This window comes from Oreochromis niloticus, linkage group LG10 (assembly GCF_001858045.2).
Source record: "Oreochromis niloticus isolate F11D_XX linkage group LG10, O_niloticus_UMD_NMBU, whole genome shotgun sequence".
In the NCBI taxonomy this organism is placed as follows: Eukaryota; Metazoa; Chordata; class Actinopteri; order Cichliformes; family Cichlidae; genus Oreochromis; species Oreochromis niloticus.
This window is the reverse complement of record NC_031975.2, coordinates 20,164,096-20,295,502: the sequence shown is the minus strand read 5'-3', so window position 1 is coordinate 20,295,502 and position 131,407 is coordinate 20,164,096. Positions and strand designations below refer to the sequence as shown.

General features: G+C 39.2%; 2 protein-coding genes across 9 annotated transcripts; one reads left to right on the top strand and one right to left on the bottom strand.

Moving 5' to 3' along the window:
* Window positions 1-29,587: 29,587 nt before the first annotated feature.
* Window positions 29,588-34,120, bottom strand: LOC100705330 (putative fibroblast growth factor 1). Of its 4 annotated transcripts, none has more exons than XM_003446994.5 (4): window positions 33,937-34,120; window positions 31,983-32,199; window positions 31,449-31,552; window positions 29,588-30,940 (listed from the first exon to the last, which is right to left on the bottom strand). In XM_003446994.5, exons 1-4 carry the CDS (start codon window positions 33,976-33,978, stop codon window positions 30,755-30,757), a joined length of 549 nt encoding a protein of 182 aa, XP_003447042.2. In that variant the 5' UTR covers window positions 33,979-34,120; the 3' UTR covers window positions 29,588-30,754. The 4 variants fall into 4 exon arrangements, with proteins under 4 accessions (XP_003447042.2, XP_019219021.1, XP_005452635.1 ...); XM_019363476.2 differs by lacking the exon at window positions 33,937-34,120 and adding an exon at window positions 33,178-33,329; XM_005452578.4 differs by lacking the exon at window positions 33,937-34,120 and adding an exon at window positions 33,174-33,326.
* A 4,610-nt stretch (window positions 34,121-38,730) lies between these two features.
* On the top strand, window positions 38,731-123,921 carry LOC100690922 (rho GTPase-activating protein 26). 5 transcript variants are annotated; one of them, XM_005452582.4, is made up of 25 exons: window positions 38,731-38,917; window positions 39,160-39,432; window positions 81,031-81,126; window positions 84,018-84,079; window positions 84,303-84,374; window positions 88,351-88,452; window positions 88,566-88,676; window positions 88,999-89,103; window positions 89,743-89,872; window positions 90,306-90,406; window positions 92,322-92,416; window positions 94,142-94,220; window positions 95,028-95,064; window positions 95,282-95,347; window positions 96,499-96,573; window positions 96,701-96,785; window positions 97,986-98,044; window positions 103,416-103,521; window positions 105,104-105,263; window positions 106,683-106,821; window positions 107,507-107,690; window positions 116,421-116,456; window positions 116,613-116,723; window positions 119,060-119,151; window positions 121,842-121,930. In XM_005452582.4, exons 2-25 carry the CDS (start codon window positions 39,279-39,281, stop codon window positions 121,928-121,930), a joined length of 2,346 nt encoding a protein of 781 aa, XP_005452639.1. In that variant the 5' UTR covers window positions 38,731-38,917; window positions 39,160-39,278. The 5 variants fall into 5 exon arrangements, with proteins under 5 accessions (XP_005452639.1, XP_005452638.1, XP_005452637.1 ...); XM_005452581.4 differs by having other exon boundaries at window positions 38,731-39,080; XM_005452580.4 differs by having other exon boundaries at window positions 38,731-39,084.
* The last annotated feature ends 7,486 nt before the right edge of the window (window positions 123,922-131,407 follow it).

The following is a 131,407-nucleotide window of genomic DNA, read 5'->3' as shown; positions in this document are numbered from 1 at the left end:
GAGAGGACACATGCAAACATCCATGTGAATGTCTATCTTTTGTGACTACGTGTACTCTGCAGAGAATTTTCATGACAGCGCACCAAGAGTGCATGCACCCCAGGAGCGGACATCAAAGAAGTATAACAGGAACGGCAGAATCTGGTTCGCAACTGTCTGTTTCCAAGTCCGCAACGGAATATAATCAAGGCATTAGTTAGCTCATCGCTATGGATTATGGGACGTCAGATACCCCTCATGGAGTGCTTCAGAAAACCAACAGCTAATTGCTTGTTCACAGTATGCTGTATGTATTACTGTTGGGCAGATGGGCGATAATGTCGGGGATCAACGATGGTCGAAGTGATGAGAGCTCATCGAGGGGATTTTTAGTAAATTGATTAGGATCATCAAAAGAGAAAAAAAGAGGAAAAAAATCCTGACTATTGAACCGATTTTTACATAAGAGCTTATGGAGCTATACATTTGCAGAGACATTTGTTCATATTGTCACCTTAACTTTACATCAGGAAATTTTTGTCAGTGAGAAGGAACCAGAGAATAGGGCTGGAGATACAGGTGAGATATTTTACGCAGAAAAAACTAATTGGGCCATATATTAGAACTATAGGTGGAAGGTATTTAAGTAAAGAACTTTCAGATGTTATGACTTAATAATATAATATTAATAATTATTAATAAAATTACAATTGTTCCTGAACAGAAGAATTAGCTTTAGTCATTGTATGTTATGCTTGATTAATTTCTGACTTTTCAAAGAAGTCAATATGAGAACATGTACTCTTGTGCTGTATGTTTGAATCCAGATTGTTGCAAAGCTAAACATGGAAGGGGGCAAATATTTTTTATGGCACTGTATATCTGTTTTCTCTTCAGCACATTTTGAGCACTTTTTAGGACATGTCATATCACTGCTATGCAGATGACATTCAGCGGTATATGGCTGACAATTACCTCTGAAAAAAGGGAAGGGAAAACAAAACTCCTTGTTTGTTCTCTTGCCATATTGATGAATTCTTCTCTCATAAACCTTAGGGTAGGTTTTGACTCTGCTTTCACTCTGGATACTCATGTTAAGTCTCTTGGTTTTATCACTTAGGAAATATTTCCAAGTTGTGTTCCGTTGTGTCACACTCTGTTTTGGAAACTGTTATGCATGCATTTATTTCAACACCTCTGAATTCACTATTCACTCGTCTCACAGTTTCCTTGGAACACTTGCATAACTCTGTCAGACTTTGTACCTGTACAATGTTTCCCACCGTCACACTGTTGCTAATTCAGTTGCACTGGCCTCTAATTAACTTTAGAGTCCTATTTAAGATTCTGATAATGACTTTTAGAGCCCTGCATAGACAAACACCAGTGTACATCAGCAAACCTTTACATCCATACATCCCCAGCAGGTCAGGGGCTGCTGACTGTGCATCATACAAGCCTGAAAACTAAAGAAAACAGAGCTCGTGTAACATTGTGCCCCAGACTCTGGAAATCTCTCCCACTGAGACTGAGAACTCTGGACTGTGCTTAAAAAGCAGCTAAAACTATTTATTTTTATGTTTTAGGATTTTTGTTGTGCATCGCTTTTTGATATTTACCTTGAAAGGCGCAAAAAACGTAATTACTTAAGTATTGTAGGAAGAAGATTTGGAATCTTTCTTGATTAATAATCTTACAACAAGTTCAGGTGTAACCCCGTGTCTGCATGCATGTGTCTATTCACACTGCTCTCAAACAGCTTCCTCTCTGTGTTACCCCTTTCCCCCCCGTTGTTCTTCTTCTCAGGTGAAAGGGATCCTGGGAACAGCCAGGTTCCAGCTTCCCAAAAGCCTCTCAGTGCTCAGATTTTACAATGGAACAAAGATTGTCTCAGTGTTGTAATGCTTCTGGGAAACCAAACCCAAGCTATAATGGGCACAGTTTGACAACTGGGAACTAAGAAGAGACTGAATGGAAGCCTGGACCTACTGTATAAGCCTGGGAAATTAAATTTTTACACTTTAATAGTGTTTTAATATCACACATAAATAGTGTGATAGCCAATATCAAAATTACAATTTAATACATTTTGCAGTGCTGTTAGTCTTATTATTCTTAATATTATTAGTGCTGTGATGTCTGTCTGCATTATGGTTATTCCCAGAAGATGTGGAAGTGCTCCGAGCAAGTTCATATTATGCTTTTGTTCAGTAAAATACTTAACATGATCAGATAAAATGTTTTAGCAATTTAGTCCAGAGATTAGTCTATGGTTTGCCCAAACTAATTTGCAAGATTTACTGCCAGCCATGTTACAAACATTGTCGTATGGGAACGAGAGAGCTTCAGTTGCTTCAGGGACTACAACCACAGTAAGAAACAAATGTTGCTGAGGAGAAGAAGCCTCCACTCTTCTCTCACCTTCCAACTAAAGCCTAATCATGATGAGAAGGGATTATAGGCACAGGCTCAGCGTGAGTCCAAAAGAGGGCATGAGGTGGGGGAGTGGCGGCCCGGGCTGTATGACAGGTAGTTAGGAAGAACATATAATGCCACCATACCTCCCACCATTTATCAAGATAAATAACTTTTGTAACATACCAGCACTGCTATAATGGATATAGTGGCAAACAGCTCGATTCAGCATGAATGTGCATGAATCCCATCCTGTGCTACCATACCAGAGAATGAAATGAAATCTGAGAAAGAACAAGAAGGAGCTTTCTATCTTGGACTAGTTTTGGAAACTCCAACACCTCTGACTGTGCACTCAATTTTGTTAAATGATAGCTGGTTAAATCCAAGACAGAACATGATTTTGGGAGATATTTGTACGATTTACTAGATGTAATAGAGAATGACATGAAGTAAAGGTCTATGCATCCAGAAATCAAACACTGTGTCTCGTTATCTTGTGATTCGTGTCCCAATCATTGCATCCTGAGCTGGTCAGACTTGCCATGGCAGCAAACTATCATTTTCTTTGAACAGAAACCCTACAATATTGAAGATCACGCGAAGAGAAAACAGATGGGAAAAGCAAACAGGAGACATGCGTGAACCCCCCCTCAAGAAAAATAGGTGATGAATGATTGAAAGTGCATTATTCATCGGGTGTGACACCACAACAGAGAGTCCAATGGTAAACATGTGTGGTGGTTTGGGATCTAGTGACTGCCTCAACTCCGAAACAGACTGTCTACTTTGGGTTAGAAACTGTAGGCTTGGCCTGTCTCTCAGTACTCTGTCAGTGGTATGCTCAGGGATTTGAATGTTTTAGTCAATTACCTACTAATCATAAGTTTGGGTATGTAAAATATTTGCCTGTACATATCTGTGTAGATAGGAAAACCTTTTCACTTTTTTCAGTCGATCTACCATAACTGAAAATTCTTTGCACATGGTGCCGTGTTACCTCACAACACGAAACTTGAGATTGAACCTCCTGGTTGGTTGAGGCCTGTCTGTGTTTCTATGTTTTCCCTGTGCTCCTGTCCAAAATACATGTAAGTGAATTTAAATTGGTCATAGGTGTTAATGTGAACAATTGTCTGTGACATACTGACCAGTGTGCACCCCAACATCTTGTCTTATAAGGGATAGGGCCCATCCCCTCTGCAACACTGAGCTGGATAAGCGGTTAAGAAAATGGATGGATGGCAAGGGCAATCAGTTAAGTGATACAAGATAAACGTTAGCTGCACTTAACAGCAAAGAGTCATGCCTTAAAAATTAGCCTTTACCCTGGCACGCTGGACTTACTGTATTCTGAGAGATGCATTGTTCCTGTTCCAAATTATTTATATTGGTTAAAAAAACAAACAACTGGATTTCCCCAATCTTCCCACTGTCCATTTACAAATGAGTGAAGTATTGGCAGCTTTAGCAAGCTACAATCTAAATCTGCAGGCTTCAATCTTAGGAACTACAGAGAGAAAAAAAACTAAACTATGCAAAGGCCCTAATCTGACAGTTTTCCAGTCATTCATGGGGTCTACCTGCAATGTGTCTGTCCGTCTGTGTGGGTGTGGTCATGCCTGTCTGAAGTTTCTGAAGTTCAGAGCAGAGCATTGTACAAAGTGACAACCCCATCAAAGAGACTGGGCCTGCATAAAAGGACATTTTATGACTCTGCCCTTCAAAAGAACAGTTTGAAGAGTTCAAAGCACACACACAGGCTGTGGAAAGTTCAGCGCAAAACCAACAGTGAGACAGTGAGACGGTGGAAGAGAGAGCGAGGGGGGGAAGAAAAGTGAGAACGAAACATAAAAGGGAAAGAGAGGAAAACCCTCAAAAGCTATTTGATATCTTTCATCAAAGAGCGATACTAACCTGCCTCACTTTGCATTTCCAGCTCGATGCTAAATCTCCAACATGAGGTTGTCATTCTCCGCGCACCCGATGCACATCAATCCCAGCCGTGGTGTTTGATCAACCTCACCACTTTGCACGTGCGTTTTTAGGGCACACACCTTCCAGCCATATGCCAGGGATTTCTTCTGAAGACAGGAAATGTCATTTTGTGATTTACAGTGAGGTATTGATGTTTGGTTAAAGCAGAAACAATGGCCAGTGCTGATGGTTCGCCCTTTTGTACACCTTTCCAGTACAGTGCAAAGAGTTAAAGCCTCAGCTGAATCATCTGGCACAAAGGCAGACACAGGCAGACACCCACTGTGTTTTTAATTAATGGCTGCAAATCAAAGGTGGCGAGCTACATTTTCTTTCCAAAATGTTGTAAAGCCATAGAGTAATACATAACAAGCCAAGCTTGGATATTAAAAAATAAAAGGTTAAAAAAAGAAATCCAGTAAAATATCTCCATTTGGTTTATATCATTTGTTTCGTTTCAAACCAGTTAGAGAAATATGTTTATTCAGATAACTTTGGGCCCTTTAGAACCAACTAATGCTTATTGACCACAGTGTACCCATCTAGTGGCTGCTTGCATGTTGCAAAACTTCAGTAGTCTCAAACTGGTTTCTTGAGCATGAAAATGGCCTTTCTGGATTTAAAAGTCCTCTGCAATCACCAGATCTCAGTCCAGTAGACCAGCAGTTCCCAACCTTTTTTTGCGCCATGGACTACTTTAATGTCAGACAATATTTTCACGGACCAGCCTCTAAGGTGTCACGGATAAATACAACAAAATAAAATGATACAACCAAGACAAAAACTGTGAATATTTTGTAAATAGAATAATAAAAGCGAATTCACTGTGTAATTGTGTAACTTTATTAGGAGCGTCCTCCTGAATCGCACCACAACACTGAGATTAACGTCCTCCTCTCTGCCCCTTAATGCTCTCTGGTTGCTATGGTAACGTGTAATTATTTCTTTCAAAATGAGACCCACAACTACAGCATGGGAAAAGACCCAGGGAAACCGAGTTAACGATAAAAAACACTGAAAACCATAAATTTCACACCTGAGCCTCAACTCTCGCGGCCCGGCACCAAACGACTGACAGACCGGTACCGGTCCGTGGCCCAGGGGTTGGGGACTCCTGCAGTAGACCACCTTAGGAATGTGGTGGAATAGGAGATTCACAAATATGAATGTGGAATGTGACTGGAATGTCTGAGCAATGAGTCCAGCACCTTGTTGGATCTTTGCCATGAAGGCTTAAGGTAGTTTTGGAGACAAAAGGGGGTCCAACCTGCTACTAGCAAGGTGTACCTAATAAAGTGACCACTGAGTGTAGTATATGCAATTACAAAGGTGAACACTTATGTTATATACATGTAAAGAATATAGGATCCGCAGTGGCCACAGTACTTCACCTTCATTCTGGTGTTGTTTTTCCACAGCTCAGTTGAGTTACTGAAGTTTACCAGGAAGCTGCTAGCCTTGTAGTGCAAAGCACTCCAACATCCACTGAGTCATAGTCTTTCTTGTAGTCAGTCCAGGCAATGATCGGGTTGCCTTCCAAAGGTTAAACACAAATCTTTCTCAGATAACTTTAACAATAACAGTGTTCAGAGAGCCACAATGAGCAAGTAATCCAACAAATCAAACCAAGTAAACATTAGTGGGTATAACATGAAAGTGCTGTTTTCAAGCACTAGAATGCATCCTAAACTTCAAAATAAAACCCTGTTCACATCTGTGCACACATGGCATTTTGTTTTTGTCATTCCATGCAAGTGCGGAGTTAAGTGTGCTATTCTGGTGCTGGTGATAATTGTGGAAGTGTGAGAAGTATGGTATTGGAGGTGGCAACCCTACCCTCACCACCTTAACTAATCCCCCAGTAACAAAAGCCTGCTTCTCTGCTCCGTTTGACACTGAACCCTGCTGGACTCTGCCTCGGCCTCCAGGCCTAAAACCCTGCTGTTTACAGTTTCCCTGCTCCTGCTTAAATGTGGCTTTACCTCCCAAAAAAAGGGTGTGGTTGTGCTAGAGAGATGGTTAGCGAGGCAGAGGAGGACAAATAGGTGTTTTTTTTCAAGCAGAAATAAGGGAGCTATTACATGGAAGATGCAGAAAGGAAGGGAGAATCATTGAGGGGGTGGTGAGTAGAAGAGGAGGAGGAGAAGGCGGGAGAAGACTCCGCCAGGGATTAACCAGCCAGCTGCTCCCTCAGGGACCAGACATGAGCGACACTTTTATTCTGACAGGAAGAGCAGCTTGAGAGAGCGGCGAAGAAGAAACAGAAAGAATAACCGAAAGAAGTTGAGGGATAATAGAAGGACAACTGGGATGGGATAAAATTTAATATAAGGTGTTCATTTTGCTAACAGGCATGGCCGGAGGCCAACCAGTGTCAGGGCCAGGAGTTTCAGATTCAAGACAGCACACTTTGAATGTAACTGAGAAAATTAGCTAAATAAAGCAACAATTCAAGTCTTACTGACCCTGTAGTTTCCTTTTTCTTTTTGGCATGCTTATTATCACTCACTTTAGGACAACAAACTACCTGTCTATGGCCAAGAACCTTCACCTGGGCACTTGTTGTCTCATTGGTCACCATCTTTGTCCCTTTGCATTAGTCTTCTCTCAGAATCACAGGCATTCTAATTTAGTGAAAACACACAGAGCACCTACTAATAAAGAACTTTAACCTGTTATTGATCTAATATTTCAATATTTTCTGTCCCCTAAAGCAGTAAGCCTCCTTTTTTGGTAACTTTTACAGAAACGAGAGGAGAAATGATCGATCTAAGCATTTGATTAGACACAGATTTTTATGCCGGATGCCCTTATTGATGTAATGCTGCTTGGGCTCAACAGTAGGGGTACACAAGCTAGAAAAGTAGCAATAAAACACTATGAAAATGTCTCAATATGCACACAAAACTATGGAATCTATCTTTTACCATGGATAACTGTTTTGCTTTGTTTGTTTTTGCCATACATCAGTATGAAATGTGCTATTATCTCAAAATGTATTTTAATGTCAACCTTCTACAGAAGCCCTTCTGACAGGCTGAATGACAGTTTGGTATGGGAGTTGCTCTTCCAACAGCCGGAAATCACTACAGATTGTGGTAGAGGTGGCAGAGGACATATTTTTAAGAGCCTTCCTGCCATTAAGATCCTCTACCTCCAACGGTGCTTACGTAAGACCTGCAGTATTATTGGGTATCATAGCCATCCAGTACACCAGCTATTCTCCTGGTTACCGTCAGGTAGACAATACAGGAGTGTGGCTGCAGGGATTACCAGATTAAAGAGCGACTTTTATTGTCAAGCCATCAGACTCCTCAACTGCAACACCTGACACCTGACTGCTGCTTACAACTGTCAGATCTCTCATGTGCAACATGCTGCTTAGCACTGACCTCCCACCTTATCTACATGCGAATATTCAACAACGTTTATTCATTTCATAGTTTTTAAAAAAAGCCTTACTTATTACTTCTTTTATCTTCTTTATCATATTTTTCGCTACTTTTTTCATCTTAGTTTTTTAAAACTTGCGTTGCTTTCCTTTTTATCTTGTGAAATTTTCAGATGTCGAGTGTTTTGTTTTGTCTTTCATCTCACCAAGCACGTTTCGTTGTAATGTTGACCCTGTGTGAACTTACATACTCAAACAGGAATAAAGTTTCAGGTTAGATATCTCTAAATTTTGTATTACATATCTGAAAATTTCTACTTACCCAGAAGTTTGAGCCAGTCGGATGAAATTTTTGAGATGTGTTACTTGGAGTTTTGAGATAATGACGTGGCTCTTCCTGATGTTCTTTTTTCAGTGGTGGATACAAACCTTTATACAAAACTGTGCTACTATATGCAAATTGTTTCATTTTTTCTTTTTGGAAATCTCCTAGAATTGAAGTTTGATTAAAACCTTGCTCTGCACACCACTATGATTGTGTACAAGGGAAAACCCTCTGCCTAAATAATGCCATTTTCTTTGTGCCACCATTATTGTGAAATAGTAAAAAATAACAAATGCACACTCCCCTTATATATGAGTGCATTTATTTGCATTTATTCACAAGTTATTAAATGCACCACGTTTAGTTTTACTGAATGTTTCATGTGTGGCAAAGAAATGTGTCCCTATAGACTGCAGAGACAGAATGAATGTGGTCATGGTTTACAGCCCACAGAAGCTGTACATCTCTTTACAATGAGCCACTAGTACTGATATCTCCATCAGCTCGATGAGACAGCAGGCAGCTCAGTTGCATCCCTCACGTTCATGTGGCACGAGACCTGAACCCGTGCAACAGGAAATATTAATATTAACATGCTAACGTAGCATCATCCAAAAAAAAAGAAGATAGAAATTTAAAAACCCTTGAAAAAAAACCTCCTACAAGACCATAAAGTATGAAGATGCAGCAGAGAGTTTTTCTTCCCTTCCTTCTTCTCTGCCTTTCTGTCTTTCTTTCTCCATATGGCAGCCATTTGTCTGGAGGAGGTCTGTCAGACATAAATAATAGGTTATGAAAAAACAGACGGAGGGAGGGGGGGGGGACGCTTGCTTTCTTCCTGAGGGACGGGATCTCTAGAGGGCCGGTGTCCTTCATGGCAAAACAAGGAAAAAGTGAGACAGAGGGAGCGAGAGAGAGTGAGAATGAGGGGGACTGAAGGAGAAACTGAAAGAGAGGGAGAAAAAGCAAACTTAGAGCAAGGAAAGTTGACCGGCAGAGCCTCGCATATTTGAGCTATGAGTTTCCGCACTAAAACATGATGAAGTTTGATTAATTGACCAATCAGTGCAGCAGGAAGGAAGACGAAGAGCCAGGAAGAAAGAGAACGTGAGGGAAAGACGGAGAAGAGGAGGGCGAAAGGGAGATGAAGTGCAAGGCAAAGAACATTAAGGCCTTCTCAAGTTTGTGTGCGTTGATTTTCATCTGAAACCAATTAGTTCCAAACCACGAAGACAACACCAAGCCTAGTTTTTAAAAACATCCTCTTTCTTTCCCCTCATCTTTCCCCCTCCTGTCCATTCATGTGTCAGGCTCTGCAGCACTCTGCTGGGTCTAGACTCCTTTGTGTGTATGCATGCAAGCATATGAGTCCGTGTGCATGTGTGTGCGTGTGTGTGCACTTAAAGGCATTGTGATTAACATTCGCCCCAATTCGCTGAGGGACACGCATTCTAAGCCCTTCCTTCCTGCTCCGAGTGGAATTCTCATTAGCTGATAACTACTTTTCAAGAGACTGCTGCATTCCTCTGCTCGATACCAGAGGCCTTATACACACACACATGCATGCACGCACACACTCGTGCATGTACACAGACAAACGCAGACATGAATGCACAGGCAAAATCATAGATACAAACAAGCATTCTCAGTGACAGGCAAAACCACAAATGGATACACTCTGATTTTGGACTTTTTCCCCCGTTTTCATTTTGAAAAGTTTCATGGCTGAAACAACTCTCATACCTTTGCTTTGCACCACCAAAAGTTTCCACAACCACAGACAGGTAGACAGGCAATAAAAATTTCTGATACCTTCCTTCCTGCATTATTCTGTCTTCCTGAGACTGAGGACCAGAACACTTTCCTTATTAGATTCAAGCCAGAAGTTTATGGTATCTGTTACCAAATGCTCTCCAGCATCTTTCGCTCACTTCCCAGGACAATGACGCTGCCAAACAGTGAAATATATAAAGAGAGGTGAAAGTGTCTGTTTTTAAGTGGGAGCAGACAGAGGGGTGGGGTGGGGGGTTGGGGGGTAGACGGCGACACCTGGTGCTCCGTTTTCTCATCATCATCACACCTCACTTGGATTCATCCTATTGTGAACTTTTGGCAGAGTTGTAGATATTGACTACAGCCAGAGGAATCTGACATTTATAGTTCCTTTGGGGGCATGAAACCTGTTAATGGGGAAAAGAAATATTGTTATATGTCATAAGGATTTTAAAAATAAACATATTAGAAAGGATGTGGGACGACATCCATGAAAAAAGAGCAAAAAAGAAAGTTCTCTAATCAGCCAAGTCTGGCAACACTGTTACAGTGCAAAAGGTAGCCTGTGAGCGATTAGTCAACAAATGACCAGCTGTCTCATATTTTTCTATATGTAAACTCACCTCCTTTGCCTCTCCATCTGCCTCTCTGCTTACAATAACAATGGCGTGGACTGTTTTGCTTTGCGGCATTCAGCTCTAAAGAAACCTCGCAATTTCTCTGGTGCTCAAAGTACGCCGCACGCTCGATTTTTCATGTCAACAAATGGGGCTATTAATTTATAATGTGTAATGCAGAGTGGCCTGGTTGTTGCAGACTTGCGTATCAGAAGTAATGGAGAAAGTAGGACCGAAGGGAAGCAAGAAGACAGACAAGTCACCTTTAAATCCTAAATTCTAAAAAGATTTTTGTGCAGGATCACTGGGGCAAGACACATAAGGCAAGTAAACACTATTTAAACATGATGCAAACACAGCAGGGCGTAAGGGCACAGCAGAAACAAGACACAAGTCATGAATCGAAGCATGTTTGTACTGCCCAGTTCCATAAAGGTTTAGAAATCCTGTTAGTTGACAACAGTAAAAAGATGGCCACAATGTTGCCTTGTGTGTGCCTGTAACTCCTCTTTTCCGCTTGACAGCTAGAGGAAATCTAAAGTTGTTGCTTTTTTCCTGTTAGTATTTCATCGCTCACAAGTCGCAATTTGTCTCTGTGCTTCCTCTTGTCTACCTGTTGGACCATGCTCTGTTATAGGCCAGTATTGCCACCTACTTTGCTCTCACTCAGCCATTTGTCTGGCTCCTTCCCCTCCCCAGGAACACTTCCCCTTAGCCTGTAAAATGATCACCGGATGGCTACTTGATTTGCCTCTCTTTCTCTCTGTCTGCTCTCCTTTCTCCCCCTTCCTCTCATCTCCTCTTATTTTCACTCTCTCTACTGGCCTCCCGCTCGCCCACCCCTTTATAACCTTAAGTCTCGTGGTCCTTCCTTTCATTTCTCTTCCTCTATCATTTTGTTCTTCTTCCGTTGCTCCTTTCCTCTCTAAAATGGATGCTGTTCCCTGGGGAGTGGTCAGCAGAGAACAGAGGAAGTAGGAGGAACTTACTGTAGAGCTAAACACTGATGCTCCTTAAATGAAGGCTGTTAATTCAAGGAGGTATTACGTGTTGGCAGTTGAGGTAGATGAGACAGGCACTCAAAAGGTCCTAAAAGGATTTCCTGTCTCTTAATTAAAACTGATTAACACGGTTTGTCATATTCAGCTTGATTACCATACTTGGAAAGCTAGGTCTCATGGTTTCTTTATGGCTCCACATTACCTGCAAACTTACTGCACAAACATTTTGGGCTATTTTCAGCTAAAATATGGAAAAGCATCTACTTGTTATACTAAAAGTTTTGGACTATATGTTGCCAGATTTTAAAGTGAGCTGAACACCAGCGCAGAAACGAGAGCAGCTTGCTTTACACAGTCAATAACCTGTAGATCAAACAATCACAACATGGTGTGTGGTTGCATTATAGTCAGGGTACAAGGAGTCCCTTTGCCACAAACTACATGCTGTTCCAGCTCTGCACCATTCCTGAGTTTGTTTCCCTGCTGTTGTTGCGTGATCAGACAGTCTCAGAGGCCCCTGGTTGCACTGGCTGACTTCACTCCTTTTCAATGGGGTCTTCCGCTGTCATAGTCACAGCCATGGCCCTGAATTCCCATTCCTGTACACACATACACGACCCCTTCCAATCCACCCATATGTGCGCACACACTCTCACAGACATCAGGGGTGGTGGTGGAGGCTGGAGCCGGAGGTGGGGAGCGCATGGGGATAGCCCCAACCGGAGGCACGCTTCTAGACTTGTGGATGAGGCAGAAAAGCCATTATGAACTGTTATGGTTGGCTGATCGCTCCCTTTCAGCTGCTGAGCTGCAAACAAAAGCGCCAGGCAGAAGCTAAAATAATGGATCTCTTTTCGGCACGCCCCCTCCGGAGCGTATCTGACTTTGTGTGATCACAGATGCATGTTGGGAGGTGGAGGGGAGTGTGCGTTTGTTTGCATTTATAAGTGCACGTTCTCGGAGAAAGCATGCGAAAGCAGAAACGTCGTTTTTAGCAACCCATTCAAAGGCCGGGGTGTTTTCTTGAATGGGTTCAAAAATAATAGACTTTCATTGACCAAAAATGTTCACGAGGAGTGATGTTCAAAAGGTATTAGTATGATCCTCAGGTGTTACCAGGGAAACAAGGCTATTTTTAGTAAAACACACACACACACACACATATTGAAACACACAAAAACATGGATGCATAAATGTGGATACAAACTCCCACACGGACATGGAAAGAGCCACATCATAGTGAGTAAGACGGTGCACAGCCCTGCTTGCTTAGGTTGCAGTTGTGATATTAAATATCATCAGCTACACAAAGAAAAAGCTCAGCAGTGATGGTTGAACTCATTGTCATGCTATTCTTTTACTACTAGGAAGAAAATGTGGGTTTGAAAATTATGCGGCTTGTCTGATTTACAGGCAGTCCTCAAAATATGTTTGCAGTTACCACTGTGTAAACAGCCTGCCTATTTTGAAAGGGTATTACTAGCACAGCACAATGGTAGTGGCACATCAGCTCCTGTTATGTCATTGCTTTCTGTGACATTGAGAGGAGTTACAGCTATCTATCCATCCACTGGTCTATAAATAGACCTGGAGCCATTTATACACCAATGCCACACTGTGATGCTTTAATGCTGCTTTTTCACAATAGGATTATGTCTCAGTGTTATTCTTTTATATTTCTTTACATTGCTGTTTTACAGAGATTTACAAGAAAAGGAAAATATGTGTTATTAGAAAACATACAAGGAGAGATAATATATTTACTTTTTAATTTTTTAACAAAAAGAAGATGACTCCAGCACTCATACAGTAGCATCTACTGACTATGAGTTTCTTCAAATAGGCACATGCTGAAACCCTCGCCCACTGTTTTCTTCTAGAACCCATCATCGTAGACGTCATCTTGCCGGTTGCATTCTGTTTCCCTGAGCGTATGCATGTCAGCTCTCTATATGGAGACCAAACTTGCCACAATTGACCTCAGACTTGATGCGTGTGAAATTCTGTGTGTTGCACAACTATTAAGCAAACATCTGCTTCCTCCGTGAGGTTTGAAACAAAACATTCAAACACTTAAAAGGGCACGCAGAGTACACTCTCCACCATAACCAGCCCATTATATTTCAGCGATTTGGAGCTGGACTAAAGTTTAGCTGGAACTTTCCTTGCCCATACTCCACCCCACCAATCACATTTCATGAAATTCGGCCTGTTGATTTTTCCATTATTTTGCTGACAGCCAAGCAGATTAGTAGAATGATTGAATATCTTATATGCTGTCTGTACAGAGTGGATTTTTTTTTATCATGGAAAAGCTAATCTACTGTATACTGAATGCACTCCCTAACAGTTGGCTACACTTTAATGTCCTGTGAAAATGATTGTTTTGGTTTAGGGCAGACACCAGACTATAACCTGTGTTATAGGTTATATCTCCACCTGGACTTTGTATTTGGGAGCTGCCAGGTTAGAGGCTGTTTAATGTCTGATCTGACTACATTAGGATTTTCTGCGTAGAAGAGTTCAGGGCTAAAGTTCAGTAGTGAAAACATGTTTTCTTTGTACACAGATGCCAATAACTTGATTGGCATTGATTCTCCGAATCAAAAAAGTGCCTGCTTTAGTTTGATTGATGTCATGTTATATGTGCAGAATTTCCTAGTATGAAGAAATGAAAAATACTGTGTGAGTATAATGAAAAACCCTTCCCCTCTATCATTCATTAGCCTAACTGCTTGTTTCATTTGTACAAGGATTCCTGTAGCAGCTCAACTTTTATCTGAATGGAAACATCAGACGTGCTGTCAGTGCTGTTTATGACGCCCATTCACACCACAGTTACAAAACTCCTGTAATCAAACTCACAAATCTGTGTGTTTTATAAAGCTACAGGGAAACTGTAACTTTCCCTCCTGCTAGATTTGCTAAACTGAATAAAAAAAGATGAGATCACAGAGATTAAGGGGTCTTTTTTTTCTCTTGTGAAAATACAGTTGAATAACATTTTCTTACAGTTAACAGGCAAATTTCAGAGTACAGTTGACAGAAGTCATTTGTTATCTGGGTTGTTTGGACTTGAGCGATATTATAACACAGACCAAGCTCTTTACACTTTTCCCACCCACCAAGAAAGCTCCACTGACTCAGTGCTCAAACTGTTTTTTCCTCTCATTGTGCCTGATTCAAACAGAGTCACAAATGCACAATTGACTGTTTCTGATGAATTTTCCAGTGATCTATTTCTGCCCAAATGACGTTAATCAAAGATATTTTTATCCCGTTAATGTCTTCCAAGGGTTAGGCATCTATATATGCAGTTATTTAATTTCATATTAATAATAACCTTTGGAAAAACTCTGCTTATCGAGTAAATAAGGTGTTTTTATACTTTACCCAGTTTGCCGCTCATAATTTTTCTTCATCTCTGTCTTAAGGCCTTTTATTTGGGCATTTATTTATTTATTTGTAACATCTACTGGAGATGTTCACAGCAGTACCAAAGTACAAAAAACTTCTTTTCAACTGAAAAAAATTCCAATTTCTAAGTTTTGAGAAAAGCATTTGACCTTCTACAAGAAATCTTTTTCGGGTTCAAGGGAAAGGGAAGTGCTAGAGATCTCTTTTTCTGAGAAATTACAACACTGACAGTGAAGGCAGCTCTTGGTGACATACAACACTGGGAAACCTGACGCAGTATATCTCAACATCAGGCAATGTAATGACATGTCATGTCGAGAATTAGACACAGCAGATTGAGCAGTTCCATGTTACTACTGTGCTCACTCTCAAAAACCTCAAAAACATTTAATCCTTTTCAGTTCAGCTGCTTATTGGATCATAACCCAATATTTGGTCATATTGGAGTGCGGTTATTTGTGATCACTGGAGTCAGAGGTGTTGCTATAGTGTCATATTTCTGTGGCATTTTGCACTATTTAGGTGGGCTATTTGGACAGGAGCCTAGTTTGAGTTTTGAAAAAGGAGGAAGGAGATGGGTGAGGGATAGGAAGAAAGAATACAATTACAGCTTCCAGTCTTAAAAGGCAGATCCGGATCCATTAGCTCACTAATCACTAAATCAATAGCCACCAAAGAAGCTGGTAGTTCACTTAACCATGTCTGAATCACATGCGGAAGTGTTGTTCCTTTGAGGAGGAGCACTGACTATCCACACCCTCATCTTTAAAATGGCCAATGGGAAAGCAATACATTTTTAATGGCAGGTGACAAAACTGCCAAATTATGAACACTGAAATAGACAAACTTTGGAGATTATTCTGTAGATGGGCTCACAAATTCTTGCTTCAGAATAAAGCATATATATTATAGGAGAAGAGAAAATTGTGCAAGATGATACCATCTATTGACCCATTGTTCAGTAGTTGCTGGTGGAGAATTTGAATCTGGAACACCTCCTCAACTTGGAATTCCAGCTCAGGAAAGTAGAAGGAATCTCAGAAACCCTGAGTTAACAATCCTAGATGGCGGCAAGGAGCGCAAACAGGATGTTAAACACTCAAACTTTTCATCTGTACTGCCACTGTTGTGTATTTTTGTCTTGCTAAAAAGACTTTATCCATGAATGTGCTGCAGCAGCATTTTTAAGCATAAAGAAAGAAAATGTATTATGCTGTACTGATAGTGATACCTGAAGGACTCTACCTTGCCAAGGACCAAAACAAAAACAAATTTGGTCTTTGATTGAAAACAGAGAACATGACATATTCTGATGGCCTGAGGTCAGAGCTAGGTTTAGGGTAAGTGTAAAGGTTGTCACCACATACGTCTTAGACCTCAGAAGGTTAAACAGAGGTCAAACATGGTTCAGCTGGCATTGAATTTGAGGAAACTAACTTACATTTTAATAAAGCATAACATGAGTAATCTCCCTTTCACCAGGTTTGTGGTGTCAAAAGTGACACACCAGAAGAAAAAAGAGTAATGGCTTCCAGGACAGACAGTTTTATATTGCAACATCCCAAAAGCGGGCCATCTATATCCTACTCAGGACAACAGCAATAGCGCTAACCTTGCTTTTTTTCCAACACATGAGGCCTGGGGTAAAAACTACTGATATAATCATGTCACCGTCACGGTCACCCTTGTAGCACAGGACATATTTTAATGCTTTGTCGATATGTTAGACAAGCAATCTCTCTGAAATTTGGTTAAAAAAATGTAATAGATGGTGGAAAAATAGCATTTTGTGCATAAATATAGTGATATTAACAATATTAATATACAACATGATCTCTCCCTATATGAGTATTTTTTTTTCTAAAAGGAAAGCACTAACTCCAAGTGTGCTGTCAGTCCTGATAATGAGTGATTCTTGGTCATGTGTGAGTAATAAAGCCCAGCACACTGTTTATTTCCTCAACTTGACCTCTTTTTAGAGCATGCATAACTAGGATTATTACACCAACTGCAGTGACTGATTTCAGTTTTAACATATTCAATTTAAGGTAAGTGCATGTGTGTGTGCTTGTCTGTGTGTGTGTGTGTGTGTGTGTGTGTGTGTGTGTGTGTGTGTGTGTGTGTGTGTGTGTGTGAGAGAGAAAGAGATTAACTGTAATGGCGGTAATTCAGAATTCATATAAGAGGAAAACAGTCCATTCATCATATTTTGCTTCACTTGACACAACAACAAACATTTCACTTCTTTTTGCTTTCTTTCACCCTATATCTCTCTTCCCTCCTCTTATCGCTTTTACTCTGCCTCCATTTGACTTTATTCTGCTCTGCATCCCCCCCACACCCCCCTCTAAGTCTCTTCCCCCTCCGGTCTTCCCATGGGCCCACAGCCCACAGGAGACAAGGTGATGTCATACCTCCGCTTCCTGGCGATGTGGGTAACTGTACACTGTGTGCCTTGGGCCATGGCAGAGTGTGTGTGCGTGTGTGTGAGTGTACGTGTGAAAATGTGTGTGAGTAGCAAGTAGGTTATCTTTTTGAATGAGAGACACAAATGGAAAGAAGAGGAGGAGAGAGACAGTAGTGGGATGATTGTGAAATTTGTTCCAATAAAGTTTAATTTGAATTTTTTGCAACATACAATATGTTCACGTAACTATGGTCCTCTTATGATCGTTTTTGTGGTTATATGCAATTTTTGGACATAAATGTTATATATCAGCAAGTCCTCCAGCTTAATCTGTGTAGTAGAAAAAGCATTTTAACAGCGCTGTGGTAGAATCAGCTATACTCCTCAGTATGGAGCCATAGGCTAGTTTTGTGCCCAGAACTTAATAAATAATCATCTCCATATATACAGTAAATACCTTAGCACTGATAAATCTAAGTATGAATTACATTTAATTTCTGCAAATAACATTAGTAAAACACAACCTTTAATTCTTGTAACATGAGCAGGAAATTGAGCATATATGTAATACATATTTTTCTCATCTGTTTCATTTGGTTTTGTATTTATGGTTAGGCTTAGGGAAAGATTTGAGATTACCTTAAAAAAAGAAATTTGTTTTCATAGTTCTCATAATAAACACAAATTTAAATAATGGGCATAATTTAAAGAAATGTTGAACCTCAGTGTGGAACGTTCCATGTCATCCCATCCATCCACCCTGACCTCCTCCCTGTATTGACTTTCCAGCTTCCAGCATCATCATTAAAATTTGCTAAGACCGCTTAGATTTGTTGGATATAAGATAAGATCAGATAGCCTTTATTAATCTCAGTTTTCTCTTACAGTAGGTGTGATATATGGTCAACAACATGAGTAGACATCAGTCTTATTTAAGTCTGAGAATGAAAACCTGTATAAGTGATATTAAAATACATGATAAGTTTGTGTCAAATGATTTAGGTACAAAACTCACATAACTGAAATTGTTAAATATCTAAGGCAGCACAGTGCAATGTTGGTTAGCACAGCACAGCAAGAAGATCCTGGGTTGAAATTCAGCATCTGGGCTTTCTGTGTGGAGTTTGCCTGTTCTCTCTGTGTGCTCTGGCTTCCTCTCACTTCCTCCCACAGTCCAAAGATGCAGTTAGTGGGGCAGAAGAAAGTGGATGGAATAGTAGCTTATATTTAAAACTTGATTTGTTTGCATGCAGTATCTGTAAATGTTGTTGAAAACCTTTCTGGTACTGAGGTATTACTAATATATTTTATAAGTATGTAACTATAACTGAAACTGTTTAATTGAATTGAATTGAATTAGTTCAATTCAAGTTGAACTAATTCAAGTTTTGAGTAACATGCAAAGGACAAAAAGTTAGCCATGTTTGCGTAGATGTTAGAGAACTGATTTTAAAAATTCCCACAGTTTTTGTAATCTGAGTATATGTGTTATTTAAAGCAAGTTCTTGGTATTCATTTTAAACAAAATTATACTTTAGAGGAGAGACTGGATCAAAGGGAATCTGACAATAACTAAACCACTGAGAAAAGAGAGATCCACCCTCCCCGCCTCCCCTCTTGTACCTGTAAGCTCTGCCTGTGCCCTAAGCCCAGGGCAATAACACTGGATAGCAGCATGAAGCTGTAAAACAATGTTGAGATTGTGCCTGAAGCAGTTCCCTTATAAATCAAACATAAAACCATGCTGGCACTGCAGTCCACCTTGGCCCGCAGCAGCACTTTGAACAGACATCACGTGGAGCTTTCACCTTAACAAGAATTGCTTGCAGCTCCAATGCACTTACAGTAAATGGATAGTACTGCATGTTTTTATTTTTTCTTAACCTTGTTACTTTATTGCTTATACCCTTACAGAGTTTTAGGTGGGATGAGAGAAACATTTGCAGCATATTTGCTGACTTGACTACAAAAAGAATAATTCTTTTAAAATAGTTGATGAAGCCTGAAAATCTAACAGTTTTAGCCACATTTAAAGGTTTTATAGTAAATAACTGTAACTTATATCATCAAGGATGTATCCAACCAGTCGCAGATTCAGCTCCAAACATACAGAGGCACTCTGTTAAATGTCCTCCATGCCAGTGTTATGTTTACTATGGGTTTGCCGAGGGTTTGCTTGGGTCAGAGTGAAATTTCATCATCTGGGTGAACATGAGGCAGACGTGTGGACATCCACATGGGTTGCAATTTTTTGTGACCCCTGGACTTTTCCATGAGACACTACACTGCAACACACTAACTCCACATGCCTCATTCATGTATCCTTCCTTTGTGAAGCACTACTAATCATTCCCCCAGGACAAAACTAGCAGTGATGCAGCAACCAGCAATGAAATGTATTCATTTGTAGGCTCTGCACTGTTTTTAGGGTGTTCCATTAGATGGTAGAACCTAGTACCAGGTAATCAAGCAGGGATCCGAGTAATCTAAGTCAGTGATGTCCAAACCCAGGCCTTGAGGGCCAGTGTCCTGCAGGTTTTAGATGTGTCCTTGATCCATCACAGCTGATTTAAATGGCTAAATGACCTCCTCAACATTTCTTGAAGTTCTCCAGAAGCCTGGTAATGAACTAATCATTTGATTCTGGTGTGTAGACCCAGGGTGAGATCTAAAACCTGCAGGACACCGGCCCTCGAGGCCTGGAGTTGGCCAAACCTGATCTAAGTAATCCAAAAATGTAACGTCAACAGACTGCAGCCTGTTGTCATCACCAATTGGCTAGTCAGTGACGTCACTCAATGAGTCAAGAGAGCAACTCCTTCCTGAAAACCAAAACCGCCATTTTTGAAACCCGACAATAAATGGTTATACAAACAACCTGGTCCTGGAGTTTGACAAAAAGCCTTAGACCGGGTAGCAGGTATACCTTTTGCCTCGACATCCTCAATTACTGACTTCACGGGACTTTCAGCCTCGTTGACTGGATGCACATAAGGTGGAATTGTAGTGGAAAATGCCATATTTTTTTGTCATACCCTTGATTTATCAATAAGACACTACTATATAATACAACAACTACACAGGTGTCCATCAGACAGACTCCTAGCAGACTGGAAAAAAGTGTACTGGCAAGAGAATCCTTGTCCATTGTGTCCACAGCTGTCAAAGAAGTGCATCTGCAAGCTAGCCTGAGTTTGCTCATATAAAATTGCTACCCAAGTTAAATGTAGGCTAATGATAACACCTTTATTAACAACATAAACTCATTGGTCACTTTGTTAGGTACACCTGTTCAGCTGCTGGTTAAAGCAGTTATCTGTTCGATCATATGGCAGCAAATTATGGACATGGTCAAGACAACCTGCTAAAGTTCAAACAGATCATCAGAACGAGGAAGAAAGTGAATTAAGGGACTCTGAACATGGTATCCGGTCTTTAAGTCTGCTGTCATTAGTTGTTTCCGGGTCCAAACTCCACTTCAGGTCCCAAAGTCAAAGAAACACTGCGGCATCACTGAGAGTTAAAAACTGTCTAAATTCTTTCGTCTTTAATAAAATGATCAGTGTGGCTGCTCTACCAGGGGAAACATTTAAGTTTAAAATCCAGGCATCCATGAAAATAGAATTTATGAAATTTAACGGAGTTAGAATTTAGCAGGGAGTTAGCTTGCTAGTTCCTATCTAAAGATGATACACCATGTTCTGACTGAGGGATTTCTGAAAAATTAAAACGTACAGATCTGCTATCACTTCCGACAAAAATGAAGACAGAAAACTAAACAGCAGTGATGTTTGTAGGGTTACTGAAGTCGGGCTAACTGGTATATAATTATGTTCTAGGTGGTTGCTAGCTATATGGTTAGCATGATATAAACACAGTGAAGCTGATGAACGCTAACCTTTTTCCACTCGATAAAAGTTAACACGAGGGTTCCTGATGGTTAGGGACAAATTTCAATTGCATGCCAGGATGCTTTAAACTGACCTAACTTCATTCAGGAGAACAATTGAGATAATCAATGCACAATATGAGGTTAGTCATTAATATACTGCTGCATGGGCTGGGCTGTAGTAAGATTGTAAGGTTTTAAAAACTGAGCTTTAAAATGAACAGTGATAATAAAAACTGAGAGAGGCCGACAGCGATCACTGACTTTTTTTAGGGGCTTATTCAGATTAAATAGAACAAGATACAAAGCATTAAAACATGTTAAAAACACAACAGCCTTAATAAACTGAGAGCGGTTGGGACCCGGGAGCACAGTTCATAGCTCATCACTTAAAGACCGGATAGTTGCTGGTGTCTGATCGGGTGGATGTGGGTGTGAGTATTTCAGAAACTGATGATCTACTGGGATTTTCCCACACAACCATCACTAGGGTTTAAAGAGAAGTAGTAGGGGGTAGTATTGCTAGTGGTGTAATGTTGTGGAGGACATTTTCTTGGCACCTTAGTACCAACTGAGCATTGTTTAAAGGCCACAGCCTCACTGAGTATTTTTGCTGACCATGGTGATCCTTTTATGACCACAGTAAACTACAGTATCTTCTGATAGCTGGATAATGAACTGTGTGGAGCAAACTAAAATAATCTCAAACTTGTTCCTTAAAAGTCACTAGATTTCAATCCAGCATTGTGGATGTGGTGCTGTCATGTCAATATGGACCAAAATGTCTGAGGAATGTTTCCAGCAACTAATTGAATCTTGAAGAATTAAACGCTAATGAAGGCAAAAGGGGGCCCAACATGGCACTAGCACGGTGTACCTAATGAAGTGTCTGGTGAGTGTATTTCATTTGCTTTCAGTTTGATGTATGAAAAAGGAGTAATATGGTCATGTGTAAATGGTCATGTTTAAGCAACTCAGAGTACTTATGGCACTGTTTTCATTTTCAATATTGAATAACATCTCCGTGATTTTGAACCAGTATAATACAATTACAATGCAGATTACTAATAATCTTTATTTTCTAACCCAGTCTCTCCTTCCTTCTCTCTTCTGTCCTATTTGTTCATTTTTCCAACACTCCCGACCTCTCCCTCGTTCCCCTCAGTGTTCACCACCTCTTCACCTACTGAAGTCGGCAAACAATGAACCACTTCAAAAGGTTGGTTTGCTTTAGACATTCCTTTTTGGAGAAGGAGAGAACAATTATAGCTACTCCTTTGGTCTGGGAACACGCAAAAAGGATGTCACCTAAAAACAGAAATGAAAGGAAGTGGCAACAGGATAAAATAGGGAGTGAGTAAGACATAAAGAAAGAGAGAGAGGAAGCCACAGTATCCTGCAATGACATGGCTGCGGCCACAGCCAAACACTCTGAGTTATCTGGGATGTGTGGTATTTAAGATATTTGCCATAAATAGGGTCCAGCTGTTTGTTCAGAACTCTATTTTTCCTTTGGTCTGACAGGTTTTTTTCCTGCTTTTTATTTTTGTGTCCTGAATGAAAGGAAAAGGAACAGGAAGAGATAAGAGGTTAAACTCGGACATTTCTTTCCCAGACAGGAGACTGGGCAGCAGCACAGAGAAGAGTGGGAGTAATGGCTTTGCTTACGCATTTAGTGCCAGAATAAGAACTATTCCATGATCACTTCCAGGGGAATGAAAAGAGGATACTGTAATGGCTTTTTCATCATGTTCCTGACATTTGTGAAGTCATGGTTTTACTTAGAGGAACAGGCTTTCTGTTCCCATTGCCACATAAAGAAACGTAATTTATTATATTATATTGTATTATATAATATTATGTGTTTAAAAAACAATTGAGTTATTAATAAAGGAATGAAAAAAGAAACTCATAGTTTCATAACTTTTTCTCAAAGTTATGAGAAAGCTGATGATTTTTTTATGGTTTAGAAGTGAATAATACTTAAACGACTGAATGGCAAGCCTTTTCCTTTGTTCTGAACGTCATCAGGAAGTCTCAAACGTCAGTCGTACTTGGAAAAATGAAGTAATAAAAGGTGTTTTTAGTGGAAGGGACCATAACTCAGTTAACTCAGTTTCCTGCATAGGATGCTGTGAGGTGCCATTTGCCCGCGTGTCCTCTAAAGATTGTAGAAATGTGTATTGTAGCTTTCATCACAGAGTCTATCTGTGAATGTTTTTTTAAATCATCTCTTGTGGCAGAGTGCAGTGTCAGTAGTGTAAAATTCCTGAGCGTTAAAAAGGATTAAAGAAAACAAAAAGCAATGTGACTTCACTGCTAATTATTCCACTCGGGATATTTTTGACCATTCGCAGGCGTCATCGCCGCAGTTGGTCTAAGTGTGAGAGAGTATTTGTGTATGTGAGACATCACAGCTGAGACGACAGGCCAGCTTCCGGTCTTGATAAAATGTGTGTGTGTGTGTGTGGGTGGGTGTGTGTGTGTTGGCTTCCCAACTAAAACAATAGATGACACTGCTCCCACATTTGTGGAAGTACAAACAGTGATTTAGAGAGTCACACTTAGCACGTGTAGGACTGTGGGTGTCTGTGTACAAGTCATACCGAGTGCAGGTATGACAGGGGAAACAATCACGCTGCTATTGTCGTCCCTCTCTTACTATTTTTAGGAAATTTGCAGGATATGAATGTTTAGAAAGTACTGCTTTGCAATATCTGGTAACTGTGGTTATGTTACACTTTTGTCTGCGCTTGATTTTGATGATATTGGTCATATGCATACTTTCGCCTCCACATCAAAACCTTTTCATAATATTTTACCAGAGGTGATCCTTTTCCCACTCATCTCATCTAAATTAGATTAGAAAGACCCAGTCACACAGTGCTTACAATATCATATAACAGGACATTTAAACAATAGCTTTGCCTTTTATTCACACTAAACTTGTTTAAAGAGGATTTAAATACCGCTGCTGCCTACTGTGGAGTTTAATTCTTTTATTTCATTGGAACCTTTTAAAAGCTTAAATCTTCTTCTTTCAGCTGGCACCTTTAGGGGTCGACACAGTGGATCAGCTGCCTCCTTAAATGGCTATATTTATATAGACCATATATAAATTAACAATCTATGAGACTACCTACATAAAAAAAGATTGAATATTAAAAATAACGCTAAAGATTATGATTATAATTAGTAGTAAGCAAGAATAGCTTGCAGGTTTGTAATGGATTCCAAACTCTTGCATGTCAGTCCGAGTATCCTAATTCAACATTGCTGTTATTAAAAGTGAATTAACAGTGAAAAATCAATTTGTTTAATAGAAACAATGTCTCATGAACACAAATAATTAAAATCATGGGTATACCCCAGCAACTTGTAATCCATCCACTCATCCATCCATCTATCCATTTTCTATCACTTATCCAGATTTGGGTTTGCAGGGGCAGCACTCTGAGCAGAGAAGCTGAGACTTCCCTCACCCTGGTCACCTCTTCTAGCTCATCCTGGGGGACACCGAGACGTTCCCAAGACAGCTGAGAAATGCAATTTCTCCATTGAGCCCTCGGTCTGCCCCGGGGCCTCCTCCAGGTAGGACATGCCCGTAATACCTCACCTAGGAGGCGGCCAGGAGGCATCATAGTCAGATCCGTGAGTCACCTCAACATGTAATTTAAATGACTTTTGTAATGAGATCATGTTTCACATGTTTCATGAAGGTCATTAAAAGGAAAAAAAGTATAATCTTGCAGCTCTGTAGCACACTTTGCACAGAGGGATCAATAGTTCTGCTTGTGATTGATCACATGACAATTTATCATATAGGAGCATAATGGATAATAAAACGTGAAGGTTCAGTTTAAATTTTGGGTGGAGAAAATGAATTGGGTCAATCTTACTTTGCAAACAAGGGTCACTCGTAGACTAAGACTTAGTATATGTGATCTTATATATTTAGTTATATCAACTAAGGTGTTATTGAAATTCCCAGGAATGAATATCTCATAACCTCTATTTATAAAACCAAGACCATTTGTATGAGGTAATACCAAAACAGGCAAGTTTTCTGAATACATTGCATTACTGTAGTTCATGCAGTTACATACAAATGTAGCAATAGCTTTGTATATTTAAAAGAAGACTGCAGAAAAACCATAATGCAGATGCCGTACTGCTCTATTGTGCTGAAGTGAGAGATGATTGTGAAAGCAAAGCTGATGATTTATTGGTTATCAATGGTCCTACCCTCGCCTGTGTCCACCAGCTGTGGGTAGTGAGTGAAAGAATTAGAACACTGAAACCAGCAGTTGAAATGAGCTGACAGCAGCCCCTACTCCTACACATTGAAGGAGCCAGTTAGGGCGGTTGGGGAATCTTAGTAATATGCCTCTTAGATGCCTTCTAGGTGAGGTGATTTGGTCCATTTCTAAATGGTAGACGACCCCGGGAATAACCAGGAAACTCTGGAAAGATTACGTCTCTTAAGGTGGCTTGAAAAGGCTTCTGTGTCCCAACAGAATAACAAAAGGAGGCAGTCCAAGTGTCTTTGCTTAGTCTGCTGCCCTGACCCCGACCCAGATAAGAATTAGAAAATGGATGGATGGGAAATGCACTAATTTGCTTTCTTGTCAAAAGTTAGATTGAAAGATTTACACTACTCTCATGTCTGTATAGCTGTTTCAACACATGAGCTTTTGACACTGGATAATGTTGGGACGATCAAAATATTACTAGTGGAAAGACTTAGTTTAGTTTAGGTCAGGGTGCTGCTAGAGGAGTGCAAGTAATAGACAGGATGCAATACCCTGACACTGGCTCAGTTGGGCTTTATAAAGACTTTGCAGTAGGGAGGTTGTTTTGTTCTGCTGGGCAATGTATAGCAAAGTTTAGGACAATATTTCATGTGTGAAAACAACTTGTTTGATCGGAAATTCAGTTTTTTGGGAGAATATCCACACATCAGCAGATGTAAAGCTCATAAAGACATTTATTATGCTTTAATTCACTATTCCTTCCCCTAAAAAGTTCAGCAACCAAAGCGTATTAGCAGTTGCGCTAGTTTATTATGTAGTGATAGTAATTATTATTAGTAGTCTTCTAATAAAACCTTTCTTTGTGTTGGTATTACAGTCATCCGCAGACGGGGTTTGCACTTAAGAAAGGTTTTGATCTTCTCGGGATTATTTCTTTCTTTCCTTTGTTTTTTTAAACAATCTAGAAAGGACTCCCTTTGCTATATAGTAGTCCAGTTTATTTGTTGAACCATACCATTTGCTTTTGCTCTGAGGAAAAGATGGATTTTTGCAGCCCAGCAGAATGTGTTTATCCAGCAGAAATTATTTATTAGGAAAACAGTTGCAATAGGGCAAACCACAAGCATCCGGACAATTCTCTGAGTTGTCAAAATGCTCCTTCTCGCTTTCTCTGTCCCCCTAGTCTGCCTTCCTCCCCCTTTGTCTCAGAGTGCAGTAGCAGATGGGGAGACAAGTGTCAGCATTTCCAGTTGGATCAGCTGACGGATATGCATCCCCTGCTTCCGTTCCTGTTGGTGTGTAAATGTTTGCTTGTGTGGAGGAGGTAGGTGACATGACAGAAAGGTAACATGTCAAACAATCCCTTTTTAATATCATGAATTATTATTTCCTTAGCCTGCTTTAAAAAGCTGTATTTGTTTCTGCCCCGTTTATAGGGCTTGATTATTAAGATTGTTGCTTAACCAAATCTGCATCTGTCTAATTAGAAAATGCAATGCAAACTTTCCAGAGGTATCCTCTCTTTACTATGCAAACTTTCTAAACTTCCCTGATAGGAGGGAGGAAGTAACAGAGAGAAAGAAAGAGAAGAGAAAAAAGAACCATAAAAACTAAAAACAGAAGATAAAACAAAAACAAAATAAGGAAGAAGAGCTGTTTGAAGAAAATTGATGCAGGAACGTAGTAGGATGGAGCGCGAGATGAAAGTAGGCTGGAAATTGAGAGAAGGGCAGGAAGGGGGAGCAAAAAAAAGACGGAATTGAGGAAAGGGAGACGAGTAACAGATGAGAGAATGTGTCCTAGTTCCAGGGTGTGTACGTGCTGATTGCTGTGTGTATGTGTGTCTGCTAGAGTGGTTTCTGTTGCAGGGATCTTGGCTGCTGTCAGGCTAGGGGACTCCCAGAGGAAGCCAGTCCTTGTTCAGTTTACAGTGAATGATTCCCTTCCTGCCCTGCACAGCCCTGCAGGCCAATGGCCAACCAGGTTTGTGTGTATATGTGTGTGTCTCTGGGTGTTTGTGTACAGAGCTGCTTCATAGGGTGGCCTGCTGGAATGAAGGAGAGACACTGTCCTGTAAATGAGAGGTCACAAGTTGTGTAATCGGCAGTGTTTGTCCACCAACAGCCATGTGTCCACTCAGAATCCTTAAGAAAGACAGGCCTACCTGTTTTTTTCTTCTTCTGCACACAAAATGTCTTCACAGCACTTTTGTGAAAGAAAACAAATTTGAAAAGTAGAAAACAAATTTTAGAAAAAGCATGTTTATATTTACTCTCTTTAAGTCAGGGGCTATACATAAGTGACTCATACAGAAAGCAAAGGCAATTGCTATGCAGAATTGCCCTTTACAGAGAGCTTCATATCTAAATTACTATTAGTTTAGTTTAGTTTAAATGTTATGATGCATTGTTTGTTCTAAACTAATTATCTATGTCCCATATAAATTTGTAGAGTTTAAATAGTTGACAATGACAAATGTTGATGCATCAATAGAGAATTTAAGATTTCCTGAAAAAAACGTATGGCGAGACGGATTACAAGTATTTTAATTTAGCTCTAATTTAACATTTGCACAAAATGATCATTTCAGTAGGAAAGGGCAGACCTATTGCTCAACTTGAAACAGTAATTTGTCACACTCATGGTGCTTGGATAAGTAATAATCCTACTGTAATGTTCCCTGCCAACTCTGTTTAAATCCCACAATAATATGGGACTTGTTGGAGACATGAATCAGGTCCAGTCCTCCCAAACATTTTAAACCACGTTTCAGTGTTTCCTCCAGGATCTTTTTCCTGGCACAGTCGACTCTAAAACAACGTTTCAGGCCATGTTCTGTTTCAGCCGTTACACATTAAGTGTGGATTAGATGAAGAATGCCACTGCTTCCAAAAATGTGGTGAAAATACTTGATCGGGGTGAATGGGGCTGGTAACATCTGTCACAGCTTTGTGGTTACAATCATTTCGACTGGAGTGGAGAAAGTCTTCACTAAAACTAGTGCATATGGGGTTTCCTTACAGTTTTCAAAAAATTAGCTGCAAGTGCTCTGTTATGCAACTACTCGGTACGCATATTGTGTCTAAGAATGAAAATCTGTCAACAGCAGGAAATTGACACTGGATGTTTGGCATCTATGGGGGAGTTCAGCTATTTCAGATATTTTGGTGGTGGAATAACATTTTAACAGCATAATATTATTTTAGGTAGAAATAAAAATACAATTCCAATCTTTCAAAATGTAATTATATTTATACAAAGAGTTACATAGTAGAATGACTCCTAGGATGGCTTTCCTTGATGATTTCCCTTCTGCTTTTTCAGATGGTTTAATTTACATCGATTTGTTGTACATACTATAAGACAGCTAATATATAAAAAAATATACTATATCAATTGTTAGCTTTGCCTGTTATATACATGAGTCGTCTTTACTTGGATTTGGACGTGTAAACCCAAGAACAATACATAGAAGTTTAGACAATGCCTCCATCTTGTGGCCAAATGTATTTTTTGTGTTTGACTCACAAAAAGAAACTTGCCTCTAGTAAATATCTTTAACAGTGTAATTTATCAATAAAACACCAGTTTTCACATTGGATTAATGCCATAGAGATTACATCAGAAACAGACTAAATACAAAACTAAAGGCACTACACGAGCGCAAACATCCACCAAGGCAGCTTGCTAGTAATATTATATTTTGTATATACTGATTTTGTTTTTTAAATGCACTTTAAGAAGTTTCTGGTGTTGTAAAAACAAGTGCAGAGTGGAGGCTTTTGGTATCTGCCATGTTGAAACATTTTATATACTTGACATCATTTTTAGTGTAATTATTTGTTGTTATTTTTTATTTGTGTAACTGTAGTACATGCTGATCAATACACACCACATTTGCAAGAATCATAGCTTCTAGGTTAAAATGCTTTTTGTCAGTTTTTGAACAATAACTTGATCATTTGAAGACCTTGAAGACCTCAGTGGATGCATGCCAGATTTTAATGGATTGTTAACACGACCCCACGCTACAACCCCACCCCTTGTGTTTACAGACAAAATGAAAGAATGACAGGCATACAACCAAACTCTCACCAATAACATATTGCTCCTTGGCAGAGGTAATAACTATCATGAAAACAGTAAATGAAAAATAGGATTTATTCATTCATGTATAATAATACAGGCTTATTCGATACATTTAAATAGAGTGAATACAATATGTATTACTTTGTGAAAAGGTGATAAAGTTACCTTTTTACTCCTTCATTGTAAGCATACATTATTTAGAAAATGTCTGTTACAATGTTGAGCAGAATTAAATGTTATTATTATAAATCTTTATAAATACATATTCATAATAATCTAGGATAATGTTACAGTAACAGGATTTTAAATCAAAATTAAAAAAAAGGGGGGGGGGGGATTTACTTGAACTGTGAAGCATTTTACAAAATAAAAGAAAACTTACGTTATATACCTGCTATACATCGTACATAAACACACTTAATAAAAGCTTCACTCATTTCTCTGACAAAGTTTTCACATCTGCTTTAAAGGTCTGTCAGCCTTCCAACAGTCACACAAATACAATATATTAATACAATAATAATTCTTAGCAACACAAATTATTTACGAGCTGCTGTTTTAAAAGCAAGAATTCTGGCTTCACAGTAACACCATATCATCTTTGCTCTCTTGACTCTCTTATTACCCTCAGCAGACATATTAATTATAAAATGAGGAATTGTTTCGGAAGACTAAATATCTATTGTTTGAAATTCAATTATCCATATAAGACATTTTTAGATTGCTACTGAAAATCTTGAATATCTTTGCTTTCTTAAATTTTGAATTCAATGCCATATTTTTGGTTTTATTCTTTAATTATATTCTTTTTTTGTGCCAGACATTAGTAATGCTAAATACATTTATGTATGTAAATTGCATATTTTTTCCTCCCTGTGGTATTTCAAATCAGGGTTTAAAATAATCACTTTATATATTTTCTATCTGCAGTGAGAGAAAGTATATATGCTATGCACTTACAAGAAAAAACTGTGCTGGATATGATCACATATCCATATATTGATCATTTATAAACTGTTCAGTCAAATGTTAAATTCCTAGTATGAAAAGAGATATTTAGCTCAGTAAGAGTTAAAAAATAACATTTGACTGTCTTTGCCTCAGCCATTACCAGAAATAACAGATTTTAAGTGACCTCATGATCGTTTGTCAAGTGTAATTTTACACTAATAATGCGCATTAAAATTTTTTAGTGAATATACAGTGCCTGCTGACATCTCTTTACACGTTGCCTGCAGGCCTTGGCAGGAAAAAAACGGCCTTCTGACCCTGGTGGGTGTCTGGTCCTGCTTTGGGCTGGCCATTCCTCTTCAAGGCGACGTACCAGTTGTACTTCTGAGAACGATACGTGTTGTGATGGTTCTCTTCGTATTTCTCCAGGAAGTAACACTCATCGTTCACAGCTTGCTGAAGCAAGAAAATGAAAGGGGGGGAGGATTGATTATATCTCTAATATACGGTTAAAGGTAATGGGGGCATTCACAAACAGTAGCTGAGCAGGATACAACGAGGAATAGTGTAACATACTGAATCACCAAAATAATAATCGACATAACAACCCTCTAAAATAAAGCTTGTCTGTTTTATTTTAGACATCCCAGGGACAAATTATTAGTCACAGCAATTTGCTAATTACACTGAAACTTTCCACTGTTTTGCAGTCTAGGTTGTTTTGCACAACCTGTTACAAAACTGTAACGATCAGCGAGTTTAAACTTACGCTGAGAAATGAATGAGCAATTGTGTGATTTAATGAAAAAAGATTTGGGTAAAAAAGGCTTTTAAAACTGTTACATAGAAAGACAAACAGGACCAGTGAACATTTGTTGCAATCTGTAAGTGTTCAGCCTTTCCATCAAAAATTAGTTTTTAAGTCAAATTGCAAAATGAAAAAAAATTAAAAAGCACAACTCACTACTCCACAGAGGCGTCCATTCCTGTTCATAGCCAGATACCTTCCTGTCGCCTCACCTTTGATGACCACCACCCCCGCACTCACAGCCTTCAGCCTCAGGATGTCTGCAACACACATTATGCAACGCAACACCACAGCGTTATTGCTTTTTTGTTTTTTCGGTTTTCTTTTCAAGGTTAAAGTGGAAGATCAAATCATGTAAAAACAATATCACTGTGATATCCCGGAATAAAAGTTTAGTAAGTATTTTTCAGGGAAACTAGGCCCTGCCGTCCAAACGTGTACACAGGTTAAGATGTTATTATTGCAAAACCAAATCACTAAGCAGCTTTACCAGCAGCCTAATTACTATTACTTTAGTGGTAACATGTCCTCTTTTCCTCATACCCTCATAGCCTTTAATCAAAACATCTTCTATTCTCTTTTGTTTAATTAAAAGCCTCCCCTTCATATCTTGCACGTACTCTCTGGCTCCTGATTTTGAAATATAGCCAGCAATCACAAATCAAACAGTTCTTTTGTGTTTTTCCTCACCATATGTGTCATTTTCTTGCCTCCCACCATTGACGGTTCCATCTGGTAAAATCCTTAGGTGATAGCCTCCATTCATACAGTAGAGCCTGGTCAGTGTCTGGGCTTCCTGCTTGGACAGGTCCAGGGACCCAGGTCCAATAGGCAGCACTGTAATGTCTCCCTCAGACATCATACAGAGAGTTTGAGGTATGGATGAAGCAGCGTGATGTCCCTGTGTCTGCAACGACAGAGAAGATCCAACGTGTTCACTGTTCACGTCACCTGGACTGCGGCTGAGACACAAGAGGAAACAGGAAGGGGAGGACAACGTCGCCTTCATAATATGATTACAGGAAATGCTCTCCTACCCTCGCCTAATCACTTTCTCCATCTGCCTAGCTCTCTGTTACTTTCTGTCAGCCTTTTAAGGAACACACTTTATTATGAAGTGATAAACCCATCCAGGGATCAGTTCTGGATGAAGGCCAGGAGGGGCAGCAACATGACCGGACTTGTTTTGGAACTGAGCATCACTTTGATTCGTTTTTGGAAAGATAATTTCCAGATGGTGGGTGATGTAATCTTACACCTGAAATCAGTGTGAGGCTAGACAACAAAATAACCAACACATGGACATAACAGCCAAGAGAGAAATTTGTGGTAATGGTTTAACTTCCTTTTAGTAAGTTTTATATTAGCCAGCATAATCTTACAAATGACGCTGAATTCTACTAGTGGGATACTGGAGACGTAACATTCTTCCCACGCTCTCTGAAGCATTAACACTAATCTATCGTTCAGCTGGATTTAACAGACATGTTAACACGTCAACAAATCAGCGACTATCAATATGAGAATTTAGAGCCCAGGCAGCCCTCTTGGTCTTACCCCTGGATTCTTCAACAGCTTTTCCAAAAAACAGTCAAGCTCATTTTAAAGCCACACTGTCAGTATAGTTTTTATTTCCTGGATGCTTGGGATCCCAGAGCAGCGGTAGCTGTGATAAAGTCAATCCAGTCCAGAAACAGCAGTGGCAGACCAAGCCGGTGGGGATACTCTAACACACACTGGTCTTTGTTATCATTTGAAACCGGAGGTATAGCTGCTGAAGAGCCAAGTTAGCCCACATCTGGAATGTCTTGGAAGAAGCAGAGAGAAGAGGGGGAAAAAGAGAGAGAGCGAGGGAAAGTGAAGGAGGAATGTAAGGCCTACCCACTGGCGGTCTGTTTTTCCTAAGAACAAGATCTGGAGGACAGGATTACTGGATATGAGAGCTTGTGCCAGACTGGCCTGGGGACCTTCGGACAGAGCAGCAAGTGGGAATGACGTCAAAAGTCCAACCAATGACCGAGTCAGAGTACAGATGTGTGGGAGGAGAGCTTGAATCTGTGTGTATTTCAGTGTTTATTTCAGTGTAAAGATGAAGAGCATGACGGTGAGCTAAAGTAAAGTTTGAAAAACAAGAGGGGGGGGGGCAATGAAAGCCAAACAAATATGAGGCTTTCTGTTGACCCTGCAAAGGTCCGAGTAAACAACCTTTAGTTTACATGCTTCTAGCACCTCTTTTACTTTGAAGCACTTTCCAATAGTTCTACATGTGCTGCACAAGAAGTTTTCTCTTATTTCATTTGAATTGGCTTCACTGTAAGTTGTTTTGGCCTTTGACTAGCAGGTTATACTGTGTGGTAAAACTAGAGCATCAGTTCCACTGTGGAATTGATGCTGACGCTGTACCACATACTGTAACCACTCATCTACCACAATATTTCATTTTTCTCAGTATCGAAAAGCGGGAGGAAAGTTATGTTACAGATATGTACACACACAGACCAGATAGTCAAAAAGAAAGCACAAAGAAAGACAAACATTAACTTCATTTTTTGTTATGAAGATCCTTATTTAACTCTGCAGCACTAATTACTAGCCAACTATATTACCACACAGACAATAAGCCATCTTAGCCTTTGTCACCTACCTGTGACAATGTCATGTGACAGTGCCCCCGTTGAGCCAGCATGTCCTCTTTTCTTGCTCTTAACTGAAGCTCGACTGAAACAAGGTTTTTGGTGCCTCTCGTGCCAAACTGTCTTCCTCCTTTCGCTGCCAGTGAAGTGTCTGGACTTTATACGGGCTTCTTAAGTATGAATTTGAACTCCATCCACTCCTCCCTCACCTCACCCCCTCTTCTAACAACGTCAGAGGACGCATTTTAACAGGCTAACGTCAGGACTAAAATTACCATCCACGACTGGAGAGGGAGAAGGAGGACAAGCCAGACCCTAGAAATGAGCAAGGCCGCCTGTCTGACTGAGCACTGATACATTCTTGTAGTGGTGTCCTCCTGGAGACACTGGTAGGCAACACAATATAAACATTTATAAAAGACACAAAGGGAATGACTTCAGCTCCCAGAATTAACATAATACCAGTGCCTTTGGATTCCATGTTCTGCTTCCCATATTACAGGAAAATAGGATTCCATAAAATTCCTGCAAAACATATAATACTCAGGTTTCAAAAATACGAGTGCATTACATGTATACAGTAAAAGTATGTGGGGTGTAAATGGAGGAATACTGTACTTAAATGAGGCATTAAGGAAAAATAAAGTTGTATTTTCAACAAAATACTCCATATCCAAAACAAAGATTCATTTTAAAACAACAGAAAGAAGGAAATGTCGAGTTTTGTGCCTCCATAATTCCGGTTCTGTAATCTTGAAAAAGAACAGAAATGCTGACACACTCTCCTAAAAGGTTAACCAAAAGATATGAGGCTGATTTTTGACTGGCAGTAACACTGAAGCAGCTCTGAGAGGAAAAAACATAAAAAAAGGAATGTAAGTCCAGAAGATAACACAGTAATGATCGACAGCCTCACATTAGCTCTTACAGAAGGTTAATGTTTGGAATTTGGGGGAGTAATAAGAATTTATGATTCAAAATGCTGCAGGACATATTAAAAGCATTTTCCAAAGCCTATAAAAATAGACATATTTGGATATGCACTGTGATGTGCTGACATTTCTAAAAATGGTGGAAATGGCTTCCAAGACATGGCAATCTCAATATCTATTTTTGCAGCCCTTCACTGTCTGTCCTGCAGCTATGTGAGAATAAACAGTGGTGGTGTGCAGGCTAGGTGATATATTCACACTGACTACTTTGTCCCTGTCTTCTTCTAATGGATTTTTCTCTCCGTAATTCATCCTCTGCAGTGCATCTAAAGGTTAAAACCATCACTTTGAAGTCAAATAATCACGAGACACAAGACCGTGTCAGGAATGTGCAGAAAAAAAAGAGTGATAACCAAAAACTGAGGAATCTGACCTACTTTTCTCTCACCTGTTCCATCAGCATTGAACTGCTTCTTTTTCATTGCTTCTATTAACCACAAGGTGGCAGAATAGGGTTAACCTTGGTGGTGCTTCAGGCTGCAAAAATCAAGTGTACTGTTCTATAATCATGTTCACAGAGCTGACACAGGCATATTTAGAGCATGCACCATTATACTGCATTCTCACTAAACCTGCATTCTCAGTTCTGTATTGGCACAGTATCAGAACAGTGAAAGTATTATCAAATGCAGATTTACACGCTACCATTTATTGGGTGTTTGTGTGTTTGAGCTGGTGAATATCAAATTCAGTATTTCCATTCCTGAAACAAATATGTGGCTAATTAGCTTCTTAGTGTTGTAGTTTGTACACCAGCCTTGCCTGCCAGTGAGATTGAGTGCAGATAGTGTTGTTTGTCAGAGCTTTGACACAAAAAATCAGTGTGAGTGAACCAAAACACTACAAGTTACAGATTAAAAAGCCAAAGTGGGTTCATCTCAGGTCATATTGCATGAATTCATTTTATGGGGTTTTTAAAGGCTAACTGACACTCTGTCATCATATGCTTTTATCTTTGACATGCTGCTGATTAAGTGCCATTAATCTACAAGTATTCTGCCAAAAATTAAATTCCCAAAAATGTGTCTGATGCTTGAGAAAGGCAGGTTTGAAATGCTCAGTGCTGTAACATGCTTTCTTTTTCTCTAGATAATTCCACCTAAATTCTTGAGTTCCTGGCAGTCTTGGGCTTGTCATTAAAAAGCATTTGTTTCAGTTGTTTTATTAAGTGCTATGTTCTCCATTTCAGATACAATTTCTTCCCCTTCAGTTTTTTCTGGTCTATTTTTTCTTGGCGTTATCAGAGAATTATTAAGACCAAATGCTGATCCTAAAGAAAAATCTGTTTCCTGCATCACCTCATTATGTGGTGGTTAATTCTGGTTCTTAAACTAGCCTCCTGGATTTTTAAAATGTATACATAAACAACAGGTGACTTCCTGCACATTGCATGTCTGTGTACACCAGGCTGTGACAGATGGGGTAATGAGCAAGCGACCAGATGCAGTGCTCTACTCTGACAGAGGAAGTGACACTTCTAAATATGAGCTGTTTTCACACAATAACCACATGCACTTAGTGTGCATGTATCAGTGACACGAAGTGAGATCTTAGGACAGGAATCAGTGGCAAAAATGCATCAGGCCTCTTCAAATAACGGTTGTATCAAGCTTTACTGGGTCTGCCAGTAGATCAGTATCAATCTGATATCAAGTAAATACAGAGCAAGTATTGCCAAAGCCAATAGCCTATGTAGGAGAAAGCAGTGAGTCATGATAAGATAAATCACTATTAATTTGCAAATTCTGAACACATTTAATGAAAGCTAAATCGCTTTAATTTTTACTTTCCACAATTATTAGCTAATGCAACAAATCACGCCTTTCCATCAAATATCGATACTATCGATCTATCAGCCCACCCATAGAGCTCACAGCTAGATCAGATCACCATATTAAGGATGTCCCCTCTTATCAAAGAGAGCCATAGAGTGTAAAAAACATATCTAAAACTACCAGTTTAAAGCCATCTGGAAACATATTTATCACAGCCTATTATATGTTTATATATTTTTGATGAAAAGGCGTATTTTTACATTATATTATAAAATAGCACAGCTATTTTAATGTGATGCAAACAACTATGGACCAGATTTACAGAAACGGCAAACTAGTGCGCTCAGGTGTGGCTGGTTTTACGCGTGGAATACAAAAGTTGCAGTCAGTTTTTCCCATTATCAAGTGCAAAAAATAAGGTATGCTCTTTTACTGCGCAATTAACAGTAAATTGGCGTGTCGCAAACGACAGTAACTCAGTTTGCATACTCCTCCCAGAAATACATATAAGACGGGGTCAGTCGTAAGGGTCTCCGAGTTCCCAGCTCTTACACTTAATGCCCTCTCTCTGTTTATGCAGCCTCTTACCAGTAGAGGGCGCCAGAGGTGATGGAGGTGGTGGAGCCTTGGTGGGTACCTCTCCTCTCTACAGAAATTCCCCGCTCTAGTTGAAATGACATCACCGTCTCCTCCCACTAACCAGACTCCGGAGCCGCTGCATGCACAGATCGTTTATTCACGAGAAGATGCTTTGACAGGTTTTGACCTGTAGCATGCTTTTAAGCCAAAACATGCTCCACTCATTGAAATAAAATGAATGAAAAATATTTCATACATGTGACCCAGTTATTAGTTTTTCATTGAAGAATGGGCCTACTTTTTGGGAAGCCCTAATTGACACTGTTTTTACCCCACAGGTTAAAGTTCACACCATTCAATGGAAACTTTGAAAATTTTGACAAATAATTTCTACTCAAAAGGTAAAGCGTTTCCTTCTTCAAATGTAAAGATATGCTTTCCATGCTTTCCAGAAATCCTTATTTTATACAATAGTAACCAAATATTTCTGGTGTTTGAGCTTTTGGACAAGCCAAGCTAATTTATATTAATAAAAAAATAATCAGCTCTTCATTTCAGTTTAAAGGTAACTGTTGTGTCCCTGATATCTCTTTACTTTCCTCCCTCCACCTGTACTGTAGTGGGACAGAAGTGCATGATATAGTATGCTGATTGATGCAGCTTGTGAAGCAGTGTGAGTGACATCATCCCCAGAAAAACAGCCTTTTAATGTGATTATTAATTAGATGACTTGCATCACCTTTTCATTAATATTATTAATCTATTGGTAATGAAACACAGTGAACATAATTGCACAGGAACAAACCAAAAACAGAAAACCACTTGGTTGCTTAATATCATACTTTAATGATATACATTATTGGCATATTATTTTACATTGCACTGATGTACCACACCTTGTAAACTAGTGCCACAGGTATGTAGGATGGCAAAGCTGGGGTAGTGGTTGGTGATGTTCAGAAGTGGTCCAGTGGACCGGGATAAAATGCAGTACATACATTTACAGGTCTTAGGAGATTAGATGTGTGTTGACTTTGGTGAGCTATTAACTTTTCTTCCAGTGATTTTCTTTCTTTGTTCTTCTGTTTAGAGTGTAATGTGCTGATATTGGTTGAAGTATCAAAGGTAGAATGTTGACTTTCTAAAATTAAGCCTACCTGCTAAGTATTAATTACTAATTAATTACTAATAAAGTAGTAATGTGCGAATATTTTCACTGTTTATATGCTGCGTGCTGCTCTTTCCATCTAATTCTGAGACTTCACTTTTCCAACGCAGTTTCAGGAAACTTGGTCAGAGTGGACCCTCCTTCTTTTATCCCACCCATCTTTGCTCTGGAGCAGCTCACCGCTCGATCCGCCCCTAAACGGTCGAAACTGCCCTCCATGTCGTGCCTTGCCATCTTATTGGTCTAGACAGACGTCAATCAGTGGATTACCCTTGTCGGGGTAGGTTGATTACGGTCTGCGGCGCTGAGCTGAGCGGTGCTGGGAGAAAACAGTGCATTTAAAACCGCCCAGGGAAGACACCGCATTTACGAGCGGAGTTTTTTTTTTTTTTTGCTGCCTCCCTCCTCATCGGCCCTGTTTCAGTCTGTCCGGTCCAGAATGAGTCGGTCGAGAGGAATGCAGCACCGGCTTACCTGAGCAAGTGGACACCTTTTCTTTGAAAGCCGTTTCCAGACACTTATTCAGCTCTGTCTTTTTCCCCCCTTTTGAAATTTAATTTTAATTGGATGTCTTGTTGGGTTACTGCTGCTGCTTGTGTGTCTGCCTGAGTGTTTTCCTTTGCAAAGAAAAACGAGGTTATGTAGGTAGGGATTTCTCTCGGATCCATCTCCGTCCTGTTGTTTTCATGTTGTAATTGGATTTTCTATCATTTACAACAGCAAAAGCAGCGCCAGAACAACAGGTTTTCTCCCTCCATCATCATCATCTCGTTCCTCTTTCCTCCTGCTGTCCCAATCGTTTATTCTTTTGCCGGGTGGTGGTGGTGGCGGTGCAGAAGATGGGATTACCTGCCCTGGAATTCAGTGACTGCTACCTGGACAGTCCACAGTTCAGGGAGAGACTCAAGTCTCACGAACTAGAGCTGGACAAAACCAACAAGTTCATCAAAGAGCTGATTAAAGACAGCAAGGCTCTGATCCAGGCTTTGAAAAGTAAGTGGAGGTTGGAAGGGGCGTGAGTGTGTGAGACTGATAAAATGTGTGTGAGGAGGTTGCAGTTGACAGTTATATGTGATGTCCCTAATTATTGAAATTAAGGGGAAAACAGTCAAATGTGGTTCATGTGGGCTTGATAGAATCACAAGGATTGAGAGGTGAGAAGCCTCCAGGTGTGAAAGTCTCAGTTTCATTGGATTCATGTGAAAGGGTTACACTCTGCTTTGTGTGTGTGTGTTTCTGATAAGGCATGCTGAGAGGCTAGGCGGGTGAATTTGACTGATCACAGTGCATAGTGTCCTCTCATGTTGTCAGCACATTTGTTCCCATTAGCGTACATTGTGAGGCGTTTAGAGTGAGAGAGGGGGTGTGCACTGTGTTTCATTCACATTGATATCTGCTGCTGTTCATCTGATGGGATTTGAGGCTGTGATATGCTAAAAACATTGTCCTTTAATCTAAAAACAAAAGCCTTTATTTTAAATTAAAATTTTTATTTTAGAGAGGCATACAAATCAGAGTGGGATTGAATGGAATATGACTTTTAGGTGTGGTGGTAAAATATTTGTGTTTCTCTAAAGGTCAAACTTGGAGTCACGATCAGCATTACAGGCCAAGTGTGTTTATGCATGCACGGAAATTGACTCAGTGGCTCTCACACATATTTACAAGAGAAATAATGAGGAAAAAGCAAACATTAATGCATGACGTGTACGACAAAGAAGGTCGGAAAATTTGTGCCAGTGTATACATTTAACGGCAAGGTTTATCTAATGTTTATTCTTCAAAAGCAAGAAGAAATGATTTGAATAACAACAAATGTCCAACATTCAAATGTTAATCTTATCAGCCTAATCAGGGCAGTTCCTATCACATAACACTGGGTGAACCATGACTGCTTAAACAAAACATTAATGTGTAACTTTTATGCGTAACTTTACTTCAGTGAACCACGGTTCAGCTAAGGATAAGCATAATCCCACCTCCCCAGAAAGACTAAACTAATAGTTTTTTCCATGCAAAAAATATGAAATCCAAGGCTTTCACTTTTGGTAGGGAGTCACGAGCACCTCAGAGGCTGTGACAGCACTTCCTGCTTCGCTAGTGTAAAGTTCATTCTTGTGCCTACACAGTTTTCATCAGCATGTGCAAAGATAAACAAGTGCCATTAAAGACTTACTGTGTCTTTAATAGTCCTGTCAGTATTCAAGTCTAACTTTTTATTGCGCCTTTTAAATCTGCATTGATGTAAAGTTCATGATGGGCAGGGCTCAAAATGACGTGCAGTAAGGAAGGAAGATTCGGTGGTCAGTATTACTGTGGTATGTTCTAGAGGCTGGTCCAAATGTCTGCTCTGACCAGCATGAAATCGTATTCTGGCATAAACTTTAACAAATGAACACATTCAGAATTTGTGATGTCATGGTTCAACTATACTAAAATTGACAGTTAGCAGCTGTTTTTAGTCTGTGTAGTTTGCTTGCATACAGTGATGTACAGTCAATGTCAGGTAAGATCAAATTTAATTCGTTAGCACAGCCTGAACTCTCTTAGGTAACATTTGTTGTAATTTCTTTCAGTCGTCTTCATGAATAGTTCTCCAAGCATCTTGAAGGAAATTCAAAGCTCATCTTTGGATGTTGGCTGAATTTTGCTCTCTTCTCTGTTGAGATGATCCCACACTGAGGTGAGGCCTCTGGGGAGGCCAATCTGTGATTGATAGGAAAAAAAAATCAAAGACCACTGGTTCGTAAGACACGATTTTCAGATGCCGCTCATCTGCTATAGATGTGTATATATTTAGACCTGCCCCTTCTTCTTTTGTCCTCCGCTTGTTTCCTCAATTCTTTTTAAGGACACATTAAACAACGTGCTGTGTTATGCCAGTTTCCCAGTAGCTCTTTGGGAATCCCCTTGTTGGTGCAAAAATACTGTTTAGTGCAGGGGTGTCGAACTCCAGGCCTCGAGGGCCGGTGTCCTGCAGGTTTTAGATATCATCCTGGGTCAACACACCTGAATCAATGATTGGTTCATTACCAGGCCTCTAGAGAACTTCAAGACATGTTGAGGAGGTCATTTATCTTTTGTCTTATTTGAGGTACCCTATTAAGTCCTGATGTACTACATAGAGCAGCGGTCCCCAACCCCCGGGCCTCAGACCGGTACCGGTCCGTGAGTCGTTTGGTACCGGGCCGCGAGAGTTGAGGCTCAGGTGTGAAATTTATGGTTTTCAGGGTTTTTATCGGTTTTCAGCGTTATTCTGTTATCGTTTTTATTGTTAACTCGGTTTTCCTGGGTCTTTTCACGTGTGTTATGAATAAATCTTTTTTTCCGTACCGGTACTAGTTTTATTTTGTTGTATTTATCCGCGACACCTTAAAGACCGGTCCGTGAAAATATTGTCGTGCATAAACCGGTCCGTGGCGCAAAAAAGGTTGGGGACCGCTGACATAGAGGACATCCTGGGCTTTCCATTGATATCTCCTGTATTTGGGTTAACTCTTTTAGCTCCAAAAAGGAAGGAAATCACAAAAAAGGTTTAATGGGAAGATTCTTTTTTCCTCGGTTCTCAGGAGGATACAGTGCTAAAATTGTTCTGTAATAATACTACTAATAATAAATTATCAACAAAATCATGTTCAAAATGCTTTGAAATAAGTCACATTGCTTTCGTGTGAAAATAGTGTCAAAGCAAAGTAAGATTAAGACCTTGAAGCATTACAGAGAAAAGCCAGTGTTCTCTGCTGCTGTTATGCATGACAACCATGTGGAGACAGCCAGGACTGTTTGAGGTGTGGGGAAAGAAAAGAAAGAAAAGTAATGAGCAACAACAAACAATAAACACAGAGTAGCTTGGTTACCTGGAGCCAGAGATCCCTGCAGATAAATAGAAGGAAAGGGACAACAGGAAGGAAAAAGTATGAACTACAAGACAGAGAAGACTCAAAAAAAACTACTTGATGGCGCGAGATGGGTGAGTTCAAAACCGTCCATTAAATTTAAAGCTTTTGGGTGGATGTTTTTGAAATTTTCATGGATATTTAGCTCCCAATCCAAGTTTACCTATCACATCTACAAATGCCAGTTAAAATGAGTTCTGTCAAATGTTTTGGTTGTCGATTAAATACAAATATATATTCTTTATTAAGTCGTTGAGCACAAGAGCAAGACATCCAGATTCAAATTTGCCAAGGTTGATGCCACTACATGTCTACTCTCCGTTTCTGTTTTGACTAATGAACTGATAAAAGTTGTAGTTTGGAGGTCAAACCTTTACCAATGTTGCTATAGCAGCGGTATAATGACAAAGATAAAGGGTAATTTCATTTGTACAGCTCAAAGAATTGTAGTTGAAAGGATCGTGTGATGGGAAATTAAACTGGCTGTTGTTGAGCATTAACAATTTTCACAATACAGGCAGTATTTGACCATGATTCTGGTTTCCAGAAATAATTAGAATGAAACTATGACTGGCACTCCAGGACTGGATAATACCAGAGAGATGAGTTAAGTACTTTTAAAGTGACTCAGAAATTTTGTTTAAGCATATGTGAAATCATCTCTTTGGCTAAAGTTTAATAGAATATTGTATTTAACAACATATTCAGTGGTGAGCTGATGCTAGGATGACCAGTAGTAATGTGTTTACCAAAATCTGTTATGATGGCACTGGAAAAAGTCTTCCAAATTCCTCTGGGGAATGAACCCTAGTTATTGAATTACCAGTTAAGAGGAACTCAGGCATGCTACGGCTGCTTTTGTGCATGACCAAATTGGAAGTTGTGTCACTTGGAGACTGAAACAGAGGTCTGTTTCCTCCTGGGAGATGTTGCTGAAGAACTGTTGATGCAGCACAAAGATGGCATGTTTGTCCAACGTGTCTTCCATGGGGAAGATTCTCATTGCTCATTAAAGAGAGGGCCAGAGTGCACAAACAGTATATCCATTGCCCGTTTGTTGGTGTGAGCCGAGTCGAACCGGTCTCTGAAGTTGGTCATTGATAAATTGTCAAAAATTCTTGGCTACAACTTAACACCACAAAAGACATCATGATGGACCTTCTTGCTCTGTTAGGTAAATTGTTTGGATTACTTGGCCTAGCTGTTGCAGCACAGAGTGATCCTTGCAGTCAGCAAGCCACAAACAGGGATGAAGCTTGGTAGTACTTCTTTGTTCAAAGTAGTTTATTATTTACACTCTTCAGATAGGACAGAACCTGCAAAGGGCCGATGTTCCACTCTGCTAAATATACCTTTTTAACAGCAAACTAGCCCAATTCTCTTTCACGACAAAGCGCTGGTCAGCTGATGTGCGGCTACGAAGACAATTCTGCTTTTGTCCTTATGTGGGATCCAGAAATCAGACGGCGTGACCTGATTCACTAAGGCCGGGATGAGAGAGGGAGATGTTGTTGCATGTTCTGTGCCATTGTAGCAGGGTGCTGGCAAATAAAGAGCAAGTCAGCAAATTTTTTGAGTTAATCTTTTTATACCTGTGCTGTGCTGCGTCATGTGCTTTTGAATCCGTTGCAACAGGTCTGTAATATCTAACAGCATGTCGGAGTCCTCTTTGCAGTTACATAAGTAACTGTCTGCGCACACACCTCCACCTCCTCTGCTTTTCTGTAAACAGTGAGGGGATGTGTGACTGTCCCGGGAAGCCCCTAAGGTTTAGCTGGTTACAGTTTGCTGCTGTCTGCCTGGGGTAGCCTGACAGCTTTCACTTGTGTTTTTATTATGACAGGTTTAACCTCGGGCTTACTGTAAAATATGCCTGTTCCTGTCACTTTTTGATTTTCAGTTGAGTAGAGGGTTCGTCATATGATGAGACCGGTGAGTTAAACATGTGGGTCAGAGGAGTTTCCTTAATGTTTTTGTCAAGGTTCTGTTTCTTTTAACTTTGACAGCAGTTACAGTGAAGCAAGACTGTTTTGCCTTCTGTATCATGAAATCACCTTTCTGCACAGTCCATTTGTATGCTACCATGCCCACGGTATCCTCCATGTCAAAGGTCAATCTGACTGGCAGGTTGTGATGCTCTGTAGAAAGGACTTTCTGACTACTTGCAAACTAAAAGTGTGCTTATGACCATATGTCACCTTTGGTGACACAATGTTGGTGATGCTAATTTTGGGTGACCAAACAGAAACTGTGGCGGTTTTATATACCTTCCTCTGCTCCAAATTTAGTGACACACTCATGTTTTAGACTTTATACCTTCTTTTGCAGCAGCATTCATATTTGAAGCCTTGTTAAGCATTTCCTGTAAGAACTGGCTTTATTCCCCCAAACATATAAACATAGTGGGGGGGATTTCACTGTATTTTCTTTTTCTTTTTTTGCCCTAGTCAATAAACTTCCACATTAATAAAGCAGAGGTAGAGCATAACAAAACAGCAAAGCTTATCACTGGACTGGAAGGACAATGTCTGAACGATCGGTCTATGCATTTTTTTTTTTTTTCTGCATTTATTTTTTATTATTCTTCCCAAATTCTTTTTACTTTTTTACAGAGTCTCCACAGTTGATATGTAATTGCTCATCACATAGTCATCATATTATTTACCAAAAAAGAATGTTGCTTGCAGAGGTGCCATCGCCACTGTTGCAAATTAACAGCAGCTCCATCCTGTTTGAGGGTAATAGACTGGCTTTTGTAGCAATTACAGATGTAGACACATTCAGACCAAAGCCATGCAAACGCACACAAACTGTGTTTTAGTATAGACTCTGACAGCCACAAACCCTCACTTGAATAAGTAGTTTTGAAGCGTGCACAAATGTGGGACGTGAGATGAACATGCGCACGAGCAGATGCCCATGTGTGCGCACACGCAGATGTTGACACGATTGCGTGTGTTAGCCAGATGTCATTTTAGGGTCGACCTAGCTTGTTATTACTGAGGCTGTAGAAATGTTTGGCTCTCTGCTCCACCTCTAACATGACACGGCTCAATCAGCCAAGCAAATCGTAATTACCAGCTAAGCGTTCACTGCAGCTCCGAAGGAAACGAGGCAGTGCGTTCAGACGCTTGCATGACAGCAACACGTGATTTTTGCCATTTTTTGAGCTAAAAGTGTGTCTCAAGGTTCAAGGTTGTGACTTCTATCATCTGTTGTGATACTTGATCATTTTTTTGTTTTACATCTTAAATGTGTAAATATAACTCAGTGATTTAGTTCTGGTATTAACACTATTGATTGAAAACATAATATGCAAGTGTTTTGATTTGTAATAGCCTTATCTTGGTTATTGTGATAAGCTAAAAGGTCTAGTTGTTTTTTGAACCTGTCCAAGACACATAATGAGAAAACTGTAATTATTGTAAACAGTTAAAGACAAAGGACCTGTATTGAACCTAACATGACCACCCCAACAATTCACCATTTTTACCCAATATTGCTTCACAGTCATAACTGCTGTTTATGTTTCAGTTATTTAAACAATGCTTCAGCCTGTAATTATATTCCAGTTTGGAGTCTCGGAGCTCAATTGTGACCAGTTTTTAAACAATTTGGCCGTAGTCTTTGTAGATTAGCCACTAATGTGTGTTTTGGTTTGATTTTTTTTTTTTTTTTGGGCCCAAGCCCCACAGGTTGTTTTTCTTGTAGGTACTATCCCAACTTTCTCTTTGTGTTAGACCTCAGTCACATAATCCTGGGGATCAGTCATCGACTCCCTGCCCACCAATGGTCACAAGTGAAATTTGTCGAGTGGGTGAGGGCTCTCGCTGGGTGAACCTGGGTGTAAATAGGGTGCTACACCAAAAACCTCCTGATGATTGATTTTGTTGGTAGCAGATTGTTTTTGTGGATGATAGAGATTCATCAGCAAACACTCTACTTGCCGAGCAGTACTGAAGCTTGGAAAAAGTGTGCTGCTAGCCAGAAATGGAGAGTGTTTGTCTTCAAAATCTAACTTGTGCCTAATTGCTGCCACTAACAGACTTGAAAAGATGAAGCTTTTACTTTGGAAAAAAATAGTCTTGGTTTCTGGTTTTCACACTTCCTGCTTCCACTCTACAAGTAGTTGGTGACTGCTTACAGATGAATTGCATGAATTTGCATTGTCCCCAATGCAAACTACAGGTGATCACGGCAGTCTGCTAGTGACATCGCCATATACCTCTTTTTGTGAACACTTTTCTCTTGGGACCAGTGATGATTGATTTTCATGTGATTTTCAATCACTGAGTAACTGAAAATTCTTAAATTTTGTTGGAGTGTAAGGAAAGTTCGGGCATCTGCATAAGTTGGTGTAGCTATGGCTTTACAAGGACCCCTGTCTCTGTTGTAGTTTGGACAGAAATGGCTGAATAGTAAAATTTTTGATGGCCACCGTATTTTAACTGTGATTGTTATGATGTGTAGACCAGCTTTAGCCAGTAAAACAATGCCAGAGCTGGGTCTGTAGAAGAAATAGTTGATGCCTAAACTTTATTAAAGTAAATTTACTCCCTAAGAATTACAGCTACACGAACATGTTGTAGTAAACCTGTAATGCTTCCTGGCTGCAAAAATATAGTGTGTGCATATATTAAAGGCTAACTAAAAGCACAAGCATATTGTTCAGGCATGTGTGCTTAGCTGCATGCTGTCTGTTACTGGTTAAAAACAGGCCTTCCACCCATTAGGGCCATCTTGATAATGGCTTTCTTTTCAAGCATTTACTCTGACTTCAAATTGACCTTTAACTGTCGTTGGCAACCTCACAAATAGGCTGCTGGCTAAGTGAGTGTGTAAATGTCCCACAGAAGAAGAAGAAGAAGAAGAAGAAGCAGGAGTTCCCTGGAGCTCTGAGACCGTCTGTTAATGGCGGGAATATTATGCTTCTACTCCATGTTGCTGTTCTGTATAAAAAGCCTTTTAGCCAGCAGTCCATGTAGTGACAGAGCCAATTCAGCTCCCACCGTGATGCTGTTGCATTTGCTGCCACACCCCTCTGGTTCTTTAACACCGGCACACTATGTAAAATCACACACTTTGGCGCCATTGCGCTGACTTGGTGTGTTTAAGTGTAAACACGCAGTTGCGCTGTAAAGAGAGGTGTTCTTAAAGGCAAAATCTGTGAGTGAAAAAAGGCTTCATTCTTCTTCTCACGTTACCTTCTGTCTTTCTTTTTTCCGTAGCCACCCACTGTGTTTTTGGTTAGTAACAACAGGGGTAATGGCGGTTATTCAGTAGTTCAGCTGTCAACTATTCTGATGGATGAGGGTTATACGCACACACAAGTGCACACCACACCATAACTAATTCTCAATTATGGCACGACTGAACCTTTCTTTCTTTCTTCTTCTTTTTAACATCCAGAGCAAAAGAAGAGTTTGTGCTGGGAGGCAAATGAAAGAACCAGTACGTAAGGAGGAAAGGAGGTGGGGGGTGCGGTTGTGTTTCACACTGTTTAAAAGCTAACATGACCTTATTTTTTTTTTTTGAAAAAGTGTCTATAGAGGAGCCTCTGGCTTGGTGAAACAGAGTAGAAAAAGAATTGTGTGGAAAAGTGTAAGTAAAACATGGGGACAGAAAAGAGAGGCGTTTCACTCTTTCCTCTGCATATGTCGCATAAGAACAAAGATGATATGGTTACGTGTGCATGCGTGCAGTTATATTCTAACTGTGCATGCTGTACATCGTGTGTGTTTCCTATTAGAGGCACATTTCTGCTTGCAGAAGATTTGTATGCATACAGTAAATGGGTGTGTGCGTGTTTCTACTGCAGCACAGCACAGCACAGTGGGGGCTGGGGGTCTTCCTCTAGCTGTGACGTAGCATGGATGAAAAGGAAATTAGGGCACGACACAGCCCTGCTATTTTGCTATTGTTGTCTTGCATTGACACTGGAGACAGTCTGAGACACACACACACACACACACACACACGCATACACATTTGTACACACAAGAAGAAATGTAAAGGTTGTGTAAATTTAAAAAAAAAAAAGTCTAGTGGGTATGATGTAAGGCAAAATGGATTTCATAATCTCTATCTTTTGTCAGACCAGCAGTCATCGCTTCATCATTGTGCAAATCTGCAAGTTTGCCTACTTCATTGCTACTATTCCATGTGTGCCCTCATGCGATCAATAGTGGGGGGGGGGGGGTTCTGGTCATTTGAAGATTGGTCAGTAATTTGTGATGGATATCTTTTAATGCACATTAAAAGATATCCATCTCACATGCATTAGCATTAGCACGGAACTCTAGAGTTTGCTCAAAGTAAGGCCATCAGTAGACTCTGTGTGTGTCATAAACATTCATGTTTAAAACGGCTTGATGCATTCTCAATCATCCAGGTAAGTAAATCTCCAAAGGTTGATTCTGTTCATCTGGACGTAGCCCACTGAAGGAATTGATCAGTGGTCTTTGATCAATGGTCATGAGAATTTGCATAATCATGATGAAGGAACTGACCTCCCAGTCCATTTTTCCTTCAGTAGGCTGGTTTCAGTCATTATGCAAATGTACTGTTGATAAGATTGGGGAAACCTGCAGTCAGCTGAGACTGAAGAAGTCACTTGAATGAGTGACGAAACGTTTCTCCCACTGAAAACGCTACGTCCAGATGAACAGAATCAACTTTTGGAGAAACATTCATGTTGCAGTGTAATAAATATCCTCATTAAAAATCTAGTAGGGTCCTATCAGGTCATTTAAATGTGACAAAGAAAAGCGATTTGAAGCAGAAAAGGCTTGTTTATCTATATCAGTTTAAAATTGGCGTTACTACTGCTGCCCTGTCATCTGATTAATTGAAACTTTGACGTGGAGTATTGGATTCAGAATCAATCAGAATCCGAATACTTGTCCAGTATTCAACCTGGACGAAGGCTTGTAAATATTTTAGCTTATGGTTATTCAGTTACATTGCTTGGCAGCAATACAGTAACTCAACCCCTCGATGTAGTGAGTACTTGTGTGTTGTGATAATTAGGACTTTTTGTTTTTGGTTCACCTTCCACATCCAGTACAGGCCCAATAGATGCATACAGACCAGGATGACATATTTCCTTTTTTGTCTGTGGTTGCGCCTATTCGCAAATTCACACATATGACTATATATCAATGTAGAGGCAATCTTCACGAGGTGTGAAGCATGCATAAAAATAAAAATGCCCTGTTTCTCTTTTTCTTTATCTGGTCCTTGCCCTGTTAAACCTAAAATGAGTCACAATTTAGAGATGTAAAGAGAAGTCACTCAAGGAACTGAAAAAGGAACTGCAAAGCAACAAGTTGGTCTGTTGCTCTCATGCCATGGTTAGAAATGCACAAAACCCATCATAATTTAATTATAGTTGATCGTTCATGAAACTGTAAAGAGGAAGTGGGATTTGCACATAAATGTTAGCTTTTTTTAATTTACAACTCTTGCACTCCTCACAACCCATACATCATTCTCTGACACGTACAGTGAGTTAATTGCAGAACTGGTGCGTGTGGTGAGCCTTTGCATATGCATGAAGTCATGTGTGTCAATGATAGAGGCTCCCTATCTGCTTAGCCACAAAGTTGCTGTTTCGTTTACAGGAACTACTGAGATAGTTTAAAGGCATCTTGCACTACTCTTACCTAAATTATTGCATTGCAGAGAAATACTGTGTAAGTTCTTTTTTTTTTTTTCTCCCTTTTTGCAACATACTTTGACTGAAATACACTTAAAACCAAGTTGTACAACCTATTGTTACTCTGCTAAATGAGTTGGTTACACTGTTTGTATTTCCCCTAAAGCTCATCTTCTCTTCTTTCCAAAACCTTTTGAATTGTGTCTCTTGCACAAACAGTAAAGGTGTTCTGGTCATTTAAAAAGGGCTTGTATGAGGGGTTTTAATCACGGTGGTGGGACGGTGATGATTTAGGCTTGTTTTACAGCCACAGGACCTGGACCCTGACAATGAGTCAACCGTGAACTCCTGTATATAAGACTGTCAGATAGCTAAAACTTTGCCAAAACTGGACAATGATCCCAACAAAACAGTTCACAAAGAAAGAATCAAGGTGATACGTTGTCCCAAAGTCCAAATCTCAACCAGATTGAGAATATTTATTTATGCATTTCAAACTTTAAGTGTTGTTTTAAAAAAAGAGTGAGACCTAACCTTTTGAGAGACTTGTGAAAGTCATAAACAGTAGCTGCTACTGGTGGTTTATAAGCTGCTGAATCATGTGGTGTACTTTCATGGTGTACACAAAAGTACATGGTGGGTTACTGTCATGTTTTTTTTTTTTTTTTTTTTACATGACAGTATGTTGTCATTATGTATGTAGTATTCAGTAATTCCTGCTTTCATAAACAAAATACTTACTTGGGAAAGCAAAACTGATATTTTTTCTTTGCCATTTAAGTTTTAATATTAAAGCGCAGGAAAATATGGGGGAATAAAATGTGTAGAGCACTTACAACTTTTTGCTGACTCCTGACTATACTTTGGATCTTTACAGCTGCATGGAGGAAATGCCATTTTAACAAGTGAAAGCGATATGTTCATTAACCTTAGGACTCGTTTCTCTGCGTAAAGCAAATGAATCCAGCTGCCATTAGTGGAAAACTGTCACTTGCAATCCAATAAAAACCAACTTGATTAAAGAACGTTCTTGAATTTGGCTTCAGTTTCTTCATGCTTCTGCAGGTGTAGTAGCAGTCTGCCTTTTTCTCCCTTAAAGGCAGTAAGGGTTCTGTCAACTTTAAGAAAAATGCTGCTTAAAGGGTAAACGTGGTGTGTGACGAGTACATTTAACCAGCTCTACATTCATGTTATTACATTGGTGTACTCTAAAGATCATAAAACACCCGGAATTGAGCAGGAAGTGAGAAGGGAAGCTGAACTCTCAGGAATGCTCTTTTACTTTCTGTACTCGGATAACTGATTGCTGCTGTTCGGTCATAAAAGAGACAGCTGCAGTTTTCACAGCTGTTTAAAAATGTACTTTTACTGCAAGAGGTTACGGGAGCAAATTGTTTAATTGCAACTGTCGAAGGTGATGTTGGTGAATGGCTGTCCCTGAATCCTTCTGAGTGATGTTGCACATTTAGCGAAAGGATTCATGTTTAATGTTGGGTTTGTTTTGGAAAACGGAGACAAGAGAGAACCAGGATTTTTATAGTCGATTTGCACCCTGCGAAAATGTTAACATACCACTGGCTACAAGTCTGAACTCTTTACTGAGAATTTTAATAACGAAACACCTTAGAAATGTCATCCGTGTGAGTGTGCTGGGTCTGGCTCTCTATAAAGTGTCACGTGTGAAGGTTGGAAAATGTGCTTCAGTGCAGTAATTCCCAGATACTTAAGTTGTGGAGTAATAGTAATGGGTGTCTGCGACCCTAAAGGAATATATTGGTGGAATTTAGTGAGATTTATTTACCCCCAGCAAACCTCTTTAAAGTCAATTTGCAGTTTAAGGTTTTTATTTCTTAGCCTGGAGCGCTGAACCATCATATCCAAATTCACCCTGTCTGTGAGAATGTCCTGGAAACTCAGCCTGCGGTGGAGAAAAGGTGTTGCTCACAGTTGATACACCTTTCAATGAGGAACCTCAGGCCTCTGTAGCCGATGCCCAGACTTGCATATTCAGCAGGATAGGTTTTGGTTTTTTTTGTTGTTGTTTTTTTTTTTCACCCTCTGACATATTAAGATCTGTCTGGGAACACTTGCAGAAGCAAGAAGACAGATGTGGCTTAAATGAGATAAATGCACAAATGCATCAACACACACGCCTTCTCTTGCTGACACATGTTGTTAATAAAACCATCTATTTTGCCTTCACATCAAAGCCCTTGAAATGAGTCAGAACAAAAGGAGAGAGGAGCCTTTGTTGCATGTCTCAGCTGGAGTGTGGTTGGAGTCTGTCCACTTTCCAGGGAACTGTGAGTCCGGAGGTTGTGAGGTTAAAGCAGGTGGTTGCTGTGTCCAGAAGTGCAGATGCTGCCTTTCATACAGGAGAGAACTCTTCCTCTTTCTCGTGTGTAATGCGGAGTCTTTTTCAGGTTAATCGAGTTTCGGTTGAAAGCCTCTTTGCAGGCAGTTTGGTATCCAGCTGCCGCCGTAATTTGAGATCAGTGGTTGCATTTTAATAGTTGCTAAAGTATTTTACTGAACAAGGTGTAAATCCGACTGACTTTTTCATTTCGTGGCCACATTATTTTTCCATCTTACTAAAACTGAGAAGTGAACCTTTTCCACAAAAATGGTTTTAATATACCACAATGCAACACAGCCTCAGAAAGTAATGGTGAAATTGTGTCTCCTCCTCTGTTATTCCTGTCATTCCTGTATGAATGTGGCAAGCTGGGGCATGTGTCTGAAGCTGTAAAAAGACCTCTCTACTGTAGATAATCTAAGTGATCTAGAAGATGACAGAAAGCCTTGAGGGGCATGCCAAGATAAGATAACTGTTGAATTAGTGAAGATTGTCTTTCCCAAACTCTTTGAGGGGAGACCCTAAAACGCTTACTTGTGGGATTTCTCCTCCTGAGCTCTTAGGTTAAAACAATAACTTCTGTCTGCTTCACATTTCACTGGGCTTTATGTTTATGGTGTATGACTGTGCTTCTCCGAAAGGCTGACATTTAATTTTGGCCTATTTTTATGGAATGATGAATTCAGAATTCAAACTCTTCAACTTTGTATCCTCAGTGGCTTCCTTACTAGCGCTGAAATCACGCCCTTCCTTCCCCTTGTGGCGTCTTTTACCAGAGTGAGATTTATCAGCTCTCTCTTGTCACACATTTTTGGTTTCGATAAAGAATTTAAATGTAGTGTTAAAACAGGCCGCGAGTAACTTGTGTCATGTCAACATTCAGCTCGCAACCTTTAAAAATGCTCTTTATTTCAGCTTAATCTGCTAAGAGAAGAAATGATTAATGAAAAATGAATCTAACGTTTAAGGAAGACCTTCCAAAACAATGATTTTTCTTTCTGCTTTCCACTCTTCTTTCTCCCCCTCCTGCGTTAAGTGAAAGTTTTTGATCATTGTATTCTAAATATATTAATCCCATCCTTCATCATCCTCTTCTTTTTCTCATCCTCATGTCCTTCCTCATTTCCTTTCATCAGCCTGACATGGAAATGCCTATTAGCCTTCTTCCTTCCTCCATCGTCTCTTACTCTGTTTCCCTCTGTGTAGTTACCCTGTTTTGTGTTGAGACATTGTCAGTTGGACATTATTAAAAATGGCGTGGCGGATGAGTGAAGGAGTGCGTTTTAAATGAGGTGCAGGAGCCTTTAAGTGTCTCCATCACTCCTATTGTTTCATTTTGTACCACAACAGCAATGTCTGCTTTCTTGGCCAGGCTTTATGGTGCCATTTTTGCCAGAACTTGTGATATTTTTATAAAAACTAGACATGAGCAAACCCCCACTGTGCTGAAGTAATCACACTGGGCTTCAGTCCGATGCAAACACGGGAGTACTGGCAGTCTTAAAAAACACATACTGGAATCTATAGTAGTAAAAATACAGGAAAATACAGTATATAAGACAAAAACAGAGTTTGTATAATTCTAACCTGTCTGAAAGTCAATATTTGATATGACTGCCTTTATTCTTAAACACAGCCCGACTCTCTTAGATAAGCTTTGTTGTAACTTCTTTAAGCAGCTTTCAGGAATAGTTCTCCAGGCTGCTTGAAAGACATTTAAAGCTCTTCTCTGGATATTGGCTGCCATTTTTTTTTCTGTTATTTGTCAAGATGATCCCACACTGCTTTAATACTGTTGATGTGCAAGTTTTCAGCGAATAGCCCTTTGGGGATCGCCTCACTGGTGCATATGTCGGTGTTCTGGTTCTCAGTCATCCAAGTCATGATATTAGTCAAAAGAGCTTGGTGCAAAAATCCTATTTTTATGCTTGTCAAACTACGTTTTCTTTGAGATTTTTCATTGATACAGCTAAAGAAATGGAAACAAATGATGTGTTTTTATTTTTTATTTTTTTTATTTTTTTAAGGAGAGACTGCTTTTAAGAAAGTGCAGCTCATACCTTGAGTTAGGTGCTTTTTTTGATGCTTGAATAGGTCAGTGTTAAGTGGCTTAAACTTACAAAACATGATCTAAAAATAGGACTAAACAGAAAATCAGTCAAAAAAAAAACTTTAAAAGATCTCCAGAAAGCCAGAAGAACTATTGCTTAAGAATACTTAAAAAATCACAAGCCAGTCTGGCTCATTGGAAGAAAAAGTGAAGAATACTGGGTTGGCTCAAGAATTTTGCACGTTACTGTATGTATGAAACTGTGACTGGAACATGAAATGTCTAATCACACGTATCCAGACATTTGCTTTTACAGTAATGCTCACAGATACAGGCCACATGTGTGAGTGAGCCAACCGATTAGGTTGGACTTTTGGGTTAGCGTCTTTGCCAGTGTTGCACTTAGTAGGTGGGAATTGAACCAGCAACCCTGCGATTAGTGGACTGTACTTTTTGGTTTTCCAACCCACCAGATTTAGCTTGAGATGAATGCAAAACAGTCCTAAAAAGGAACAGATGCACTGAATTATTGAACACAATGCAGTGACCCGAGCTGAGGTGTGGCCTTTGTGTAACTATTGCTGTGCTGTCTTGTGAGAGTCAGCAGGCGCAGATATGAAAGCAGAAGAAAAGGGGAGATAATTAAATAAAGATTTATAGAAGTTTTGCTATATTTTATTTATGGTGAAAGAGATGGTTTGCATGCTTGGAGTCAGCATAGTTGTCCCACTGTATGATCAGAAGGAATCAGGAGAACAGCCAGAGTTGATGCAAGCGTATGCAAAGTCAGTGGAAGAAGCCAAAGTTTCAGGTTTCAAGGCTGTCAGATAGACCCATCGTAGTGCAAACCAAGATACAGATGTGTTGTGTTTTTAAAAAGCCTTTGTGTACCACATCCTTGCACTGTTAAGTCTAATGTTTAGTGAAACAAAAGAGTGTTTGTTTTGCATTGAAAGATGTTTTTATGACTCAGAAGGGGCCACCTGTAGTGATGAGCTGTTTTGTTTTTTTTTTGTTTTTTTTTTTTTAAATGTCATTTTTTTTTTGTATTATTGTCTTGTTCCTTTGTATGTTAATCACATTAGTCTCACCCAGCCTTGTAGGTTTTTCCAGTAAATCTGATACATGGTGTCTTCCTAGCACATGACACCAGCTGACATGCTGTGTGACGGGTGATAATTAACCAAATAATAGGAAAGGATAGTGGGTTAGGCTGATGTAAAAGAAGAAGAAAAAGAATTCCTTTTGTGTCTTTGTGTGGTTGTTATTAATTAAGATGAAATGATGAAATACAGGTCAACAGAATATACTCCAAGACATGCATAGACACTCCAAGACACTTTTTAGAGCGTCGTTTGTGGGTGGAAGGAAGTGTGCTACGCCTCAACCTACAGCGCCTTTTTTCCCCCACCCAGTTAAGGCACTTTATGCATGTAATGCAACAAACCTAATATATTATCTCACTCACCCACTTTACCTCTTAATGGTGTTTAGTATGCTTTCCCTAGAAGACCGAAGGCACACATTTTAATTTCACTTGACTGTGTGTGTATGAGTCTACGAGACAGGAGCGCGTGCAGGGGTGGGCTGAGACTACCCAGAGCCAACCCAAGCAAACCACAGTCCCCTGGCATGGTGAGCGAGGGTGTGCGTGTGTGCGTGCATGCGTGTCTGCATTCAGCTCTGGTCTGTTTTGTCCTCCAGAAATAACCTCCCGCTAAGAATATTTAATCCCCAGGTTACCGCTCTTCTCCATCTTGCTCTTTATCTCACCCTCACACATTTGATATACATATTTTACACACTCATACACACACGTGCAGGGCTAAGTGGGCTGGGGGTCTCCTGGTGTACAGCCAGCCAAAACTCTTTGGCTTAGTGGGGGTAATCTGGTTGGTGAGTGTTGCTTTACTCTGTCTGGGTGTAAAGTGGTATTGGCTTGATTTAATGTCTGGCTCTCGCTCTAGAGGAGAGTGAGATTACACTGTTTGATATTTAAATATTTTATAATATATTTATTTAAATCTTTTTTAAGGATTTTTTTTTTAGAGCACTTTTGGTCTTTAACAGATTTTGTGGGGCTGATGGGACTCAGGGTCAGGATGTCAAGATTAATGCTCAAAAACTGAAGGGTTAGGGTGATGCAGGTGGAAGAGGATTGAGTATGGCAGGCTGGGATTAATGTCCAACTCAGCAGGAAATTGTAGCAAACACAGCTTTTTGGGTAGTTTGGTGGATGATGATGGCAGAAGGGTTGGGGGAAGGGGGTGTCTAAGCTGGTGGACCAACTGTATTTTTCAGTACGGGGGAAAAAAACAAACATGTGTTTTTATATTATTATTTTTATTTATGTATTTGATGGTTGACTCATCAATTTTGACTTAATGCAAAGCAACATCCATTCAAGGCCACACTTCAGGCGAATGAGTCATTGGGGTTCAAGATGATCTTTGCACTATTAGCTCTACTTAACCTGAAATGGGAATAAATAAATAAATAAATAAATAAATATATATATATATCTATCCATCCCATTTAAGTGTACCATATTTAATGTGCTTGTGTGTATTTTTTTTAACCGCTACATCAACTGATTATTGCAATACCAAAGAATACCAATTCTATTTAATTCAGGTTTATTTATATAGTGCCATATATAATCATTTATATCTTTAATTATGGCTGTGTGAGTGCCATGTAAAGCTCAACTTGAAAGTCAAAAAGACTTACGGTATTTCTTACTCTTATTAGGTGATATGCATCCAGCAAATGGGACAGAAATTGTGCTTTTTTTTTTTGTAAATAATAGACTTAGACTTAAATTGTGAGTTTCGTTGATTCCCATTGTCTAGATATGTTAAATACCTCTGAGCATTTAGAAAACTATTCTAGGAAGCAGTACATAAGCATGGGTCTTCAGCACTGTACCAACACTTATGAGCTCTGAAAACATCTGCATCTTATTCCATTGGTCAAAAATTAGTGCATAACGAAAAGGTTGACTTTTTTGACATTATTATTATTATTGTTCTCCTTAGTATATGACTTGCACGATCTCAGAGAATATGTCAGTGTTACAGAATTTTACTGGTCTCAGAGGAAAAGTTAATATTTACCCTTACACAGATGTGGTGACTTGCAGCTGTACTTACGTATTTATTGCAGCTTCACCCCTCCAAAATATTATAATGTTACAGAATTAAAATATTTTGGAGCACAAATTTAATTGCGATAGAGATATTATCACGTCACTGTCTGTGTTGACACAAAAAGCCATATGGGCTTGCCTGTCTTTCATTGTTGTGACAGAGGAGTTGCCTAATCCAATTAGACATTTATTTTGGAAGTTTGCACTGGCAAAATTCTTCTCTCTTCTAAATTTAGACCCTTGTATAACGAGACACAGTCTTTCCAAATGCGATTTGTTCTGTTGTGGCTTTATTTGAAGAGGAAAATGAGGGCAAATGCCAACTAATCTCTGACCAAAACTAAACAAATGGAATCGGGGGGGGGGATACATTCTTGTAACTATAAAACAGTAAAAGGAAAAACCTTTTAAATGATACAGCAGTTTAATATTTTTGCTTTGCTTCATGCATCTGGCAATAAATTAATCAATAAATGAATAAATCAAGATTCAAAGCGAAGCTCTAACATTGAGAGGCATTCTGTGAAAATCAAACGCTGACCACAGGAATGCTGTGGAGGATCATATGGTGATAAAAGCAAATTTTCTGGCCCAGAACTGAAACACAAAAACCACAATAATGTAAGGCTCATTTGTCTCTCTGTGTGCTGTTGGTTACACTGAGTCAGTTTCCCATCTACTGTCAACAGACCATCACATGTAGAATTCTTTGTGTGATCAGCTAATCGGAGGTTTTCCAGTTTCTTTCAGTGGCCATTGATCAGACTGTTAACCCTAAACTAAGCGAACAACGTGTTAAGATGCTAAATTAAGTGGAAATCCCCTTTCGGTTTGTCTGTAAACCATTCCCCCATCTTATTTGTTCCTTGTTCACTATCATTTTCCACACTGACGCTGAAGTCTTAAACTGGGATGTTGGCCTCCATTTAAAAATACTCTAAATTCCGTCTCTCCTCAATTAGTTTTGGTCCATTCGTTGTGGTTTCATTAAAATGCGCTTTCACCACTGCATGCACCATTTTTACACAGTTTAGTGAATTTTGTGTCCGTATTTAATGTTGTGGGTAGGACTAAGGCAATCTCTATCTCTCATATTTATTGAGGTTTTGCAGACTTGTGATTGCTAACGTGATGTTAACTTCTTGGCCATTTTGGGCAGGTGGCAATATAGGATCAAGTGAAAAAGCCAACCACGCAGGCTTGGAGACCGGTCTGCGACTATCTGACAACCATCAGTTGTGAGGGGAAAAATGAGTATTCCCCAGCTGGCGGCAAGTGGTTGCTGGAGGTTGATAGCAGAAAATGATAACTAAACCCCCCCAGTCACACAGGCCTAGAGACTGACCAGTGAGCCCCTGGCAACCACCTGTTGCTAGGGAAAAGTATGTGTTCCCCAAGCAGTTGGCAAAAAAACCTCCAAGTTTCAGTTTCATGGGAAATAACCAATAACCTGACAGTTTGTTATGTCTCCCCCCCATGCTTTACATGTGTCAGTTTTAATCTGTCATCTTATAAAGATGAAGCGGACATTTGCGGGCCATGAACCTGCCACAGTGGCCTAAGAGGAAGAGCTTAAGCAGACAAGCCACTCAGCTGCACATCCCCCAGGCTGCTGTGATCCATTCTGACAGAGACAAAGCGAGAGAACCAGGGTGAAGAGGGCGAGAGAGAGGCAGTGATGGCTATGCTAACAAAAGAGTTGGAGGGCACAACATGTACTCCGCATTTATTTCTGGTATTTGTGTAATAGGCGCTGAAGAGAAAAGCAGGCTATGCCTGTGCGTGCAGTTGGTAATAAAGAATATGAGGATGCCTTCGGGGCTGCTTTTAGTCTTCTACTGAAAGAGCGATTTTTGAGGAAGGAAGTTGAGCTTGCATGTTTTCTGAAATATGTCAGATGTACTGTTTAACTATAGCTCATCGGCAGTGTTTCCATTTCTGTATTTCTGTGTGACTTGTTTACTTTTGCAGTTTTTCCAGTTATTTCTTCCATTATTTTTATATTTTAAAGTTTGCGCACTTTTGCTTGATGACAGCTTAGGCGGATGGATGGATGGAGTGATCAACGAAGGGTCTAAAGTTAGCTGATTTGAGATGGCTGTTGGACGTACTGTTGAGGGATTGTTTTTCCTCAGACCAAACATGGTGGATGAAACAATTTTTGAAAGCTGCAACAATTTTTTTTTTTTTTTTTTTTTTTTTTTTTTTTTTGAACATGAGAACTGCATGCGAGCATATTGGGTTACCAGCATTTTCTGTGTTAAGTGTTATTTTTTTGTTATTGTGAAGGGATCCTATTCATTGACATACCGAGTGACCTTTTTTTTTTTTTTTTTTTTTTTTTTTTTTTTTTTGTGCTGTTACATAAACACTCCAATTGTTGTCCTTTTCCGACCCTTAACCTATTTAATATCAATCATCATATGGATGGATTTGCTCTGTGCCTTTCTTAACCTCACAGCTTTCTGCCCAGGGATGCAGCAGGTGTCAGGGACAGCTTGTCCACACATGCCTGGATACACACAGCAGCATATACTCATACACACTGAGACACGCACCTCATTAACTGTCATCGCCTTGTAGCATTGGTGATACAATATTCAGAACATTTACAAATTTGCAAGTGACTCTCTGAAATTGCTCTTCATGGTGCCGCATGCTACGCTGTAAGAAATGAGAGCTTAAGGGGTTGAATATAACACTAAAATCTTGGTGATTTAATAGGATTGGCCTGATGACCTAGTAAGATCTTGACAGGAACGGACCGAATGGGAGAGCGACAGATTAATGAGAAAAGCAGAGAGGAGAGGGAAGGGAGATTACAACTTCGAGGTGCTTTGTGCGCGTGGGGTTTGGCTTACTATAGGTCGAGGTTTTATTGCTGGAGATGGTGGGGGTTGGTTGGGGGGTTGGGTATTGATGGGACAGACATTGAGACCCATTCATAGAGCCAAAAGAATATTAATTTAAATGCATATTTCTCTGACTCTAGGGAGAGAGAGAAAGAGGGAATACAGATAACCGAGAGATAGAGAGGTTTATAAAAATGTCGCTCATATTTAAAGGTTGTGGGAAAGATCAAGGTGCAATTTCTTTTTTTATTACTGTTTGCAGATTCTTTTTGAAGCTAGATTTCTCTGACTATCCTCTGATCCCTTGAAATTTTTCTGCTGCAAAATTTCTGCTGTCATAACACATAAAAGGCATTGAGGTATTGAAGAGGGGTGAATGTCAGATGGCATTGGATACAGCATCTTGGTGTATTCACTGCCATCCAATGAGATGAGTTTTGTGCTCAGAGGATAACTGGTCTTAGGCCAAGTTAAAGGTTGCCCTGTGTGGCAGCCTTTCAATCAGTGTGAATGTGTTTAGTGCGTCATAAAAATAAGATGACTTCTTGCTGTGGGTGTTCAATTTTGGCATAATCAGTTGTTTTTGGCGAATACGAGATCATTTTTATTTATTAACTTTACGAACGTCAGAATTAAGTGAAATTTTTGGTTTCCTTGGACTTTAAAAATGTTTAAAGTGATAAATTAATGAAAGCATAGTTGGTTAAGTATGCAAGGTTATCCGGTCATACTTCTTGCTTAGAATTATAGTTTGTCACGCATAACATTAAAGTCAGGAGCATGATATTGTGTTGGTCCTCGCATCCAAAAGAGCTGTTGCATGCAGGGCTGTAGCGAATACTGAGTTCTGATGATGACTTGTGGAGCCAGCATCAGTATCTCGGGCTCATTATCACATTGCTTGTGCAGGATCTGAGCGCTTTAAGGAATGATGGGAAACATTTTCTTCTTGGGGATGTTTTTGCCATTGAATAATGTTGCCATGGGGGCATGTGACCATGTTTAGATGGGTGATACATTTAAAAATAACATTCACATAAATGCCAGGATGAACTTTTCCAACAAAACTTTGCAGTTTAAGAACACTGCTTCAGTTTTCCTGGCTGGAAAACTGTCTGGATCGAGAACCTACTTCCTCTTCCTGTTCCTGTGTGGCCTTTCTTGTTCCTGACTTCCCAGAGCTATGACAAAGAAAGTAGGCAAAGTGCGGGTTGAAATCTCAAAGCCTGGAAAATCATTTTTTTTAAACACAGACAAAATATTTGGTGCTATATTTAGGTTTATTTTACTTATTAGGTAGTGTTGTGTGGAACAGGACTAAATCATGAATCATAATAATTTTCTAGAACCTAAGCTTCAGATATCATTTTTTTCTGGCCAGTCACATATGGCCAAGAAGCGGTTTATTTATAGGCTCAAGTACTTAAAAAAACAGTGAGAGGCAATAAGTTTATGAAAAATGACTGTTTATCTCAGTTGACCTTACCTACTAATTGTATTTCTAGCTTTTTCCTGCATCCTGTTTACATCGTCATCCTCTCTGTGGTCAAATGCTCAGTCAAGTAACCCTAGTTTAGATCAGTCAATGCTCTGGCAACTAATGAAGTAATAATCAAAAATCTAATAAATGCATAAAAAGACAAAGAAACTTGACTTCCAATTGTTATTGTAAGCAATAAAGATTCTCTTGATCGAGTAGTTGGCTATTTAAATTATTATATTTTAGATGTCACAGGTCCGTAGCATTGTGGTTAAAACATTTGGCTTGTACCTCAAAGGAGGAACGACCTCTTCAGGGGGTTGTAAGCTAGTGTACTAGTGCTGGTTCCAGCCTTGGGTAAATGGGGCTGTGGTGTTAGGAAGGGCATCCATGCCAGATCAAATATGCAGTCCATCTGTTTTGGCAACCCTTTAGAGGAAAAAAAAGGAACAGATAAAAGGATCTTTCTAAGTCTATTTTCCACAGCTTTGTGGGGTCTTATGATCTTTCTTACTAAGTAGTACTTATTCAAAGATGCAAACTTACATTTTCATGACTGCCAGCCATCCAGCCAGCCATTCATCCATTTAACTGCTTATCCAATTTAGTGTCTGGACTGTAACCTATCCCAAGTTTGATAGGGCGAGAGACCACAGTCAGGTCACCAGTGTATCACAGGGCACAGAGAAGCAGACGACGCATGCTTGCATTCACACTTGCAGTCAATTTGGAATCAGCAGTTAACCTAACATGCAGATCTTTGGACTGTGATAGGAACTGGATTCAAACCCAGGACCTTCAGTGAGGCGACAATGCTACCCACTGCACTATTGTGCTGCTGACCACATTTCGCATTCCACATTCTTAGTTCACTGCCAGTTTTCACTGCATTACGGGGTATATATATTGGAGTTAATAAAAAATAGGGCAGGGCATGTCATTGTTTTATGCACTACTCGGTCAAACAGAGCTTTCTTTTTTTGTTGTTTTCCTTTGATTTCACTTCATTTGTGAGTTTCATGCTTTTCTGTTTTTTTTTATTCCTCTCTTTATTCTTTCCTTCATCTGTCTCATAAGAGTTGATGGAATGAGGTCAGAGGATTTCACCCAGGCCAATTGGAGACGGCTGATTTATTTCCTGGTTGATGTCACACAGAGTCTTTGCTTAGAGCTGCTGTCCAGTGTTGTCCTCTGTTGTCTTGGACAGAAAACACTGGCAGCTTTACGAACACCTCCAATCCAGTCAGCACTGGCACTCTTGCTCTATATTGGCAGCCAATTCAAAGACAAGTATTTAGCTGTTAGTGAGTTTGGCTTCCCTTCCATACAAGGCAAGCTGCCATGCTGTATGGCATGTAAAGGAGAACTATTTAATGTGTTTAAAACTGGTATGGCAGATGTACTAGTTATAATAGCCTACATTCTGCTCATCTAAACTTTGTTAAAACTCTATTACACTGTATGGCAGTAATGTCCTCTGACTAGATCCTCCTTTTTAAGCATGTTTGAGACTATTAAAGTCCAAGTGTAGTTTTTGGTCTATCTAATACTGGCATAAACTGAAAGTTCAGGTCTTGTGTTAGTTAGTGTAGATGAACACTGAACATCCTATGATACTTAATACATTTTGGTAAATAATTAGTAAGTGCTGGAAGGAAGTATGTAGATTGTGTGAAGATAATTGGTATCTTTACACAATTGGTTATATGCAGACATTAAAATATATGCCGTAGAAAACCAGTGATTTTTTTTTTTTCTGGCTTTCAGATGCAGATGGTACTAAAAAACCTTTCCATTTATGTTTGCATGAAATCATAAAATACACAGTGGTTTAGATTGTCTTAGATCCAAGCTAGATAAGGTTTACATTAAGCAGTACTGCATGAGTAGGACTTGCATAACCAGTCAAACATTAGACAATTAATATACCTCTCAGTGCTAATAAGTGAAAAAAGCAGCAGTAAACATTAATAACTTCAGTATAACTCTATTAACAAGGTGACAGTTCAGCTCTCAGGGAGAGTTGTAGGCATTGTTTTGCAGCATGTTTGTGTTTCTGTCTGGAACAGAGGTCAAGTTTGTGTCGGGCGTAGTGGAGGAAGTGGACGAAGGCTATTTGGAGACTGGCACTAATCTGGTTAGTGTGGTTTCCACCCTCTCTTCTCTTTTGTATCACCGCTGCTGCCTTACTGGTCTGATCTGTAATGCGTCCAACAGGCATTCAAACTGTAGACTGCCGCTTGGATGTTGTTTAACTCAAGGGAAAAGTACTTTCAAGATGTGTTTCCTATTGTTTTGTAGTAACTGGTTGTTTTGTAGCCACAAGTTGGGACCCAGGGCAGTTGAATTGTCTTGCTTCATCACTGAGAACACTACCTTGTGAAACTGGACGTTTTTTGAGAGAAACTTGTGTAAAAAAAAAAAAGAAAAAAAAAAAGTGTGAAAGATGTCCTCACCATTGTTGCATAATGTGATTTATTCACAAATTCTTCAAATACTAATGAAGTGTAATTATTCTTTTCCCACTGTTTGTGTTGGAACAGTATTTAGTGTGTTTTTTACCAGCAATGACCTCTAATGGGTCAAGTCTCTCAGGCAGCTCAGCAAAACTGTACACAACAGAAGGAAAACTACTCCATCATCCTTGTTTTCTTCTGTTTCTTACCTTCTGTACGATGGGCTGCTTTCCTCTGCTCTGTCACTCTCTGTCTGTATCTATCATCGCCTGCGCTCCCTGTGAGCTCTGTGCAAAGGGAAAGTCATATATTCTCCTACGTTTCCTGTTATGAAGAGGGCGCTTGGGCTCCAAGTAAGTCATGGTTGTCATATGAAGCGCTGCCGTTAGTGGAGATGTCTTCAGTTTGCAACTGAGCCAAAGTCCAGAACCCTAGTGACCTGAAATAAATATTATTTTGTCCCTTTTTTTAAAATTAATGTTATAAAATTGTTGTATTGTTATACAAAATGTCTAAATATTCTGTTTAAAGTCATAAAATCTCTAAAACGGTGCATCTGAAAATTTTGAAAGACCAAAATTTGAGCACAAGTGCAAAATTATGATGAGTACTCAATTATTTATCACAGGAAACAAGTGACCTAAGGCTGTCTTCAGACTAAAACCACTTTTTTTAATGCATGTTGCAGATGGTCTCAACATTGTGAACAGGGCTCCAGGGCAAATGATCCTGGGGACACTTGGATACTTGTGGTGTCTGTGTTCTCCCCATTTCACAAGAATGTTATAAAACTGGCTGAAATCTTGGTGTTTTCCTTTAAATTACGAGGTAAGTTTTAGCCAGAGCAGGGCATTTCTGGCCCCGAGTCCTCCGCTCGGATTCCAGCTTAGATTGTCCCACATTCCTGCTGCGGATTTTTCCAGCGGCAGTCGGCGGTCTGCAGGATGATTTCACCCCGCAGATGCTCTTTTTAAAAAAGGAGAGAGGAAAACCTCCCCGGTTGTCTCTGTTCGCTGTGTCAGCAGCAGGCGTGGCAGTGCCAAAATGAGAGTGGGAGAGTTTGAAAGGGAACTACAGACAGTGTGTGAGGCAGGAAGGGGACAGAGTGGGATTGAGTGTAAAACTAAGAGAAGCCGATGGGGACTCAAAACAACAAAACGGTGACATGTAAAAGCTAACGATGGAAAGGGATAGAGAAAAAAGTGTCAAAGAGAAAGCTGTACTGTAAGGGAGACACAAATGATGACACAGAAACTAAACTTTTCTGCTTGTCGTCGTGGTCTGGCTTCTTTGTGCCAGTTGCTAGGATACGATAGCTATGTGGCCTGGGACAAGAGGAGGGAGAGTGTGAAAGCCTCGGTGATGTACAGTGTTTCTCTCTTGTCCAAAGCTGCGCAGATAATTTATGACCGTTTGATTTACTCAGAAAATAGAAAGTGGTCAGACTGAGAAATTACTAATTCATGTCTCACGGGTCTCATTTTTGAGGCAGTACTGATGGCAGTATTTGAGGGTGTCTGATTTAAATGCCACTTGATCCAGTTTTTATATTTACATTAGAAGTAATTCAGTTTTTTTTTTTCTGTCTTTATATTTTCATTTATATATGTGATCGGAGAAAATTTAATATCTTAGCCTTAATACCAAACAGTAGTTAGAAGCTGCCAGCTGTGGGAACTTAATCTGGTGTTTCTCCCTGTCTGTCTGTTTGTTAGCAAGACTATGGACTGACTATGGCCCAGCTGACCCAGTCTCTCACACACATGCATACGATGTTGTATTCTAAAGAGTCATTTGTGGCAGATTTGCCCGTTTGCGAACCCAGTCTGTTTTGACACTAAATAGAAAAAGGTTCCCACCCACTGCAAAAGTGCTCGACGTGCATGACATATCCATCGCTCGAATCCTGATTGGCTGACGAGCAGGTTGGAATAGGGAAGAGAGCAACAGTTCATGGGAGAATTTCACAAAAATTTGGTGGACAGATGGAGCACGACTATTGAAATCTGGTGTGGGTCTTGACTGGATTACTTTCTTTAAATTTAAGAAATGTGAAATTAAGTTTGGTGGCAGATTTGTACTAAAAAAAAAACTTAAAGAAGTCTATTCACTTTTCTTTTCAAGCTCCTTAGATGACCATGACCTGGATGACTGAGAACCTACACAGACACTTTTAAATGTTGTTATTTAATTATGAAATTAAATCCCACTTAATTCTACTTTGATACTAGATCCCTAGTATCTAGAATTTAGGGATCTAGGTACTTTGATATACCCAGATCCCTAAATTCAGTTTATTCCACTTCCTCCCTGAGTCCTTAAACTGGCAAGAAATAGTTCACATTTCCTTCTCTTACAGCTGTTTCTCAGCTTAGTTCCCTCCTTCGTTCACTAAACCTTTGACTTTCTTCCTCTTGTGCCTATGTGTTTCCCCTGAACCTTCCTGCCCCCACTCCAACATACAACTCTCAGTTCATTCTGGTTGGGACTTTGTCATTGTTGGGGTCTTTTTTTGTTCCCAGGCTTTATTTAGCCATTGTTCATCACTTTGTTGGGCTCTGACCACCATTGAGACAGTTTCTGATGAGCAAAGTACTATTGCAGTGTAACTAAAGGCCACCATAAACTAGTGTAGACTTTATAATCTCTGTAAGATTCAGAGGATTTTTAAAAAAGTGCTTTTTTTTCCTGTTTTTCTTTCTTTCTCTTGTTCCATCTTTAAATACTTTCCATGAGATTCTTCTTTGGGATGGGCAGTTTGACGCTCATTAAACAGGAATGAAGATGTTGTTGGGTGTGTACTGTGTGTGTGTGTGTGTGTGTGTGTGTCTACTGTGTGTGTGTGTACTGTGTGTGTGTATGTGTGTGTGTGTGTGTGTGTGTGTGTGTGTTTTCAATTAGAAATATGGGGAAAAATAAAAGCTAATTACAATGAACTCCTACAGTGCACACATGACACGTGTACCCTCAGTCACTGCACTGACACATTCAGATGTGATGAAAGCCATCTGCTGAGACAGACAAAGTGAGTGTTTCCAGTGTGTGTGTGTGTGTGTGTGCGCGTGTGTGTGTAACAATGATGGGTCTGCTTTGTTAACCCCAGTGCTGTGTCATGTGTTGGCCTGTCTTTGCTTTTATAAATGCTTCCAAATGCGGGCCAATGACAGCTCATGTAGTTAGTGCATGTTTGTGTGTATGTCTCTGTGTGCACTGTCAACTCTCACATTCAAGGGGCCTGAAGGGTGTTTATGTATCATGGATTTGCTGTTGGCACATGCAAAGTTTTCACAACATTATTGTAATAACTACAAAAAACCCCCCAAACAAACAAAAAATTAGCCTGATCTGCTCATGTAAACAAAATGCATTTGTCACCAAAACTATAACCATGCTAGATTTTTACAATTTATGATTTTGGAGGTTTTAATAATTAAAGTTGATGAAAAATATAAATCATACCTTTTGAATAGTCTGAAAGACAAATGTTTTTAGAGCAAATTTAATTCATTGTTATTAAATGCAGAAAAATATTCTAGCCAGTGTTCATTTTTAGTGATGTAGCTTTGAAATGACCTTTCCCGTCTTCATTGCTCTCTTTGGTTAAACACGTGTTTAAAATAAAATTGACAGTGAATCGCTGCTGTTGGTGGCATTTGGAGGGGGTGTGTGTGACTGACGCATTGGACCTCATGCCTGTGTGTCAGCCTGTAGTTAAACCACCAGCAGGAATATTTATACAAGTGGCAGCAATTAGTGTATGATTGAGAGGTATGCAGAAACTGTATGTGTGTGTGTGAGTGAGTGAACGTGCACCTGTGGGCGTCTGTATTTGGTAGCTGATTTGCTATAAGAGGTTTTGATTTGCACTGGAGCTCACATCTGTAGTCCCCATGCTATAGAAGGTGAAGCAATGGGGCCAGTACATTACTGTGCCGTGTCTGAAGCCGCATTCTTCCTCTGACAGATCCCAATACAGTGCAAAGAATGATTCTATCTAATTTTAAAAGTTATAAGAAATATTTAAAGGTCAATAGATGTTTAAAAAATAAGCAGTCATGTGAAAAAGAAAGCTTTGATAGGTCTCCATGGAGTCCTGTGATTAAAGTAAGTACATCCTATGATTCAGTAGTTTGCTGAACCACCTTTAGCAGCAATAACTTGAAGCAATAGTCTCTGTTTGACTTTATCAATCTCTCACGTTATTGTGGAAGAATTTTGGCCCACTCTTCTTTACAATGGTGCTTTAGTTCATTGAGGTTTGGGGGTATTTGTTTAGGCGCAACCCTCTTAAGGTTGACCACAGCATTTAAATTACTTGAGGTCTGGACTTTGACTGGCCCATTGCAGCAATTTGATTCTTTTCTTTATCAGCCTGTTGTAAGCTGATAAAGTTTGTATTGTTCTCCTGTTGTGTGACACATTTTTGGGCCGAGCTTTAGCTGTTGGACAGATGGCCTTATATTTAACTCTGGAATATTTTGGTATACAGATGAGTTCATGGTGGACTCAATGACTTCAAGATGCCCGGGTCAGTTTCAGTCTGATTCAAGTGATTACCAACCAGAGGACTTGAAGTTTTACAACAACAGGATAAAGGTGGTTAAGGGGTGCATGAAAGTTGGTATGAGGTGTTTGTGCTGATGTGGTGTGTTTGATTTGAACTAAACTGTGTATTATGGCCAAACATCTCCTCTTTGGTCTTGGTCTGTCTTCCATAAGTCTTGCTGTTTGTCTGTCATTAACTTTAACATGCTACATGCTAACTGAGGCCTCTAGAGTCTGAGATGCAATCTCTTTTTTGTAAACTCTTTGAGCATTGCATGGTCTTACCTTGGAGCGAATTAGCCAGCATGTCCAGTCTTGGGAAGACTGTGGTATTGTTTTAACACGCAACTGATCCCCAGTGGAAGCAGCAAGAGTGTACTTAGGTTTTTGCATGTACGGAGTCCTGTAAAAATGGTTTTCACAGGAATCCCTACAGTATAATGTTTGTAAAATATTGATAGATGTTCTTTCATTTTAAACATGGTGTCTATGAATACATTTGTATAATTTGCATATTAGTACAAAATTAGGTTCTACTATAATAAAAAGAGACCTATCCCAAAATCTGTGCTGAAAGTTTGCAGCCAGTTTCTCATCTAAATTGAATAATTCTTGATTGAATTAACTAGTTCAGCTTTACTTTCTGTATTTTTATGGCATTTTTCTTTATTTTATCAGTGATTGCCATTTAATGCTTTCTTATTGAATGGTATCAGGCATTTCAGTCAACCATTCTGGCGCTACATTAGAATATCTCAAAAACTGATCCATGAAATTTTGTACAGATGTTCAGATATTCCCCCTTCAGTTATTGGCAGCTATTGGACGGATACTAGCAATACAGCTTTTTCACGGCAGATACCGTTACAAATTATAAGAGGGGCAAATGTGTCTCTTAGAGCAGATTGTTAGACTGCTTTTGACTGTAAGCATCTTAGTCATAACCTTAGCTCAGCCATTATATGGCATTTTTCAGCCATTTTAGTGTTAATAAGAAGCCATAGATTCGTATTACCAATAAACTGGCACACAGTCCATGTTACACAACTTCAGGAGAAAGAATATCAACCAGACCAAGAACTGGGTGACCCCTAACAAATATTGTAAAGGTTGGTAAGGTAACTCAGTCTTAGTCTGATGAGGTGTAATAAAGTTCTTGATCTCCTGAACCATCATCAGTTTTAAAATGTACTTTTAATCATTTTTGTTTATGACAGCTAATCCACTAACCTTAGCTGTACTTTGTATTTACTGACATTTTGCATGCTGGCATTAACATTTACCTGAAGGATGACATCAAGGACCACCAGCCTGGCTCTAGACTTTTAGTTGTATTGCTGTATACAACATTCTAATAAAGGAAATGTAACCTCTATGTCCATGTAGACTGCATAAGTAGGCTATGCATGTGTCTCCTGCATCTGTGAGGATGTTAGCATAAAAAGTCCAAGCTACAGCCTGGGGGCTGTTTCATGCATCTTGGCAGCAGCTTGTCGTGATGACATACTTGCTGTAAAGACAGCCAGGCTGGACTTTGGAAGGGAATGATATAAAATATAAGCTGTTTTTCTCTCTTTCTCCTCATTTCTCTGCCAATCTCTGACTCTTTCTTTCGATTTCTAAGGTGACGTTATTGTCGTTGCATCCATCTCAAACTTTCTCCTGTGCCATAACAAAGCTCTAAACTCTACATGTTTTGTTCTTACACTCACATAGTGGTTTTTCACGCACTCATGGTGCAATATTTTAATCACTGAAGAGGCTGAATTTGATTCCACCTTAATGTAACCTCTAAACATCAACCCATTCCGCACAGTCCTCAGGGAAAGCATGGCAAGGTATTACATGGTATGGACTTCATATTAGCAGACAGCAGTGAGCTTTTTTTTTTCTGTTGTCGCCCAGCTGTGATGGTGGGTTGTATTACAAGCAGATGACGGATATGAAATGTGGATGCGTAACAGGATCTACACTCATGGCCAGATTTGACCTTAATCACCCATATATGCTTCAAAATGATAGTGATGAGCTGTGTTGTGTGACAATGAACACCCTACCCAGTTAGCTTCCAATAAAGCTGGCTGAGCTGAGTGAACAGACACAACGTGACCTATGAACCTTGCTTCCCCCCCCAACCTGCACTCACCATGGTAACGCCTGAAAAAAGCCACCTCCACTTCCTTACCTTTTTATGCTCTCACACTTTCCCTGCTTCTGTGGCCTGTTGTTGCTGTGAAAGTAGTGCTTCCTCTCCACTATACATCAGTTTGACCTTGTGTGCCGCGTCCAACAGGAAAGCCTGCCCATATACAGATGTTCCTGCTCAGCTTGATGATGTTTACTCATTGCAGGCGTCTTTTCCTTTTCATTTTTGGTTGTTGTGACATGTCTGCTTTACCAATGAGGTATAAGGCACTGATAATGCATTTATTGCTTTAGATCTGATTAAAGTGACACTCAACGTGACTATCACTAATAAAAGAACAAAGGCAAATTAGGAAAAATAGAGTCCCTAATACAATAGTATGCATCCTTCAGTACATGCAGTAAGACATGGCAGTATAGAGGTCTAATAATTATAAGATTAATACAGTTTTGTTTTGACTGTTGGCATAGTTTTGTTTCAAATTGATAGATGTATTTTTAAGCTCAATAAGGAGTCAATGGGTAACAATTATATTAACTTACAAGCTAAGCAACACTGGAGAGGGCTTTACATTGACTTCTATTCATTTCCTAGATGTACTTTAGCACTAACCCTAATGACTACTTCCCAAATGACAACTGACCTAAACGTAGCCAAAACCCAATGTTAAATCTTGTCTTCAGTATAATGATTTATGTATGAGAAACTCTCTATTTGTTCACTAAAGGGGAAGCAAGGCCCAAGAGTGTGCCTTTTTATACACATTTTTGTTTTTTTTAATCTTTAAGGGAGATTTAGCTAAAAAAATATGCACTTATATGTATTTGAAAGCAGTTTTGGCATTTAATAGTAGCCAGCTTAGCTTATTCTCTGGATGTGAAAATGGAAGGGCACAAGTGTATGATAATGTTGGTTTGTACTGCCATTTTAATGGTATTCCCCTACAGAAGCTCAGAGATATACAGATATGCAGAGGAAGATTCAAATGTCTGAAAACTTGAGACTTTGCCGAGTGTTTTTTTCCAAGTTTTTATCACTAAGTCTTTGCTTCCAGTTTTGATGACTTCTCTTCCTATATCAGATAGGATGTGAGGGTATTGTCTCAGTGGCGACACCTGTCTTTCAGGGGAATACTGCAACTGGTTCCTGCAGTTTAATGGTGAGCAATACAAATATAAGTGACTGAATCATGATGTTGTGGCTGTGCGCAAAGCGACTAATGAGGAGGGTGCCCTGGTGCCCTAACTATAAGGGAAAAATTAGTATTTCCTGACTGGTTGTGATGGTTTCTTGAGGTTACTGGTACTCAATGTGAAATAAATTGCCAAAGACCCATTGATGCAAGTCTAAAGACTGGTTAGTGGTCAGAAACAAACATTCTCCATTTATGGTTTGCAGTTTTTCCCGGTTTCACTAATGCACAGTGGTTAGTTAGTGAATGTTTGTAGACAAATTGGGATCTTCCAAAATTGAAAACTAAAGGTGACTGCAGAAAACTGCTAGTGACCAAAGCAATCACAAGGAGGTTTTTGGTGCAGAACCTTCTTTGCGACCAATTACGTGTGGTGACATTCAGCACCCTCCAACAACCACTAGCCAACTAGTTGAGGCATGGACACTTTTCACCTAGTGAGAGGGGGAAAAGCAGGGCGTTGCTAACTAGTCCCTAAGCCTGTGTTACTAGGGCCTTTACTGGATCAGTGTTTAAACAGAGAAAATTTGCATTAAATGGTTAGAGAATTTAATTTGACCTCTGTATCAGACTCCGTATTTGTCAAGTTCCTGACAAATTCCCGTCAAACAGAGTTGGCAGTCGGCCATTATAAAAAATGCTTTATTCAAATGGACTTTTTAAAAATAGGGTTTTGGAGTTACATGTATAAATAAATTAACATAAAAAATGATGGTTCTTATTTGGTACAATATTAACCTTGAAGCAACATATACACTGCCAGTAATATCATAAAAATATGTGTCCTAAAGTAAACTCCCATACAGTGCCTCGTACACTACGTGGTGATTTTTACATTCCTTCCACTATAATTGAGTCCATCAGTTCCTCTCCTTGCTTGGCTGCTGGGTCATGTAAAGAATTAGATGAGGAGACTGAAATCTGTCTTTGTCTCCCAGATGAATAGTGTGTGTCTGTGTGTGTGCGTGCACTTGTCCTACTTGATGAATAAAGTTTCTATTCACATGCTCGTGGAACAAAGCTTCTGTAGAGTTCAAGCTACTGTTGGATATCCTGTTGATATCACACAGGCCCATTCTTTTGACCGTGTATGTGTGTGTTTGTGACACACATAGCGGCCGTTGTAGAGCTGCTGCATGGTTGTGGTTAATTACAGATTCCTTTTGTGTAGCTTACAGTGCTCTGTGTGTGTTTCTGTGTTTTTTGAGTAAGATGCAACATTTCAGCAGTATCCAAGTCACTGTCATACAAATACCATTGTTAAAATGCAGCACTGAGAGGATTCTTCCACTTTTGCAGTGAGATTTTCCACTGTGACTCAGAGTACTGTCTTTAAAAGTGATTTTATCCAATTTTGACAAAATATTTATCAAAATATTATATATTTGAAAATTTGCGATAACAATATAACTGATGATATAATTGACGCGAGACAAAATACTTTACAACTCCACAACTTTATTAGTGCAAAAAAAAAACCCCATCAATGTATTTTCACTTAAACAAGCAGCTGTTTCTTATGTGCATTTAACCTATATAAAAATTTAACAGTGCAAATGCAAATTCCTTGCTGACAGTTTAACCAAAAGGCATTTCCAGTGGAAATTGGCTGACATATCCTCAGCATAACCATGTATAATATCCACAAAACTTAAAAAGAGGTTATACACACACAATACGGTAATATGTTGAAGGACAGTACGTATTACTCCGCGAGGCTCCTGACTACGGTAGACGTAATGCTCCAACAATCCATCAAGCGGTGCGGGTTCGTAGCTTAGCAAAGTCGTACTAAAACATTTTTTGACAGATTTTTGAGTGCCGTGTACCACATAAGATCAGTTCGGTAATAACGGTAATAACGACGGCCCGCTTACATGCTCTACCAAAAAAATGTGCTTTGGTGTGTATCTGACAGACGAAAGCTAAACCAGTTCCACATCACTGAAGTTGCACCATTTTTACAAACCAATTCTGGTTCATCTGTTTCATTCAACGATCCGCTTTCGCCCTTCTCATTCTCCGTCGCCGCCATGATTTTTCTGCCATGTGTTTATGAAAACAAAGGCTCTGCGCATGCGTGTTTTACCCATATTCTATCGCGATATTTCATTTTCTTATCTTTTTTGTTTTACTGCAGATGCTGAAAAAATACTCACATTGTACTGTATTCTTGGGTGGGTAAACTCACAATACTTCATCAAATCAAAGTTTAAACTTTTTTTTATTACCAAGCTATTCCATAAATAAAATAAATAAATAAAATGGTCGAAGAATCACTAAGAGAATTTTCTAAATTGGAAATAAAATCCTAAATACTGTAAAAATTCCCTAATGAAGAACAAAATGTGGACATAAATGCTGCTGCTGGGTTGAAGTTGAACCAGCCAAAACTAATGAGTAGGTGTGTGCTAATATATTGGACCCAACATCGCTATTTGCTGGAATCAGCCTTGTTGATTGCAGTCAGCCTGCTAGCAAATAAGATGACATTTTTCAGTGGCAGTGGTTGATGCTTTGTGTGTCACGTCAGCTCTCACGTCACTATAAATTAGAACCTTCAAGTTCAAGGCCATGGACTTCAGATGAAAAGAGTTTAATGTTGGGGATAGGTTACTGCTTCAGAAAAGGAGGTTAAAAAAAAGTGGAAATTGAGCTGGGAGTGTTTACATTTATATGGCCGCCTTCCCACATTTTCTTTTTACATTTGTTCACGAGTGCTCTGATTAGTGCCTGAAAGAAAAAGCTAAGTGTGTCTTAGCTTACCCCTAATTATAGAGTGACAGTCATTCAGGAGGGGTTCAGAGTACTCGTCCAAACAGAAAGTTAGTTGAAGTGCTTCTGATGAGATTGCGTCTTAGGTGAGGAAGTTCAGGGATGTCCCAGCTGAGAGGAGCCCTTGGGCTACTAAATATCTGGGTTGCTTTGGCAGCACCATAATATTCCTGCAGAAGAGCTCGATTGATGGGTGGATGGGTGGAGTTTGGAGGCCATGTCTTCATCATCATGTTCATCAAACTGTTCTTGTGGAGTTCTCTTGCAGCAGGGCGTTTGTCCTATCGGTGCATGTTTGCGTGTTTCCGTTTGTGTGTCTCTTTTTCGTTGGTGTCTTGAGCTTAGAATTAAAAGAGCAAAGCATGGCAGGAATTTTGTCCTGTGAGTGTGAGAGAAAAGACGGAGAGGACAGAGAGGCAAGTGTCAACAGGGTCATCTATTTTTAGTTGTCCTTGTCCTTTGCTGTCCTTCCTGCCTGGGCACAGACATACAGGCGCGCACATACAAATACACACATACTGACGGCAGGGCATCATCAACACATCCAACTGTGTGTTTTTATTTTAGCTTCTAATCTGACTCAGCATATTTAAAATGGTTTACATATTTTCTCGTAGAATTTTAAGATTTTTATCACATTGACAGCTGACCTATGCGCCAATAACGATAATGGGACAGTGCTGTAGTGGCAAACATGCAGTTCAGTTCTGTTTGGTGGTTAAAAGTAGCTACAAGTAGCCAAAAAAATTTGAAGCACACAGTCTGCTATCGTGTTAATGGTTTACTTTACTAAAGTTATACAAAACTACAGTGGCTTGCAAAAGTATTCGGCCCCCTTGAACTTTTCCACATTTTGTCACATTACAGCCACAAACATGAATCAATTTTATTGGAATTCCACGTGAAAGACCAACACAAAGTGGTGTACACGTGAGAAGTGGAACGAAAATCATACATGATTCCAAACATTTTTTACAAATAAATAACTGAAAAGTGGGGTGTGCATAATTATTCAGCCCCCTGAGTCAATACTTTGTAGAACCACCTTTTGCTGCAGTTACAGCTACCAGTCTTTTAAGGTATGTCTCTACCAGCTTTGCACATCTAGAGACTGAAATTCTTGCCCATTCTTCTTTGCAAAACAGCTCCAGCTCAGTCAGATTAGATGGACAGCGTTTGTGAACAGCAGTTTTCAGATCTTGCCACAGATTCTCGATTGGATTTAGATCTGGACTGTGACTGGGCCATTCTAACACATGGATATGTTTTGTTTTAAACCATTCCATTGTTGCCCTGGCTTTAAGTTTAGGGTCGCTGTCCTGCTGGAAGGTGAACCTCCGCCCCAGTCTCAAGTCTTTTGCAGACTCCAAGAGGTTTTCTTCCAAGGTTGCCCTGTATTTGGCTCCATCCATCTTCCCATCAATTCTGACCAGCTTCCCTGTCCCTGCTGAAGAGAAGCACCCCCAGAGCATGATGCTGCCACCACCATATTTGACAGTGGGGATGGTGTGTTCAGAGTGATGTGCAGTGTTAGTTTTCCGCCACACATAGGGTTTTGCATTTTGGCCAGAAAGTTCCATTTTGGTCTCATCTGACCAGAGCACCTTCTTCCACATGTTTGCTGTGTCCCCCACATGGCTTGTGGTAAACTGCAAACGGGACTTCTTATGGTTTTCTGTTAACAATGGCTTTCTTCTTGCCACTCTTCCATAAAGGCCAACTTTGTGGAGTGCACGACTAATAGTTGTCCTATGGACAGATTCCCCCACCTGAGCTGTAGATCTCTGCAGCTCGTCCAGAGTCACCATGGGCCTCTTGGCTGCATTTCTGATCAGCGCTCTCCTTGTTCAGCCTGTAAGTTTAGGTGGACGGCCTTGTCTTGGTAGGTTTACAGTTGTGCCATACTCCTTCCATTTCTGAATGATGGCTTGAACAGTGCTCCGTGGGATGTCCAAGGCTTGGGAAATCTTTTTGTAGCCTAAGCCTGCTTTAAATTTCTCAATAACTTTATCCCTGACCTGTCTGGTGTGTTCTTTGGATTTCATGGTGTTGTTGCTCCCAACATTCTCTTAGACAACCTCTGAGGCCGTCACAGGGCAGTTGTGGAGCTGTTTTGCAAAGAAAAATGGGCAAGAATTTCAGTCTCTAGATGTGCAAAGTTGGTAGAGACATACCCTAAAAGACTGGCAGCTGTAATTGCAGCAAAAGGTGGTTCTACAAAGTATTGACTCAGGGGGCTGAATAATTATGCACACCCCACTTTTCAGTTATTTATTTGTAAAAAATGTTTGGAATCATGTATGATTTTCGTTCCACTTCTCACGTGTACACCACTTTGTATTGGTCTTTCACGTGGAATTCCAATGAAATTGATTCATGTTTGTGGCTGTAATGTGACAAAATGTGGAAAAGTTCAAGGGGGCCGAATACTTTTGCAAGCCACTGTATCTGCTTTCCCCTTTCCTTTTTAGTACCTACCCAGAAATTGGACTCTTTAGTAATGCGTACAAATGACTGACCAGTGTTATAGCTCAGCCTGTCAGCCAGTTACAACCTTTCTTTTAACGTGGGGCTTGAACATGTGTCTTACCGCATTAAATTGGATGCCATGAATGGCAAGCATCACTTCTTGCTACATCTGTAAGTAGACTTTCGCTTTTCCTAAAGATTTCTGGACAATGTACTTGTTGTGGTGTGTGTGATTCATTTTTTTTGTTTTATAGTAATTCCTTTGTGTTGGCAGGATTTTACACAATCTCATCAGCCAACAATGTGGTTTTGATTTGAAAACATGGTTCATATAAGCCGAGAGACCTGCATGGGGCTGACACGTGTATGTGCGCGTGCATAAATGTGTGAATATATCTGTGGATTTATGTGTGTCCTGTTGTGTCATTGCTGCCAAAAATGCTGACTATAGGGAGCGCTGGTCCACTCCTGATGCGTATCTGTATTTATGAGCCAGAGTAAAAAGTTACCTTATCACGCTGTTTGCCAAAATGTAGAGTGAGACACTCTCCAAGGGAAAGTAAGTTAAACAGAATTTCGCACTTTGATTTTTATTTTTCCGTCATATTTTTAAGTGATTCAAGGGGGAAACAAACCTTAAACTTTCATGCAAAAGTGCTACGATGGTGTCTGAAAAATAATGCAATTATATCAAATTATTTTAGTCCTGTCTTAATGATGATACTTTGCTACAAATAACAAACACAGTGTCCATTTCAATTTTCTCTTAGAAAACCTGAAAGATCTTATCTAGGAGATAAGATTTCTCAAAGGAATTCTTCTTAAGGCTAGTAATATTACTTTTTTTATTTCAATAGCACAATAGAGAAACAGCTGGGAGAAAGACCAGGGAAGACAGTGAATGGCCTTGGGGGCAGATTTGAACTCAGGCCTCTGCAATAGCCTTGCAGCATATGAGTTGTCTACTTTATCTAGTGTGCTACACACTGGTGTTTATAATGACTAATATTTAAATGTATTTGTAGACGTGCTTGGGGTTTTCATGAGATGAAATGAGTTTTCTAGAAGGAATAAAACTTCATGTTTTGTTCAAACCTTTAGTTTTTTTTATGTTCTGATTATGGGCTTCCAGTTCTTCCCTGGATGGAAACTGCTGAATTTTCTGTTGGCTTTAAATCTCTCAGTAGCTAAAGAATTGCTCCAGTGACATACTTTTTTCATGGGGTCAGGAAGGTTTGGATAGCTTTTTTTCCCTTTAAAAAAAAAAATCAAAATCACTATTTAAGAAGTGCATTTTGTATTTATTCAGGTTATCTTGCTCCAGGTTGTCTAATGTTAGAATCTGTTTAATGCTCTGAAATATGTAAGTGTTTAAATATGCAAAATCAGAAAGGGGCACTGAGTGTGTGTTTAGTTTGTGGTTAGTTATGATTTGTGTGCAGGAGAGCGCACAGAGTGTGGCTGAAGCTGGAGTGGAGAAATCAACGATGGGCACGTTTCACTCACGGGGTGCTGAGAAGAACTGTCAGTGGGAATAAAGGAGGGGAAAAAAGGAAGCGGTCAAAAAGGAGACCTAAGGGAGGTGGAGGCCAAAAATAAGAGAGCGGAGACGTAAGAATGAGAGTGTAGAGAGAGATATGGTTTTATACAGCTCAGTGGATGTGATATCACTGTTGCCAGGGCTGGATGTGATTCCCGCTGAGGCCACCCGTGCTGAAAATAAATCACCCATGCTACTACACAAAACAAATAAGAAGCTATAGAAACTAAAGTTTACTGAAATGTGTGATAGAAAGCAGGCGCCTCGGTTACCTAAGATCTGGCTCATAGATACCTGAGATCACTCAGTGCAGCCTCATTTGCCAATATGTAATGGCAGTGATTATAAAGCCTGAAAACAGCATGTTTAATCATTTAAACCTAAAAACACCCTGAAACGTTTAAGAGCTGAGACCTGCTGGCTTTCAAAGCGACTGAAAAAAAGGTTATATTACTTTATGCATGCTACTTATATTAGTTAGTTATTTATGCTGTAATTTCATTAACCGTATGACATTATAGACAACATTTGGTTTTCATTGGAAAAACATATTTGCTTCACTATATAAATGTTTACCTTTAAACATTGTTATATATTGAATTTCATTAAAATATGTTACATGATTTCTGTTATGTAATTACAGCAAAATATGGGGAATTGGGGAAATACTGTGAAAGTACAGTGGTTTTTTGGGGTTTTTTTTTAATACTGGACACTGACTGACACCGTAAAACCGCAGTTTATCCTTCAAGTTTGGAGTGTGGTCTCATTTTGGTCATACTTTAGTTATTTTGATGACACAGGGCCACTGTGACTCACTGCTCACTGACATCCTAAATGTTTTTTTGAGTCAGTCCGGAGAGAGAAAGTGGTCTGTGTGCGATTCTCTGTGCCAGCGTGCACGTTTTTCTGGCAGCACATTTAAGCGGAGCTGCTGGGCCTGCGTTTCATTTCTGTGACTGGCAAACTGCACTGATCTACACGGAGGACCAGTGGTATTTACTTGAACATGGCCAATTACTCTCTGTCTTTCTTCTGTCTGCACTTGCTGTCCTTTCCCTGACTCCAATGCGCATTTTCATGAAACTCTTGATCTCTCCTCTTGCATTTTTTTTAAATTTTCCTTCCTTGCCTGGATTTAATTATACTTTCTATCTTTATTTTACAAAATGCCACAAATACATATTTGCTTGTGTAGCTTTTGTATAAATTTTGTCCTCCTCCCTATCGACGTGGGTTTCCCTGCTGAAGCCGACCGCATCATGCATAAGTTTCTTTTCTTTTTTTGAATGTTAAAGTAAAAGAACACTTTATTCAGTATAAAATGATAATTATTTTAATCCATTCCTTCAGGGTTGGTGTCAGAATGGTGAGCAAGCGCTTGTTGCGGGGTGCTGTTCCACAGCATGCGATTTACAAGAAAGTTATGTAAAGTCTGTTTCTTTTTTGTGCGTCTTCCTCTTCATCCTTCCACTATTTCATCGTGATCCTTTGAATGTTGCTGACCTAAGCCAGTCAAGCAACAGGAAATGTTGCAGTGAAGGTGACCCTGCGTTGAGTTTAAATGCAAGGGAAGCCAAGCTCGCTGTGAGTGTCTGTCTCCTAGGAGCTCTTAGCGCCTCATGTATTATTTGAAAGGCATTCAGCTGTCTAAGGCTTTTCAGTTCCTCGCCTGGCTAATGTGACTTAAGTCGAATGGAACTTTTTTTTTTTGCACTTTTCAGCACGAACACACACAAATATATGAGCTGTCAAACCTCCATCACTGACGCCACAGGGGACCCACTCGTGTTGTCCGCCTTTCCACTCACTCTCACTTTAAAAGCATTAAAAGCATAATCAGGACAAAACCGCTATTCTTGTCCATAATCTTATCACATTATTTAGTACCAGGTTTTCTAGAGTTCAGATTAAGATTTATTATATGCTTTCTGTACAGCTTGTTATTACATTATTACAAACTCACTTAAAGTGAGGTGGACCAACATAAAATACGACCTTAAAGTTCTTATTTTTTCTGTTCTCTCAGGTCTGTCGACAGCGAAGAGGAAGTTTGCTGACTCTCTCAATGACTTTAAATTCCAGTGCATTGGAGATGCTGAGACGGATGATGAGATATGCATAGGTGAGTGTGCGGATGTGAAATCCAATACATTCGGTGTACCAGAAGAGGAAAGCCTCTAAATAGACATCAGATGATGTTGTATCATGTCTAGTCACTAAAATAGAATAGCCAAATCAGCGTTGACTTCAAGGTCAGCTTGATTTTCATTTCCGTGCTGCTGGACAGAAAACTGAGGAGTCTCAGATTAGGTATCTGCCCTGAATGTGCTATTTTTGTTAAAATATCAAAGCTTATTCTGTTATTAATAAAACTAGTGGCACATTTTGAAAACGGGTGTAATTTTAGCTTTTGATCCATCCTCTGACTTGTGGCTTAAAATAGTTCAAAAATTGAAATAATTTTAAGTAGCTGATGGAGAGTCTAATAGTAACACTGCAAAAAAGGAAAAAACTGTACATTGGCTCAAATTTTGCAGCCCTTTCGGTATTCTTTCGTTATTTTTGATAGCTCCAGTCTTCATAAATGTTGTAGTTATTTCATGAAATAAAATGTCATTACACAGAGCGTACTATTACACAAAAGTTTGTGATATTGGTGTGTAAAATATGAGTTCCCTGAACTCATCTGGGCTGTTTCTGCTCAAACAGCCTGCTGTGTGAGAGTCTGTGCAGTCACCACACCCTCTCTGTGTCAGTCTGCAGCTCTTTGCTGCCCCGATTCTGACCTACCACCCTACTGTTGTTTCACTATCGCTGGCTATCTTTCCTGAACAGCTTGGTGCTCAGCTGGATTGCAGCACTGTTGTTGTTAGGCTATTCATGGTGAGACTCATGTCAAAACCCATCTTCATCTCTCTGATGCTATAATAAGTCCTCTTAGAACAATGTGATAAAAACAATAGGTACTGATTTACGTCAATGTGTCAACATGTAAGAGTTTAGATTAATCGTCAAGCTTTGATTGCACAATATGAGCCGTGTTACAATTTTGTACTATTTTTAAGACACCAGGATTTATTTGTAGAAAGAACTTTGTCTGCATTGTCTCACTAAGTCAGACACATTTGTTTGCAAGTATTATACGCCACCAGGGCTTTCATCTGTCATGGATTTTGGTTATAATTTTTATGGACTGAATTTGTAGCCCAGGGGTGGATGGTGTCAGATTCTGTGGTCTCTGGATCTCATCTCTGCTTTTTGCAGATGATGTGGTTCTGTTGGCTTCACTGAATGATGACCTCCGGCTTGTAGTTGGGAGGTTTGCAGCCAAATCTGAAGCAGCAGGGATGGGAATTAGCACCTCAAGGTCTTAGACCATGGTTCTCATCTGGAAAAGAGTCGCATGGATCGGGAATGAGTTGCTTCTCTAAGTGTGGGAGTTAAAGAATTTTAGGGTCTTGTCCACAAGTGAGGGGAGAAGGAAGGGGGAGATGGACACACAGATTGGCGCAGCGTCTGCAGTAATCTGGATGTTGTACCTTCCTGTTGTGGAGAGAGCGATGAGCATGAAAGCAAAGCCGTCCGTTTACCAGTTGATCTACATTCCTACCTTCACCTTTGGCCGTGAGCTGTGGGTGTCAGATCACAGGTATAAGTGGCAGAAAAGAGCTTCCTCTGAAGGATGTCTGAGCTCTCCTAGATAGAGTGAGGAGCCCAGCCATTTGGGAGGAGTTTAGAGTAGAGCTGCTACTCCTCCACATCAAAAGGTGCCAGTTGAGGTGGTTTGGGCATCTGATTGGGATGCTTCCAAGGTGCTGTGTTTTGGGCTTGTCCCAGTAGCTGGAGACCTCAGAGCAGACCCAGGACACATTGGAGAGATTACATTTCCCAGCTGCCTTGGGAATGCTTTGATGTCCCCTTGGAAGAGTTGAAGTAGGTGACAGGGGAGGGAGGGCTGTGGTCTGGTCATCTGTACTTGGACTGCTACCCCCTGTATACGTGTCAGAAGATGGATCGACAGATGGATGGAATTTTTTTTCTTCTAATAATGGATGAAAGAAGCCATGTGTAGGGTGTAGTGTCAGCTGACAGTACAGATTGCAACCTGATTAATTTCTGTATTCTGGTGATCCTAGAGTTGGTGCTAAAACACAAAATGGAAAAGGCCCTCTGTATGGTTTGTCCATTCTGGGCTTCTATAGAAGCACCTGGATGTGTACCTGCAGGCTCTGTAGATAAAGAGCTCATTCTGAGGCAATGAAAAATTGTCTCCTACACTAAAAATTCAATTCTGCACTAATGAAAACACAACTACAATTATATTACATTTCTGCCATTAGATTCCACTCAAACCTGGACATTTAAGGCCTGCACCTCCTTTTTAATAGCCAAATACAAAACCTATAACTTCCAGAAACATGAAGTTTGATGTTAATGAGGATAAAATGGATAACTGTGGAATGGATTATCACAGTGCACATGCAATTTCTGCATGCCTGTGCATAAGGAACACATGTTCGGTAGGCACACTCTTCAATTACTTGAGGTGTGCTCAGTGTGCCTGAAGAACAAGTCTGTGTGTGAAGTGTGTGTGAAGTGTTGGACAGGGTCAGAAGCAATTGAAGTGGAAACTCTGACCTAAACAATGTAGCTGTGGCTCGTTTGCCAGTGAATGGGGGAACCGAGCACCGATCCATGCTGACTGTGAAAGCACCATAGAAACAAACCCTTTAAGTTGCGGTTTCATTTCCAGTTAATTACTCTGCTATGTCATGAGTTTAGAAACATTTCGAAACCTCTAAATAAGTGGTACCGAAGCAGAAACAAAGCACCTTTAACCTCTTTACTCCCCGATAGCTGTATTCTCTTTGATGCTTTTGCCTTGCATCTTTTTTTGTCTCGCTCTTTATCAGCATTAAAAATAGCAGTGCTTTGCCTTTCTGCCTCTTTTTTATTTTCAATGATCTCTTTTCTCTCTCTCGTTCACCCGATTTACCAACATGACTGTCCCAGCCAAGTCACTTCAGGAGTTTGCAGCAGTTTTACAGAACCTGGAGGATGAACGGACACGAATGGTGAGTGACCTAACTAGCTATATTGTCTATATTGTTATAGGTTATTCTTAATGAGAGTAAACGTTTGGTCTTTTATAACCACGGAAACACTAGTCCTCTCCAGAAAATGACTGGCAGCTCTAATAGAAACTGCTGGTACAAATGATACAAATATTAAAATACCTGGTGTATACTGGTGTGTCTGTAACATGGATTTTTTTGGGTGTGTATATCTGCCTTGTAGATCGAGAATGCCAATGATGTGTTAATTTTGCCACTGGAGCGGTTCAGGAAAGAGCAAATCAGTGCAGCCAAGGTAAGAAGGGTGACAGTACACGGGCCACAGAAATGACTTTTAACTGTACATGAGCTGTGGGTTTGTATTGATACATGTGTGCTAGCATGAAGAATAAATCGATAATGGCCTGTAGTGCTTCTGAAGCTATTAAAGGATCTGTGTCAGACAGCATCCACTCAAAACATACAGATCAGAAAAACATTCAGATTTTTCTTTTTTTCTTTTTTGTTCTCGTTTTTATTGTTTTTTGTGCCTTTTGCTGGTTGCCAGGGACACATGCATATAGTTTCACATTAACTCGTGACTGCAATGCCTTCAATTTTAAACTTTGCTTTACTATAACTAATACATGCCCATTGTCTGGCCTGTTTAGTCCTTGGTAAACTGCAATATGTTATCACGTTTAGAAAATTTAAATGAATAGGGAGGTGGATGTTTATACATTGAAAACAGGTCATTTAAGCCCATTGATAGGTGATAGTCTGGCAGCATGATAACATCATAGTATATCATGCATAATTAAGTATATGTGGATATGAATAAGACGTTATTGTTGTAAAATTACAGCAATAGCACATTTTCATATAAGGTGCTGAAGTTGCATAAAGTCTGGCTAGGCAGTGTGATGGTGTCACAATATATCATTCATAATTCAGCTTTTCTCACAAAATAAACACGATAAAAATCCTTTACAAGGTGTTACAGGTGAGTAAATACTAAAAACGTGATATTTTAGCCCGTTGCTAGGCAGTTGCTTGGTAAGATCATGGCATTATAGGTAAGAACCTTTAGTGGTCCAAGACTTTGGACTACATGTGTGTCAAGTTTAGTTGCTCAGCTCCTGATGCTCTAGGAATAATTTGCAGAAACTGTTAGAGTCGATGTATGTGCAAGATCTTTAGTCCAGAGAAACACTCCAGATTACTCTCACCTGGTTAGGATTACTGCATAATATCTCACTTTAATACAATAATATACTATAATTACCAGAGAGTGTCTCGATGCATTTTTTAAAAAATTGGCTATATAGTTTGTAGAGTTGTAGAGAGATGGTTCAGAATACAGGACAACCTTTAAGAATTGCCAAATACACCAATGATGGAATATAATACAATGATAAATATAAAATACAATGCTTAAAGATTTTATTTTGATGATAAAATTTTGTTTGGAACTCAAACACATGAGTTTAGTTATAGTTGTTGTTACCGCTGCACAGTGACGTGGAACTAATAGGTGCTTTTCATGTATGCTTGGAATAAAAGGCAGCACACTCCTCACAAGGCTCAGGGTCTCCCTCTCCTTACGTGATGGGTGTATGTTAAGGTCTGAACCATTACTAAATGACCTGGATAAGAGATTAGAGGAAGACATAAATGCTGCCATAAATCACTGATTCCCTCTTACATGCAGGCTGGGCTCCCTCTAGCAGGTCTGTGTGTGATTTTATTTTTTTTATTTTTTTTTTTTATTTCTTTTTTTAAAGTGTGCTTAAATCTCTTCATTTGCTTCTCACTCTATAGAAGTAAAACATAAGTATACAAAGTTTTTTGATGTTATGATTTTGTTAATTTTTATTTTTTCACACTCCAGAAAAATAGAAATTCTATAAACAGATAAAGGATGAACACTGAACTGTGCATTTTTAAATAATGCCGGCCCCTGTGCAGTAAATATACCATGCCTCAGCGTCTTTAATCTCCTTATATCGGGTCATATCGGTGCTTGCTTCATGCTGTCATTAGCCATAGGACCTAGATGAGTAGCGGCAGGGGGTTCCCCTGATGCATTCAGTGTTTTATCAGTACATGATCTATTAAAACATGCCCATGTTGCAGGTCACTGTCTGATTTTGACATTATGGTCAGATTAAAGTGTGAAGCGTAATCACTTCAGTTAAGTCACCGGGAGTGATGCACTAATCCTAGTTTAGCCCCAAAAGAACCGATAATATCTTGGCCTGGCACAGTTTCACCTTGTCCTAAAGCTGCAGAGCTGGCAGCCGTCTTGCACGGGACCAGTTTTACAAAATAGCAGCGAATGGCTAACAGATAAATATGTTTAAAATGTGTGTGGGGGGGTTCACATGACAGTTTATTTAAAGAAAACTCAAGGTTCAGATTCTAATCTTATTCACCGAGGAATTCACACCAATCAGATTACTGCAGCCAGTAGGAAACATTAGACAAGAAATCTTTACATAGAGCTCGAGTGTAAGACTGAATTTAAAAAAAAAAAATGCTGTTTGCAATTCAAGGTCTTTGTGTATTAAAAAACAAAAAAAACTTCACTCATGCAACAATGACAGATTTCTGTTAAAACACACTGAGAACATCATGATTTCCAGAAATCCTTTTAGTTGTTGAAGTTGTTGAGAATACGTTGTCAGGAATCTTCTCTTTGTAGTCAGTTATCCACTTTAAAGTCATTCTAAGTTGCTGCAGGTGACAGCAAGTGCTGCTTTTGTTAAATAGATGTGTTTTAATAATGCACGTCTTGTAAACAAAGGATTGCTGGTGCATTTGTTGGCTTTAGATTTGACTGGGATTTCTATGTAACTGTTGCAATGGAAATGAACTTGATTTGATCTGTGAATAGTCAGTCTGGTTGGGTATGGTCTTGCATCAAAACATCAGTTACCTTATATTTCTGGGAAAAATTAAATAAATAAATTAGGAAGACATTTATCATACTGTGAAGACACTGCCACCTGCTGGCTGAGGATGGAAGTAACCTAAAGTGAATGAAGTTTAACACCTTTAACTTTTAAACCCAAGCATTAGGGAAAATAGAAACAAGTCATTTTAATGTTATAAAACCTTTCCTGATATTTATGCTTGCTGGATGATTTGTCTCACGCAAATGAATTCCTTTCACAAAGGAAGCCAGTCATTTTTTTTTTTTAGTTTAAAATTTCTCAAAAGGCTGTAATGAAATCTCTAATAATGAACACATGGGAGAGGGCTGCCACGACACTCGTTTCAGACATGACAAATCAGAGAGGCAGACTTTAAACAGAGGCCTTGTTGTTTAGAGAGGCGTTCATCATTTCTGATGCTTTCCGCAGCTGCTGTCTGTTCCTCCTCTGGCCAAGAGCACTCAGCTTCTTGTTGCTGAAACCAGCTCGGCAGTGAACAGAGATCATCTTACAGTACACATCGTATTATTTTAGTGCCAGTTCCAGCGTTGTTAAAGAAATAGTTAAAAGGAATAATAAAGGTAAAATGTAATCAGCAAATGCACATGTGGCTCACTGATGTTCCGAAATTTCTCTTTGGCTCCAACGGGGGACTTTTGAAACAAGTCCAAGTTATTTTATTTATTTTTTTTGACCAAACAATTTAATATATATTGTTTTGTCTTGTGTATATATATCCTTTAGCACAGAAGTGTCAAATATTCGCATTCAGTAAGCACTTCTCTCATATCCCAGTTTGTTGCTTAAAGATTAACAGGCTGGTTTCTCTTTATGTGTCTTACTGTACTGATATCCCTATCTTCCTGTTGAAGTGATTTTAAGTTTAATGATCCTAATCTGACTGGTAATTCCAACATTGCCTGTGTAACAGTTTCTGTTGCTTTCATTCCATAAATACACACCCTGAGCTCTCTGTCCCAGGTTCATCATCTATCAAAACATGTCTCTCTCTCATGTCGCTGATCTCATTTCTGATGAAACAGTCTGTTGTTTAATAACCAGCTGTGCTCCCTGGAGGAAAGTATTCATTGCTAGACTCCCTGAAAAAGGGAATTTGTTATTAGAAAGCTAAAAGAAATCTGCATTATATAAAGTTTGCTGTGCTCCCTGTTCTCAAATCAAATAACTGCTAAAATATACTACAGCATGTACACTAGCATTATGAAGAGGATCAGAGTACATGTGTTGGTTTATTAAAACTGGAGAAAAACTCCCCGGTACAAGTGTTGAGACAGTTTCATTAAGCTCAGCCAAAAGATTTGTATTTTATTTTTAATTTTTTCCCCCCTGTGATAGGAAGCCAAGAAAAAATATGACAAAGAGACGGAGAAGTATTGTGCAGTACTGGAGAAGCACCTCAGCCTCTCAGCAAAGAAGAAAGAGGCACATCTACTTGAGGTAAGATGCCGTGTCTGAGTTTAGACGTTGCTAGTTTCTCTGAGCGAGCAGGTTTTACGTGTAACCCTTGATTATCGGTGTGTCAGTTTTCTTAATTTTCTTCTCTGTTGTAGGCGGACAACCAAGTAGATAACGTGAGGCAGCATTTCTACGAGGTTTCTTTGGAATACGTCTTCAAGGTGCAGGAAGTCCAAGAGAGGAAGATGTTTGACTTTGTGGAGCCTGTAAGATGCTACTAAAAAAAGCTCTTTTTCTTTAAAGATGCTGCGCACACACTTTCTTTTTGTAGCAGTCATTTGTGTTACAGTCACACTTTAAGATAACCAAGCATATCAGCTACTCAGTGCTAACATTTGTTGAGATATTCTCGGTTTTCCCTTACTACTTCTAAATGTCAACCTTTTGCTCAGTCTTCCTTTTATATTTTCTTTCCTCCACTCAGACACGTGCATTCATTTTTTTTCTGACGTACCTTTGCCCCTATCCCTGGGTTGTTCATCTTTTCTTGATCTTTACTTTCTTTCTGTTTTTCTCTTCTTCCTGTAGCTGTTGGCATTTCTTCAAGGCCTTTTCACCTACTATCACCATGGCTACGAGTTGGCAAAGGACTTTAATCACTTCAAGACCGACCTCACCATCAGCATACAGAATGTAAGATCAAGTACACACACACACACACACACACACACACACACACACACACACACACACACACACACACACACACACACACACACACACACACACAAACAGTAGTGTATCAATGGGGCATTATATCATTTTTTGAAGACTTTCTCTATTCTTAACCATATTTACTACTTGTCTAACCATAATCTTAACCATGACCCAAATTGACCTTAAAATCACCTGATGAGTACTTCCTGTATTTTCTCCTATAAGGAAAACATGTCTCCACAGTGCAAACAGCGGATAACTAACCTGTTTGTTGCCAGTTGGTTTTCCAAAGAAAATTGTTTCTATGTTAATGACCCCACAGCTAATTTAATTTATTACAACAGAAAGCACTTTTTTGATGAGTTAATGGCCTTATGTAGTATATAACAATATTTATTTAGCATTATATGGTCCAGTTAGAATAAAACTTATGAATAATGCAGGGTAGCCCTTGCTTGTGATGTGTTTTTAAACCAAAGATTCTCAACTTGCGGCTTTAAAATAGGCCTTCAAAACTTGTTCATTCTGCAACATATAAGGCTTGTTATGTACTTTCCAATCTACAAGTTGAATTTCTGAGGAAAGATCTGCACTCCTGTGCGCTTTTGTTGGCAGACGAGGAACCGTTTTGAGAGCACGCGGTCGGAGGTTGAGAGTTTGATGAGGAAGATGAAGGAGAATCCACATGAACACAAGAGTGTCAGCCAGCACACGATGGAGGGCTACCTGTTTGTGCAGGAAAAGCGTAAGTATCTGTGTATGTCTGTGAACGTGTTTCGTGTTATAACGAGGATGCTAACCAGCAAGCCACATACAACGGTGAATGAGCGTGTGTGCGCGTGTGTAACGAGGTATAGTGTGTGGATGTTAGTGGCATCTTGTTTGGCTCACACGGTGTCAGAGCAGCAGAACAAACAAGCCATAATGAACCAATGGCTGACAAACTCAAGTCCGATCTGTTGGAGACGTGACAGCAGCTCTGTCCACGTGCGGTAGCCATGGTAACACTAAAGCACTAAAAGAGGTCTGACCAGGACTCGTCCTTTTCTTTTTCTTTTTTTTGGTTCTTGTTGTTTTGACCCTGTCTCCTCTTCACCCATTTTCTTTTTTTCTCTTCTCCTTTCTTGTGTTTTTGTTTTTTACCACTCTTCATCTCTATGTTTTCTATCTATCTTTAGGCTCATTTGTATCTACTTGGGTGAAGTACTACTGTACATACTACCGTGAGCCCAAGAAAGTCACCATGGTCCTGTTTGACCCTAAGTCTGGAGGTAAAACGGTGAGTAGCCTGTGCTGTTAAAATATACAGATAAAATCACAAGTTCACTAACAAAATCCAGGTTTGGACTTGCAAACATTTTTTGTAAGGGAGAAAAAAGAGTACACAATCAGGTTCACTTCACAAGCGCCCTCATATAAAGACGCTCATGCAGGCATTCATGCAAATGTGCTTCGTCCCAGTGTGTATAAGCACAACATTGAGCGCAAGCTCTTAGTGTGTGTTTTTATTTATTTATTTTTTATTATTCCCCATGCATGGACAGGTGAGACTACAAGATAGTTTTGACAGTAGAAAACCGTACCACTGTTTTCAGCAATCAGCTCAAAAAGCTGTGCGTTTTCATTCGGTCGCACAGTCACAGAGCGAGATACTGGTTTTACGAGCGAGCGCTAACGACTTCTTCCACGTCACCCTTAATAGGTGAGAGTGCAGTGTGGGTGAATAATGTTCTGAGTAAGCAGCAGTAAGCAGAAAATGTTGTCTCCAACTGTTTTCTCAGAGACCTATCTCTGATCGCCCTCCACCTACAAACCGATTAAGCCAAAGCTGATATGAGCCTGAAGTGCAGCTCAGTTCTGAGAAAGTTGCCACAGTTTCATTTTGAGTAACTGAAGGAAACTTGGAAACATTAAAAGTCACAGAAAACCCTTTGGCTTTAACACAAAGCTCGGAAATCCAAAATAGCAAATAAAGAGTAGGTGGACTGCACTGAAAGAAAAGAAGCACTCACTGATGACAGCAAACCTGGCCCATCTGTGCTTTGCTTTAGAGTATGGCAATAAAACCTGTACTTTGAATTGGTATGACGCCAGAGTGTGTAGCCATCTGTAGATTATGAGTTATCACACTCATCTACCCATCCATTTTCTTCACCGCCTGTGGCCATTTTAGAATCACCAATAAAACTAACTACTAGTTACTACTACTACTACTACTACTACTAAGTTAGGCTGTGGGAAGAAGCAGGAGCATCTGCAGAGAGCCAGCATAGGCACACAAAGAATCCATGAAGGCCCCAGCAGGCTTGCAGATTCAAACCCAGTATCCCAGTATACCTAACCCATCAATTGTTTCAACTAGGTAGAAACAATTGTTACTACCTTTGAAGAGAAGTGATGTCACCATAGCATAAATTGTATAATATTGTTGCTACAGGTAGCGACATTGTCTGTCTGTGTTTTCTTTACTTATAAGAAAACCAAGCTTTTGAAAAGCTTACAAGCTGAGTGTCTCATGGATAATGTGTGAAATGAAAATAATATTGCTGTAATCCTTTATATTGGTTATAAAACTGCCAGATGGCACTCCCCGCACATTAGTTTATAGTGTCTATTTTTTCATATTGTTCTTTTTAAAGCACATATGATTCATTGCCCAGTTCACACAGCAAGTCTTACTTCTAAATTGGAAGTCAAGACAAATTTAAAATGCTAAATCTTCAGTTTTACTCCAACGTAAGATATATTTCAACCAGGGATTCATTTATAATAATAATAACTATATGCTACATACTGTTTTTTTGTTTGTTTGTTTGTTTGTTTGTTTTTCTGCCCTTGACTCTGTATAATACTTCTTATCGGACAAGCCTTGGAGCACAGAATAAACTGCTATTTAGGTCTTCTGTTTGCGAGGGGCAGCCAATTAGAAAAAAGTCTGCTTAAAGAGAGGAGGAAGGGAGCTAAATGTGCTCGTTTCAGGCAGGATATATTGACGACCTGCACCAAGACTCCAAATGGGAAAAGTACAGAATATTTTAATCAGTGAATCTTGCAGAGCTAGTCTTAGTATGGAGCTGAAAATTACCATCCTGGCTATTAAATTCTGCTCAAACTGTATGGTTGCATTATGATGTCTTAAATGCTCTTCATGTGTTATTAATGTACTACATTGCTTCTTGCTTTTACTGTGTCAGGGAGAGGAGGAGAGCTTTATTCTCAAGTCGTGCACCAGAAGGAAGACGGACTCGATAGAAAAGCGGTTCTGTTTCGACGTGGAGGCTGTGGACAGGTTAGTGAATATTCACCCAGCTTTCTTTTCACCGGGTTTTACTTTGTGTCATCAATATGAAACATTTGGTTAAATGTAGTTCAGTCCCAGCTCATAATCTCAGGATTAGCATGGGCGTTTTTTTCCCTTTTTTTCTTTTAAAGGAGGGTGTAATTACAGCTAACAGACACATGAGGGCACTGCACAGTTGGTGTGAGCTTGAAGATTGAGGCTCTTTTTCCTATCTGACTCAGCCCCCTATGGCATTTCCCTTCTTATACCGCCTCCACTGTTCCTGTCCACTCACACACAACTTCAGCTATCCTCTATCACACTCTGCCTATCTGTTAACCATCCATCTTTAGACTTAACTCAGGTCCTTTAGGAACACAAAGCAGTCTCACTCTTAAGTGGGACAGATTGCTGTGGTACAGTAACTCATGCTCCGTGAAGCAGGTTTATTTTAGAGAGCCAGCTCTAAAACATAAATCTTCAAAATGATCAAAACAGTCTGATCACTGCATACACAGACTTGTTCCTGCAGGATCCTGATGGGGGGGAAATATAGCAAATTATCAAGAGCAATAGAGATGGCATAAATCATTTGTTTGGCATTATAGACAACTTTTTTTTTTTTTTTTTAACAGAGCTTTTAACACAAGGAGGGGGCGTTTATAACACAAAGGGAAGAGTGGCTACACTGACAGAGTTACAGACTGCGTCAGTGCTTATTCATTCTTTTTCCATCACAGTGACTCGGAATAAGAGGAGGGAACTGTGATCATCTCTGTGATGAGTTTCCCATGCAAACACAGAATTTAAAGCAGCACAAAATAAAAACAAAGGCCAGTAAAATTGCACACAAAACAAAAAGTATGAAGAAGACAGTAATAGGAGCAATACATTACATATTCTCTATGCAAAATCATGGAATTAACAGAGCCGGCTTTGTTATCTAGGATTTTTACGATTTTCAGGCTTTATAAGCTCCGAAGAGCTGGTGTCAGTTTAAATCATTTTGTGTTTTTGGCCCTCGAACGTGTCTCCACACTTCTGTCTGAGTGCCTTTGGATCAGCGTGTAATGTGTGTGATTGGCTAGTGTGTGAGGATGAAGGACAGTGTGTAGATTGGAGTGTATGGTGATGGAGAGATTGGCATGGCTAATGAGGCTGTGTGTGAGCCCATGCAGTGAGTACGTGCGCATTACACGTTGCCTCTGTGGATGATTTTTCGCTGCTTAGCCTAATGAATTCTTGTTAGATGCTGAATTTTCATGCTTTATTCGTCATCCCTTTGTTATCCTTTTAAGGGGAAAAATCTGATCGGAGCTGCTGATCATGTGATTTACTGGAACACAGTAGTATAGTCATAGCTCTGGTACCCATAAATGAATGTGTTTTGCTATAAAAAGAACAAGATTTGCATTTCTCTAAGAATGGGCACATCTATTAAGTATTTTTAATTCAAAGAAACATGCCGCCTAACCTCTTAGTTAGAACATATAACTACTTATTGAACCGTAAGAATTTCTTTAGTTGATAAACTTTTTATTTAAATATGATGATTTTATTACAGTTGTGGTTTGATTTATAGGTGCGCCTTGTTACACCAGTTATCGACATGTTTGTCTTTGTGTGTATTTGTTGAGTATTATTGAGGTTTGATGATCTAACACCTAATGTTTGCCGCTCACCTGTATGTTTGATAAGCTTATGTGCCTTTCCTGTTATTGCTTGTGTGTGAAGGCCGGGAGTGATCACCATGCAGGCTCTGTCGGAAGAAGACCGTAGATTGTGGATGGAGGCCATGGATGGGAGAGAACCGGTAGGTTGCCATGGTTACCAGTTTGTTCTCATGTAACACAGACAAACAGGAGAGTGAGGCTGAGACAGAAAAGGAGAGAAAAAAAAAAAAGGGGATGGGATGAGAGCTAAACAAACCACGAGGTGTAATTGGAAAACTGTTGGCTCAAATTCTGCATCTTTTCCTCAGCACATGCTGTCCATGTCTAGTCACATTTAGAGAGACACCACATAAGTCTGAGAGGGATCATTTGGTCTTTATGCTCCACAACAATCAACACAACAGCTGACTGCCAGCCAACTTCCTCAGCACTTGGTTTATACCTCCTCGGTGTACGGCATTTTTGCTCTTTGGCTGGAAGTCTATTTTAACACTCTTATTCAGATGTGTTCTTGTTCCAACACCTCCCTCATGTCTGCATTCAAGTGTGCAAAGGTAATCCACATTCAGGAGCTCACCACAAGTTGGAACACGCGGTTGCAGAGTTCAGGGGAATGGTCATAAAATAAAAAATGCTGGCGATCTTGTTCTCTGGCTCCCACTTCGCTTCATTACAAGCCCACCACAGATCATGACTGTGAAATACCACCAGCAGACAAAAGGATGGATCTGAGCATTAGAGTCATAGCTGCTGTATTTTCTATATAATATGACTTTTGATGGAAATAATAAGTGGATGTTCCCTAAAGATCCCTGACTATATGCTTGCATAACTAGAGTTATCTATATTTATATTTATATTATAACATGTGAAACACTGGTAATGTACTTATGTTTGCTTCCCTAATTAAGCATAACTGTGAAGTGTTCTGTTCTTTATTTTTGCAGGTGTACAACCTCAATAAAGATAACCAGAGTGAAGGCAGTAAGTGTCTTTAATTTATTTGGATTGAGTTGCTGTTTCTTTTTTAAGGCTGCAGAGGTGATTATCGTTGCCATCTTCAATTAATATATGAGACCTAATATTACTTGTACCTAAAAAGTGCCGACAAACTTTTAGGTTGGAACACTTTGTTTTTAGTGATTTTAAAACAAATCGATAGTTGGCTCAGATTCATTCTTGTCGCTTCCCTCTCCATCAGTGGCTCAGCTGGATGTCATTGGGTTCAACGTGATGAAAAAATTCATCTATGCGGTGGAAACGCGAGGTACAGTGTCAACCCACGTTATTTCCTTTGTTTTTTAATGCTCTGTAAATCTTTTTGCTTCTTTGCTGTGATACATTGTATTTTTTTTTTTTAGCGATGAAGATTATCCAATAAACTTTATCGTCTGCTGTGTCCAAATCATTGACAATAGTTTCAACAAATATCAGAAGATAATACTGTTTGTGGACCACCTTACTTGTTTACAGTCTTCTCGTGAATATTTTTAGTGCATTCAGTGTTATACAGTCACTGTAAAGCTCTCTTTGCTGCCATGCTATTTTAAGGGTTTATCTCAGTAGAACTGAAGTTTTTCTCAGTTCATTTGATACTAAATTTAGAATTTATAGGATTATTATTTCTTTTTTTTTTTAAATATTTGCACCAAAATTATTGCAAATAACCTAAAAAAGATGAATATTTTTTTAAAATGCAGAACATTGGTCTGCATGAATTGAAATTCTGTTCAGGTGTTATGAGTGCGATTTAAACCTTCCTGATGTGTCTGGATATCGCTTCCCACAGATTTTCTGTCACCGTACGTGTTCACAGATCTACAATATCAATTCCTCCTTTTATCTGTTGCACTAAGAGCACCCATTTCTGGTCACTCTGTACCTTTTCATTGCTTTGTCAGGTGGATTTGTATTTAGCTTGTATATGAAGGTAACCTTGAATTTCTTAGCTGGGACAGGTTTGCAATGGGACAGATAAAGATTAAACACATTAAATTGATATGAGTTTCATGCTGATGCCAAAAAAGTGCATCAAAGTTCAACGGTGTGGTGCCTTTTTTTCTGTTGATGCCTTATTTGGCAGTGATTTTAAGTTAGTGAGAGGAAGACACTCACTAACACACTAACACATACAGAAGAGCATCTAGAGCATTTATCAAAGTAGAGGAACTAAAGTTTCACTGGTAAAAGTCCCCTTGCTGAAATCTCTATGTGCTTGCTTGAGGGAGAATTTTTATATCTTATTATATCAGTTGCTTTAGGTTGACTTGTTGATGATTTGGTGCTGTATTAAAAAACAGAATCATGCTTATCTTTAAAAGCATTTCAATGCAGCCAGTGTGCAGCACTTAAACGGTAGGAATGCTTGGTTTTTGTTTGGTTCAACGTTTACAGATGATCTCTTGTCTCCTCCTTCAGGTATCGATGAACAGGGCTTGTACAGAATCGCTGGCGTCAACTCCAAAATACAAAAACTACTGAGCTTGGCTATGGGTAAACACTGAAGCACATGAATAAAAAGCACATGTTTAAATTGTATCAAAACAGTACCTAAAATATCTTTTTAAAAAATTGATCTCTTTTGTTTCTTTCTTTTTCTCTTCATATTTTTGTCCATCAGATCCAAAGACGTGCGCTGACGTAGAGCTGGAAAGCCCAGAATGGGAGATTAAGACAATAACGAGTGCTATCAAGCACTATCTCAGGTTGGTGTGAAAACTCTTACATAAATGCAAACTCAGTGCTTTCATTCGTTCTTCTACTAAGAATTATTGGCAAAAAATAATTCTTCCAGTGTTCACCGAGCATGAGTGCATTTTAACCTCCGTGACCCATGATAAATGGATTAAATGTGCTTTTTGTGTCTTGGAATTATTCCTCTTATTCTAAATTATAGCACTTTTCTGCACTTGTCACATAATAACTTAGTAGTTTTTTTTTGTTTTTTTTAAAAAGACCTCTGGCCCGAATATATTTTGCTTGATTTTGCTGTCATTTCTATCATTTGCTGTCTGTTTTTCTTTATTTTATACATGTTATTTACCCAGAGTTAATGCTGTGTCAAAACTGCCCGGTATTCTGGTCATTATATTGCACGTCATAGTTAAATTACTTCCTCTGGAGCGGTGCAACAATGAGAGAAGGATTGTGATTGTGGGAAGCCAGAGATGAGCAGCTGAAATGGAAAGAAAATGTAAGAAAGGAATGAGAGTAGCAGAGGTGTTCGTGCTGTGCTCAATCTGCTGTAGCTAAATGAATCTATGCTGTTCACAACACAAATCCACAGGCATACAAAGATTCGTATTCATTCGGTTGTGCCTGCAAGCACTTCGCCGGTACATAAACGGACAGATTTATAGAATCACCTGCTGTCAATTTTCTCGTACATACACCCATTTACACCATCAAGACCTCAAGTCGGGCCTCATTGAAGACCAGCAGGTGCCATTATTCACATCAGGCAGTAGGAGAAAGCTCATGTCAAGCTGGTGTATTGAGAGAAAATATCAGAAGGAGAAGAAAATAGAAAAACCAAGATGAATTGAAGAAAAAATGTCCCAACTACACACCTAGGAGACATTTTGGTGTAAGCTACTAGATAGCACTCTCCACTATCATAAAAAAAAGGAGTATCTTTTGTAAGAATAGTCTTTCCTTCTTCAAGTAGAGTTCCAGACTTCCAGAATGACTGCCAAGGCAGATTAGAGCTGTTCTGGCTGCACATGGTGGTCCAATACCTTACTAAGACACTTCATCCTGGTGTTTCCTTTAATTTCTCTCCAAACTGTAGTGAGATGAGTGCTCATACAGAACTCTTCAGATTTATTGGTTTTTCCAGAGAAGCCAATCCTAACCTGTTCCATTTTCCTTGCTCATAATCTTCTCCTGACATCTTATGTTTCCAGAATGCTACCTGCACCTCTCATGACATACCAGTACCAGAGGAGCTTTATAAAAGCTGCCAGTGAGTAGTTTCCTTTTGCCTCCTGATATCTCGTTTTCTTCACAAAATGTCTCTTCAAGCTGTTTAAGTTGTTTAAAGCCAACCTTGTTATTAAATAGTGCAAACTTCTCTTCAAGGCTACCTTGGATACAAAAATCGACTAGACAATGCTTAAATAGCTTTTGTTTGTTTTTAAATTAAGCTAATCCTGTTGATTCATTTCAGTTTATAAATGATTATAAATGGATTGATTGGAGTTGGTGAAATTTTGCATTATGTTGGTTCTGAGAATAAAAAGTCTTGCACAAACACAAAAACAAACAATGACACTGTGTTGGGGGAATGACCCAGATCCGGATCCTGCTCCATGCCAACTTTTCAATAGGCTAAAAAGCACAGCTGTGTCAGTGTGAAAGCTGCCTCTAACTATGTAAAAAAAGAAATGAAAATTCAGATTCAGAGAGTCAGATTTTACAGGAGACTCAAAAATCCAGGAAGTATTCCTCCTGGGTGTTAAACACTGATTATCTACATCAGGATTCCCATCGAAGGTGAGACCTGCAGCTTCTTATTTTAACTTGTTAAATTGCAGCATGGCTGTTATCTCACAGTTAGACAGTCTTACAAATAAGTGTTTTCTAACTAAATGTTGTGCACACGGTTTGTTGGCTTTGCTGCCGATGGCGCGGCTGCTGTGATGGGCTGATTGAGAGGAGCAGCCACACTCCAGGATGGAAAGATCATCCCTAATCTGACCATCATTCTCCGCTGTCCATTGTGGTGCAATGCACATTGCAGAGCACGCTGCAGAGCTGAGAATTATGAAACAGAGTTTCATAAATACTCTGAAACTCAGCTTTTAATCTCAGTACATTAACATGGTGCCTCCTTTGCTGTATGCAGATTTCCAGATGTGGTAAAAGAGAGCGACGTGCAGTAGACCACGCTTCCCAGGAAGGCAGAAAAAAAAATCTGTCTTGAAATTAGACCACTGTCTTTAGAATAGTTAAATAGCATAGCTGGGCAAATGGCTATTTGTATCGCTGTATATGATCAGCTGTGTTTAAAGAGGAAAATAGGCTAAATTTCCTAAATTTGGTTAGTTGAAATTCATAATTTTCTATAATCACATTCACAGCAGTAATAACAGTTCATCAGGCCTCAGAGTACTAGAACTACTCTGGCTTCTGAATTACTATCATAGAGATGTTCTATTTTCACAAATCCTTTGCTGGTAGAACATTTAATATGCTCCCATACTGTTTATAAGTAGTTTAAAGTTTATGATTGCTGTTTATTTGCCCTTCTTCTTTAGTAGAATTGAAAAATCACTGAAAAATTATCTTTATTCTCTAAATAAGGTGTTTTATGATGTTCCTGTCTTGTTAGAGGGTTTGTAATTAAACAGTTTACGTGCTTACATAGTGGGGAGCTGGTAACTCTGTCTATTCGATGAGGGGTATACAATACTATAAGAAGCCTGGAGAGCTTATCAGAAACGGACAGCCCAATAAAGGTTTACTGTTTTGAATTTTGGTGGATCACATAGCAGCTGCAAAATGCTCCTTTTTGATAACTGCACCTGATGGGTGTGGTTTGAGTCAGGAAACATATTTTATTAGAAGAAAAAAACCCTCAGCTGCCTGGAAGATAGATTGCCTGAACTCTCCAACAGCCATGGCAATCATTTCAGTGTATTAGATTCTTCTCATGAGGCTGCTAGGCTACAAAATAAACTTTTGCAAGCACCAGCTGATTTAAAACATGAAATGGAGACTTTGTGTGAACCCCTCCTTTGCTGTTCATTTGGATTTCCTTGTTTTTCTCTGTTTAACCATAGTTTAGCTTGCTTGGGTCGATTAACCATGGTTATCCATGTAGCTGCTTCCTATTTTTTTAATGAATATTTGAAACATACAAGTAGTTTAGTGCAATCCAGTCCATTCTAGTGTTGGAGGATGCTTTAGTGATTTGTTTTCTATGTTTGGCAGTAGCTAATCCTATAGGAAGCCGAGCTGACATAGGAAGGAAGTCCAGGAAACGATTGTCTGTTTCTGGCCACGGTACCAAGAAAGGCTCTATAGTGAATCCAATGAAGATTGTTTTTTATGAGCGTATTTAGAGAAAGGAAAAGAGGATGGCAGATAAGTCTACCAAGATAGCTGGGTTGAAAACAAGGCGGACCACCCATGCGATAATGCATGCGATTATGGTTTTTTAGTAATCATTAAAAAATACTTGTGTTTGTGAAGTTGCTGTATAAGTTTACAGTTGTGTGCCTGACCTGACCTCTTTTCCACGGCACTCATTAGTTTCGGTTGACGTCGGCGTCGTAAATTTCTTTGAGAATGCATATGTGCAAGAAGGCGCCTCTGTCTGTGTGACTTAGCTTTTGTATTTTTTCAAGGTGGAATTCTGCCGAAGCAGCAGGGTGTTTTTTAAAGACAGCGTCCTCATTTGAACTCTCTTTTTCAGGTCCTCCCTTTTTTTTTTTTTCCTCCTCTCTTTTACATGTATTCACCAGCTCCGCCCACAAGATCTGAAATTGCATCGTGCTCTTCCTCCTTCTCAAATTTCATCCCTGCTTTGTCTCATACAGTGTTACATATGCCCTTTATGCAAAACGTGGAGTTGAAGAAAAGGAGAAAGATGGCTGGTGTAAAAGAGAGAGAGGAAAAAAACGTATGAGAGGCAGAATAGAAAAGAAAGTATAGAGTGTATGAAGAAAATGCTCTGATTCTGGACACGAGTTCATCTTGTGTCTAATATTTATGTACATCACCAGAATTCCTTCCAACTGGGCTTTATTTTTCACTCCTACTAGGAAGAGTGATATTTTGTAAGGCGTCTACAAAGATCTACCAAACTTTATTCACTTGTATTACTTAATGCAGTCCATAAGAAAGACCTGAGATGAGCCTCGTCATCTCCGTGACACGTAATCCAAAGTCTTATTTTTTTAAGAAGCCAATTTAACAAGTACTGTTTCTTCCTGTTTAACAAGTACAAATTGATATTAATCTTCTAAAACGCCAATTATGCATGATAGACGGAGTTGTTTGCCGCCTTTTCTACAAAAGTGTCAGATAGTCTTAAGGCTGAATAGGCAAGTTTCTGGAAAATAATAGGACGGGAAATACCCTGATCTGTAGGTTATAAACACATTATACTATGTTTGCAATATTTTTCTTCTATCCCTACATTTTCTATGATTTAACCCTTATTTTGGTACATTATACATGCCAGGATACATTAAACTTTAATTAAACATTAAAGTTGCGGGCCATAGAACATGGTCTAAAAAATCATACTTCAGTTGTGACATCAGCAAACCACTTCATCAGTCAGAGATGTACCAGATTTTTCTTAATTTATTTTTTAATCACTATATCTAGTGAGCTATATCTCTATATTTAATCACTTCCTCCTGTGTGAGTTCAGACATATTGGCCTGTTCACTCATTTTAAATGACTGACTCATCTGGCATCCTGGCTGAAAAGCATTATGTCCAGTGAACACCATAGCAGGATTAATGATTAGCCAGTCACCACCAGGATGGGCAAGACACACAGGCTGTTTATAAAGACATTCTGCAGACTAAACTGTTGCATTGCTGCTAGCAGTGTATACACACTAGTAACTAGAGCAGTTTGTCTTTGTGGATATTTAGGGCAGATGAAGAGGTAAAACAGAAGAAAAGCTAGTAGTAGCAATATTTCTAAATCCCCACTCTTGCTTCCAGTTTTAATGCTAAGCTTAAAGTCTTTTCAAAATGTCAGTTAAATGTTTGAAACAACACAATGACGATTGAAAACAAATGTTTGTGCCATTTGACATATTTATTAAGAACGGATTTGTTTTGGCTGTGCTACATAATCATCTTGATCCATCGATGTAAGTAACTGCTTCCCTGCGGTCTTAAAAGCACCCAAAACTCAACTTGCATCACATTAGCAGCTTCCTCAATAATGAGAAAACAGGTTATTGGTGAATCATGTGTAATTTCCTTGTTTATCGCTCTCCTGGGATGCGGTTGACGTTGGCTGGATTCCTACTCTTATTAAATTCAGAAAGCGTTTGATGGTGCCCTAAATCTACTCCGAATAAAATTAAAGGTCTTCAGTACTGTAAAACCGAATGTGTGTTCGTACTATGCTGTGCCTACACATGTCTGGGCTGAGGTTTAAAGAAAAACAAAGTTTTGTTCTTTTGTCCTTGTGTGCATGTGTGTAAAGCTGTGGGCACCATAAGGAATGCTGATTTTTATTTCTATTTTTTTAGTGTATGCATCTATTTGGAGATACATGAAGAGTCAAAGATGTGGTGATTGTAAACATGTTTGACTTCTTCTTTTTTTATATATATGTGTGTGTCTGCTGGAGCCCAGCCCAGTTATGTAAGAAAATAATAAAATTATGGTTGTCTGTGTATAAGATGCTCTGTCAGTTGTGGGAGCGTTGCCTGGCACTGACAGCTGGGGCCTGAAGGTTGATATAGTGTGAGTCTGCTGTCATCTCTTTATTGACTAGCCCCGCAGGCTTGAGTTATTATAGTTATTCATCAGCAACAGGCTGTTCTGCCCTGCTTGCCACGGAGCTTTTCCACTTTGTAACAGTATTAAACACACAGTGCCAATAAATACCCACATGTATCCTCTGCTCTGTCTCTGCATCTTGTGGAGATGAACGTTTTAATATGCGCTTCATAAATACTTTGGCAATGCTACACAGAAACCCTGATTCTAACGTCAAATTATTCCCTCTGAATATTTATCACCTACCTAACCTTGTTTATGACACTCAAGCCCATTACGTCAGTTGGTTTCCTAAATCAGCTGGGCTATTTTTTTTTTTTTTTTTTTCTTTCACAAAAATGGCACAAACGTGAGTTTATGGTGCGTTTTTTATAGAACTGCAGGTTGATACTCATGCTAGTGATTATATAGAATGCAGAGATGGCATATGTGGGTCTGATTGGACTTTGAGTACACTAACTAGTGCAACACTGTGACTCACATATGGGATTTTTAATTATTGTTGGAAAACAATGTGTTTACCAAAGAATATAAGCAGCTTCAGACTGTGTTAGGATGATAGTTGGTTGTAGCGACAGGAAAAAAGATGTGAAATATCTGCGTGACATCTAAGAACTCCACCGAGTCTGGGTGTTATTCAGACTTTTATTTTATTGAAATCCTGGTATACTTGTTTAATTTCCATAGAGAGTATTAGAATGACTGCTTTTTAGTGTCTACATAAATTTAAAAAGGAAAAATATAAAAGGGATCACGACTGCTTCGATGGTTTTGTATGTGCTTGTTTGTGTCAATAAATGTATAATAATCAGTGACACACTTGAATCTCTCAAGTCTTAATATGTGTCTCTATCCAGAGATGGACAATCCAGAGGCTAGAGTAACAGAGGTCCACGCGCTAGTGCACCGGCTCCCAGAGAAGAACAGACAGATGCTGGAGCTGCTGGTGAAGCACCTGGCCAAGTAAGTGGAAAAATTGCACACATGGGACAAAAGGTGTAACTGCATTATACACTGTTCAGTTCTAAAGCAGTTTAACACTGTGTAGTGTTATTAGCATTAGTGACTCCATTTAAATTGCTATAATGCTACTTTGCTTAATTGCCGTCCAAAAGAATTAGTGCTCAGTGTAATCTGTTGACCACATGCGCTAATGCTGTGTGTACTGAAAATAGAAACCCATCTGCTAACCACCAGGCGAAATCTATTTCTGGACTTGGGCCTTTAAAAAGAAAGACGAGCTAGTGGCAGGATGCAGGTATCTCTGTCACTAGCAAGAAGAGTTAATCAGACCTTAGTCTCAGTGTCTAGTTTACAGTTGGATTAAAAGTGGTTAAAAAGTTAAGAAACTGTACATATATTTTTTATGTAATGTAATTTTAAACTTTAGCTGTATTTCTGATGCCGACCCCGGCTTTCCCAGCAAAAAAGTCTTTAAGTTCACCCACCTAGTAAAACCCCTTGTCACAATTTAGACTTTTGCTTCAATGCTTTAGATGCTGCTGTACTGTACACAAGCAGTGGTGCTATGTATTGTACAGGTGAGAGAAATTGTGAATAAAACCCGTTGTCTTTCTGCAGGTCAGATTCTGCAAGTTGCTGTAACACATAAGCAGAGATGGCATCATACCGCTAGCTTAAGTCTACTTATTTCTCCAAAGCAGCCACCTTGCTTTGTGTTTTCAGTGTAAACCCGCATCTAAGCCCCCATGGCTTTATCAGGCTTTTCTTCAACAGCAACAGCATGATACAATCTGTGGTAATGAGGACATAAGCCACATTTAAACCACATGTAGGTGAGCGCATTTGCAGAGAGTTCTGAGGACATGCTACCTGGGTTTAGTGGATTACAGCTGCCAATAGCTATTATCATCACAGGCTTATAGGTAGAGGCTGGATCACACTGTAGCTCAGCTCTCTGTGACATTTTGTTCATGCATGATTTAAGATGCATTTTTCAGTGTACACAATGAGGTTTGTAATGGTTGAGATTCAATGAGAGCGGAAGTGTAAGCCAGATGTATTATTATGTCTCAATCAGGTTTAAACATATTCTCCCTCATTATGATTTTCCTGCTTTAATGCCATTTTTTTGGACTGCTCAGGCAATGCGCCGATCTATTTTGACTGAGCTCTTACATTTTACAAGAGTTTCTTATTTTTTTTTATTTTTTTGTAACCTGTGTGGTTTGGCAGCTTTTGAAATCAGGATTGCGATCTGAATGCAGTGAAAACACATTTGCTTTTCCAAGATAAGCTCTATAAATTCTCTATAGGCTCCTCTTGTTCATGTGTTTCTTTTATCTGTTTATTTATTCATATATGTTAGTGTTATTTCTGTTATTACAGACAGGAAAAAAAAAACATAAGAGTTGCTTCTCCTGAAAATGGGTAAAATAAGTGAGGGTGTATATTTGGGTAACAATTATGTGAGTGATGCGTCGTTTGAGACTTTATTAATGTAAGAAAAAAAACTGTTGGGAACTGTAGCTTCAAATCGCTTTGGATTTACTGTGTCGCCCTTTTCTTTGTGTAACCTTAATAGTGTGGCCAGTCACCATCAACAAAACCTCATGACCATTGCCAATCTGGGTGTAGTCTTTGGACCAACTCTGCTCCGCCCACAGGAAGAGACTGTTGCAGCCATCATGGACATTAAATTCCAGAACATTGTTGTGGAGATCCTCATAGAGCACCATGAGAGGGTAAGATGATGCATAACCTTAGTGATTAGCATAACTGCAGAGAGATTAAATGCACCCGTTTATACCCGTTACTCACACACACACACACACACACACACACACACACACACACACACACACACACACACACACACACACACGTCTGGTTTGCTATCCTCGTGGGGACATCCCATTGACATAATGCTTTCCCTAGCCCCTTACCCTAACCCTAACCATTAAAAATGAATGCCTAACCCTAACCCTTACCCTAAACCCAACCATAACCTAATTGTAACCCTGACAGTAAAACCGCATTTTGAGTGTGAAAATTGCTTTCAACCCCGAGGGGACCTGGATTTTGGTCCCCATGGTGCAGAAAGTCCCCACCAGGATAGTAAAAGTCAGATTTTGGTCCCCACCAGGATAGTACGAACCCGTACACACACACAGAGTCGTGTTTTCATATCTTAGTGGGGACATTCCATTAACTTTATATATTTTGCTTACACATCAAAGCTACTTTCCCCATAAGATAAGAAACGCGCATTGACAGGCCAAGCTGTTTGCATGTGTCACCATCAGTAACAGCTTGGCTGTTTGAGACTTTAGCATTGTGCGCAGAGGGAATTCAGTAAGTGAATGAAACAAACAATTAGATGAACACAGTTTTATAACACACCTTGTACATTCATAGATTTATAGACGGACAGGAGTGTGTGTTTATACAGACACATAGACAAACACACACAGCTCAAGTTGGCACTCCTCAGTCTTTTGACTTTTCCAGACCACTGCTGTATCTACTGGAATGTGTGAAAATATAGTAAGTAAAAGCAAAAATCTTTAACACGCTTGTCTCACCATAGTGAACAAGTATGTACAGTGTCACAGGCGATTAACACAGCCTGCAATAACAAACTAAAAAACATCATATTTGAAAACTAATAGACTTATGTAATCGGTTCGAGAAAGGCGGAGGGAAAAAAATTACTGCCTGTGTTTATTTTTATCACGTCGTGGGGATTTTACTTTCCTGACTGTACTTGAAGTGGAAGAAAATTTCAGTAATGCCACGATCACTGCCACAAATCTCAGGCTAGAGCCAGCAATGTCCCCTGTTGTTAAATCTCTACATATGTAATTACTCTCATTTAAAAGACGTTTCACACGCAGCTGCAAGCAGCTTTGTTGCCGTGTTCTGTAATTGCAATGGTTGAAGCTCTGCTGCAAAATAAAAAAATCCAGGAACTAATATTCAGTATAATGCTTCTGCTCACAAATGAATTAGTGCCTGTCCTCAACAATAGGCAAGGGCGGTGAATTATTGTTTGCTTTTTTATTACTGGAATCAAATTTAAATTTGCCAAAGCACCATTTGCATATTTATGTACTGTGCTGTTTCGTAGTTTGTATTTAATGCTGATTGTCTTGTTTGTGCAGATATTCAGGGACATGCCGAATTCTTCTTTGTCCAACACGCAGCTGAACACGCCCAGGAGGAGGAGCACAGACAGCAAAACTCCTTCCTGCAGCGAAAGGCCACTCACGCTTTTCCACACCCCGACACATTCCCATAAGGGTAAACTGAAGGACATGACCTCATGCAAATAATTTTTTTTTTTTTAGGATTTCTTTATTTAATTTTGTGGGTTTTTTTTAAAAGCATCTGTTTGTTTGCATTAAAACATAGACAACACAGGTATACCAAACAAACCGAACAACAAACAGAACAATTCCTAATCCTAATTCCTTCAGCCACCTATTAAAGGGAGGAAGTTTGTCAGACATGCAGGATTGCAGCAGAATTTTTCTTGCTAACAGCTTTTGATAAGTAAACCTCATAACGACCTTTCGTACTCTTGAATAAAGCACCCAAAATAATGCTGTAAGAGGGGGGGAAAGGGAGCTCCCTATTAAAAACCTTGGTGAAAAACTCAAAAAAGTGACCCCTAAAGGTCTTATTCAGTGTAACAGATTACAGAATGCAAGGTTTTTACCTCTCAGCTGTAAAAGGCTGTATTGTCGTCACACCACCAGGTGAGCGGAAGAGTGGGTGGCTTTGACACCCGAGTTTGTGAATATGATAACCCGAGAACGAGGCAATGTAGGATTTTCAAACTAATACCATAGGTGCATCTACTAAAAATCTCAGATGAGTTTGAATCTCAGTGAGAGTGGTTGCCAGTTTTTCTAAATAGTTCAAACCATTTTTATGAAATGAGAAAGCCCCAAGGAATACATCACTCACACATTTATTCTTACAGGTGAGAAAAGGAACAGTGTTGGCAACGCCACAGCCGCTGACCTGCAACACTCGGTGTCCTCGTCTGCCAACTGTAACAGCAGCAGCAGCAGTAGCAGCAGCAGCAGCCAAGGTCGAACCCCGAGACACAGCCTGACAAGCAATGATGGCGAGCAGGACAGCCGGCAGAACCGGCCCACATCATTGTGAGTAGGACAGCATTACGAAATAAGGTTAACCCAAGTAGCTTCTAACAGATGCACCAGCATAAATATGTGCACTTGATTTAAACATTAAAATGGCACAGTGGTGTGGTGGTTCGCACTGTCACCTCACAGCAAGAGTGTCCTTGGTTCGAATGTACTGGAGAGCTGGGACGTTTCTGTGTGGAGTGTCCGTCTTTCATAAGGGACTCAATCCCACAGTCCAAAAGCATGCTTGTTAGGCTAACTGGTGATTCTAAATCGGCAGCTGTGATGGACTTGTTTTGTTCACTGAAAGCATCTATCAGTTAGTGATTTACATAAAATTAACAAGAATTTTAAGAAGAAAATTAAGGTAGTAAAAATAACTTAGCAGTCTAATTGTTTTTTAAAGGGTATTCTGGACATATTAATATATGAGGTATAGTAGATAAAGTTCTGTGCACAAATATGAAAACATTTAACTTCAAATATACATACAAACTCAAAAATAGATACACTATGTAAACGGTTTTCAATCACACTGGTGAAACACTGTGCCACATATTTGCATATCAGCATACATCTCCATTTATGGTTGCTAGGAGCTTAGTGAAGTATACTTTTGACTGGCTGGTTAAATCCCAAAAGATTCTGGTGAAGTTCTGCAACTGTCTGCTTCTCCCGAATGAATAAAATTTAAAAATAGCTGCTGCAAAATCTAGCCAAGCAGGTTTTGATACAGTGTAAAAGCGTAAATAGTACTTGACATTTGTCCTGCTGTGCAAAAGCTGAGTTTTTTCTTTCTTTCATGATCTGTTGCAAAGCAGCATGACAAAAGTGGCAAACGTACATCCAGTCATAAACCCCTATCTTCACTGACGAGAGGGTGACATGCAGCAGATGACATGTCCCATGCGGAGTCGATGCACCTTAAATCCAGCACTATGACAACTTCTAAATGATTGTGACTTTGGGTTTTTTTTTAGTGCACTTTTAGTTTAAAACTGAATTTATGGCATTAAAACCTTGGTATGGTAATATGTATCTCAGATTTACCTCTCACAGTGTGTTCACTTGTCAGGCTGTCTTGTGTCTGATTGACAGTTTAAGAACTGAAACCAGCTGAGACAAAAATATTATCACAGGGCTGACTGAACCTGTCTCCTGCTGAAAATAACCATGTTTTTATGTAAATGCTAAACCTGGAACTCACAGAGACAAAGGTTGGCCACGCATATGGCCAAACACACAAATGTACCGGAACACAAACAATATCTTCTGTCTGTCATCCTGATATTATTTTATGGTGTTTGTTGTTAACATACACCTAGTTATAAAGACTGCAGGCACAGTCTGTCACCAATAATTGTTTCTCCTTCCGTCTTCCACCGATACTGCCACTCATTCTCCTTTGTCTCCCACAGCTTGGAATTCATTTTTTAATTTTCTCAACAGCATGCTATTGTTCCACATAGCCTTTGTTTATTAACTTTGTTATTTGTGTGAGTTCTGTGTCAATTTTGCATCTTCAATCTGAACTTTGATTAACGTTAGAAATGTACGGCGATCAGTAGTGTAAGGTTTCCTTCATCAAACAACAAAAATACTTTTGGCTGTTGAATACTTGAATATGGCTGTGGACTGTAACAGAACAGAAACATACCTCTTACCCCTGTTGATGATGTTGTTGCTGGGATCTGCTGGAGCCACTTTCCTAGCTTGGGAGTCACTGCACCTAGTGCTCCTATTACCACTGGGACCACTGTTACCTTCACCCTCCACATCTTCTCCGGTTCTTCTCTGAGCCCTTGGTATTTCTGCAGCTTCCTTCTTCCTGATGTTGCTGTCATTCGGAACCGCTACATCTATCACTACAGCCGTCTTCCTCTGTTTGTCTACCACCACTATGTCTGGTTGGATAGCCATCACCATTTTGTCCGTCTGTATCTGGAAGTACCACAGGTTCTTATCTCGGTCATTCTCCACCACCCTTGGGGGCGTCTCCCATTTTGATCTCGGGACTTCCAGGCCATACTCGCCACAGATGATTCTGTATACTATGCCGGCCACTTGTTTATGGAGTTCCATGTATGCCCTGCCAGCTAAAATCTTACACCCTGCTGTTATGTGCTGGATTGTCTCAGGGGCATCTTTACACAGCCTGCACCTGGGGTCTTGCCTGATGTGATAGACCCCAGCTCAGAGCTTGTTCCTGTGCTGCCATGATTACTGCCTCTGTGCTGTCTTTCAGTCCAGCTTTGTCCAGCCACTAGTAGGACTTCTGGATGTCAGCCACTTCCTCTGTCTGCTGGTGGTACAGATAGGGGTCTATCCTTCCATGATGGATCCTCCTTATCCTCTTCTTTCTTGGGTTTCTGCTGCCTGAGGTATTCACTGAGCATGCGGTCGGTTGGAGCCATCCTCCTGATGTATTTGAAGTATTTTGTTGTTTCTTTTAGTCTGCTTATATTTGGCTTAAATGCTGTCTTTACTGATCAGAATAGATCAATCATTAAAAAGTACAGAGCACCAGCACTTGCAAGATTATTTGGAAACACATGGCTGTATATAGACAGTATACTGTATATAGTGTGCACAACATAAAACAAAAGATGGGCGAAACAGTGTGCAGTGTAATTTTCTCTTCTCTGCCCGTATGCTGCAGTGATACAATTGAAATTTAATGGGCCCCATGCAACTGCTGCTCTGCTTGATGGAGAGCAAGCTGACAGATAAAAAAATGTTTATGGAAACACCTCACAAGAGGGTTTACATAATAACTAATAATACAAAATGTCACAACTTACATTTTTCATCTTGTAATAATTTGAGTGATTTGTGCACACAATTCATAGAAAACACATACTTTAGGTGTAATAATAAATGTATTTGGGATTTTTTTGTAAAACTGAGCCCAGGGTCCACATTAGGGTGTCTAGAGAAGTGTTATTCGTGATATGTGAAGAGAGGGGAGAAATAAGAATGCACAGCAGGAACAGGTGCTTTAAGAGATACTGAAGAATACAGAGAACAGCGGACAGAGAAAAGAACATTTTTGGAAAGTCTTTGCTTTATGAGTCACAAGCAAGAAGCATTTAATGACTGTAGTGAACAACCTGTGAGCTATGATAGAGCACCTAATGGAGTATGCAATTATATGTTCAAAGCCTGCTATCCTTATGTTTTTTCCTTTTATCCCCTTATAGTTGTGCTTGGGCAGAACCGTATGTTTTATGTAATTGTTTTTTATACTTTATGTCCCTTTCTGTTTGCACCGTATCTCTGCAAGCATGTTAAAGGGAAATTCGAATTTGCTTAATTTACTTTGCTTTATTTACTTCTGCTCTTTGGTGTATATGCCAAAGGTTACTGCAGGGTTCTTGGTTTGAGGTTTGGGTGTCATTTGCTGTCTCCCTGCTTTCCTGCCTACCCATTCTCTGAGAATAAGGCCTTTAAAATGCCCACAATCGAGAAAGAAAAGAAAAAAATGACCAGCATGGAATCAAAACTCTACCAGCTCAGTGTGAACAGACACACATTAGAGGATTTTTGATTTAGCTGTTGAGGGATTTTCAGCCACAGTGAATACACTACACCTTGGGGAAAAGAGTCTTTCCTAAGCTGGTGGACTGGAGTAGCCAGCGAAGTGTGAAACACAAACGAGCTGCCAAGGCAAAGATAGATATGTGTAACTGACTCCGATCCGAGCTCAGATCGTCCTTTCATATTCTCCCAGAGCCACATCGCAAATTGGCATGAAAACCAGCCTCAGCGCCCTCATCATATGTGCAGAGGTACAGAGCAACTGGTTGACATCGTCAGCTCTGTCTGTTCTCCTATTCCCTACTACTATTTGTCAGGTGCTTTTTACAAACCTGCAAACCTTTGACTATGACTAGAGGCAAACCCAAAAGAGATGTCAGTGTGCAATGCACTGGGGTCTGAGTTGGGTCAAATCTACGAGGTCGACGGTGGACTGGACCTGATGTGCTAAGGTGAAAATGTAAATGCCAAAAACCTCCTGCTCTGCTCTTGTCTCTTTGTGAAACTCAGTGAACTATTTTGTCTTTATCGTGCTGTTTTTTTTTTTTTTTTTAATGAAAAGAAAGCAAAGCAAAAAAAATAATTATTTACTGGAGATTGACTAGTATAGAGAGAGTGACTGAAAAACACACACGTGCCATTAATGAGAGGAAGAAGAAAAACATCCATTAAGGATTTGTAGACAGGCTGTCATCAAGATACTCCCTCCTAACAGCATAACACCCTTTTACACACATGCATTACCAGATTACATGTGTCTGCTTTGGCTGCTTTTATTGATAAACAGCTTGTTTATATAAATATTTTTTTTCCTTCCTGCTCTCAGATCTACAGATATTACACTGATTACTTCAGACCTCTAATAAGAGATAAATTCATGCCATCATCAGCAAAAATGGACATGTAGTATAAGTAAAAACCAGCCTTTAAACTCTTCACTTTTCTCTGCACTGCTTTAATCTTGCCCTCGCTCTCAGAGCGTACAGGTAATGCTGGGCTCTGTGACAAAAGAAGTAAGTAAAATTTATGATTCTCATTACTAAAATGTTCTCAGAGCTTTTTGCACCCTTGTGTTTTGAGTCCAGACTCAACATTTGCAGGCAATTCTGGGGTCAATCTGATTTATTTGTTAAACTATAAATTCTTATTTAAGGCTGTAAACAGTATTTGTTGCTCTCACATCTGCAGAGGCAAACACTGCATGGTGGTGTTGTGACTCAGCAGCATGAAGTCCACTTTAAAAACAAAAGAAAAAAAATCAGACAGCTGATTCAGTGAATACAGGTCATATTCGTTGCAGAATAAACACAAGATTCACCATGAAATATTCAGATTATTTATAATTGCATTGTTAACGATTTAAAATTAAGACAGACTCAAAATGTATCCTTGCATAGTTTTACTGACATAGAAGTTGGTCCCCTCTTGCCGTGTCTATCACAGTGATCTGTGATTAGTGACAGTTAAAGGGTGCTAGAATCCAATGAGGGTGTCCACACTGATTGATTTTTTTCAATGTTGATTGATCTCTGAGTGGAGAATAAAGTAGAAAAAGGTGGATCAGTTACTGTGACTCTACCGATCCTGATAAAGCCACGGTGATAATATCAAAGTGCCTTTTTGAGCTTATTTAAACCAAATGATCTCACTTCCTGTTTTGTTACTAGTTTATTTACCAGAGTTCAGATTTAACATCCAGTTAAAATAGTTTGACTTTCTAATAATTTATTTTCTGAAGTAAATTAACAAGTTAGAAGTTGGAAGATCAATCTTGCAACTTCTAACTCGTACTTCTCTCACTCTGGAGGCGCCAAATACTGATGGTGTAAGAAATGCTTCAAAAAGAGTATGGAGGGGGTGAAACTGTTTCTAGATGTTTCTAAGGTCAACAAAGATACATGTATCACTTATCTTCTTTGTTTTTGTGTGTTTGTCTTGTTCTGTGTGCACTGAGTTACTGATCTAAAAGCTATTTTACTGATGCTTTGTAGTGTCCCTAAAACATCCATCCATCCATCCATCCATCCATCCATCCATCCATCCATCCATCCATCCATCCATCCATCCATCCATCCATCCTTCCTTCCGTTTCCCTGGACAGGTTGCCAGTCTGTCACAGGGTCCCTGAAACAAAACATCACAAAACTAACTTTTAAATATAGCTACATCACCATAGCAACCATATGTTACATCATCAAAAAACGGGAAAGGCTGTTATAATATAAAATAGAGCTGGCTATGAATCTGTTGACGCTGTGCAGAGAGGGAGATAAGAGGAAAAAATAATAATCCTCTGACTCACCAATGTGATGTTAAATAAAATGAATGAAGGGATTGATCTGACACTGGAAGAAAAAGAGTACAGTCTGCTTTTGCTAGGCAGGTGCAGATTGTTGAAATAAAATAATAAAGAAGCCATATCTTTACAGCAGCCGATTTATTAGAGTTTCTCTTTTAGTGGATGGATATATAGAATTTTTCACCTCACTGTTCATTCAAACTACTTCTTCTTTTTGGTATGGTGAAAAACTTCATAGAATTTAAAATTACCTCTCAAAGTATTTCACAAATAGAAAATTCTACTCAGATTTCCTGTGCTTTCTGGCTACCTTTTGAATCCACAATAACATATGAAATGCTACTGTGTTGGCACTGTTGGCTATAATATGCCCTTTTAACTCCATTCTTCTAATAAATTGTGACTGATTATTGGGGCACATTGAATATTTTAAAGGCCAGTTAAATGTGTTCACTTGTTGGATTCCTGGTGATTGAAGCAATCAGAAGTAGCTCAAGAATCAGTTTTAAATCCTTTTAAACAATGGAGGTTAATTGCTTGTGCTATTTAGTATATGAATATGAATATCTGCACATAAGACTCACAGGAAAAATTCATTTTAGATATAGGTGTATATAAATGTAAGACTTTTTCAGTATTTAGTTCTTATGAGTAATACAACTAAGAAGAAGCAGAGGCTTCCAAAAAATAAATAAATAAATAAATAAATAAATAAATAAATAAATAAATAAATAAAAAAAAAAAAAAAAAAAAAAAAAAAAAAAAGGCTTCCAAAAGAAAGCCCAAAATAAACATCGGCATAGGGGATGATGCACAGCAGCATGGCTGTCTTTTCAGTGTTGTGAATGCACAGCAGTGAGTATTTTGGTTCTTAGTGACTCTGCTGGCTTAATTTACATGCCAGTTTTCTGTGATGCAATTACGTTTTAATCTCTGAAACAATCTGGTGTTGCCTTTTATGTAATTTTTGTGTGTTAAAAGTGTCAGTTCATCTGCATCCTGCATCATTGGATTAGAAAGACTGAATGAAAAATCTTTTGGGGAAGACCAGTGTTGGTCAAGTTACTTGAAAATAGTAATTAGTTACTAATTACTATTTATTTCTCTAAGAAAGTTATCCCATTACTTTTCTGATTACTTATTTTTAAAGGTAAATAGTTACTTTATTACTTAGTGACTTTTTAAAAACATAACATAACATAAACTTGTTATGTTATGTTCCTCTGTCTCTCTTGCTGCATTGAGCATGTGTATGACAAAAGAATTTCCCTTGGGATAAGTAAAAAAAAATAAAGTTCTTCTTATTCTTATTCTTATTATTCTTAAATACACAACCTGAATATGTTATAAATCAATAGACCTTTCAGCCCAATTCTATTTTTTTCTGCATTATCCATCATATAAAATTGAATCAAATGAGAAAGTCTCTTTTTAAAGCTTGTTTTAGTAGTTTGAATCTTTTAACTTTATGCACTTCGCATCAAGCAAAAATTAAATTATATGCAACAGTCTTTGACTTGAAGAAATTTGTTTAACATTTTAACCTATTTTCTGCATATTTCAGCATATAAACTAAAACAATGTTTTGCGTTTTGCAAGATGCAAAGATTCAGCGTCATTAAGTACAGTCGTTCTTAAATCTATTTTCACCTGTTTAGCAGGAGTGGGGCATGTGGAGGTTTGCCCAGTGCCACAGCAGTCATGTCAGTGGGGGGATCCGGGGTTGTCTCTGTGAATTTCACATTCCCATGGCAGTGTGCTTGGTGCTTGCTCAGATTTGAAGTTTAATTTTTCGCTGTAGGAAGAGCTTTTCTTCCCACGCAGAGTGTACAGCAGACGCTAATGTTTTTGTCACATTTTTACACAATCAAACTCAAAGTAAAGTCAGTACTTCGAGCTTTAGACGCTGCACGGTCATGCTCTCTCCCGCACTCCATATCATCCTTTGTTGATCTACACACGTCTGTTGCTGCCACGGACATTGCACGCTCGTTCGTCATTATCGTGAGACACTCTCACAAACAAAATCACGGTTTAGTAACGCAGTAACGTAGCATGCTTATGGGAAAGTTATAGTAATCTAATTACTTTTTTGCCATAGTAATCCCTTACTTTACTTGAAAAAAGTAATCAGATTACAGTAACACGTTACTTTTAACCTGCTACTGCCCATCTCTGGTGAAGACATGGATCTTGCTGAGAAAGTTGAAATACATTTAACATCAACATGTTGACCAAAACTGCATCTTTGACTATTCTCTTACAAAGAGTATCACTACAACTGATTCTTGGATCAGTCCTTTGTAGTTATTGATTTTTTTTTTTCCTTGTTTATCCTCCTATGTCTTTGCATTTAACCCATCCTAATTAATAGGGGCAGTGGGAATCAACTATGCAGCACCCAGGAGACAACTACAAATGCACACCAATTCCTTGGTCAAGGGCAGCATGAGTGGAAAATTAAACCTGTGCAACCACAGGGAGAACATCCACACTCTGACCTCTACCCACTGTGTTTACAGACCACAAGATTCAACTGGGACTGTGTTAGGACTTCACCAAGGGAAAATTCAAACAGCCTCCATATAAGCCTCCATTATTCTTGTTGTTTTAGTTGAACATGAAGCACATTACACTTTTACAGAATTTCTCCTGGTATGGTTTGGGTTTTAGATTCACTATTTTAGCCAAGCAAGATTGGAGGTCTACTTTGCTGACTTGCCATTTATTCCTCATGTGGTGGAAAACTCACATTTAGAACTATGGACATCATTGTCTCTCAATTTATAATGTACAAATTCATTCCACAATGTATTTTCCCAAGTCCAGAAACACTTCTGTATGTAATCAAATGCATTGATAACGACTGATTGCTTCACCTTGTCTTCTTTTTTTGTGTGTGTTTCCAGGCTGAACCCAAAGCCTCGCGCCAGCATACCAACAAGGTACATTTAAAACTGCTTTAAAGTCAGACTTGCCACTTGTCACACTTAATTTCCAGTACTCCACGGTATAAACATGAGGTGTTATTTATCCAGTTTTTATCCAATTCTACTAACATGTCATGACAGCATGTCATTCTCTGTAAATATGTCCTTCAGTGCAACATCTTCCAGTCCCACTTCACCACGTTCGCCCTCCTGGCCGATGTTCTCGGCCCCTTCCAGTCCGCAGCCAATATCTTCTGCCTCCAGTGACTCCTCCCCTGTCAGGTTAGTGCATAGTATTTATGAAATGACATGATGCTGACTTGCAAACTGCAAACTGTGCTCATTCTAAGAAACCTTAAACTGCAAAAGTCTAGGACTGCATGAGAGTAAAAAAGATGAAACTTTTGAAAGCAGTTGTCATCGATTATTATTCAGAAAAATATATTTATACGAAATGGTAATATTTGCCCAACTAGTTAAAAAACCTTATCTGAAAGCTTATGGATCTCCATTATTGTAGTTTCTTTGATCAACACACTTCCAGCCAGCAGAGCTCAAGAAGCATTGGTGTAGTGGATGTAACTGACCTCTCCTCTTCCCCATGAAACGAGAGAGCTTAAAAGCTAACTCGTCCCTCGGGGTATCACCGCAGTATCTCAAATCAAGGGCACGTCAAGCAGCAGTCATTCTAATATAAGCATCTCTATTGAAACGGCAATAAAAATACGCCTTAATTTGATGCAGTTATTCATCTGAACCTTGGTAGATATTGTGGTGGATTTTTGTTTGATATGTATAACTATGTAACTATATACACTATATATCTATGCGCACTGAACATATATATTTTAACTTTCATGTAGAGTCTTAAGCACAAGACATTTTGCTTCACCGAGGTTTATTAAGTTGGTACTGTAACAGGGCAGTTAATGTAGGGTGAGAGTTCTCTTGAATAATTTACTTAATAATTAATTAATTTAACGTCTTTAATGCAGCACAACCAAAACAGTAACATTGTAATAGAGATCCTGAACACATCACGACAAAATATCATACAAAATACACACACACACACACACACACACACACACACACACACACACACTCTGAACCCACACTGAAGTGTTTTTAAGCATGTAACCTGTGTATTATATGTTATAAGATTGTGCCACTTGCTGTATAAGATTTAATAATTAGGATTAATGTGTGACCTTTGACCATGTTGTGACCTATTGTCAGAGGGTAAAGCAAAGGGTTAACCTATTGGTGTCACTTTGGACCGGGCCCTCAGCCAGCGCCAGGTGTGAACTCTGGCCGCTATCTGACCCCAGCAGCTGTGCTGGGCGTGTGGGAAAGTTACCCAGCAGCAGGGGGCGGCGACACTGGTCCCTATATTAGGGGACCAGAGGACGCCCCCAGGGCTCTTTTTCCTCCTGCTGCTGCTACCTGTCCGTCTCTGTGTTGCTCTGCTGTCTGAGCTTAAGGCTGTACACCCCGGGGTTTTGCTTTGCTTGTTTTCTGCTCTGTAATTTTCTTGCTAAATGTCTGTATGTATTTTTCCTGCTGTTCATATGATTCAGTGTATTAAACTCTGTTCCAAGAATTCTACTCTTTTACAGAGCATCTTTTTGAGTGTCCTGGTTTTAATTGGATTTGGATCTCCACATCGTTGGTGGAAGAAGGTTATCAGAATGGCTTCAAAATTTGCGACCACAATATATAGTGTCTGTCACTACAGTTCATTTCAGTGCTTAACATTTTAAGCCTTAAGTGTCCTGGTGCTGTTTTAGAAGCTGATAACAGCTAGTATTCTTTTCAAGTGCTTTGCACCCTCAAAATATCAAGTCTTTAAAGCTGTGACCTCTAAATGCCTGACTCAGTAGGAGACGGTAGACAGATATAACAATAAATTATATCTGAATGAAAAGGTAAAGTTTACAAGGCAGAAAGAAATCACAAGCTAGATCTTTAAAGACATACAACACCATGGAATATTACAGCGTCGAAATAAAAACATGTCCAGAGTGTCAAATAATTAAGTAAACATATGCAAACACATCCTCGTGTGCAGTTAACACTGACGTACAGCTTATTTTTAAAGGCAAATTCAGAGTTATGTCACACAATAAGCAGGTAATGAGTGTATTATTTACCAAACAGAAACACTGTGGTGGGTTCATTCCTGTCCAGTTTCATATCAAAGACCTGGTTCAGGTTTGAACATGTACAGATCATTTTTTTGTCATTTCTGATATAGAACAAAAAGCTTCATTATCTTTATCTTCAGATCCTCCACACAAGCAAAAGGATGGGGTTGTTCTCACAAGCACTGGGCTCTCCCTCTCAGCAGATTTCTGGACATAGGCCTGTTTCCACAGAGGATCAACTGTAGGGCTGTTAATCCTCTGCTAAGTGTAGCTTTGCATGATGTATAGTCATGCACTAATATTTCATACCTACTCTAAAATCAGGAAAAGGCAAAAGTCCATGTGTGAATTTAACCATCTGATACTTAATAAGCAGAGCATATAAAGTGACCAATCTGCCATTTGTGTTAAATTAAGGTACTACTTTGGTGTCTGATTACTGGCTCAGTGTAACTCTCTTCTTATTTCCAGTTTCACGGGCAGAAAAGCTCGAGCTCTGTATGCCTGCAAGGCAGAGCATGACTCTGAGCTGTCCTTCATCGCTGGGACCATCTTTGAGAATGGTGAGTCACAATCTGGACTTGCCAGCAGAAAGGAAAAAGGAAAGAATGTGGGTTGGTGTATAGAAACTATTTGTTGTCAAAACAAAAATCCAGCCTTGGGAATTTGCTTGGCTTTGGTGCTGAGGCTTTCAAAAAATCCTCGACATTTATCCAAATAGTCAGCTGTCCAAAAATTATATATGATAGGCTTATAGCACCACTTTCCCTTGACTAGAACTTGACTGGAACTTCTTCTTTATAATATGAAGCAAATATGAAGGAGCTTAGAGGAATGTACACTAGAGCTGCATGGAAAAAACCAAAAACCAAAATTTAATTAAGGCTTTGGAGCTAATTACAGAGACTGAATCCACAGAACATTTGTTTAACATATTTTATCTGGCACCTGGCAATAAAATGTGCTGAGACTTTAGAATCTGGCACGCAGACAAGCTGCTAAAGCAATACACTGGACTGCATATGTTACAAACAGCTAAGACATACATACTGTATATATGAAAGTTACCTAAAGACATACAAACCATGATAAAGGGAAATGTTAAACATTTTCCCCTTTCTTTACTTTCCTATTTACCCACCTTACCAAGGGAAAATAATGGTTGGACACTGCTGCGTAACTAAAATTATTGTCACTGTGTGCAATGATCTAGTGTCCTTGTTGCCTTTGATATGGGTCGTTTGAAGACCGACTCCAGGTCTGTGAGCACTCGCTGTCAATTTGTCTTCAAAGCAACTTTGGTGTGTCAAGTGGGCAGTAAGCTAGAGTTGGTTTGCTGTCAGTTTTTGATTGTTCACCATTTTATTTACTGGTAAAACGGTGAACTTTAACTGCTTACATTTAGAGTTTAGCAAGAACTTCATAAATTTGAAAGAACTTCTGAAATTTTCCTCAGAAACGCTGATATAGTTTCTGTAGAAATGGCAACTTACAGCCAAATGATGTAGAAAATATTGCTTTTATAAGAAAATATAGGCAGAATACAACTAGCTGACAACCTGCTGAGTCTAGTCCCCCATTTCAAAGAGACAAAGTGTGGATGAGTTATTACCTTCACTCAAAAAAATGATTCTTCACCCTCAGTAGCCATGAAGCAATAATTTTACGTAAAATCCAACAGAAGTATATAAAAACAAAGGTTTATTTATTCAAATAATTCATTATTAAGGGAAAAGTGCTCGGTTTAAACTTAATATATACCACTGGAGTAATTTTAATTTAACTAGACACTGTTAAATTTAACATTTTACATTGTATGTATGTAATAAAATTACGTGGAAAATTTAGATGTAATTAAATAAGTCTTGCTATCAAAATAGTTGCTGCAGCTACTTGCAAACAGTCGCTGAATATGAAAAAATTCAATGCAATCATTGGACAACTACAGATTTTTCCCAACTGGAATGAAGGCTGCAATCCATTTTTTATTCTACTGTGAATGAGCCATTAGGACTCTGATTATATCATCTCAGTTTCTTTGTGCAGATCTGGGCTTCATTACCCGAGATCAGCCAAATTTAAGAACAATAACTATACTGGGTCTTCTGCTTTGCTGGCTATTATAATTATAGTTGGCCTGAGTAAAGTTTCCTTGTAGACATATAGTCCATGTTGGTGGGATGTAGTTTCCAAACCCAAACCAAAATAGAATTAACTGCATAAAGACTATTTAGACTTATGTAATGCAGACTCATGTTATCCGAGCCCTTTGGGTCAAAATGTGTCCTTGGGGACATCCAATCCTTAACGTGGTATCTCAGCAATGCAGTCTGCTCACGGCTGGCGAAGGATGAAGCATCCCAGCTGTCCACACGGAGCTCATAATACAGCCTCATAGTGCTTTCTTGACAGTTACAAGAATAAAGCAACGGTATAATATTCATACTGCAGGTTTGCAGAATTTAACTTTTCCACCCGACATAAATAGTGAAAATCAAATACGTGCAAAAGCTTTCATGGTCTTATTTTGAGTTCATGTTTCATTTGTCTGTCTTTGATGTAAATATGGCGTGCAGCTTGGTGCAAATTAGATTCCTGGTGTGGACAAATCTGGTGAACACACAATCTAACCCTGTAGCAATGTTGCACTTTTGCATTTATAGGATGTTTAACCACCACAGCAACCCCAAACTAATCTAATTATGTTTCCCATTTAAAACTGCACTGCACTTTTACCAAGCTGTTGGAACAAACCATCAAAAGTGGTATGTTCGAGTTAACAATTTCATTCCTGCATGAATGATTTCACAAGAATGGTACATAAAGATATTTTTTAAATGAGATTTAATAAATGTGATAACCAACTTTATCATGAAATAATTCAGAGTCAGAATAATGTTTGGCAATTTGAATATGTACTTAAAAACCAACAATGTGTAATCATAATTGTTTAGCAGAAATGCTATTTCTGAACTTACATGTTTGCAGGTTCATGTGCAGAAAAGAGTTTCCTGTTGCAGGACGCATGTCTGACGTTTCGGGCTCATACTGTGTTTCATGCTCACAAGTAAACAACAGCTAATCTGTGATGCCAGAGATATCCTCTCCAAAATATTTAGACATTAAACACTCGATGGGGAACATGTGGAAGTGTTAACCGTTATCTTAAGCCTGCTTCTCCACATGTTTATGAACATTTCACTTCTATGTCAATGCATTTCAACAAAATCCATGTTTTCCCCCTTCTGTCTAGTTCATGCTTCCAGGGAGCCTGGCTGGTTGGAAGGGACTCTGGATGGCCGAACAGGACTGATACCAGAGAACTATGTTGAGTTTGTATAGTTTAACGGCATACAAAGAACTGGAAGATTGTGGATGGGAGTAGACCAAACTGGATTTTAATGAACTATATTTAACTTCAGAAAACTAAACAGATTGAGGATACAGACTCAATCACTTCTATTGTATTGGGCGGGACCAATGCAGATAAGGTGACTTTTTGTTATGATCAGACTGGAAACTGAAACTGGACCAAGCAGAACCATATCCAATAGATATGACACAAAAACAAAGCATACCGAAGTGGGGCGAGAACCCTGAATTGCACTGGGGAATGAAAATATATATAAAAAGACGAGACTCCTTTTATTTGATTAGTGTGCGTGGCTTTTAGTCTTGGTGAAGACTATATGGGAATGAACCCAAATTTGTGTGTGTGTGAGTGAAAGAGAGAGAGAACAGTGGGAGGAAGTTAAACAAAATCACTTGTATAAATGACTTGATATTTTTCAGCTGCAGTGTGTGTGAATTTTTTGCTTTTATATTTTGAACTGCACTGTCCCTCACCCCAACCACCTTTTCCACACACTCTTTTTTTTTTTTTTTTTTGTTCGGTATAAATAGGCAACTCTTTCTGCAGAGATGTTGACAGGACATATTAACTTTGGACTTCACCTATTGTAGAACTGATTAGTAATGCCAAATGGGACAGTTAAGCTTTAAAAGTTGACTTAAATGATTGGGTTTGGCTGTATGGCTGTAAATGTGTGAGCACTTGCTGCAGGAGTGCGGTTATTGCCTGGGACAAGACTCAACCTGGCTAATGTTTCAGAGCTCCAGTTAAGCATCAGGAGCCCCCGGGCAGGTCTGCACAGGATGAGGTTTCTTTGGAACTAGTTCGCTCAAAGGTCAGCTATGGGTTTCTCTTTATTTATAATATTTCCCCTGCAGAGCCCTCGCATAAAATGCGAAAAATTTCAAACAATCCCCACAAGCCGATCAGCAATTTAAAATGCAGCAAAGGCAGAACAGCTGATTCCCGTCAGTTAAAACAAGCCCAGCTGTGAGGCATCACGCTGTATGGAGGCATGTATGCACCATTTCAGTCCATTCAGGAAGATTGAATGAACTTGGGGAAAATGCGTTTATTTATACTATTTTCCTTTAGTTTTAGCCACTATGCAGATTTAGTTACTTGGTTTTCTTGGACGCCTAAATCTTGACAGCATGGCGTGACTGAAAAATTGAAATAATTTTGAAAGTCAAAGTATCACACAGTCTTTGTTGTTCCATGCCCTTTATACCTCATCGCTTAACTTTATATTTAAAAAAATGTAAAGTTAAGCATCCCTCAAGAGTTGAACATTCATAATTTCTTCTTTACGCCTAATTTTACCAGGGCTTTCCTGTGTAGGAAACAAGATTACATGATTATCTAATTTAACCATGGCTGACCTATTTGAGTTATTCTTTGATCAAAAATTTACAGCCTAGCCTGTAATTTGTAAATACATTCAGTTCAGATACTTGAAGGGGGAAAAGGTAATAGATTTTTCAGAATTGTTTTTACATGTGTATAAAAGCTGGTCTGCTTTGTGGCTCCAATGAATGTTGCCATTTTCTTGCTCATTCCTTGAACCACTTGCTAAGAAAAGTTTGTTTTCTTTTTTTCCCGCTTTATCCTGTATCCAGTTTATAAATTCAACAGAAAAATCAAATGGGAGAGTAAAAAAAAAAAGCTTAAATGTGAAATAAGACTACTTTATTCATATCTAAATTGCTTATTTATGAGATTACTTAAAGGCTAAATCCTGTACGGCATTCTTTTTGGGGTGTTTTCTTGACTTTGTAAATAAATACACAGCATTTGATAAGGTATACTTTTTTAATTATGAAATTTTATATTTTGTATTTTTAGCATACTAATTTAATTCCTTAATTCCATCTTTGTTGCCCAGATTTTTTGTATCATTTAAATCCTGCAGCCTTAAATATTCTTTCGGATGTTTTGGTGAAAGATGTGCAGAATTAAAGACAAATCTTGAACAGCTGTAGCTTGAAGTTTTCTTTCTAGTTTCCAATCCTGATTCAGATTTTTCTTTTCTGGTTTATTATTAATAATGTGTAATTATTCATCCTGCAATCCTTACTTTATATTTAAAAAATGATGCATGTAAAACAGCTATTATTGTTTTATGCTTTTTAATTAGTTTTTATTTTTATTTTATTTTTGTTTTAATACGGTTTATTTTCAGTTACTTTCCAGAGTAGAGTTGCACGTTTAAGTTTAGTTTTTATTGTCTGAAAATGTTTTTTTTGTTTTTTTCTTAATAAGTTTAAATGTTAGGTTTAGGCTTTTAACCTATTACTGTATAGAGAGCATACAGAGGCAAGACTTGAGAAAATCAGCATAGGTATAGCAATAAAAGCGCATAACCTTTTGAAAGCAATGTAGACATCCATAGTCTCAATAATAATGTCCATTGATGACTCATCAGGTAAGCTGTAATAACATTTTTACCAAACCAAAAAATATAAAAACTAAAGATATTTCTGCAATATTTTTATTTTCATTCGTTTTTAAAGTTAACAAAATAGATAACTTGACATCTTACCGCATAACTTGCAGTAAGATGTCATGAAAATGTAAGCTTTAAGTTTCAAGCACTCATGACTGCAGGCTAATTCATTAGCACTTATTAGTTAATTTATAAATGGGTTTACATGCTTTCTTTCTCATAAAAGGCAAAGAGACTGATACCAGTGCATTACGTATGGGGCTAGCATCAGGAGGCAAATAGCTTACATATAGTTTAGCTTAGCATAACAGCTATATGACACAGGAAGGATACAGCTGGACTCTCTTCATATTTAAGAACATAAAACAACCCAGTCCATACATAAAAATCAGATTTCTTGCACACATGCTATAAATGTACACTATATTGCCAAAAGTACTCACTCACCCATCAAAATTATTGAACTCAGGTGTTCCAATATCTTCCATGGCCACAGGTGTACAAAATCCAGCCAGTATGCAGACTGCTTCTGGAAACATTTCTGAAATAATGGGTCGCTCTCAGGAGCTCAGTGAATTCCAGCGTGGTACTCTGAAGGGATTTTTTTCAGGATTGGCCCCTTAGTTCCAGTGAAAGGGACTCTTAACGCTTCAGCAAACCAAGACATTTTGAACAACTTCATGTTCTCCACTTTGTGGGAACAGTTTGGGGATTAGGGTGACCCCTTCCTGTTCCAACACAGCTGCACACCAGCGCACAAAGCAAGGTCCATAAAGACGTGGATGAGCAAATTTGGTGTGGAAGAACTTGACTGGCCTACACAGAGTCCTGACCTCAACCTGACAGAACACCTTGGTGATGAATTAGTGCGGAGACTGCGAGTCAGGACTTCTCGGTCAAAAAGAAAACGCACTCCTAAACCATGTGGAAAACCTTCCCAAAGGATTTGAAGCTGTTATTGCTGCAAAGCTTGGGCCAACATCATATTAAACCCTGAGGATTAAAAAAGTCACTCCAGGTCAGAGTTGTGTGAAGTCAGATTAGTAAAATCTTTTGGGAATATACAGGGTGGGCCATTTATATGGATACACCGTAATAAAATGGGAATGGTTGGTGATATTAAAGTCCTGTTTGTGGCACATTAGTATATGTGAGGGGGCAAACTCCTCAAGATGGGTGGTGACCATGGTGGCCATTTAGAAGTCGGCCATCTTGGATACAACTTTTGTTTTTCAATAGGAAGAGGGCCATGTGACACATTAAACTTATTGGTAATGTCACAAGAAAAACAATGGTGTGCTTGGTTTCAACATAACTTTATTCTTTCGTGAGTTATTTACAAGTTTCTCTTTGTTCACAGCCATGGTTAACACGTGAGGAGCGGATCGAAATTGTGTTGATATCTGGTGAACGCAGTAACCGGGTCATTGCAGCAGATTTCAATGCAAGACACGCTACGAGAACACCCATCTCCCATGCTACAATTAGCAAACTGCTTGCTAAGTTTCGTGAAACTGGTTCAGTGTTGGATTTGCCAAAATGTGGACGCAAGAAAACTGTCACTAATGAAGCAACATCAGTGGCTGTCCTAGCTTCATTCAGCAAGAGCCCACAGCGTAGCACTCGCCGCATGTCACTGGAGAGTGGCATTAGTCGAACATCCCTTCGGCGGATATTAGCTACTCACAAATGGCACCCTTACATACTCCAGCTACTGCAGCATCTCAACGAGGATGACCCAGATAGGTGCACAGAATTTGCAGAATGGGCAAAACCAAAATTGGAACAGGACCCTCAGTTCACGCAGAAGATTTTGTTCAGTGATGAGGCAAACTTTTATGTGAATGGTGAAGTTAACAAACAAAACCACCGCTATTGGTCTGACACTAACCCACACTGGATGGATCCCTCCAAGACTGTTGGAACAACAAAAGTGATGGTTTGGTGTGGTATATGGGGTACAACGATAGTGGGTCCATTCTTCATCAATGGAAACCTCAAGGCCACTGGATATTTGAAATTGCTACATGATGATGTGTTTCCCTCTTTATGCACTGAAGCTGGCACGTTCCCTGAGTTTTTCCAGCAAGATGGTGCACCACCACATTATGGGTGCCAGGTCCGAGCATTCCTAGATGAACAGTTTCCTGGAAAGTGGATTGGTCGTTGTGGGCCAGTTGAATGGCCCCCAAGGTCTTCCGATCTGACCCCCTTAGACTTTTATCTTTGGGGTCATCTGAAGGCAATTGTTTATGGTGTGAAGATACGAGATGTGCAGCACCTGAAACTACGGATACTGGATGCCTGTGCTGGCATTTCTCCTGCGGTGTTGCTATCAGTGTGTGAAGAGTGGGAGAAGAGGGTTGCATTGACAATCCAACACAATGGGCAGCACATTGAACACATTTTATAAGTGGTCAGAAACTTGTAAATAACTCACGAAAGAATAAAGTTACGTTGAAACCAAGCACACCATTGTTTTTCTTGTGACATTACCAATAAGTTTGATGTGTCACATGGCCCTCTTCCCATTGAAAAAACAAAAGTTGTATCCAAGATGGCCGACTTCTAAATGGCCACCATGGTCACCACCCATCTTGAGAAGTTTGCCCCCTTTGTGGCATATCAATGTGCCACAAACAGGACTTTAATATCACCAGCCATTCCCATTTTATTACGGTGTATCCATATAAATGGCCCACCCTGTAGTTTACTTGTATGTTTGGGCTTGTTTCTTTTTTTCTTACAAAGAGGTCTGTGCACCTTGTGAGACCTACGCCATGAAGAATTAAGGTAAATTTAGAAGACAAAAGGGGAACCAGCCTGGAACTAGCAATGTGTGTCTAATGAAATGACCAGTGTTTTTGCCTTTGGACATACCATATATTAAAAACATGTAATAATAATAATAATAATACTTAGAATAACAATAGTAAATAACTATTATTATTTTTTTCACAATTTAAAGAATAGTAGTGCAAGTTTATTTTAATTTCTACAGTTACTTTATACAGCTATGCAAGTTAAAACCTCTCCACTAATATTAGGCACAGAAGCCACACTTCATATTCAGGGAATTTTATTGTGAAAGGAAGGAATAGGACGACTTCATTCTGGACATTCATAGAACACAATAAACTACACATAAATGTGTGTGTGTGTGTGTGTGTGTGTGTGTTTAATTTAATTAGTTACATAACTTTAAAAAGAAGGAAAAATGTGAAATGAACAAAATAAAAAGAAAAACTATAACTGTTTCTTTAATTTTGAAAAGGATAACTCATAAAAATGAACTAATAGCTAAAATATTAGTTTTAGAGGTTCTGTAAAAGTCAGGCTAAACATTTTTAACATTATGTATGTCGGATAATATATACAAATTAGCAAGATAAAGTGTAGCCTCAACACAAAGTCTGTTTCCATGTTTGTGTCTTACATGATCAGGAATTGAGCAACCAAAATTGGCACATCGTCCCCCTGAAGGGTCTTATCTATCTATCACATTTTAAGGCTAGTCATGTTGCCAAGCAACCACCAACCAATGGACTAAAATAAACCCTTTCCAATGTTTATGCACCTGGAACAGCTTATAAAAGCATTGTACGATTTTATTTTCATGGCATAAGTATCTAACTCATAACCTCAAACTTTCATTATGCGTGATATATTACTATGCCATCGGCTTGGTTAGCAACCACTTAACAACAGACTAAAATCTCAGATTTAACAATATCATGGGCATGTACTAGTAACATAAAAATGTCAGATAACAATGGTTCAATAAATTTAATCTAACACATAAAAGGAAACCGTAGCAGTGAGAGGACATATGCATGTTTTCACGTGTATGTTTATCCAATCATGTTTCCAGTATGGATTGGACAGTGAGACCTGTTTTGATATATCAAAATAAAGCTTATTTTCCTTAACTCTGTTCCAAGTCAAAAAAATGAAATCCATGTTGCTGAGTGTTGAAAAACAGGAGACTTTATTGTGTAAGATGCTTTTAACTAAAGAGCAATCAGTTCTTCCAAATTTCCACTCTTAACCAGTGATGACAAAAAGATCATCTAACTCTATGTCAAACCCAATGTCATAGAACGACACATAACTTAATTCAACATTTAATCAAATAGGTGAAAATATTGACACCGACTACAGGAAGGGTGTAATACAGAAGTAATACAAACTACTGTTTTTTTTTAATGGTTTGTATTTTTTTAACATTGGATTACATTTACATAACTGAAATACGAAGAAAACAGACTTTAGTGAAAGCTATAGCCATATATACCAGTGAAACATGATCTGCCCTTAATCTTTAAAGATAACATTTGCATGTATTTTATACAAAATAGATTATATCAAACAATATCAGGGTAGTGCAATTCTGTCAGGCTCTGGTAAATTTTACTTTCATATGGAGAGTCAACATTTTAAATTTTCTTTTTAAAGTGACCAGTAAATCCTCACAGAACAATACATGGGGTCCAAAGCCACGACCTTTACAAAAGACATCTTTAAAATAAAACAAGAAGTACTAGAAGTTGGATAGTAAGTGCTACTCAAAATGTAACTGCTTGAATACTTCTTTTGTTAATTTTTGTTTTCTCCTCTGCTTTGGTCACTCTTATATAAACCTAAAAATCTCCACCAGTCTTTCTCTGTCCCTCTCCCTCATTTCCTTATCTTTAAAAACACAGTGAGCTTTCATGTAGACTTTTTCATGGACTTGAGAATTTACATTTACTTCACAAGACAAACATGTTCAACACTTCCTTATGGATTTAACACATCTACCTTTATCAAACACAAACCAACAAACAGAAAAATATTTACTTTCTTGACTCATTCAATGTACAAAAACGACTGAGCAAAATTAGTCATATCAAAGAGGATCAAGCCGATGTAATCAAAATCACAGAAAATATCATTTTTACAATAGATCAATCTCTAAAAGCATCGATATATGTTAAGGGTTTATCTATTTCCTGATGTGAAATCTTATTTCTATGGCTCTCTGGCTCCCTTTCGCAAGGCCTTTAATCGAGCATGAAGGTGAAATGCAAAAATGTTTTGTAATCTTAGATGATGTTTACATTGCACTAGATATGCCAGCATTGCTATATGCGCCTATAGCCATTCCGAGATAAGCAGCGATATGGTTACATCTAGATGTTAAAGCTGGTTTTCTGAAGCACCACCACCTTGGAACAACTGTAATACCATCTCCAAGTTATCCAAACAAATAGTTTAGTCAATTCTTCTCTAGAATAATCAACACACAGTGATGCGAGCAGCGACAAGCTCATGTTTTTTACAGCACAAGGACACACGGCACAGTTTGAAGGTGGAGCTGAAAGCCTGCACTGTCAATGAAACAACCCTGAAGCGAGTGACCACCCCTAAAAGAAAAAAAGAAGAAAAAAAGATGGCTCTTATTCAGCAGTGGCTTGTATGCTTCCAGTGCCCACTGTGCTGTTAGCCGTAACTAACATACAAATGACCAGTCTCTATGGCAACCTGCTTACCTGGTCTCTGCTAATTGGCATTCAGAGTTATGTGCTGCAGAGGGGCGAGTACTGTTCAGAGTAAACAGCTGAAAATCTGTACAGCTGACATTTTAGGCAGAGAGGCCTGACAGTCATAAGACACATACTGAGGAAAGTAACTGTACTCTACAGGAGGTGGTGAAGGGCATTTTGTTTTAACACTTCCAGCAGAAGCCAGCGTACAACTGCACTGCATTTTGCTTTGGCCATCACACAAGCTGGTATGAATTTTCACATTACAAATGTATTTTGAAAATTCAAAAATACAATTTTTTTGTTGATCACAAAAAGGTTTATCATACAATGGGCTAAATGATAACAATCAGTACTTTAAGCTGGTGTAGGTGTGACACTGAACAATCCTTTTTTTTTTTTTGTAATTTTTTTTTTTTGTAAATAAATGAGCACCCTGAAGCAAAGTTACAACAACCACTTAATGTCAGATCACAAGTACTCTTTCACATCTCCAGAAAAGAAAAAAACCCAAACCAAAACAAAACGGGTATTTCCATTACATTTGGAACAAGTAGAGCACATCCATGTGAAGTAATCACTCACTTCCTGAGGTTGGCTTCACAAATCAATAGACCAACGTTTTGAGCTTTAGAGGGGCAATGTTTTTAAAACATAGGCTTCATCAATTATGGGTATCCATTTTCACGTCCAGTATACAAAATAAATATTTTATTTTAAACAAATATATTTTTGTATTTTCACAATGTTGGCACAGCAACTCCATATAATAAGTCCTGATTTTGCAAGTACATTCAGTTAATGGTAATTAAAGGGAAATATTAAATCAAAATGGTATCTTGAAGGAAACGATACTTTTTCCATCAATGTTATGCCTTAATTTCCTATCACGAGTGCTATGTTGCTACCATTTTTGAGTCAGTTAAACCTTTTACTTTGAAAAATGAAAAAACAACAACAATCCTAACATTAGTACCTTTTGGGGTCTGACATATTGAAGTTTTTTCTATTGTTTTATGACCTCACACAAATTTATGAAGAGCAGACGAGGAATACGAACTAGCAGGTCACTCCTACTTCAGTTATATTTGGTTAAAGCTGCATTATATGGACAAAAGGAATTTTCAGTCCCGTTGCCTTAGGCACACAAAATCAAGCACCTAGCCACGCAGAATGCTTTTACAAACATTTGTGAAAGGAATGAGGGTGGTGCTATAATAGCTGCAAGTGACTGTTGCAACATATCAGTTCGTGAAATTTCTTCCCTCCTAGATATTCCATCATCAACCGTAAGTGGCTTTATTGCAGAGTGGATGTGTTTAAGAACCAAAGTAACTCAACCATTAAGTGACATACCAAGTTAAGTTACAGAGCGGGGTCACCGAGCACTGTAGCATGTAAAAGTCGCTCTGCTGACTCAATAACTGCAGAATTCCCAACTCACCTCTGGTATTATCGTCAGCACAAAAACTGTGAACCAGGAGCTTAATGGCAAA

Excerpts from the sequence above, each read along its gene's own strand:
- LOC100705330 (XM_003446994.5), bottom strand. The coding sequence starts at position 33,978 with ATGCTGGCTCAACGGGGGCACTGTCACATGACATTGTCACAG. Across the intron at positions 32,200-33,936 it reads GTCACATGACATTGTCACAG|ACACAGGGACATCACGCTGC; the intron begins GTAGGTGACAAA and ends CTGTCGTTGCAG. Across the intron at positions 31,553-31,982 it reads GCAAGAAAATGACACATATG|ACATCCTGAGGCTGAAGGCT; the intron begins GTGAGGAAAAAC and ends TGTGTGTTGCAG.
- LOC100690922 (XM_025910730.1), top strand. The coding sequence starts at position 39,279 with ATGGGATTACCTGCCCTGGAATTCAGTGACTGCTACCTGGACAGTCCA. Across the intron at positions 94,221-95,027 it reads CCATGGATGGGAGAGAACCG|GTGTACAACCTCAATAAAGA; the intron begins GTAGGTTGCCAT and ends TTATTTTTGCAG. Across the intron at positions 116,724-119,059 it reads AGTGACTCCTCCCCTGTCAG|TTTCACGGGCAGAAAAGCTC; the intron begins GTTAGTGCATAG and ends TCTTATTTCCAG.